General features: G+C 46.2%; 1 protein-coding gene across 2 annotated transcripts; it reads left to right on the forward strand.

Annotated features, from left to right (window-relative positions):
• Positions 1-29,531: 29,531 nt before the first annotated feature.
• On the forward strand, positions 29,532-120,310 carry CCNT2 (cyclin T2). 2 transcript variants are annotated; one of them, XM_069225056.1, is made up of 10 exons: positions 29,532-29,805; positions 30,635-30,716; positions 37,345-37,473; positions 37,981-38,041; positions 62,553-62,615; positions 77,405-77,450; positions 78,771-78,934; positions 116,757-116,827; positions 117,300-118,443; positions 118,542-120,310. In XM_069225056.1, the coding sequence occupies exons 1-10, from the start codon at positions 29,636-29,638 to the stop codon at positions 118,607-118,609; spliced, it is 1,998 nt and encodes a 665-aa protein (XP_069081157.1). In that variant the 5' UTR covers positions 29,532-29,635; the 3' UTR covers positions 118,610-120,310. The 2 variants fall into 2 exon arrangements, with proteins under 2 accessions (XP_069081157.1, XP_069081155.1); XM_069225054.1 differs by having other exon boundaries at positions 29,533-29,805; positions 117,300-120,310.
• The last annotated feature ends 13,495 nt before the right edge of the window (positions 120,311-133,805 follow it).

A 133,805-nucleotide genomic window follows, 5' to 3' on the forward strand; every position in this document is an offset into this window, starting at 1 on the left:
TATAGGACACAAACACAGGCACTCAGACACCCAACAGCCATCCACCTAACATTAGCACACTGCCCATGCACCTGCACCAAAGTCCAGCAGATGTACTCCTCCAACAACCACTCCCTCAACCTCGACTCACATCCCTCCTCCCTCATCCTGCCCCACCATCCCTAAGAAGCTTTTCTTTGCCCAACTTGACCTCTTCCCTCCCCCACCCCCGCCCTGCCCGTAAGAGCAGGGTCCCAATGACCCAGCCCAACACCTCAGCCAAATAGTCCACAGGAATAGTGGAGGCACCTCCTAGTCGTGGAGGCAAGTCATTGAAGGATCCTACACCACCAGCCAGGAAGGATAAGAATCCTACTCCAACAGCCAGGAAGGGTAAGAATTCCACTCCAACAGCCAGGAAGGGGAAGGATCCCACACCAACAACGAGGAAGGAGAAGGATCCCACACCAACAGCCAGGAAGGGGAAGGATCCCACACCAACAGCCAGGAAGTGGAAGGATCCCACTCCAACAGCCAGGACAGTGAAGAAGACCTAATCTCCTGTCATGAAAGTGAAGAACCCCTCACCTCCAGCTGCCACACAGCAGCCCTCGCCTCCAATGGAGGCTGCTCAGGAGGCACCTTCCACAGCTGAGACACAGCAGCCCTCACCTCCAGCAGAGGCTGCCCAGGAGGCACTGTCCACAGCTGATACAAAACAGCCCTCACCTCCTGCAGAGGCTGCCCAGGAGGCACCTTCCACAGCTGAGACACAGCAGCCCTCACCTCCGGCAGAGGCTGCCCAGGAGGCATCTTCCACAGCTGAGACACAGCAGCCCTCATCTCCAGCAGAGGCTGGCAGGGTATCACCTCCACCACCACCAGTGGTCATGGAGCCCTCACCTCCAGCTGAGACTGTGCAGCCCTCTCCTCTAGCAGCTGACATGTAGGCCACTCCAGTGACTGCTGTGCAAGGAGCCCCCTCCAGAAGCAGTGGGTGTGTTCCCCACCTTAGAGACTGTGACCTTGCACTCCCCAGCAAAGGAAAAGTTCCCGACTTAGGCTGAGGTGCCACCCACCCCCCTTTCCTCTGAGGTGCCTGCCCACTTCAATTATGATGCCCCTGCACAGTTATGTGAGGATGTTGTCAGGAAACGAGTTGGGCCTTGGACTGTGCCCTGTGGCCATATGAGCCCTGAGTACTTTAGACTGGGCATTGGCCCTTTGTGGACAATTGTACATATCTGATTCATGTGGTGGCTTTTCCCTTGCTAATACATTTTCAGTACTTTCGAAATCTAGTCCTTTATTTTACTATGCCATGTGTTGTGTGCCATTGGTTTAAGTCTGCAGCTTGTTGTGTGTATGGTGTGTGTGTCTTGTGTGCGTTGTGCAGATGTGTGTCACTCTCCTTTTCCTCCCTCCCTCCCCTGTGTGCTAGGCGGCTGTACTCACCGTCTCCGTCTGCGCTAGTGTTCCAGGTGAAGCATGGCTTAGAAAAGCATTGGGAAGACTTGCAGTTCCGGTTCCATGGATGCGTTGTTCTTCTCTGTGTCTCTGAAGATGAGTCTTTGCTCTTCCGTGCAGTGTTTTCACCAGGCTTTTGATGGCGTTGGTTCCGCCCCTAAAATCGTGGCAGATTGCAAGGTTATGATATGGTGGGCGGTACCTTGTCTTCCGCCTAGCTGTTGTTGGCTACCGCCATGGTGAGTGGTCTTAACGTCCTGGCAGATGGTGTGGTACATTGGCTGTCTATGGGAGTTCTCACCGCCATGGTCATAATTTGGCAGTAATTTTGGCTATATTTCTGCCACTTTATCACTCACTGCCAATGTCATAATGACCACCTTAGTGCCTGCCGTCTGTCTCTGGTCACATGGCTGGGTGTGACTGACAGTTGAGCTTTGTGTATTTTTGAAAGACAGCCACACAGAATAGGCAGCTAAGGTTCGCCTTGATGGGCCATCACTGGTGGGATGGGAGAGAGGAGCTGGGCACAGCCACACTTACACCTGAATAGGCTGTGTCCTTCCTCCACACAAAGGGATGCATATCCCCTATAGTCAGTCTGTGGCCAGGACAGGGAAGACACAATGCCTGGGGACTTCAAAGAAAAGCCTCTAGAAGCTTCTCCCCCATTTCAAAGGCACAACTGGGTATAAATACTGGACCTCAGACACCAACTCTTCAGTACACTTTTGGACCTGGGGATACTCTGCCAGAAAAAGGACTGCTGTGCTGCTACAAGGACTGCCACTCTGCTCGACTGCAGTACTAAACGAACTGCTGGCCTGCTATGCTTACCTGCTGTCCACTGTCGTCTTGCCTGGGGAATAAGAACTGGCCCTACAACTTCATCTTGAACCCTGGATTCAAGAGTGACTCCAAGGGCTAGTCTTCTGGAATCCTAGTCTGAGCCTCAGGGACATAAAAGGCTTCTTATTCAGCTCCTGGACACAGCTACAGCAGGTTCTGACCCCCCTCAAGTGGTGCCTCCCAGGTCCTGGACTCTTGGTGTCGCTCACTGCCTCTTATTTCAAGCTTTTGGGCTCTTTGCGGCTGCGAACAGGCCCTTTCACACCAACACCACTTCACTCGCAATTCCAGTGTGAGCCGCCACCAGCCCATCTCTTCGCACAGCAGCATCTACAGCCTGCAACGGACCACCAATGCAGACCCCCAGCCTGCTCACCTACGACCCCCGGCCTGCACTTCACGCCACACTTACCACCAACAGCAGTGCTCTCCATGCTCTCCGCGACCCTCTCCAATGTGAACAGGACTCTTAGCACAAAACTTGAAAAGGTTAACCTCCAGCTGGTCAAATCTGGGACTGTATCCAACCTACACTCTATTGCGGTCAGCGTAAACTTTCGAATCTGACCCAATTAAGTGTGACCAGATAGCCGTGATTGGTGCTTTACGCTTTAAGGGCCAGATGTAGCAAAGGGTTTTCCCATTCTGTGTCTATGGAAAAATTTGTTGGTACACATGGCCCTAAGGGCCAGATGTAGAAAGCTTTTTGCATGGTGAAAATCGCAGTTTGCGCCATGCAAAAAGCCTTTTGCGAGTCGCATTCACAAATTGCGAGTCGGTACCGACTCGCAATTTGTGAATGCGAATCGCAAATAGGAAGGGGTGTTCCCTTCCTATTTGCGACTCGCATCACAATTCAGAGTTGCTTTGTGACCGCGAATGCGGTCGCAAACCAACTCGCAGTTCCACCAGTGTCACACTGGTGGTAACACATTCGCAATGTCGATAAAAATATTTTTTCAGAGCAGGCAGTGGTCCTATGGACCACTGCCTGCTCTGAAAAAAACGAAACCAAATGGTTTCGGTTTATTTTTCATTTTGCAACTCGTTTTCCTTTAAGGAAATTGGGCTGCAAAATGGAAAAAAAAACTGCTTTATTTATAAAGCAGTGACAGACATGGAGGTCTGCTGACTACAGCAGGCCACCATCCATGTGAGTGCAGGGACTCGCTATGGGGTCGCAAAATGCGACCCACCTCATGAATATTGATGAGGTGGGTCTTTGCGACCCCATAGCGAGTCGCAGAAGGTGTCTGAGACACCATTCTGTATCCGTTTTTGCGACTTGCAAATTGCGAGTCACTCAGACTCGCAATTTGCAAGTCGCAAAAACTGATTTTTCTACATCTGGCCCTAAGTGTTTTGGAGCCAATTTTCACTTTACTTTTTAAACTGTGGGAAAAATGAGCTGCCAGCAACAAACAGAAGAAAAATGGAAAAGAACAAATTGTTTAATCGAGGAGTTGCACAGTGAACTTTATAACACAATAAAGGAACTGGAAAGATCCAAGCAAAAGAATCCCTGAATTATGACAACTGTCCTGTGATGACTGACTCAATGAATGTGATGATTTAGAACACATCGGGGTTGTGGGGTATGTTTCTAAATAGTATAAACAGTATTTCATAATTATTAGACCTGACAGCGGCAGGGTGGTCATCCCCCAACTTTTTCCCTGCCTCCCTCCATTTTTCTAACACTGTTTTTTCTAATTTTAGGACTCTGCACACTTTACCACTGCTGTCCAGTGCTAAAGTGCATATGCTCTCTCCCCTAAACATGGTAACATTGGTTCCTACCCCAATTGGCATATCTAATTTACCTTTAAGTCCCTAGTAAAGTGCACTACGTGTGGTCAGGGCCTGTAACTTAAATGCTACTAGTGGGCCTGCAGCACTGATTGTGCCACCCACATACGTAGCCCTTTAATCATGTCTCAGGCCTGCCATTGCAAGGCCTGTGTGTGCAGTTTCACTGCCACTTCAACTTGACATTTAACACTACATGCCAAGCCTTAAACTGCCCTTTTTCTACATAGAGCTCACCCCTAACTTAGGCGTTATGTAACCCATAGGGCAGGGTGCTATGTGGGTAAAAGTTTGACTGCCCGCGTACACGCCTTTCGGAACTCTGACCGATTTGAGACTTTAATGAGATATTGATGATGGTGCGAGATGCAACAATGAAACACGTTTGAGGAGTGCTTAGAATTACTAAGGACGCCACTTTATAATGGTTGATTATGAGGAAGTGATGTAAATTATGGCTACAATGAATCTTAGAAACTTTTAAATGGCCTTGAAAAAGTCAAAGCGAGTATTGTTCGCATGGCGAAACACGTGTTGGCTGGATGGGCTGGACTGTTTGGAATTGAAGAATACATCTAATAAAAACAAGTGGACCTACTGAATATAGAGATACGGACAATGGTCATATTCACTTAACACGAGTGCCATGGACTGTGCATCACTGTTTTCTGTTTGAAATTTTGTGGGGGAGTAGGGTGGGGCCTCCTTCCAGGAGCACCGTGTGGATACTTTCATAATTTAAAATATTGGGGTGGAAGAGTTGTGAGCGCCATTCCTATCAACACACCCTGTCGGATTTCTATTCTATGTAGGTAAAAAGCAGCACATGTCCTTATGTGTTTTACGTGTCCTGGAAGTGAAAAACTCATAAATTTGCTTTCCACTACTGTGAGGCCTGCTCCTCTCATAGACTAGCATTAGAACTGCCCTCATATACTCTAAAGTGGTAGATTCTGATCTGGAAGGAGGAGTCATGTCTTGTTTGGTATTGCCAGAATGGTAATAGAAATTCCTGGTTACTGGTGATGTTGGATTTTATATTACTATTTTAGAAATGCCACTTTTAGAAAGTGGGCATTTCTCTGCACTTACTGCCATCTGTGCCTTACAGCCTGTCTCCAATCCACGTCTGGTCTGTGCTGATTGAAAGCTCCCATTGTGCATTCCACCCAGACAACCATAAAACCAGGACACTCACTCACATCTGCATTCATCTGCATACTGAATGGGTCTTCCTGGGCAGGAAGGGTGGGGGGCTCACACTAACATTTCAAAGGCCAGTGGCCTTCCCTCACACAAAGGATTGATAGCCTCCCAAATGGATCCTGGCAGATAGGACTGGGCTGAACGGGGAACTTGTGCACTTTAAAACTACTCTTTGAAGTTTCCCCCACTTCAAAGGCATTTTTGTGTCAATAAAATGGGTCTCTGACCCCACAAAATCAGACGCTTCTGGACCTACACCTGCGCTCTGTCAGAGGAACTGCCTGGCTGCCCTAAGGACTCATCTGGACTGATTTGCAGAGAAGAAAGGCTGCCCTGCTTGTTGCCCGGCTGCCCTGCTTGCTTCTGGCTCTGCTGGAAGAACTCTGCCTTTCTCCTAAAGTGCTCTCCAAGAGCTTGGATTGAGCTTGTCTCCTGTTTGTGAAGTCTAAGGGGCAACAAAGACTTCACCTCTTTGAAAATCGATGCGACACCTGCAGAAATCGCCGCAAAGACAGCATCATGGCTAGGAAATCGCCACACCGCCGACCAGAACATCTCAGCACTGACTTCCTGATGTAGAATTCAATGCAGTGCCTGCCTTGTGATGGAAAATTTGATGCAGCGCCTGCTCCATCTACCAGCGTATCAAGGATTTTCAATGAATCATCCCTGGGCATCAAAATATCCCCGCACCGCAGTGAGGAACCAAGACTGCGCACCTGAAAAATGATGTAACCCCTTGCAGCGTGGAAAGAATCGATGCATTGTCTGTGCTGCGCTGGAAAATCTGACTCAACACCTTATTTTTCCATGCACCTCCTCCTCCTCGGTCCCCGTGAGTCAGTATTTTCGACGCATCTCAGGTACTGTGTTTTACAAAGAAACAACTATTGATTTCTGAGGATTGAGACTCTTAAACCTTTTAAACATGGTATTTCAACTTGTGCTTCTTGGATCTTTAATGTTTTGACTTTATTTTATTCAGATAAATATTATCTATTTTTCTAAACCTGTGTGGTGTATTTTTGTGGTGTTTTCACTGTTTTGCTGTATGATTTATTGCACAAATACTTTACACATTGCCTTCTAAGTTAAGTCTGACTGTTCCGTATCACGTTAACATAGGGTGGGCACAGGATACTTACCATGACTAGGATTGTGGTCGATACTTAGACAAGGGGTGCATACCTCTGCCAACTAGAAACCCAATATCTAACAATAACGCATAAGAAATTGAATTTTCACTAATTTAGAACAACTTTGTTCTATCAACCATCTTGGATGTCATACTGTAATATACCCTATGACCAATTCTGCTATTTGTTTTTGCTGTAAAAAAGGGTTTTAGGCTTTGCTATGAGGGAGTGAGACTTTCCCAACTCCCGCCAAGTTGTAACCGCCGCGGTGGCCATTTCAACATTCCCGCTGGGCCGGCGGGGATGTCGGCCGCAACACAGGAGCCGGCTCCAAACGGCGGTGCAATGGGGGCAGTTGCACCCGTCGGCCTTTTCACTGTCTGCTATGCAGACAGTGAAAAGCTCCATGGGGCCGTGGCAGGGGGGCCCTGCGACTCCCCTTTCCGCTAGCCTTTTCATGGCAGTTCCTACCGCCACAAAAAGGCTGGCGGGAAGGGGACTCGTAATCCCCTGGGCAGCGCTGCGGATTACAACCGCCGGGACCAACGCAGCGCTTCTGCCGCGGTCGTAATCCCAAGGATTGCACCGCCAGCCTGTTGCCGATGCAACCTTCGAAACAGCCCTGGAGGTCTTTGACCGCCAGGGTTGTAATGAGGGCCAAAATGTACTTTTCTGTCTCAGATGGGATAACATACTATGTTACGAATCATGTTACGTCTGTTGACTCTAGGAACACTCTTGTTCAATGTAGTTGAATGGGGAGAAAATCCCCCACATTACGAACCTGGTGGCCAGCGGTAAGCTGGCAGTAACACCGCCAACAGGCTGGCAGTGTACTGCCAGCGTATTATGACCATGGCGCATTAGCCACGGCCATACCGCTGGCCTCTCCAACATACCGCCAGGCATCCACCTGGCAGTCATAATCCCCAACCGCCAGCCTGTCCATGGCAGTAAACACCACTATGGAAAGGCTGGCGGTAAGTGGGTCTTGGGGTAGCATTGGCAGTGCCGGGGCCCCCTGGCACGGCCCCATCGCGCATTTCTCTGCCTGAATTTCGGGCAGTGAAATGCGCGACGGGTGATGCTGTACCCGCTGCACATCAACATTGCCGCCGGCTCTATTATGAGCTGGCTACAATGTTGATGTGACTTTTCCGCTGGACCAGCGGAAAAGTCAAAATAGGGAGCCACATATACCGCCAGCACTAGCGGTATAGTGGCACCCACAGCTTCGGCAGTCTTTCAGAAAGACCGCCGAAGTCATTATGAAGCCCTTTAAGTTCTTGGGCTTATGCTTACTATGGATTTATAAGCTTATTGAACTAACTAATTGATGTTCCAGCGTATGCATTTCTGTATCTGATATTCTTTAAAACATTCTTAAACTTTAGACTGTGTCTATCGTTCTTTACACAGAAATGGTTCTAGTATAATCCTGTGCAAAATGGAACTAATAGAAAGGCAGATTCAAGAGGGAGCACCAAAGCCCGATAGAGACTGCACCACTTCCGGTCCGGCCGGTGTCGCACAGAGAAGTAAATTCTATGTCAGGACCAGAGGCTCAGATTATACTTCTCTTTCTATGCTTTATTTTTTCAGCAGACAATTAAAAGAGATCTTTTTTAACAACTACACTTCCCATAACTACCATAACCATGTGACCAATCATAGAGGTAGCCCACATATATAAATTCCTGACATCATCAGACTTCCTCTTTTTTTGCTGCTCCGCAGCCAGTTAAGTACACTCTTGTCATTATTTATGTACTGTAGTAATTGCATTTACGATTGTTTTAGTGCATCGCTTTGCGAGCACTACGATTTCAGTGGATTGCTGTTTTGTTATTTGAGAGCTCTTCGGCCTCTTGGGATGCAAAGCTTTTTCACGCTCTTCTTTGGTGAAGTGGGAGAGAGAGTAGAGACATGACCGCCATCTATGGTCGGTCACGTCTCCTCGGTCTAGCCCTCCGGGGCTCTTGTAACCTGCTGGCACACGTGTGCATGCGCACATTGGTCCGCTAGTCCGATTGGGGTTTTTCTGAAGTTTCTGGGGCAGCGTTACCGGTGCGTTTCACCGGCCTCAACCAGATTTACCCAGAAATCATTTTTTTATTGTTCTTTGTGCCTTGGATTGCTCCCAACACCCTGTGGTATCCAAGTATACCTATGGTTGTAAAACTGTGCATAGGCTTTGCCTAGAGTGTTCAGGCACCTCCCTCCACATTTTAATTTAATTTAATAATAGTTGCGCCTGTTGGGGTTTACACTCCCCTGTTTAGTACTGAGGTACATATATATATGTACATGTTCTACCGCAAACATCCTCAGCGGATGACCCCTCAAAAGATTTGGACTCTTCTGGGTCAGATTCATCTAAAGGATATTCCGACAGCAATCAGGACGCCGCTCCTGGTCCTAGCAAGAAAAGAAATCTTGCGCAGGGGGCGGCCACAGGATCTAACCCTCCTAAGGTACTTACCTTTGATACTTTATAGATTATCTATTGCTGTTGCACCAATTGGTCCCCTCTTCCAGAGGTTGCCAACTATGTGCAATTGCATTTGAGACAAAGTTTTGACAAAGAGGTCACGGTAAGGCTCAAATCAGAATGTCCCAGGCCAGATCTGGAAGGCAAGGTAGCGGACACTCCTGAGAGTGACCCGACCATGGTCACTTTTATGAAAAAGTGGGCAATGGACCCCAAAAAAGGACTGGATAGAGCCTGCCGATCTTCTCAGGATAAGTTGTTGGATATTTCAGGTCACATTACTAAAATTTTGGAATTGGGCTTCATAGCCAAAGAATCCGGTGTCCCTGTGGAGCCAGATGTTTTAATTGGCTGGGCTCAGTGAGCAGTCTGTCAGTTAGGTAATACCAACGTTGCCATGTCCACCGAACAATGAAGTTCAATTCTTATGCGTTTAGATCCTAAATTGAATGATCTTGCTCCCTCCGAATCTGGACCTGTTGCAGAAGGATTGTTCTTTGGGGATCCTTTGTAAAGGACCTGGCAAAGTTTGCAGCGACCTAAAACACCCTAGATAAGGCACACCTGTCTTTGAAAAAGGTTTTCCGCCGTACCCTTTTTGGAAGGGCCGGACGTTATAGAGCCCAATCGTCAGCCCGCGGATTTTACCAGAGCTCACAGCGCGAGGCGTTCAACAGATATCGCAATTCCTGGCAGGACCAAGCCTCAGACCAAACCTTCTACCCTTCCAGACCTCAATAAGGTCACCAGTGATACCGTCGAGGCAGAGGCTATCAAAAAGGCAACCAAGACACAGGATATTCAGGTGAGGATGATACCCTCTTCAGAGGTGATTTTGGGGGGGAAGGATTCAGTTGTTCCTACACAATTGGTCAAACACTACTCAGGACTCCTGGGTTCTAGAACCAGTTCAGGGTTTCAAACTGGAATTTTGCACTTCCCTGATACAGGATTCACAAGCAGGGGAAATACATTTTTCCCTACGAGATCAAGAGCTCGTATCAGAGGAAATTCTGTCCCGGTTGCAAAAAGGCACCATTTATCATTCTTTTCCTCATCCCAGGGGTTTCATCAGCAATGTCTTTCTAGTCAGAAAAAAAGACGGGGATCATGTTTAGTTCTCAACTTGAAAAGCTTCAATTCATGGCTAGTGTACCAGTATTTCAAGGTGGAAAGTATCCATCTTCTAAGAGATTTGCTCAAGGTTGGTGGCTGGATGGTGAGGCTAGATTTGAAAGACGCTTACCTCTCAGTTCCCATTTTCTCTCCCCAAAGGCGTTTTCTTGGGTTCTTTTGGCAAGGGCAATGTTACGAATACAAGGTTCTTCCATTCGGTCTTTCATCAGCCCCATGGTGTTTCACCAAACTGATGAGACCAGTGGCGGAAGCCCTCCGCACCAGGAGTGTCAGGTTAATCATTTATCTCGACTATTTAATCCTGATGGCCCAGACTGTGCTCCTTCACTTATCATGGACAGTCCAGTTGTTGCAAGAACTGGGATTTGTCATCAACCAGCCGCAGTCATCCCTGATCCCTTTTCAACAGATGGAATTTGGGGGATTTCAGATCGATTCTGTGTCATCCCATTTAGTACTTCCTCCTCAAAAGATTTGGAATATCAAGAAGGAGTTGAGATCTGCACTGCAAGCCCAGACAATATCGTTGAGATCCATAGCTTGGATCGTGGGTCTCCTAGCCTTGTCTATTCAGGCGATTTTCCCAGGACCCATTAATTACAGGGCTCTCCAATGCCTCAAGACTCAACACCTGCAGAAAGGTCTATTGTATTCTGATCAGATTTGTCTCTCTGCAGAGGCCAGGCTGGAAATGAATTTGTGGCTGAACCACCTGGAAGCCTGGAATGGCAGAGCAATTTTCGGCAGGACTCCAGATGTCATTCTGGAATCGGATGCCAGCAGATGGGGTTGGGGCCCAGGTGTGGACCCGGGGAGGTCATTGGATGAAGAACGAGCTTCAACTTCACATCATTTGTCTGGAGTTGTTTGCAGCTCCTTTGCGATCAGGAGCATTTCCCCAATCAAGTCGGATTGTTGAATTCTGTTGAGAATGGACAACGTCTCAGCAGTACGTTATGTCAACAGACTGGGGGGCAAGAGGTCTCGCATGTTAGTGAAGATTGACAAGGACTCTTGGCACTTTTGTCTGCAACATAAGATCTCGGTCATTGCAGAATATCTTCCGGGCATGAAGAACTCGGTGGAGGACTGGTATCCCCGACATCTCTTGGAGGTTACATCCAAAGATTTTCAAATAGATCAATAGCATGTGGGGTCCTTTTTCAGTGGACCTGTTTGCCTCCAGAACCAACCATCAGATTCCAGCCTTCTTCAGTTGGCATCCGGACCCAGAAGCTCTGACGATGAATGCGTTTTTGCAGGACTGGTCTCTCCACAGAGGGTACGCATTACCACCCTTCAGTATTATACCCAGGGTTCTGTCACTGGTGAATCGTCAGAAGATCAACCTGATAACTTTTTTATGGAGGGTTCAGCCATGGTTTTCTTTGACTTTAGAAATGTTGTGCGACTTTCCTCTTCGGATCCTTCATCTGCCGAATCTGTTGCTGGATCCAGAAGGATTTCCACATCCTCTGATCTCCTCCAATCAGCTGCAACTGGTGGCTTAGAGGGTTTTGGGGGTAGATGGAATTTGCCAGGTATTTCGGCAAAAGCTACAGCCTTTATCAACCAGGCTGGTCCAGAAATAGCCATCAGCGTTATGCTTCAGCATAGAAAAGATGGGTTTGCTGGTGTGGCGAGAGGAGTTGGATCCCTCTCAAGCGGATGTCTGTTCAGTAATTAATTTTTTGTCGTCTTTAGCTGAATCTGGTCTGTCTTATAGATCGGTTAACAATTACAGATACAGATCAGCTATTTCTGCAGGCCGTGTGCTGATTCACTATTAAGGACACGGAGGCAAGGATTATCCCACCCTGATGAGTTATGAAGACTTTCGTGAGGTATAAGTGTATTGGTTATGAATATTCATAATGCAAAGAATTTGTTTTACCCACCAATTCATTTTTTTGTATAAAAAGTTGAGGGAATGGTGGTTATGGCTTCCCTTTGTTTTTCTCAGGCTCTGATCAGAAGCAGGCTAGATAAGGGCGGATATCTCCGGATTTACCTCATTGAAGTGTCAGTTATCTTCAGCAACTTATGAGTGGGATCGCCTCTGGGATCCCAAGGTTCAGAGCCAGTCCGTGCAGTTGTGGATTGGTCCACATGCAAGAGGAAGTTTTGTGTTTTGGTTCCAGTTTGAGTAGTTGAGGAACATTTGATGTTTTGTAAGACTGTTCCATTATATTGACTTACTCAGGTCTATTGTTGTTTATTTGCAAAGAAAGAGGAAGTCTGATTATGTCAGGAGTTTATATATGTGGGCTATCTCTATGGCTGATCACATGGTTATGGTAGTTATGGGAAATGTAGGTATTAAAAAAAATCTCTTTTAGTTGGCTGCTGAAAAAAATAAAGCATAGAAAAAGAAGCATAATCCTTGCCTCCGTGTCCTTAATAGAATTGAAAATTCTTGACGCAAAGGATAGAAATTGTTTTACTCTGGTGTAGGTTTGCGCACAGACACAGCCTCCATTCATATGCCCATAGTGTGTCAGACAGCTGCTACATCTTATACAGTGTGAGACTATTTTGTACCCCAGGAGAAGATGACTGCGTATTACTCAAGATGGAGAAGTGTGGTACAACAGAGGCTTAGATGATCAGAACTTCAGGAAGGTTCAATTATAGAGCACTGATCCGGAGGTGCTAAAGTTAACCAAGGAGAGAAATGTGCTCCAAAGTAATGAGCAATGTAGGATGGAACAAGGTGGCATCAATCAATGTGTAAAACGTAATGAGCAATGTAAGATGGAACAAGGTGGCATCAATCAAGCAAATAAAATAAAAAGTACATCACCAAGGTGCACGAAGACGTGCTTTGTTCAGGATGTCGAAGAGCTGTCAGGCAGGAGGACATGATGGGAAAGCTGTCTTCTGCACAGCTAGGATCCTCGTTGCCAATGAAGTAAATATGACAAAGACGCAGGTAAGACAGTATAAGCAGGGCCACTGGAGTTACGGCATTTTTCACATAATTAGGGATCTGCCCAGTTACCACATAATGCATCATCTACTGCATAATCTGCAGATTTCAACAAAAACACAATTGTTCCTAGCTCACACGGTTCAAAATGTAACTAAAAGTGCAGTGACGTGTTGACGGAAAGTGGAAGGCCCTTTGCAAAGGTTGATTCTATGTCAGGACCGGAGGCGAGGATTATGCAGTCCTTTCTTCACTTTATTACAAACAGCAAGTTCAAAGTTCAAACATGTCCAAGAACAAATAAAACTTCAAATCCCATGATGCCCACATAACCATTGCAACCCATAACCAATCCACTGTCCATAATAAGGAGTATATAAGTAGCTGACAGGCACAGTCCTTCCTCTTTCTTCACTGCTGCCCGTCAGTTAAGTCCTCGCTCCTTCTCGCTTTTGTACGGGGGTTCGGGGATTGCCTTTGTGGCGCGAGCGCTCGCCTTTGTTGCCGGTGTTTTATTGTAATTGTGTTTGCACTGTTGGTACGCGAGTGGCATTCCTTGCATACCTGACATTCCTTCTGTTGTGCAGTAGGCTGTGGCCCGAGCGCGTGGTGCGATGACACCTTATCACTGCTCGGGGTGCGCGTACGCGGCCCTCTGCGATCATTCGACTCAGTGCTTCGCGCGCTGTATTTTTTGATCGCGTCAGGGCCTTTCAGGATCCGGCCCTCAGGGATTCCTGATTTCTGTGGCCCCCAACCCTCGCTGACACCGTGCTGCAGTACTTGCAGGCTCTGCCTGCTTAACATTCTCCCTTAGGGGAACCTTTAGGGTTGTGCCCTTGGCCATATTTCTCCACAATTCAGAGCACGGCGAGGGGGCTGCCCTATTATTATTTTAGGTTGGGCGTTTATTGTGCTCTCACACCATTTTATTGACACCCCTCCTGGGGGTACGCTGCATATTTTTCTGGTCTGGCCTGGGTCCTACTCCACCCTAAATTATACTGTTGGGATTTTTCCCTGTGTATATTTCTATATATATACATTTAGTCTGGTGATGTCCTCGTCCACTCCTTCTATGGATTCTTTTGTGGACCACGCCTAAGCTACCTCTTTGGGGACGGCGGAAGTCTGGCCTCCCAACGCCACCTTCCTGAGGGCATGAACAGACTCCTTTCACAGGCGGTGGCGAAAGCCTCACACCCCTGCAAGATAGGGTGGATAGGTTAATGGACAAGGTGTCCAATTCGTCTGGTGTATTTGGAGATCCAGATCCACGGGCTGGTACCTCTAAGATATCTTCTTCCTCTCGGAAGCGTGACGCAGGGCACCTGGAAGGTTTCACCAGACTGAGGGGAGCCTTTCGCAAAAGTGCGTGGACGCTTGATCCTGTACCCTGCCAGGAGAATGTTGTACCCGGAGTGCATGGCAGCACTGCTGCCCTTGCGCTGGATTCCTTTGTGGGATTGCCCCGTTCGGAAGGTTGAGGTGACTCCGATGATGAGGGCTCATCGGCGAGGGTCGCGTTACGGGTAGACCTCGGCGCCCATCAGCTAATACCTCGAGCGTAGAGGAAGAAGGTTGGGAGGACTCAGATATGTTTAATCCGGAGGGCATTTACCATCCTCGATCCTCTGAATGGGTCCCCACTCCCAAGGTTGCGACTTACGTCGCCAAGGCCATCCGCCATACTTTGGAAAAGGAGGTTTGGGCCCGCCTTCGGGCAGAATGTCCCAGGCCAGTGCTTGAGGACAAGGTGGCAGCTATGCCTTCTTTGGACTTCAAATGATGTCCTTTTTTCTCAAAGTACATGCGTATTCCCAAAAAGGGGATCGATCGTTCCTGGCGGGCTTGTCAGGATAATCTCTTGAGTGTTCTGGGGCCCTTGACCAAGATTATTGAGTTGGCTGAGTCGGCCAAGATCTCAGGGGAACTGTTGCAGATGGATTTGGTGGCTGGATGGGTACAAAGGACAGTTTGTCTCTTGGGCAATGCCAATTGTGCCACATCTACGGAGAGGCGTTGTTCTCTCCTGATCAAGACTGACCCCAAATTAGGGGAATTGGCGACATCTGAGGCAGGGGCAGTAGCCCAGGGCAATCTCTTTGGAGACCCCTTTGTGAAGGAGTTGGGGAGACTTGTTTCCACCTTCTCTGCTTAGGACAAGGCACAGTCCTCGATGCACAAAATTTTTCCGGGGATGGTTTGCTCAGGGGCCGGATGAGGAAGGGGTCGCTCCTCCGGCCGCTTCCTGCAGGCAGGCCCCACCAGATCTCAAGGACACCGCAACAACGGTTGGAATGACGGAAGACAGGGGATGTTCTTCCCAACAAAGGTTCCGGTAGGGGACGTTCCTCACGTTTCAACAGATGAGGTTCCAGTGCTCCGGGAAGAAGCGGTGGTGAGCATTCCCCTTTTTTTCCCCTCAAGAGCTAGGAGGCAGAATCGCTCTCTTTTTAGAGAATTGGGCCCGGCTCACCTCCGACCCTTGGGTCTTGGAAACAGTGTTGGTTTTCCACATAGAGTTCTATGGGACCCCAGTTCAGCCAATTCGACCTCCTCCCATTCGGTTCAATGTTCAAGATTCTCAATTGACGCAGAGGTACAACTTTTTCTTTGCAAAGGGGCCATTGTTCCAGCGCCTCTTCATCCAAAGGGGTTCTTAAGCAAAATTTTCTTGGTTGAAAAGAAGGACAAGGGTTTCCGTCCGGTGATAAACCTCAAGGCTTTCAACGAATGGGTGGTTTATCGCCCTTTCAAGATGGAGGGTATCCATCTTCTCAGGGATCAGCTGTGCCAAGGGGACTGGATGGTCTGCTTGGACCTCAAGGACGGTTACCTTATGGTCCCGATTTACCCTCCTCTGCCATTTTCTGCAGTTTCAGTGGCGGAACCAGATCTAGGAATTCAGGTGTCTTCCTTTCGGCCTTTCATCAGCACCATTGTGCTTCACGAAGTTGCTGAAACCGGTGGTGGAGTTTCTGAGGACTCAGGGTGTCAGGCTAATTATTTATCTAGACGACATCCTTTTGATGGATCAGTCCCAGTCACAACTGTTGCCTTACGTGAACATGACTATTGCTCTGTTGCAGGACCTGGGTTTTGTGATCAACGCAGAGAAGTCCTCTTCTCCCATCGCAGTCCACTACCTTCCTGGGGTTTGTAGTGGACACTACGTCAGTGACTCTGAAGCTCTCAGAGCACAAGATCTCCAAGATCAAGAAGGAGATTTCCAAGGTGCTCCGCAGGGACAGGACCTCCCTCCGGTAGATTGCCAGGATTGTGGATCTTCTGTCGTCCTCTATCCAGGCGATCTTTCCGGGTCCCTTGCATTACAAGGTCCTGCAACGTCTGAAGGCCTCACATCTCCAGAAGGGACATACCTATTCGGCTCTGGTGGAGCTCTCTTCGGAGGCACGTTCGGAGATGCAATGGTGGTTGAGCCATATGGATGCATGGAATGGGAAGGCCATTTTTGGCTCTCTCCCTGACCTGGTGATAGAGTTGGATGCCAGCAGACTGGGTTGGGGGGCCAGGTGTGGTCAGATCTCCATGGGCGGCCAGTGGACTTCGGAGGAATTGAACCTTCACATCAATTGTCTCGAGCTTCTAGCGGGCTCGCTTGCGATTCGGTCCCTGACCCGTGACAAGATATCTTGTTGTGTCCTTCTTCAGATGGACAACATCTCGGCTGTCCAGTACATAAACAGACTGGGGGGCACTCGGTCCAGAGTCCTGGCAGACCTGGCAAAGGATTTTTGGCATTACTGCCTCCAGAGACAGATTTCTGTTACAGCAAAATATCTCCCGGGAATTCAGAACCAGGTGGTGGATTGGAATTCCCGTTACCTCAGGGATACCAGCGATTGGTGACTGGGTCCAGAGATCTTTCGGTCTCTGATGGATCATTGGGGGTCCTTGTTCAGTGGACCTATTTGCCTCTCATTGGCATGCTCATCTTCTGACTTACTTCAGTTGGAAGCCCGATCCGGGGGCGAGAGCAGTGGATGCTTTCTTGCAGGATTGGTTGAGAGACCAAAGTTATTCTTTCCCTCCGTTTCTTCTGATTCCCAGAGTGGTGGCACAGGTCTGACGTCAGCAGGCATCCTTGATCCTGATATCTCCGATTTGGAAAGCTCAAGCGTGGTTCCCCACTCTTCTGGAGTTGTTGTGGATGGCTCCTCTCAGACTACCGTGTGCCTTGGGAATCCGCCGGGACCCGCTGGGTCGCCCTCATCCTTTTGTGCTTCAGGGCCACCTCAATCTCCTTTCTTGGAGGATTTCAGGGGACGCTACAGCCCTTATCAGACAGTTGTGGGCTCCAGGTACCATCAAACAGTATAGATCGGCCTGGAACAGATGGGATCCTTGGTGTCTGGAGAGGGAAGTAGATCCCGTGGGGGCCCCCGTTGAGTTCATAGTCAATTTTTTGGCTGAACATTTTACCTCAGGGTTGGCATACTGTACCATTAACTCTTTTCATTCTGCGATTTCAGCAGGGCACAATATGATCAATTATGTCCCAGTTGGTGAGCACCCCTGGGTACGTAAACTGTTAAAAGGGGTTTGTTTATCTCGACCTCCTGAGCCTAGGCTGGCTTATAGGATGTTAACAAGGTTCTTATTTTCCTTTCCTCTTGGCCAGAGAATTGTTATCTATCCAGGAAACAGATTTCCGTTAAATTGGCGATGCTTTTGTGCCTTGTTTCTTGTAAGTGTATTTCAGACGTGCGTTCTTTGGATGTGTCAGCCTGGGTTTTCACCCCGGAAGGGGTTACTTTTACTATTTCCAGGCGGACCAAAACAAGTACCAGGTTTGTTTCTTATCCCAGTTTTAATTCTCACCCTAAGTTATGCGTGGTTAGATGTTTACAGACCTATGAAGCTGTCACGGAGGAGGATAGACCTCCAGGAGAAAGGCAACTCTTGATTACTATCAAGAAACCGTTTAAGGCTGTGACTTCCCCTACAATTGATAAGTGGGTTCGCTGGGTCATGTCAGAATCTGGGATTGACATTAGGCGTTCTGGAGCTCATTCCACTAGAGGGACGATGACTCCCAAGACCATTCTGGTCGGTGGTAGATTGGAGGACATCATGAATTCAGCGGATTGGTCCTTGGAGTCGGGTTTTAAGAAATTCAATTTTAAACCGCTCCATGAAGCTGCATCTTTAGTGGTGAGTAAGCTTTGAACTTGCATAATCCCCACCTCCGGTCCTGATATAGAATGAAAAATTTCCTAGCTAACATGAAGGAAACTTTCAATTCTATTAAGGACACGGAGGCAAGGATTATCCCTCCCTCATACTGTGGCAGTATTACCCACCCGAGTTTAAGTTATCTGCCATTTGTGTGAGATCCTTCTTTACAGGTCAGTGGTATTTATCTTATCTGCGAAGGTTATTGGTTTTATGCATACTGTTAACTTCTCAATTTGTGATGACCGTGTTATTTATTATGCTTCTAATGTACTTACTTTGTTCATTAACATGTTTGGATATTCTAGCAGGAGCATTGCTTACGAGGTATGTCTATTTCTGTGTCTTGTCTTTTCCTTATTTTGTAGGAGGTGATTCCAAAGGTGAGTGAAGTCGCGAGTTCCTTAACTTTCTTCAGTAAAGAAGAGGAAGGACTGTGCCCGTCAGTTATATATATACTCCTCGTTATGGACATTGGATTGCTTATGGGTTGCCATGGTTACTTGTGGGCATCATGGGGCTTGAAGTTTATTTTGTTTTCGAACTTGTTTGAACTTTGAACTTGCTGTTGTGAATAAAGTGGAGAAGGGACTGCATAATCCTCGCCTCCGTGTCCTTAATAGAATTGAAAGTTTCCTTCACGTTAGCTAGGAAATTTTTTCAGTTCCTTAACTTCCTTCAGTGAAGAAGAGGGAAGACTGTGCCTGTCAGCTCCTTATATACTCCTTATTATGGACAGTGGATTGGTTATGGGTTGCCATGGTTATGTGGGCATCATGGGATTTGAAGTTTTATTTGTTCTTGGACATGTTTGAACTTTGAACTTGATGTTTGTAATAAAGTGAAGAAAGTACTGCATAATCCTCACCTCCCTGTCCTTAATGGAATTGAAAGTTTCCTTCGCGAAAGCTAGGAAATTTTTCATTGGCCATCTTTCTGTTGCCTATTGCTCTGTTTGGGTGTTAAACTGGTCCTAATGAGATTCAACCTACGCCCAGACATTAACAAGTACAAAAATGGCGAGTCACATAACCCATTCTGTGCCCAGGACGTAATGGTTACGTCCTGAGGCACAGTGCTCGTGTGCCCAGGACGTAACCATTATGTCCTGGGCACAGAGCCCAGAGGGAGCGCTAGCGCTCCCTCTGTGGGGTTCCCCCCACCCCCCCAAGGCAGGGGTGGAAGGGGAAGCCCTTCCCCTTCCACCCCCCCACCCTCTGTGACATCAGCGCGCGATCACACGCTGATTATCACAGAGGCCTCCTCCCATCGCGCTGGAAGCATGCTGAGCATTTCTCTTCCGATTACGTGGAGGAGGCCTGAGAGGCTTCAAAGGGAAGGAAAGGAATTTCCTTCCCTTTGAAATCTCTCAGAGTATTTCAAAAGCTGGATTGTAAAGCAATCCAGCTTTTGAAATGCCCACTAAACACCAGGGGTTTATTGATTACAGGAAATTGGCATAAGGGGAGCGACCCCCTGGGCAAGGGTCTCTCCCCAGGGGGGCTTTTTTTTTTAAGGCCTTTTCTGCCCCCCCTTGGGGCAGAAACCTCTAGGCACCGGGGATCTTTTTATTTTATTTTTATTTTTTTATTTAAAGGTGGGGAGCGACCCCTTAGGCAAGGGTCGCTCCCCTAGGGGGAAAATTATATTTAGGCCATTTCTGCCCACCTTGGGGGCAGATTGGCCTATTTTTATGAGGCCAATCTGCCCCCCAGGGGGGCAGAAACCACTAGACACCAGGGAGTTTTGCTTTTTTTTCATGAATTTCACGCAAGGGGAGCGACCCCTTAGGCAAGGGTCGTTCCCCTGGGGGGCAAATTTATTTTAGGCCATTTCTGCCCCCCTGGGGGGCAGATCAGCCTATATTAATTAGGCCAATCTGCCCCCAAGGGGGGCAGAAATCACTAGGCACCGGGGATTTTTGTTGTTGTTGTTGTTTTACAGATGAGGAGCGACCCTGGAGGAGCCAATTGTATTTAGGCCATTTCTGCCCCATTTGGGGGCAGATCGGCCAATTTTAGGTCTAGCTGCCCCCAAGGGGGGCAGAAACCACTAGGCACCGGGGATCTTTTTCTTTTGCGCCAATGTCACACAAAGGGGAGCGACCCCATAGGCAAGGGTCGCTCCCCGGGGCGGGTGGGGAGGCAGGTGGGCAAATTTATTTTAGGCCATTTCTGCCTCCCTGGGGGCAGATCGGCCTATGGTTATTAGGCTGATCTGCCCCCAGGGGGGGCAGAAACCTCTAGGCGCCAGGCCAATTTTTTTTTTGTGTTTTCGTTTTGTTTGTTTGTGTTTTTTTAGAGATGGGGAGTGACCCATTAGGGAAGGGTCGCTCCCCTGGGGGGCAAATTGTATTTAGACCATTTCTGCCCCCCTTGGGGGCATATCGGCCAATTTTAGGTCAATCTGCCCCCAAAGGGGGCAGAAACCACTAGGCACCGGGGATCTTTTTTTTCCGCCAATGTCACTCAAGGGGAGCGACCCTGTAGGCAAGGGTCACTCCCCAGGGGGGTGGGGGGTCAGGGGGGCAAATTTATTTAAGGCCATTTCGGCCCCCCCTGGGGGCAGATCGGCCTATTGGTATTAGGCCGATCAGCCCCCGGGGGGGCAGAAGCCTCTAGGCGCCAGGGATAAAAGAAAAATTTGATTTTTTTTTTTAGAGGTTCGGAGCGACCCCTTAGGCAAGGGTCGCTCCCCGGGGGGGGGAATTTATTTTAGGCCTTTTCTGCCCCCCCCCGGGGGCAGATCGGCCTGTTGTTATTAGGCCGATCTGCCACAGGTGTGGCAGAAACTTCTAGGCGCCAGGGATAAAAAAAATTGTTTTTTTTTGTTTTGTTTTTTAGAGGTGGGGAGCGACCCCTTAGTCAAGGGTCGCTCCCCTGGGGGGAAAATTGTATTTAGACCATTGCAGATCGGTCGATTTTTGTTAGGCCAATCTGCCCCCATGGGGGCATAAACCACTTAGGCACCAGGGATTTGTGTGTGTGTATGCGTGTGTTTTCTTTAGGGGGGCAGCCCCTTGGGTAAGGGTTGCTCCCCATGGGGGCACATTACTGTTGGGCATATCTGCCCCCATTGGGGGCAGATGGGCCTATTTTTGGAAGGTCCAGAAAGCCCTCCAGAGGCCACGGAAGTTTTTTTTTCAAAAATAAGAGGGTGGGGTTATGGCCATACCCCCACCCCAATTAAATGGGGCCAAAGTTGTTCTGCCCACCAGTGGGCAGATGGGGCAATTACCCCTGATCCACACCCCGGGGGGGCAGAAAGTCTACTAGATGCCAGGGAATTTAAAAAACACAAAAAAATATTGGGGTGGTGGCTACCAACCAGTATGGGCCTGGTTACGCCCCCACCTCACCTGAAGGGGGTAACAGTCTTTCAGCTCTCCCCCGCACTCTAAAACATCTTATACCACAGCAAGCAAGAATACATTTGATTATTTTGGGTTTTAGTTTTACATTTGGGACATGAGAGCTTGGCTTACTCTCAAAATCGTCCCACTTGAAATGGTGAGGGCTGCACTTTATGGACTTTGAGACACTGCCATGTAGAAAAATCTATAAGACCTAGACACATCTGAAAACTAAACATCTTGGTGATTCCAGGGTGGTGTGTTTCACATGTACCTGCACCTTTTTTGTACCCACAATCCCCTGCAAACCTCCAACTTTGCTGGAAATCACACATCTTTCCCACTTTTTTGTGATGGAACCTTCCGGAATCTGCAGGAATCCACAAACTTCCTACCACCCAGCATTGTCTCATCTATACTGATAAAAATTCTGCTGCACTTGTCAGCCTAAAAATGTTTTTTTGCAAACTGCCCTTTTGGACCCCCTTTGTTCCCCCTCAATATTGACATGTTTTTGGCTCTTCCCTTTCACAAGCACTTGACCCACCTACACAAATGAAGTATCATTTTTACAAGGAGACTGAGGGGAACATTGGGTGGTATGAAATGTGTCCCAGTGTGATGATCCCATATATGGGAAAAGTGTGATTTGTTTAGCTAAATTTGAGGTTTGCTGAGGATTCTGGGTAAGAAAACATTGGGTGATCCACGCAAGTCACACCTCACTGGACTCCCTCGGGAGTCTAGTTTTCAGAAATGTCTGGGTTTGGTAGGTTTCCCTAGAAGGCTGCTGAGCCCAGGACCAAAAACGCAGGTGCCCCCTGCAAAAACAGGTAGTTTTGTATTTGATCATTTTGATGTATTCAGATAGTGTTTTGGGGCATTTCCTTTTGCGGGCAGTAAGCCAACCCACAAAAGTGAGGTACCATTTTTATCGGGAAACTTGTGGGAATGCTGGGTGGAAAGAAATGTGTGGCTCCTCTCTGATTCCAGAACTTTCTGTCACCAAAATGAGAGGAAAAAGTGTTTTTTTGGCCAGATTTTGAGGTTTGCAAAGGATTCTGGGTAACAGAATCTGGTCAGAGCCCCACAAGTCACCCCATTTTGGATTCCCCTAGGTGTCTAGTTTTCAAAAATGCGCTGATTTGCTAGGTTTCCCCAGGTGCCGGCTGAGCTAGAGGCCATAATCCACAGGTAGGCACTTTGAAAAAAACACCTGTTTTCTGTGAAAAAATGTGATGTGTCCACGTTGTGTTTTGGGCCATTTCCTTTCGTGGGCGCTAGGCCTACCCACACAAGTGAGGTACCATTTTTATCAGGAGACTTGGGGGAATGCTGAGTGGAAGGACATTTGTGGCTCCTCTCAGATTCCAGAACTTTCTGTAACCGAAATGAGAGGGAAAGGTGTTTTTGTTGGCCAAACTTTGAGGTTTGCAAAGGATTCTGGGTAACAGAACCTAGTCAGAGCCCCACAAGTCACCCCATTTTGGATTCCCCTAGGTGTCTAGTTTTCAAAAATGCGCTGATTTGCTAGGTTTCCCAGGTGCCGGCTGAGCTAGAGGCATAATCCACAGGTAGGCACTTTGTAAAAAACACCTGTTTTCTGTGAAAAAATGTGATGTGTCCACGTTGTGTTTTGGGCCATTTCCTTTCGTGGGCGCTAGGCCTACCCACACAAGTGAGGTACCATTTTTATCAGGAGACTTGGGGGAATGCTGAGTGGAAGGACATTTGTGGCTCCTCTCAGATTCCAGAACTTTCTGTCACCGAAATGAGAGGGAAAGGTGTTTTTTTGGCCAAATGTTGAGGTTTGCAAAGGATTCTGGGTAACAGAACCTAGTCAGAGCCCCACAAGTCACCCCATCTTGGATTCCCCTAGGTGTCTAGTTTTAAAAAATGCGCTGGTTTTCTAGGTTTCCCCAGGTGCCGGCTGAGCTAGAGGCCAAAATCCACAGGTAGGCACTCTGTAAAAAACACCTGTGTTTTCTGTGGAAAAATTTGATGTGTCCACGTTGTGTTTTGGGGCATTTCCTTTCGCGGGCGCTAGGCCTACCCCCACAAGTGAGGTACCATTTTTATCGGGAGACTTGGGGGAACGCTGGGTGGAAGGAAATTTGTGGCTCCTCTCAGATTCCAGAACTTCCTGTCACCGGAATGAGAGGAAAAAGTGTGTTTTTTGGCCAAATTTTGAGGTTTGCAAAGGATTCTAGGTAACAGAACCTGGTCAGAGCCCTACAAGTCACCCCATCTTGGATTCCCCTAGGTGTCTAGTGTAGGAAAGTACCATCTTGCCTGGCATGTTACACACATATTTCACTGTATATATGTTGTTTTAGTCTATGTGTCACTGGGACCCTGCCAGGTAGGGCCCCAGTGCTCATATGTGCCCTGTATGTGTTCCCTGTGTGATGCCTAACTGTCTCACTGAGGCTCTGCTAACCAGAACCTCAGTGGTTATGCTCTCTCTGCTTTCCAGATTTGTCACTAACAGGCTAGTGACTAAATTTACCAATTCCCATTGGCATACTGGTACACCCATATAATTCCCTAGTATATGGTACTGAGGTACCCAGGGTATTGGGGTTCCAGGAGATCCCTATGGGCTGCAGCATTTTTTTTGCCACCCATAGGGAGCTCTTACAATTCTTACACAGGCCTGCCACTGCAGCCTGCGTGAAATAACGTCCACGTTATTTCACAGCCATTTACCACTGCACTTAAGTAACTTATAAGTCACCTATATGTCTAACCTTCACCTGGTGAAGGCTGGGTGCAAAGTTACTTAGGGGCATATTTATACTCCGTTTGCGCCGGAATTGCGTCGTTTTTTTTTACGCAATTTCGACGCAAAACTAACTCCATATTTATACTTTGGCGTTAGACGCGTCTAGCGCCAAAGTCCATGGAGTTAGCGTCATTTTTTAGCGTGGACACCTACTTTGCGTTAATAATATGCAAGGTAGGCGTTCCCGTCTAAAAAATCGACTCCGAGGCATGTGCGTCGGATTTATACTCCCGGGCAAAAATCACGCCCGGGAGTGGGCGGGTCAAAAAAAATGACGTACGCCCGCTTTTGCGCCGTTTTTTAGCGCCTGCAAAAGGCAGGCGTTAAGGGACCTGTGGGCTCTGAAGGAGCCCAGAGGTGCTCTCCCATGCCCCCAGGGACACCCCCTGTCACCCTTGCCCACCCCAGGAGGACACCCAAGGCTGGAGGGACCCATCCCAGGGACATTAAGGTAAGTTCAGGTAAGTATTTTTTTTTAAAAAAATTGTGGCATAGGGGGGCCTGATTTGTGCCCCCCTACATACCACTATGCCCAATGACCATGCCCAGGGGACAGAAGTCCCCTGGGCATGGCCATTGGGCAAGGGGGCATGACTCCTGTCTTTGCTAAGACAGGAGTCATTTCTATGGGGGTTGGGAGTCGTAAAAAATGGCGCAAATCGGGTTGAGGCAAAAAAATTGCCTCAACCTGACTTGCCCCATTTCTTGACGCCCAAGCCCCATATACCCCTACGCCGGCGCTGCCTGGTGTACGTCGTTTTTTTTAACGCACACCAGACGGCGCCGGCGGCTAACGCCGGCTAACGTCATTCAATAAATACGGCGCCCGCATGGCGCTTCAGAATGGCGTTAGCCGGCGCTAATTTTTTTGACGCAAAACTGCGTTGGCGCAGTTTTGCGTCAAAAAGTATAAATATGGACCTTAGTGTGTGGGCACCCTGGCACTAGCCAAGGTGCCCCCACATCGTTCAGGGCAAATTCAGCGGACTTTGTGAGTGCGGGGACACCATTATACGCGTGCACTGTACATAGGTCACTACCTATGTACAGCATCACAATGGTAACTCCGAACATGCCCATGTAACATGTCTAAGATCATGGAACTGACACCCCAATGCCATTCTGGCATTGGGGGGACAATTCCATGATCCCCCGGGTCTCTAGCATAGTACCCGGGTACTGCCAAACTGCCTTTCCGGGGTCTCCACTGCAGCTGCTGCTGCTGCCAAACCCTCAGACAGTTTTCTGCCCTCCTGGGGTCCAGGCAGCCCTGGCCCAGGAAGGCAGAACAAAGGATTTCCTCTGAGAGAGGGTGTAGCATCCTCTCCCTTTGGAAATAGGTGTCAGGGCTGAAAGGAGTAGCCTCCCCCAGCCTCTGGAAATGCTTTGATGGGCACAGATGGTGCCCATCTCTGCATAAGCCAGTCTACACCGGTTTAGGGATCCCCCAGCCCTGCTCTGGCACGAAACTGGACAAAGGAAAAGGGAGTGACCACTCCCCGAACCTGCACCTCCCAAGGGAGGTGCCCAGAGCTCCTCCAGTGTGTCCCAGACCTCTGCCATCTTGGAAACAGAGGTGTTTGTGGCACACTGGACTGCTCTGAGTGGCCAGTGTCAGCAGGTGACGTCAGAGGCTCCTTCTGATAGGCTCTTACCTCTCTTGGTAGCCAATCCTCCTTCCTTGGTAGCCAAACGCCCTTTTCTGGCTATTTAGGGTCTCTGCTTTGGGGAATATTGGGGAATTATTTAGATAACGAATGCAAGAGCTCACCAGAGTTCCTCTGCATCTCCCTCTTCACCTTCTACCAAAGGATCGACCGCTGACTGCTCAGGACGCCTGCAAAACTGCAACAAAGTAGCAAGACGACTACTAGCAACCTTGTATCGCCTCCTGCTGGCTTCCTCGACTGTTTCCAGGTGGTGCATGCTCTGGGGGTAGCCTGCCTCCTCTCTGCACCAGGAGCTCTGAAGAAATCTCCTGTGGGTCGACAGAATCATCCCCCTGCAACTGCAGGCACCAAAAGACTGCATCACTGGTCCTCTGGGTCCCCTCTCAGCACGACGAATGTGGTCCCTGGAACTCAGCAACTCTGTCCAAGTGAATCCCACAGTCCAGTGACTATTCAGTCCAAGTTTGGTACAGGTAAGTCCTTGCCTCCCCACGCTAGACTGCATTTCTGGGTACTGCGTGATTTGCAGCTGCTCCGGCTCCTGTGCACTCTTCCAGGAATTCCTTTGTGCACAGCCAAGCCTGGGTCCCCGACACTCCTTCCTGCAGTGCACAACCTTCTGAGTTATCCTCCGGCGTCGTGGGACTCCCTTCTGTGACTTCGGGTGGACTCCGGATCACTTTTCTTCCAAGTGCCTGTTCAGGTACTTCTGCGGGTGCTGCCTGCTTCTGTGAGGGTTCCCTGAGTTGCTAGGTGCCCCCTCTGTCTTCTCCTCCAAGTGGCGACATCCTGGTCCCTCTTGGGCCGCAGAGCACCCAAAAACCTCTACAGCGACCCTTGCAGCTAGCAAGGCTTGTTTGTGGTCTTTCTGCGTGGGAACACCTCTGCAAGCTTCATCGCGACATGGGACATCCCTCTTCCAAAAGAGAAGTCCCTAGCTCTCTTCTTTCTTGCAGAACTCCAAGCTTCTTCCAACCGGTGGCAGCTTCCTTGCACCCTCAGCTGGCATTTCCCGGGCTCCTGCCTACTCTCGACACCGTCGCGACTATTGGACTTGGTCCCCTTGTCTTACAGGTACTCATGTCCGGAAATCCACTGTTGTTGCATTACTGGTGTTTGTTCTTCCTGCAGAATCCCCCTATCACGACTTCTGTGCTCTCTGGGGGTAGTAGGTGCACTTTACACCTACCTTTCAGGGTCTTGGGGTGGGCTATTTTTCTAACCCTGTTTTCTTACAGTCCCAGCGACCCTCTACAAGCTCACATAGGTTTAGGGTCCATTTGTGGTTCGCATTCCACTTTTGGAGTATATGGTTTGTGTTGCCCCTATACCTATGTGCTCCTATTGCAACCTATTGTAATTCTACACTGTTTGCATTACTTTTCTTGCTATTACTTACCTAATTTTGGTTTGTGTACATATATCTTGTGTATATAACTTATCCTCATACTGAGGGTACTCACTGATATACTTTTGGCATATTATCATAAAAATAAAGTACCTTTATTTTTAATAATTCTGTGTATTGTGTTTTCTTATGATATTGTGCATACAACACCAGTGGTATAGAAGGAGCTTTACATGTCTCCTAGTTCAGCCTAAGCTGCTTTGCCATAGCTACCTTCTATCAGTCTAATCTGCTAGAAACACCTCTTCTACACTAATAAGGGATAACTGGACCTGGCACAAGGTGTAAGTACCTCTGGTACCCACTACAAGCCAGGCCAGCCTCCTACATCTAGTTTTCAAAATTGCGCAGGATTGCTAGGTTTCCCTAGGTGCCGGCTGAACTAGAGGCCAAAATCCACAGCTAGACACTGCAAAAAACAGCTCTGTTTTCTTTGTGAAAATGTGATGTGTCCACGCTGTGTTTTGGGGCATTTCCTGTTGTGGGTGCTAGGCCTATCCACGCACGTGAGGTACCATTTTTATCGGGAGACGTGGGGGAACACAGAATAGCAAAACAAGTGTTATTGCCCCTTGTCTTTCTCTACATTTTTTCCTTCCAAATGTAAGACAGTGTGTAAAAAAGACGTCTATTTGAGAAATGCCCTGTAATTCACATGCTAGTATGGGCACCCTGGAAATTCAGAGATGTGCAAATAACCACTGCTTCTCAACACCTTATCTTGTGGCCATTTTGGAAATACAAAGGTTTTCTTGATACCTATTTTTCACTTTTTATATTTCAGCAAATGAATTGCTGCATACCCGGTATAGAATAAAAACCCATTGGAAGGTGCAGCTCATTTATTGGCTCTGGGTACCTAGGGTTCTTGATGAACCTACAAGCCCTATATATCCCCTCAACCAGAAGCGTCCAGCGGACGTAACGGTATATTGCTTTAAAAAATCTGACATCGCAGGAAAAAGTTACAGAGTAAAACGTTGAGAAAAATGGCTGTTTTTTTACCTCAATTTCAATATTTTTTTATTTCAGCTGTTATTTTCTGTAGGAAACACTTGTAGGATCTACCCAAATGACCCCTTGCTGAATTCAGATTTCTGTCTACTTTTCAGAAATGTTTAGCTTTCTGGGATCCAGCATTGGTTTCTCACCCATTACGGACACTAACTGGAAGGAGGCTGAATACACAAAAAATAGTAAAAATGGGGTATGTCCCAGTAAAATGTCAAAATTGTATTGAAAAATTGGGTTTTCTAATTCAAGTCTGCCTGTTCCTGAAAGCTGGGAAGATGGTGATCTTGCCACCGCAAACCCTTTGTTGATGCCATTTTCAGGGAAAAAAAACACGAGCCGCCTTCTGAAGCCCTTTTTTCCCATTTGTTTGAAAAAAACAAAATTTTCACTGTATTTTGGCTAATTTCTTGGTCTCCTTCAGGGGAACCCATAAAGTCTGGGCACCTCTAGAATCCCAAGGATGTTGGAAAAAAAGGACGCAAATTTGGCGTGGGTAGCTTATGTGAACAAAAAGCTATGAGGGCCTAAGCGCGAACTGCCCCAAATAGCCAAAAAAAGGCTCGGCAGAGGAGGGGGAAAGGCCTGGCAGCGAAGGGGTTAATCAAGCTTGTTATTATGAGAGAGAGAGAGAGAGAGAGAGAGAGAGCGCGCGCGCGCTCCTTCACCCAACATGGCGGATTATTACCACCATAGTTGTATTCTCACTTCATTGTTACCGTTGGAGCATTCAGTCCTCCACATTGCCACGCCTCTCAATTTGACAAAGTTTTAAGAGCCTCCTTGCCTTTATGCTTTAGTGCGCACGCGCAAGCGCCTTAATTTACGTAAAAATAGGCTGCCCTTTAGAAAGATCTGTACGTGCACGCACTTATTAATATAACGCATGCGTATAACGCGGCAGGTGCGCATAAAGTAGCGCGCCGCTTCAGAATTACAGTGAATATTTTTCTCTTACGTTCGCAATGGATCATGATGAAACTTATGCTAGTGTTTCTACAGACGTTTAAAAAAGTAAAACTAAGGCAATTCTGTATTTCTGCTTCCTAATAAATGCTTTTTTGACAGGGAACTACAAGCCCCATAATGCCAGTAAATCTGCTTCCGGTCCTAGTGGCTGCGCTTCCGGCGATTGTGACGCTGGGGTGCGTCCGACGTTTCGGCGCAGTTGGTGTCTGCCGCTCTGCGCGCGTCTTGGGATCGTGTGATGGCTGAGTGCCGGGAAGCCACCGCCGCCTCTGCCTCTAGATGGTTCTTCACCCGGGAACAATTGGACAGCACGCCTTCCAGGCGCTGTGGCTTGGAGGCAGACAAGGAATTGTCCTACCGACAGCAGGCGGCGAACCTCATCCAAGACATGGGGCAGCGGCTCAACGTGTATCCTTGTGCCTGCGGCCTGTAGTTATTGGGCAGGGATGGGGAGCCTTTCGTGAACTGTGGTTATATGGAAGTATAGAGCTTTTATTTCCTATATCGTGCTTTTGATTGTGGCTGAACCGTCAGGGCCTCCAGGGTACCTTGGAGCCTGCTCACGTTCTTTCTCCAGGGAGTAGGCGGCAGGGGATCCACACTAAGGTGTAGACTTAAAAGACCGCACTAAAGACCTCCGAGTGGGTGGGCGACTGCGCTGCTGCGGGATGGCTATGTATGTTCTGGGATATTGTACTAAAATGACGGGCAGTACTAGATTGCGGCCTACCCACGATAAAAGCCGGCGTTGCGTAGTCTGCACTGGGCGGGAGGATGGCGTAGCTATGTTCGCTGCCTCAGCGGGTGACCGATACTGGAAATAGGGAGGTGGCTTGGCGGTGCTGTGTTAGTATGTTTGCAGTGTTGTTTTGCTGCTCTATCACCGCTATCTGCGGGTGTCCATGGGAGGCGTCGCTGCCATTATGCGGCGACGTGCCCTTTTGTTTGGTAGTTATTGTCGACTACTTGCGTGTTATGGGGGTAGCACCCTAATTTATCTAGGATTTCGTTTTTTTCTCCGTCCCTTTATTCCCTCCGTGGGAGCGCTAGTTGTCGCATAGCAAATAATGGCGCACATTTTGGGCAAAATTTCAATTATTGGTGTGGCCAGTAGAAACCAAAATGCTTTGGTTCTCAAGATGCACCACTTTATATTAATTTTGGCTGTTTGCCACTCAGAAAAAAGCTGTTATTTAGTAGATCTTTGTTTTGTGTTTTCCCTTAACGTATACTTAAGATCGCAATTGACGATAAACACCGCAATTGTTTACATGCACAGGTTTTATATGCATCATTCTTTTACGAAGTTTCACAGAAACGTAAGTATGCATATTTATATCCCCTTGTTTCTTTGTATGTTCGCAGAATTTCTACTTATGCGACATTTTCCCATTGAGGTCAAGAGGTACGTTCTGAACCTGGCTCGATGCCTGTTATGTCTTCTGGTCAGGAATGAGACTCCACAATATTCTACTGAAATGTTCCCTCTTTTGTAGTGGTTGCCTATACTACGGAGTCTGGGAAGATTTAAATCTTGAGCTCTTTGGATTGCACGAGTTACGCAATATTCTGTTGGCAGGAGATTTAAGATTTGAAATATTTCAATGCAGCCACATACCATTTTGGAGGAATTTTGGCAGTTATTGATTGGGGCCACCACTAGTTGAGTGAATGAGGGTTGTAGACCATTAAAATCCTTTGGGTACAATGATTTCTAACGCGTGGCACGTAAACTGTGTTAAGAGTCAACGTGACAGAGGCTTCTTATACATGGTCTCTAAGGGGTTAAAAATACTGTATCCCCTGGGTCCCTTTGGTATTACAGAATAAGCTCTAAGCAGTTGCACAGCCCCTTCTGTTGGTCATGCCATCGTGGTTAGGTCACGTTGGGGTTCGCACGCTAGACATCAGCTAAGAGTTGGCCTCTTTGTCTTTCCTTCCTGGCTATGTGGCAAGATACTTTTACAAGGCTTGGTACAAACTTTTAACAATCTTATTTCACCTCCTTCCCATTTTCTCCACAATCTACCCATTTCCCTCCTATCACATCTGTATCCTATCCAGAGCATAATACAGCCAGAAACAAAAAAGTGCCTAAAATTATGATTGATTGCTCAGTAGGTCAGCAGTGCCAATACCATGGCTAAATTGCAAATGGTGCATGCTACTTAGACACTTGTTTAATCGTCCAAGCTCCACTTCTTAAACAAAAATAAGACAGCTAGCATTGAAACTTGACTCCATATCTGATTTCCTTCTGTGTGATATGCTAAAGATAACATTTCAGAGACCACATTTGGCGTGCTCTCGTAGCTTGTAATCAGTGCTACGATTCCTGGACATTTTACCTAATTACCTCCATTCTTACCATGAATAGCTATGGGACAGCGAAATAACAAATGGTTAGGAAACATGCAAGTCTCCTCAATCATTAAGACTACAGAAACATTTCAAGCAGGAAATATGGAGAACTTCAGTGATGAGAAATTAACCCTCCACCCCCAACCAAATCATTGATACTATGGTTTCTTCATATTCATTTTTAGGGAGGTAAGCCAAGCATGGCAATCTGACAGTCTCAGAAATATCAGTGTCCTCTGTGCAACTACAGACTGGAATCACATATCGTTTATAATTGTGCTGCACTCCTACCCAAGCGTTGAAGATGTCTACGGCCGATCTTGGTTTTTGCATTTGCTTGAGTTAGAGCTTTTGATGTTGTAAATTCATAACTGGACTTTTCTTGTCACATAAATTGGCCAACCCTCCCTCATAATTTAGTTTTTCTGCTACATTATTCCAGTGGCCCTGCATAAGGTCTTCGATTTACCTTCTTCCTCTATCTGCAGCAAAAAATGAACGTGTCACCATTAAGCAACCTAATTTAAATCTGCCATGCTAATTCCAATTGAATACCACTTTCACCGCCCCACCGTCAAGACTTTTTGGCTGGCTAACACGATTCCCCAAAAGACACAAGACAACCACAGAGGAGTAACATGCGAATTAAACTAGGAGGGTCACCCAAACATATCAAGTGTTCAAACAGTCATAGTGTGATAAGGATGTTATGGTGGCCTGAATCATGGTCATAATTGCACTAAGGAGAGATTAATAAAACATATACAATTATCATTTAAACCTTATAAAAACCTTTGTCAGAAATACACTTCTGGCATTATACTGTAATGCTCAGAATAACCCTTAGAGCACACCACAATGAAAATAGCATTTGTAAGGAATAAGGTCATTTTATTACTATATAGTTAGTCCCTACAGGACATAACTACATGAAAAGAAAATGACAACATTTTGCAATGTAACCATATATTTAACCCCTGTAGGATGTAGAGCATTACACATTTTCAGGACTAGCAGACCTACTGCAATGACAAACTACTCATGAAAGAGTTTAAAAGACACTGAATGGAAGGATGGGTTACTATTCTGTGGTCCCCACTAACCTAGTGTGGGGCCGAGGTGGTCCCATTGTCCTAGGACCACCACAGGCTAAGATTTATGTGTAAAAATGTTTTGAAAAAGAATGCTTGCATAGCATTGTGGGGTGACTTTTTCTGAGTGCAGTAAATATTGTAGCATCAGTTGTGCTGTTAGAGCCAAGTTTGGTATTTTACTTTAATGGCTCAGCGATGCAGTCTTATCTTGTGTTCCCTCACTATTCTTTTGACTCCAGCATTAATTCACATAGTGAGCAACATTGTGTATGAAAACATAATGCTTGAAAATCACATGCAATGTTTTTACCTGGAGAGCTGTCCTACTGACTTTCCACAAGATTTGGGTGTTCAGATCTCAGGATCCAAAGAGTGCTTGTGGATGATAAATGGTTTTACTTCAACTTAAACATTGTTAGGGAGTAAATAAATCTTCGAGGTTGTGTTAGACATTTGGTATGCTCCAGATACAAGATATGTTGCATGCATTTTCAGTGGCTGACCCCCCGTCTTCTGTAAACTCAGCTTGTAAGTTGTAAAAAAAAAAAAATCAGGCTCCAGGTAGTGCCTGGAGCTAAATATTAGCTTGTTTATTTTCTTTAATGCCATGTTGGTTAAAATATAACACTGCAACATAGTCACATTTAGTCTGATTATCACCATCAACAAATCATTTTGGCATATCCACCATAAAAGTACTTAAACATATAAAATACGATAAACACACAAAAAAATATAACTCATTCTATTGCAGCACAGTAAGCAAGCTTTAAACATGTACCATAATCAAAGGGGGACATTAGCAGCATCTGGAACTCACATGTTCAGCAAATATCAAGAAAAGTTAAATACAATGGGTTGGCTGGTATTGCTTTTCAAAATCCTAATCTCTGATCTATAACCCTTAATTGTGGCATAGTCCACTTTCTCCGGAACCCATGGTAATGTGGACAAAAAATAACATGGTCAATGAATTCTAACACTTGGGGACAGAAGGAACAATACACCTCCAACTCTTTAGGGGTGCGTTGCCACTTCGCTGTAACTGAACAAAGTGCAAGGGTCCCAAACCTGAGTTTCGTGTACAAGCTTCGGCAAAAGGGGGTTGGGTCTCGTCCAGGTAAACTTCCGAGGTGAAATGATCCTTGAACCCATAAAGGCACCCCCTTCCAGTCCCAGAGTCCTAGACCATTGAGTAGATTTCGAAATCCCACTGACTGTCTTGGTTAGACCAAGGATTCCCACAACCCAACCCATTTAGCTGGCGTTTAATAAACCTGAACCACAGGAATCTAGAAGCCCCAGGTATCTTCTAAGCCCAGCTGGTATGGCATAAATTCCGGAGTAACCTAGACTCTCCACCAATACAATAATGGTCTACCGGTCACCTTGTTTTTAAGAGATCTATGGCCCAGATCTAACCGGGGTGGAATGTGCCATGTGCTCACCTGAAGATTAGTAAGGAGGCGCAAAAGCAGTTTTCAACTGGCTCCAAAGCATTTACGTTCTCATGGTTCCAAAGTTCCCCACATTATAAGGAGGCCCGAGTGTTTTGCAGATTGTAGATTTGGAGAGCTGGTAATACTGGGCGGAATGTGGAGCCTCATAAAGACCTCACAACACCCCCAGCAAATTGCTTCAACTTGATCCCTACACTTATATGTATGGGGGAGCCAATTAAACCGCTCTGTGAGCGTGACTCCCAAGTAGTCCAATGTGTGGAGGTTTTCGTGAGGGGGGGGGGGGGTCGGGGAGGAGGCGTTTGAGGTCTGGTGTGAGTGAGTGTGTCGATGGGTAGGGATTCACACCTTGCGCTTGGTTTTAGTGAGCGTAATCGGCATGCCTCTGTTTACAAAAGAGAATTCAGATTGGTTCAAGAGGTTTTTAATCCATTTTGAGACTTTGGGATCAAAAGAGTATTATTAGCAAACAGGGGTGCTCCGGTTGGAAAGACTTGAAACATCGTTATAACAAGCTGGGTGACTAAATCATTAGCACAAAAGAAAGAGCCTTGGCTAACGCACACCCCTGTCGTAAACCCAGCGTAACAGGAATGGGGAGAGTCACTTCACCCAGAGGGCCACATCTGACCTAGGCGATATTATTGGAGTGGAGCCTGATGATCACATCAGCGAGTTACCTCGAGTTCTTTAACATCTGGCCCAGACGAGAAATCTCCCAAGTTTGTACCAGCTATAGTAATTTCCTCGCAGTCAGGGTTGGCCGCATCCTCAGCATAAGAAGCATCAGCTATTCAACTATCCCTACTATCAGCTGGTATCCTACTAGGGACACACACTATGAACCACACCCACTTAACATGAATATAATTTAGAAAGGTTATTTTGTCATTTACAAAAAAAATTACACCTGTCTCATACTTACAAACTACTCTCTGAATTGCCTCCCGTGTGTTTGGGTTGGCAGAGAGTGCCTTGTGCAATCACTGCAACCGGTCAGACAGTTAGGCAAATTGTATGCAGGCAGGCAGGGTGACTGGCACATCAACTGCTGGCCGAAAAGCTGGTGAGAATATTTAACCGTGGCCACTGTTTATTCGCTATGTCCTGTTGTACCTGAGTTTTTAACCACATTTCACCTCTTAGGGTCTGGGTATGCATAAACATTTCTTCATAAGTCAAACGTAATGACCTGGAAATTTTCATGGGCTGCATTGATTTGGCAAAATAATCCAGATGCCTGGGCGTCTGAAAGAACTAGTAATGGGGATTTAGGGATAGCGGTTTTTGAAGTTGTAAAGCTTTTCCTCTGCGACATAACGTGTTCAACGCTTCGAAAGCTCTCTACACTTTACGAAAGTTGCTAAGTCTGTATTGACATTATCCTACACTCCCTAATTTGAGGTCCATCACTGTACCCGGATTATTTTTAAGTAGAAGTCCTTAGCCGGAAATGTTTAAACCAGTCATCTTGAAAGAAAACTACAAAATGGAGATTGGTGTACCATGCATAGGTAACTTTTTTTTTAAGTGATGCATTTTGAAGGCGAAATAAGCCACAATAGTCCAAAGTAGATATGCTTCAAAAACTGTCATTGGAAGTATGTGATCTGCTCACTGTCACCTTTTCAGTGATGCATTCTTGACTAGAAATTGCTCATCCCATTGATCTATAGTGGATAGGGTTAAAAGAAAACTATAAAGGGGAGTCCCACAGCTCCACTCAGCCTTTTGTTTGAACACATGTTGCTGTCGATAGGCCTGCTCTATATGCTTCTGCCATGCATTGCTGGGTTCGGGCGTGTGAAGTTACCTTTCTGCTAACAAAGGCTTTCCAGTCACAGGATGGCCCCAAGCCCCTTTGTTGGCACTGATTTCAGTTAGAGATTGTTTTTTTTTTTTTTTTTTTTTTCCTCTGCCATCTGGTGCGGGCCTGTACCGGGGAAGCTCGGACACAACGTTTTCCATGACTCCTTCTGGCCCACATTATCAAAATTCATCCCCTACAATCGCGGAAAAGCCATTGCCTAAGCCCTTCTCCGCGAAGCCTTTCAGAGACTGACACCCATCGATCAGCTCACAATCGGCAAGGCTCTGAGCCCAATTCAGGGCAGTGTGCCCTTGTCTACTATTTCTTGTCAGATAATGCACATAGTTTGATGGAACGGGTGCCCTTCAAGTACTGTCTCCATTGCCACACAAAGGGCCCTTGGTCCGCCGTACACAAGGTCTGTAACTTCTGTCTCCGCTGACTGATATACCGCCATAAGGCTTCCGCACCTTCCAGACAGATAAGACAATTCAATACCGAAGGGGAATAGCAGAAGATGAAGTATCAATCATCTGACTACACACGAGACATCTTTGTAAGCCAGACCCCTCCTCAGTGTCAAAGAAAGTGAGCTCACTGTTCTTTCAAGTATTGCGTCCCACCAACTGTTGCAGAGTCCATAAGTGGAATTTTTCCAGCCGCTCGGACCTCAAGGAAGAAGAGGAAGCTCCCTCGTCACCCCCATCCACGTCATTGACTGTCAGCTCCTGTGATTCCGCTAGAGTGCACGGACATATTGCTTAAGACCCACAGGCCTACCACACAAGCCTGCTGTGCAGCCAAATGGGAAATTGTCAACCATTGCATCTGTAAACAATCCATTTTAATACATGAAGTCGCCTTACTTTTCACCTGCACTAAACCCCATAATCACTATATACAGGCACCTCTCAGTAATAAGCTGTGCCACTGCACCCAGGGCCGGCGTCTTTCTGAGTCCTAAAGGCAAGATAATCGACAGCCAAACCAAATTGCTACTTTGCTTGGAGTATTTGTAATTTCCCATGTATATTTTTCTAAATCATGTCCAAAAGGATCGTATTGCTTGGTGGTAATATATTGTTCTTATTTTTAGTATCAGTGCTTGTGCACCCTTAACAAAAAGCTTGGATTGCTAAACGTACTAAATAAGTTGAATATGATTACCCAATAACCAACAGTATTGTCACATACTCAAGGAATGCTTTTGTTTTTCTTGTAGATCATTTCTCCCACTGCTTTATTCTTAGCTGCTAAGGTGGAAGAGCAGCCACGAAAACTTGAACATGTAATTAAAGTGACACACGCCTGTCTAAATCCCCAAGAGCCCCAGCTGGATACAAAGAGTGAGGTGGGTAGTAGTGAAGTCTAGTTCTGGTTCGTTATTATTAACGGGTCCTAAATGTTGTATTTTTACTATAACCTGATGTTCTCCAATGCATGCACACTTAAAACATTTTTTTTTTTTTTTTTATTAAATCCAGGGTTTTGGGTGCACTTTGTCAACTGCAGACATAATGCCCTGCATGTCTTCTTTTACGTTTAGTGGAGGACTTCAGTTTCGTTCAAAATCTACCCAATTTTCCTCTGAATTCTGTGTTGGTGTGAAACCATGTTTAGGGAGCATTTTTGAGGATTTGGTCTTGCCTGACCGCCGAGTGTTTGTGTTCTACAGCAATATGAAATCGAGCATTAAAGTATGCTTGGTCAGTTGAGCATTACTAGGAGTAATTCTTGACATGCAAAGGCTTGTCATAATTAAGAGGTCAGCTTTGTAAAGCGTTATATGTATTTTCTAGTAAATCTTATACTTTGATAATTGGCCATGTAATTGAACCATACGTATATCTGCCTTTAGGGATACCTACAGCAGGCGCAGGAACTGGTCATACTTGAAACAATAATGCTCCAATCTTTAGGTAAGTTTATTTTTTTGCTAAAAATGTAATGTTTTTGTTAAAAAATGTCATGCTTGGCATATGGACCGACCTGAGCGAAAATTGAACCTGTGAAATAGGGGTCTCCCACTCGGGATCATCTTACTTCATACATGGGGGCTTTTTGCAAGTAATTCTATAGTTTAGCTTCTGGTAAAGTTCTGCACAGCCGGAATTGAAGTACATTTGTTGAAATTGATAAAACATTGCAAGGATATTTGGCACAAGGCACTAACACCCCGTCCCTTTTATAAAGCTACATTAAACTAGAACCTGCAAAACAACATAAAACCTCCCAGAATGTGAAAAGAAGAAATGCAGAGAACATGCTAGTCTGTTAAGAGGAGTGAAGATTTAGAAATACTTTGCCATACTAATTGCTGAATACTGGCTTACATTATGCCAGAGCTGCTTTATAAAAATTCAAACTAATTGATTATAACTTAACTCAGTGGGCTTGACTGAATTTGGGGAGATATCAGGCTTGGTGGTAAATTGGGAAAAATCATGTGTGTTCCCACTAACTATATGGTCCCCGTGTTTTGATACGTTCAAATACCTGGGGGTCCACATATATCATAGAATGAGGATCTTAGGAATGGGAACCTGGGGAGAGCACTTGCTTCTATGAAGGGGTCGCTGCGTTTCTGGTGTAAATTGCCATTGCCGCCCCTGGGCAGAGTGGCGCTGGCAAATATGCTGTTATTGCCCCGGCTGTTATACTATTTTGCGGCATTGCCACTTAGGATTCCCAAGAGCTTCTTTCGAGACTTGAACGTTACCCTGCTGCAGCTTATATGGGGAGAGGGCAGATCGTGCGTCGCACTCACCACACTGCAGCGCCCAATTAATGCGGGTGGTCTGGGCGCTCCCAATTTCGAACTCTACTATGCTGCTGCACAGTTACAGTGGATACTGAATTGGATACACAGACCCACATGGGTGCTGGCACGACTACATGGAGTACCCCTGTTCACTTGGCTAACAAATAAACTACAGAAGGGAGCATCTGACAATCCGTTAATGGTAGTGGCACATTCATGTTGGGAGAGATATATACAAAAAAGTCACAAAGTGCTCCCCTACTCGCCGCTCATACCAATGGGACTGATTCCGGGATGGGCTAGCACGCACTCGCTCACGACCTGGACGGAGGCGGTGTAGGAAGTTGGCTCTGTATGTGCTATTTCAAAGTAAGGAATAGCATGCACAGAGTCCAAGGGTTCCCCTTAGAGGTAAGATAGTGGCAAAAAGAGATAATACTAATGCTCTATTTTGTGGTAGTGTGGTCGAGCAGTAGGCTTATCCAAGGAGTAGTGTTAAGCATTTGTTGTACATACACATAGACAATAAATGAGGTACACACACTCAGAGACAAATCCAGCCAATAGGTTTTTATATAGAAAAATATCTTTTCTTAGTTTATTTTAAGAACCACAGGTTCAAATTCTACATGTAATATCTCATTCGAAAGGTATTGCAGGTAAGTACTTTAGGAACTTCAAATCATCAAAATTGCATGTATACTTTTCAAGTTATTCACAAATAGCTGTTTTAAAAGTGGACACTTAGTGCAATTTTCACAGTTCCTAGGGGAGGTAAGTTTTTGTTAGGTTACCCCAGGTAAGTAAGACACTTACAGGGCTTAGTTCTTGGTCCAAGGTAGCCCACCGTTGGGGGTTCAGAGCAACCCCAAAGTCACCACACCAGCAGCTCAGGGCCGGTCAGGTGCAGAGTTCAAAGTGGTGCCCAAAACGCATAGGCTAGAATGGAGAGAAGGGGGTGCCCCGGTTCCGGTCTGCTTGCAGGTAAGTACCCGCGTCTTCGGAGGGCAGACCAGGGGGGGTTTTGTAGGGCACCGGGGGGGACACAAGCCCACACAGAAATTTCACCCTCAGCAGCGCGGGGGCGGCCGGGTGCAGTGTAGAGACAAGCGTCGGGTTTGTAATGGAAGTCAATGGGAGATCTAGGGATCTCTTCAGCGCTGCAGGCAGGCAAGGGGGGGGTTCCTCGGGGAAACCTCCACTTGGGCAAGGGAGAGGGACTCCTGGGGGTCACTTCTCCAGTGAAAGTCCGGTCCTTCAGGTCCTGGGGGCTGCGGGTGCAGGGTTTCTCCCAGGCGTCGGGACTTTGGATTCAAAGAGTCGCGGTCAGGGGAAGCCTCTGGATTCCCTCTGCAGGCGGCGCTGTGGGGGCTCAGGGGGGACAGGTTTTTGTACTCACAGTCTTAGAGTAGTCCTGGGGTCCCTCCTGAGGTGTTGGATCGCACCAGCCGAGTCGGGGTCGCCGGGTGCAGTGTTGCAAGTCTCACGCTTCTTGCGGGGAGCTTGCAGGGTTCTTTAAAGTTGCTGGAAACAAAGTTGCAGCTTTTCTTGGAGCAGGTCCGCTGTCCTCGTGAGTTTCTTGTCTTTTCGAAGCAGGGGCTGTCCTCAGAGGATGTCGAGGTCGCTGGTCCCTTTGGAAGGCGTCGCTGGAGCAGGATCTTTGGAAGGCAGGAGACAGGCCGGTGAGTTTCTGGAGCCAAGGCAGTTGTCGTCTTCTGGTCTTCCTCTGCAGGGGTTTTCAGCTAGGCAGTCTTTCTTCTTGTAGTTGCAGGAATCTGATTTTCTAGGGTTCAGGGTAGCCCTTAAATACTAAATTTAAGGGCGTGTTTAGGTCTGGGGGGTTAGTAGCCAATGGCTACTAGCCCTGAGGGTGGGTACACCCTCTTTGTGCCTCCTCCCAAGGGGAGGGGGTCACAATCCTAACCCTATTGGGGGGAATCCTCCATCTGCAAGATGGAGGATTTCTAAAAGTTAGTCACCTCAGCTCAGGACACCTTAGGGGCTGTCCTGACTGGCCAGTGACTCCTCCTTGTTTTTCTCATTATTTTCTCCGGCCTTGCCGCCAAAAGTGGGGCCTGGCCGGAGGGGGCGGGCAACTCCACTAGCTGGAGTGTCCTGCTGGGTTGGCACAAAGGAGGTGAGCCTTTGAGGCTCACCGCCAGGTGTGACAATTCCTGCCTGGGGGAGGTGTTAGCATCTCCACCCAGTGCAGGCTTTGTTACTGGCCTCAGAGTGACAAAGGCACTCTCCCCATGGGGCCAGCAACATGTCTCGGTTTGTGGCAGGCTGCTAAAACTAGTCAGCCTACACGGATAGTCGGTTAAGTTTCAGGGGGCACCTCTAAGGTGCCCTCTGTGGTGTATTTTACAATAAAATGTACACTGGCATCAGTGTGCATTTATTGTGCTGAGAAGTTTGATACCAAACTTCCCAGTTTTCAGTGTAGCCATTATGGTGCTGTGGAGTTCGTGTTTGACAAACTCCCAGACCATATACTCTTATGGCTACCCTGCACTTACAATGTCTAAGGTTTTGTTTAGACACTGTAGGGGTACCATGCTCATGCACTGGTACCCTCACCTATGGTATAGTGCACCCTGCCTTAGGGCTGTAAGGCCTGCTAGAGGGGTGTCTTACCTATACTGCATAGGCAGTGAGAGGCTGGCATGGCACCCTGAGGGGAGTGCCATGTCGACTTACTCGTTTTGTCCTCACTAGCACACACAAGCTGGCAAGCAGTGTGTCTGTGCTGAGTGAGAGGTCTCCAGGGTGGCATAAGACATGCTGCAGCCCTTAGAGACCTTCCTTGGCATCAGGGCCCTTGGTACTAGAAGTACCAGTTACAAGGGACTTATCTGGATGCCAGGGTCTGCCAATTGTGGATACAAAAGTACAGGTTAGGGAAAGAACACTGGTGCTGGGGCCTGGTTAGCAGGCCTCAGCACACTTTCAATTGTAAACATAGCATCAGCAAAGGCAAAAAGTCAGGGGGCAACCATGCCAAGGAGGCATTTCCTTACACAACCCCCCCCCAAACGAAAGAGGATGAGACTAACCTTTCCCAAGAGAGTCTTCATTTTCTAAGTGGAAGAACCTGGAAAGGCCATCTGCATTGGCATGGGCAGTCCCAGGTCTGTGTTCCACTATAAAGTCCATTCCCTGTAGGGAGATGGACCACCTCAACAGTTTAGGATTTTCACCTTTCATTTGCATCAGCCATTTGAGAGGTCTGTGGTCAGTTTGAACTAGGAAGTGAGTCCCAAAGAGGTATGGTCTCAGCTTCTTCAGGGACCAAACCACAGCAAAGGCCTCCCTCTCAATGGCACTCCAACGCTGCTCCCTGGGGAGTAACCTCCTGCTAATGAAAGCAACAGGCTGGTCAAGGCCATCATCATTTGTTTGGGACAAAACTGCCCCTATCCCATGTTCAGAGGCATCAGTCTGCACAATGAACTGCTTAGAATAATCTGGAGCTTTTAGAACTGGTGCTGAGCACATTGCTTGTTTCAGGGTGTCAAAGGCCTGTTGGCATTCCACAGTCCAGTTCACTTTCTTGGGCATTTTCTTGGAGGTGAGTTCAGTGAGGGCTGTCACAATGGATCCATATCCCTTCACAAACCTCCTGTAATACCCAGTCAAGCCAAGGAATGCCCTGACTTGAGTCTGGGTTTTTGGAGCTACCCAGTCCAGAATAGTCTGGATCTTGGGTTGGAGTGGCTGAACTTGGCCTCCACCTACAAGGTGTCCCAAGTAAACCACAGTTCCCTCCCTATCTGGCATTTGGATGCCTTGATAGAGAGGCCTGCAGATTGCAGAGCCTTCAAAACCTTCCTCAGGTGGACCAGGTGATCCTGCCAGGTGGAGCTAAAGACAGCAATATCATCAAGATAAGCTGTGCTAAAGGACTCCAAGCCAGCAAGGACTTAATTCACCAACCTTTGGAAGGTGGCAGGGGCATTCTTTAACCCAAAGGGCATAACAGTAAACTGATAATGCCCATCAGGTGTGGAGAATGCTGTCTTTTCTTTTGCTCCAGGTGCCATTTTTATTTGCCAGTACCCTGCTGTCAAGTCAAAGGTACTTAGAAATTTGGCAGCACCTAATTTATCAATGAGCTCATCAGCTCTTGGAATTGGATGGGCATCTGTCTTGGTGACAGAATTGAGCCCTCTGTAGTCCACACAAAACCTCATCTCTTTCTTTCCATCTTTGGTGTGAGGTTTGGGGACTAGGACCACTGGGCTAGCCCAGGGGCTGTCAAAGCGCTCAATTACTCCCAATTCCAGCATCTTGTGGACTTCCACCTTGATGCTTTCTTTAACATGGTCAGATTGTCTAAAGATTTTGTTCTTGACAGGCATGCTGTCTCCTGTGTCCACATCATGGGTACACAGGTGTGTCTGACCAGGGGTTAAGGAGAAGAGTTCAGGAAACTGTTGTAGGACTCTCCTACAATCAGCTTGCTGTTGGCCAGAGAGGGTGTCTGAGTAGATCACTCCATCTACTGTGCCATCTTTTGGGTCTGATGACAGAAGATCAGGGAGAGGTTCACTCTCTGCCTCCTGATCCTCATCTGTTACCATCAACAGATTCACATCAGCCCTGTCATGGAAGAGCTTAAGGCGGTTCACATGGATCACCCTCTTGGGGCTCCTGCTTGTGCCCAGGTCCACCAGGTAGGTGACCTGACTCTTCCTTTCTAGCACTGGGTAAGGGCCACTCCATTTGTCCTGGAGTGCCCTGGGAGCCACAGGCTCCAGAACCCAGACTTTCTGCCCTGGTTGGAACTCAACCAGTGCAGCCTTTTGGTCATACCAAAACTTCTGGAGCTGTTGGCTGGCCTCAAGGTTTTTGGTTGCCTTTTCCATGTACTCTGCCATTCTAGAGCGAAGGCCAAGTACATAGTCCACTATGTCCTGTTTAGGCTCATGGAGAGGTCTCTCCCAGCCTTCTTTAACAAGGGCAAGTGGTCCCCTTACAGGATGACCAAACAGAAGTTCAAAGGGTGAGAATCCTACTCCCTTCTGTGGCACCTCTCTGTAAGCGAAAAGCAGACATGGCAAGAGGACATCCCACCTCCTTTTGAGTTTTTCTGGGAGCCCCATGATCATGCCTTTTAATGTCTTGTTGAATCTCTCAACCAAGCCATTAGTTTGTGGATGGTATGTGTAAGGAAATGCCTCCTTGGCATGGTTGCCCCCTGACTTTTTGCCTTTGCTGATGCTATGTTTACAATTGAAAGTGTGCTGAGGCCTGCTAACCAGGCCCCAGCACCAGTGTTCTTTCCCTAACCTGTACTTTTGTATCCACAATTGGCAGACCCTGGCATCCAGATAAGTCCCTTGTAACTGGTACTTCTAGTACCAAGGGCCCTGATGCCAAGGAAGGTCTCTAAGGGCTGCAGCATGTCTTATGCCAAACTGGAGACCTCTCACTCAGCACAGACACACTGCTTGCCAGCTTGTGTGTGCTAGTGAGGACAAAACGAGTAAGTCGACATGGCACTCCCCTCAGGGTGCCATGCCAGCCTCTCACTGCCTATGCAGTATAGGTAAGACACCCCTCTAGCAGGCCTTACAGCCCTAAGGCAGGGTGCACTATACCATAGGTGAGGGTACCAGTGCATGAGCATGGTACCCCTACAGTGTCTAAACAAAACCTTAGACATTGTAAGTGCAGGGTAGCCATAAGAGTATATGGTCTGGGAGTCTGTCAAACACGAACTCCACAGCACCATAATGGCTACACTGAAAACTGGGAAGTTTGGTATCAAACTTCTCAGCACAATAAATGCACACTGATGCCAGTGTACACTTTATTGTAAAATACACCACAGAGGGCACCTTAGAGGTGCCCCCTGAAACTTAACCGACTATCTGTGTAGGCTGACTAGTTTTAGCAGCCTGCCACAAACCGAGACATGTTGCTGGCCCCATGGGGAGAGTGCCTTTGTCACTCTGAGGCCAGTAACAAAGCCTGCACTGGGTGGAGATGCTAACACCTCTCCCAGGCAGGAATTGTCACACCTGGCGGTGAGCCTCAAAGGCTCACCTCCTTTGTGCCAACCCAGCAGGACACTCCAGCTAGTGGAGTTGCCCGCCCCCTCCGGCCAGGCCCCACTTTTGGCGGCAAGGCCGGAGAAAATAATGAGAATAACAAGGAGGAGTCACTGGCCAGTCAGGACAGCCCCTAAGGTGTCCTGAGCTGAGGTGACTCTAACTTTTAGAAATCCTCCATCTTGCAGATGGAGGATTCCCCCAATAGGGTTAGGATTGTGACCCCCTCCCCTTGGGAGGAGGCACAAAGAGGGTGTACCCACCCTCAGGGCTAGTAGCCATTGGCTACTAACCCCCCAGACCTAAACACGCCCTTAAATTTAGTATTTAAGGGCTACCCTGAACCCTAGAAAATTAGATTCCTGCAACTACAAGAAGAAGGACTGCCCAGCTGAAAACCCCTGCAGCGGAAGACCAGAAGACGACAACTGCCTTGGCTCCAGAAACTCACCGGCCTGTCTCCTGCCTTCCAAAGATCCTGCTCCAGCGACGCCTTCCAAAGGGACCAGCGACCTCGACATCCTCTGAGGACTGCCCCTGCTTCGAAAAGACAAGAAACTCCCGAGGACAGCGGACCTGCTCCAAGAAAAGCTGCAACTTTGTTTCCAGCAACTTTAAAGAACCCTGCAAGCTCCCGGCAAGAAGCGTGAGACTTGCAACACTGCACCCGGCGACCCCGACTCGGCTGGTGGCGATCCAACCCCTCAGGAGGGACCCCAGGACTACTCTGATACTGTGAGTACCAAAACCTGTCCCCCCTGAGCCCCCACAGCGCCGCCTGCAGAGGGAATCCCGAGGCTTCCTCTGACCGCGACTCTTTGAACCTAAAGTCCCGACGCCTGGGAGAGACCCTGCACCCGCAGCCCCCAGGACCTGAAGGACCGAACTTTCACTGGAGAAGTGACCCCCAGGAGTCCCTCTCCCTTGCCCAAGTGGAGGTTTCCCCGAGGAACCCCCCCCTTGCCTGCCTGCAGCGCTGAAGAGATCCCGAGATCTCTCATAGACTAACATTGCGAACCCGACGCTTGTTTCTACACTGCACCCGGCCGCCCCCGCGCCGCTGAGGGTGAAATTTCTGTGTGGACCTGTGTCCCCCCGGTGCCCTACAAAACCCCCCTGGTCTGCCCTCCGAAGACGCGGGTACTTACCTGCAAGCGAACCGGAACCGGGGCACCCCCTTCTCTCCATTCTAGCCTATGTGTTTTGGGCACCACTTCGAACTCTGCACCTGACCGGCCCTGAGCTGCTGGTGTGGTGACTTTGGGGTTGCTCTGAACCCCCAACGGTGGGCTACCTTGGACCAAGAACTGAACCCTGTAAGTGTCCTACTTACCTGGTAAAACTAACAAAAACTTACCTCCCCCAGGAACTGTGAAAATTGCACTAAGTGTCCACTTTTAAAACAGCTATTTGTCAATAACTTGAAAAGTATACATGCAATTTTGATGATTTGAAGTTCCTAAAGTACTTACCTGCAATACCTTTCGAATGAGATATTCCATGTAGAATTTGAACCTGTGGTTCTTAAAATAAACTAAGAAAATATATTTTTCTATATAAAAACCTATTGGCTGGATTTGTCTCTGAGTGTGTGTACCTCATTTATTGTCTTGTGTATGTGCAACAAATGCTTAACACTACTCCTTGGATAAGTCTACTGCTCGACCACACTACCACAAAATAGAGCATTAGTATTATCTATTTTTACCACTATTTTACCTCTAAGGGGAACCCTTGGACTCTGTGCATGCTATTCCTTACTTTGAAATAGCACATACAGAGCCAACTTCCTACATTGGTGGATCAGCGGTGGGGTACAAGACTTTGCATTTGCTGGACTACTCAGCCAATACCTGATCACACGACAAATTCCAAAATTGTCATTAGAAATTGATTTTTGCAATTTGAAAAGTTTTCTAAATTCTTAAAAGACCTGCTAGGGCCTTGTGTTAGATCCTGTTTAGCATTTCTTTTAGAGTTTAAAAGTTTGTAAAAGTTTGAATTAGATTCTAGAACCAGTTTTAGATTCCTAAAAAGTATTCCAACTTTTAGAAGCAAAATGTCTAGCACAGATGTGACTGTGGTGGAACTCGACACCACACCTTACCTCCATCTGAAGATGAGGGAGCTAAGGTCACTCTGTAAAATAAAGAAAATAACAATGGGCCCCAAACCTACCAAAATACAGCTCCAGGAGCTTTTGGCAGAGTTTGAAAAGGCCAACCCCTCTGAGGGTGGCAACTCAGAGGAAGAGGATAGTGACTTGGAGGAAAATTCCCCCCTACCAGTCCTATCTAGGGAGAACAGGGTCCCTCAAACCCTGACTCCAAAAATAATAGTCAGAGATGCTGGTTCCCTCACAGGAGAGACCAACACCTCTGAAATCACTGAGGATAACCCCAGTGAAGAGGACATCCAGTTAGCCAGGATGGCCAAAAGATTGGCTTTGGAAAGACAGATCCTAGCCATAGAGAGGGAAAGACAAGAGATGGGCCTAGGACCCATCAATGGTGGCAGCAACATAAATAGGGTCAGAGATTCTCCTGACATGTTGAAAATCCCCAAAGGGATTGTAACTAAATATGAAGATGGTGATGACATCACCAAATGGTTCACAGCTTTTGAGAGGGCTTGTGTAACCAGAAAAGTGAACAGATCTCACTGGGGTGCTCTCCTTTGGGAAATGTTCACAGGAAAGTGTAGGGATAGACTCCTCACACTCTCTGGACAAGATGCAGAATCTTATGACCTCATGAAGGGTACCCTGATTGAGGGCTTTGGATTCTCCACTGAGGAGTACAGGATTAGGTTCAGGGGGGCTCAAAAATCCTCGAGCCAGACCTGGGTTGACTTTGTTGACTACTCAGTGAAAACACTAGATGGTTGGATTCAAGGCAGTGGTGTAAGTAATTATGATGGGCTGTACAATTTATTTGTGAAAGAACACCTGTTAAGTAATTGTTTCAATGATAAACTGCATCAGCATCTGGTAGACCTAGGACCAATTTCTCCCCAAGAATTGGGAAAGAAGGCGGACCATTGGGTCAAGACAAGGGTGTCCAAGACTTCAACAGGGGGTGACCAAAAGAAAGGGGTCACAAAGACTCCCCAGCAGAAGGGTGATGAGACAACCAAAACTAAAAATAGTAAAGAGTCTTCTACAGGCCCCCAAAAACCTGCACAGGAGGGTGGGCCCAGAGCCTCTTCACAAAACAATGGGTACAAGGGTAAAAACTTTGATCCCAAAAAGGCCTGGTGTCATAGCTGTAAACAGCATGGACACCAAACTGGAGACAAGGCCTGTCCCAAGAAGGGTTCCACTCCAAACTCCCATCCAGGTAACACTGGTATGGCTAGTCTCCAAGTGGGATCAACAGTGTGCCCAGAGCAAATCAGGGTTCACACTGAAGCTACTCTAGTTTCTGAGGGTGGGGTGGATTTAGCCACACTAGCTGTCTGGCCGCCTAACATGCAAAAATACAGACAGCAACTCTTAATTAATGGGACTAGAATAGAGGGCCTGAGGGATACAGGTGCCAGTGTCACCATGGTGACAGAGAAACTGGTTTCCCCTGGCCAATACCTGACTGGAAAAACTTACACAGTCACCAACGCTGACAATCAGAGAAAAGTACATCCCATGGCAATGGTTACTTTAGAATGGGGAGGGGTCAATGGCCTGAAACAGGTGGTGGTCTCCTCAAATATCCCAGTGGACTGTCTGCTTGGAAATGACCTGGAGTCCTCAGCATGGGCTGAGGTAGAGCTAAAAACCCATGCAGCAATGCTGGGTATCCCTGAACTGGTGTGTGTGAAAACAAGAGCACAGTGCAAGGCACAGGGTGAAAAAGTAGAGCTGGAGTCTGGAAAAATGGCCCAGCCTACCAAGAGAACAGGAAAGTCAGTTGGGAAACCAACTGCAACACAGCAAAAGAAAGGGAACCTCTCTTCTCAGGAAGAAGTTCTGCCCTCTGAGGGAACTGAGCCTTTGGAGCTTGAACCTTACCAGGTTGAGCTCTTAGGCCCAGGGGGACCCTCCAGGGAGGAGCTGTGTAAGGGACAAGAAACCTGTCCCTCTCTTGAAGGCCTTAGGCAGCAAGCTGCTGAAGAGTCCAAAGGCAAGAAAAATGGAACGCATAGGGTCTATTGGGAAGATGGACTCCTGTACACTGAGGCCAGAGACCCCAAACCTGGTGCCACTAGGAGAGTGGTAGTGCCTCAGCTGTTCAGAGAGTTCATCCTAACATTGGCCCATGACATTCCCCTTGCTGGACATTTGGGACAAACCAAGACGTGGGAGAGGTTAGTCAACCACTTCTACTGGCCCAATATGTCCAACATGGTTAAGGAGTTTTGCCTCTCCTGCCCCACCTGTCAAGCCAGTGGTAAGACAGGTGGGCATCCAAAGGCCCCCCTCATTCCACTTCCAGTGGTGGGGGTTCCCTTTGAAAGAGTGGGTGTGGACATAGTTGGTCCACTGGAACCTCCCACAGCCTCAGGAAATATGTATATCCTGGTAGTAGTGGATCATGCTACCAGGTATCCTGAAGCTATTCCCCTTAGGTCGACTACTGCCCCTGCAGTAGCCAAGGCCCTCATTGGTATCTTTACCAGAGTGGGTTTCCCTAAGGAGGTGGTGTCTGACAGAGGTACCAACTTCATGTCAGCATACCTAAAGCACATGTGGAATGAGTGTGGAGTGACTTATAAATTCACTACACCATACCACCCACAAACTAATGGCTTGGTTGAGAGATTCAACAAGACATTAAAAGGCATGATCATGGGGCTCCCAGAAAAGCTCAAAAGGAGATGGGATGTCCTCTTGCCATGTCTGCTTTTCGCTTACAGAGAGGTGCCACAGAAGGGAGTAGGATTCTCACCCTTTGAACTTCTGTTTGGTCATCCTGTAAGGGGACCACTTGCCCTTGTTAAAGAAGGCTGGGAGAGACCTCTCCATGAGCCTAAACAGGACATAGTGGACTATGTACTTGGCCTTCGCTCTAGAATGGCAGAGTACATGGAAAAGGCAACCAAAAACCTTGAGGCCAGCCAACAGCTCCAGAAGTTTTGGTATGACCAAAAGGCTGCACTGGTTGAGTTCCAACCAGGGCAGAAAGTCTGGGTTCTGGAGCCTGTGGCTCCCAGGGCACTCCAGGACAAATGGAGTGGCCCTTACCCAGTACTAGAGAGGAAGAGTCAGGTCACCTACTTGGTGGACCTGGGCACAAGCAGGAGCCCCAAGAGGGTGATCCATGTAAACCGCCTTAAGCTCTTCCACGACAGGGCTGATGTCAATCTGTTGATGGTAACAGATGAGGATCAGGAGGCAGAGAGTGAACCTCTCCCTGATCTTCTGTCATCAGACCCAAAAGATGGTACAGTAGATGGAGTGATCTACTCAGACACCCTCTCTGGCCAACAGCAAGCTGATTGTAGGAGAGTCCTACAACAGTTTCCTGAACTCTTCTCCTTAACCCCTGGTCAGACACACCTGTGTACCCATGATGTGGACACAGGAGACAGCATGCCTGTCAAGAACAAAATCTTTAGACAGTCTGACCATGTTAAGGAAAGCATCAAGGTGGAAGTCCACAAGATGCTGGAATTGGGAGTGATTGAGCGCTCTGACAGCCCCTGGGCTAGCCCAGTGGTCTTAGTCCCCAAACCTCACACCAAAGATGGAAAGAAAGAGATGAGGTTTTGTGTGGACTACAGAGGGCTCAATTCTGTCACCAAGACAGATGCTCATCCAATTCCAAGAGCTGATGAGCTCATAGACAAATTAGGTGCTGCCAAATTTCTAAGTACCTTTGACTTGACAGCAGGGTACTGGCAAATAAAAATGGCACCTGGAGCAAAAGAAAAGACAGCATTCTCCACACCGGATGGGCATTATCAGTTTACTGTTATGCCCTTTGGTTTAAAGAATGCCCCTGCCACCTTCCAAAGGTTGGTGAATCAAGTCCTTGCTGGCTTGGAGTCCTTTAGCACAGCTTATCTTGATGATATTGCTGTCTTTAGCTCCACCTGGCAGGATCACCTGGTCCACCTGGGGAAGGTTTTGAAGGCTCTGCAATCTGCAGGCCTCTCTATCAAGGCATCCAAGTGCCAGATAGGGCAGGGAACTGTGGTTTACTTGGGACACCTTGTAGGTGGAGGCCAAGTTCAGCCACTCCAACCCAAGATCCAGACTATTCTGGACTGGGTAGCTCCAAAAACCCAGACTCAAGTCAGGGCATTCCTTGGCTTGACTGGGTATTACAGGAGGTTTGTGAAGGGATATGGATCCATTGTGACAGCCCTCACTGAACTCACCTCCAAGAAAATGCCCAAGAAAGTGAACTGGACTGTGGAATGCCAACAGGCCTTTGACACCCTGAAACAAGCAATGTGCTCAGCCCCAGTTCTAAAAGCTCCAGATTATTCTAAGCAGTTCATTGTGCAGACTGATGCCTCTGAACATGGGATAGGGGCAGTTTTGTCCCAAACAAATGATGATGGCCTTGACCAGCCTGTTGCTTTCATTAGCAGGAGGTTACTCCCCAGGGAGCAGCGTTGGAGTGCCATTGAGAGGGAGGCCTTTGCTGTGGTTTGGTCCCTGAAGAAGCTGAGACCATACCTCTTTGGGACTCACTTCCTAGTTCAAACTGACCACAGACCTCTCAAATGGCTGATGCAAATGAAAGGTGAAAATCCTAAACTGTTGAGGTGGTCCATCTCCCTACAGGGAATGGACTTTATAGTGGAACACAGACCTGGGACTGCCCATGCCAATGCAGATGGCCTTTCCAGGTTCTTCCACTTAGAAAATGAAGACTCTCTTGGGAAAGGTTAGTCTCATCCTCTTTCGTTTGGGGGGGGGTTGTGTAAGGAAATGCCTCCTTGGCATGGTTGCCCCCTGACTTTTTGCCTTTGCTGATGCTATGTTTACAATTGAAAGTGTGCTGAGGCCTGCTAACCAGGCCCCAGCACCAGTGTTCTTTCCCTAACCTGTACTTTTGTATCCACAATTGGCAGACCCTGGCATCCAGATAAGTCCCTTGTAACTGGTACTTCTAGTACCAAGGGCCCTGATGCCAAGGAAGGTCTCTAAGGGCTGCAGCATGTCTTATGCCACCCTGGAGACCTCTCACTCAGCACAGACACACTGCTTGCCAGCTTGTGTGTGCTAGTGAGGACAAAACGAGTAAGTCGACATGGCACTCCCCTCAGGGTGCCATGCCAGCCTCTCACTGCCTATGCAGTATAGGTAAGACACCCCTCTAGCAGGCCTTACAGCCCTAAGGCAGGGTGCACTATACCATAGGTGAGGGTACCAGTGCATGAGCATGGTACCCCTACAGTGTCTAAACAAAACCTTAGACATTGTAAGTGCAGGGTAGCCATAAGAGTATATGGTCTGGGAGTCTGTCAAACACGAACTCCACAGCACCATAATGGCTACACTGAAAACTGGGAAGTTTGGTATCAAACTTCTCAGCACAATAAATGCACACTGATGCCAGTGTACACTTTATTGTAAAATACACCACAGAGGGCACCTTAGAGGTGCCCCCTGAAACTTAACCGACTATCTGTGTAGGCTGACTAGTTTTAGCAGCCTGCCACAAACCGAGACATGTTGCTGGCCCCATGGGGAGAGTGCCTTTGTCACTCTGAGGCCAGTAACAAAGCCTGCACTGGGTGGAGATGCTAACACCTCTCCCAGGCAGGAATTGTCACACCTGGCGGTGAGCCTCAAAGGCTCACCTCCTTTGTGCCAACCCAGCAGGACACTCCAGCTAGTGGAGTTGCCCGCCCCCTCCGGCCAGGCCCCACTTTTGGCGGCAAGGCCGGAGAAAATAATGAGAATAACAAGGAGGAGTCACTGGCCAGTCAGGACAGCCCCTAAGGTGTCCTGAGCTGAGGTGACTCTAACTTTTAGAAATCCTCCATCTTGCAGATGGAGGATTCCCCCAATAGGGTTAGGATTGTGACCCCCTCCCCTTGGGAGGAGGCACAAAGAGGGTGTACCCACCCTCAGGGCTAGTAGCCATTGGCTACTAACCCCCCAGACCTAAACACGCCCTTAAATTTAGTATTTAAGGGCTACCCTGAACCCTAGAAAATTAGATTCCTGCAACTACAAGAAGAAGGACTGCCCAGCTGAAAACCCCTGCAGCGGAAGACCAGAAGACGACAACTGCCTTGGCTCCAGAAACTCACCGGCCTGTCTCCTGCCTTCCAAAGATCCTGCTCCAGCGACGCCTTCCAAAGGGACCAGCGACCTCGACATCCTCTGAGGACTGCCCCTGCTTCGAAAAGACAAGAAACTCCCGAGGACAGCTGACCTGCTCCAAGAAAAGCTGCAACTTTGTTTCCAGCAACTTTAAAGAACCCTGCAAGCTCCCCGCAAGAAGCGTGAGACTTGCAACACTGCACCCGGCGACCCCGACTCGGCTGGTGGCGATCCAACCCCTCAGGAGGAACCCCAGGACTACTCTGATACTGTGAGTACCAAAACCTGTCCCCCCTGAGCCCCCACAGCGCCGCCTGCAGAGGGAATCCCGAGGCTTCCCCTGACCGCGACTCTTTGAACCTAAAGTCCCGACGCCTGGGAGAGACCCTGCACCCGCAGCCCCCAGGACCTGAAGGACCGAACTTTCACTGGAGAAGTGACCCCCAGGAGTCCCTCTCCCTTGCCCAAGTGGAGGTTTCCCCGAGGAACCCCCCCCTTGCCTGCCTGCAGCGCTGAAGAGATCCCGAGATCTCTCATAGACTAACATTGCGAACCCGACGCTTGTTTCTACACTGCACCCGGCCGCCCCCGCGCCGCTGAGGGTGAAATTTCTGTGTGGACCTGTGTCCCCCCCGGTGCCCTACAAAACCCCCCTGGTCTGCCCTCCGAAGACGCGGGTACTTACCTGCAAGCAAACCGGAACCGGGGCACCCCCTTCTCTCCATTCTAGCCTATGTGTTTTGGGCACCACTTCGAACTCTGCACCTGACCGGCCCTGAGCTGCTGGTGTGGTGACTTTGGGGTTGCTCTGAACCCCCAACGGTGGGCTACCTTGGACCAAGAACTGAACCCTGTAAGTGTCCTACTTACCTGGTAAAACTAACAAAAACTTACCTCCCCCAGGAACTGTGAAAATTGCACTAAGTGTCCACTTTTAAAACAGCTATTTGTCAATAACTTGAAAAGTATACATGCAATTTTGATGATTTGAAGTTCCTAAAGTACTTACCTGCAATACCTTTCGAATGAGATATTCCATGTAGAATTTGAACCTGTGGTTCTTAAAATAAACTAAGAAAAGATATTTTTCTATATAAAAACCTATTGGCTGGATTTGTCTCTGAGTGTGTGTACCTCATTTATTGTCTTGTGTATGTGCAACAAATGCTTAACACTACTCCTTGGATAAGTCTACTGCTCGACCACACTACCACAAAATAGAGCATTAGTATTATCTATTTTTACCACTATTTTACCTCTAAGGGGAACCCTTGGACTCTGTGCATGCTATTCCTTACTTTGAAATAGCACATACAGAGCCAACTTCCTACAGTATGGTGTAGTGAATTTATAAGTCACTCCACACTCATTCCACATGTGATTTAGGTAGGCTGACATGAAGTTGGTACCTCTGTCAGACACCACCTCCTTAGGGAAACCCACTCTGGTAAAGATACCAATGAGGGCCTTGGCTACTGCAGGGGCAGTAGTCGACCTAAGGGGAATAGCTTCAGGATACCTGGTAGCATGATCCACTACTACCAGGATATACATATTTCCTGAGGCTGTGGGAGGTTCTAGTGGACCAACTATGTCCACACCCACTCTTTCAAAGGGAACCCCCACCACTGGAAGTGGAATGAGGGGGGCCTTTGGATGCCCACCTGTCTTACCACTGGCTTGACAGGTGGGGCAGGAGAGGCAAAACTCCTTAACCATGTTGGACATATTGGGCCAGTAGAAGTGGTTGACTAACCTCTCCCACGTCTTGGTTTGTCCCAAATGTCCAGCAAGGGGAATGTCATGGGCCAATGTTAGGATGAACTTCCTGAACAGCTGAGGCACTACCACTCTCCTAGTGGCACCAGGTTTGGGGTCTCTGGCCTCAGTGTACAGGAGTCCATCTTCCCAATAGACCCTATGCGTTCCATTTTTCTTGCCTTTGGACTCTTCAGCAGCTTGCTGCCTAAGGCCTTCAAGAGAGGGACAGGTTTCTTGTCCCTTACACAGCTCCTCCCTTGAGGGTCCCCCTGGGCCTAAGAGCTCAACCTGATAAGGTTCAAGCTCCAAAGGCTCAGTTCCCTCAGAGGGCAGAACTTCTTCCTGAGAAGAGAGGTTCCCTTTCTTTTGCTGTGTTGCAGTTGGTTTCCCAACTGACTTTCCTGTTCTCTTGGTAGGCTGGGCCATTTTTCCAGACTCCAGCTCTACTTTTTCACCCTGTGCCTTGCATTGTGCTCTTGTTTTCACACACACCAGTTCAGGGATACCCAGCATTGCTGCATGGGTTTTTAGTTCTACCTCAGCCCATGCTGAGGACTCCAGGTCATTTCCAAGCAGACAGTCCACTGGGATATTTGAGGAGACCACCACCTGTTTCAGGCCATTGACCCCTCCCCATTCTAAAGTAACCATTGCCATGGGATGTACTTTTCTCTGATTGTCAGCGTTGGTGACTGTGTAAGTTTTTCCAGTCAGGTATTGGCCAGGGGAAACCAGTTTCTCTGTCACCATGGTGACACTGGCACCTGTATCCCTCAGGCCCTCTATTCTAGTCCCATTAATTGAGAGTTGCTGTCTGTATTTTTGCATGTTAGGCGGCCAGACAGCTAGTGTGGCTAAATCCACCCCACCCTCAGAAACTAGAGTAGCTTCAGTGTGGACCCTGATTTGCTCTGGGCACACTGTTGATCCCACTTGGAGACTAGCCATACCAGTGTTACCTGGATGGGAGTTTGGAGTGGAACCTTTCTTGGGACAGGCCTTGTCTCCAGTTTGGTGTCCATGCTGTTTACAGCTATGACACCAGGCCTTTTTGGGATCAAAGTTTTTACCCTTGTACCCATTGTTTTGTGAAGAGGCTCTGGGCCCACCCTCCTGTGCAGGTTTTTGGGGGCCTGTAGAAGACTCTTTACTATTTTTAGTTTTGGTTGTCTCATCACCCTTCCCCTAGGGAGTCTTTGTGACCCCTTTCTTTTGGTCACCCCCTGTTGAAGTCTTGGACACCCTTGTCTTGACCCAATGGTCCGCCTTCTTTCCCAATTCTTGGGGAGAAATTGGTCCTAGGTCTACCAGATGCTGATGCAGTTTATCATTGAAACAATTACTCAATAGGTGTTCTTTCACAAATAAATTGTACAGCCCATCATAATTACTTACACCACTGCCTTGAATCCAACCATCTAGTGTTTTCACTGAGTAGTCAACAAAGTCAACCCAGGTCTGGCTCGAGGATTTTTGAGCCCCCCTGAACCTAATCCTGTACTCCTCAGTGGAGAATCCAAAACCCTCAATCAGGGTACCCTTCATGAGGTCATAAGATTCTGCATCTTTTCCAGAGAGTGTGAGGAGTCTATCCCTACACTTTCCAGTGAACATTTCCCAAAGGAGAGCACCCCAGTGAGATCTGTTCACTTTTCTGGTTACACAAGCCCTCTCAAAAGCTGTGAACCATTTGGTGATGTCATCACCATCTTCATATTTTGTCACAATCCCTTTGGGGATTTTTAACATGTCAGGAGAATCTCTGACCCTATTTATATTGCTGCCACCATTGATGGGTCCTAGGCCCATCTCTTGTCTTTCCCTTTCTATGGCTAGGAGCTGTCTCTCTAAAGCCAATCTTTTGGCCATCCTGGCTAACAGGAGGTCATCTTCACTGAGAGCATCCTCAGTGATTTCAGAAATGTGGGACCCTCCTGTGAGGGACTCACTATTTCTGACTAACACAGTTGGAGACAGGACTTGAGGGGTCCTGTTCTCCCTATTTAGGACTGGAGGAGGGACATTGGCCTCCAAGTCACTAATTTCTTCCTCTGTGATGTCATCATCAGAGGGGTTGGCTTTTTCAAACTCTGCCAACAGCTCCTGGAGCTGAATTTTGGTAGGTCTGGAGCCAATGGTTATTTTTTTGATATTACAGAGAGACCTTAGCTCCCTCATCTTAAGATGGAGGTAAGGTGTGGTGTCGAGTTCCACCACATTCATCTCTGTATCAGACATTATTTTGCTAAAAGTTGGAAGACTTTTTAAAGAATCTAAAACTGTTTCTAGAATCTAATTTCAAACCTTTAACAAACTTTTAAACTCTAAAAGACAATGCTAAACAGGGACTTAACACACAAGGCCCTAGCAGGACTTTTAAGAATTTGGAAAAATTTCAAATTGCAAAAATGAATTTCTAATGACAATTTTGGAATTTGTCGTGTGATCAGGTATTGGCTGAGTAGTCCAGCAAATGCAAAGTCTTGTACCCCACCGCTGATCCACCAATGTAGGAAGTTGGCTCTGTATGTGCTATTTCAAAGTAAGGAATAGCATGCACAGAGTCCAAGGGTTCCCCTTAGAGGTAAGATAGTGGCAAAAAGAGATAATACTAATGCTCTATTTTGTGGTAGTGTGGTCGAGCAGTAGGCTTATCCAAGGAGTAGTGTTCAGCATTTGTTGTACATACACATAGACAATAAATGAGGTACACACACTCAGAGACAAATCCAGCCAATAGGTTTTTATATAGAAAAATATATTTTCTTAGTTTATTTTAAGAACCACAGGTTCAAATTCTACATGTAATATCTCATTCGAAAGGTATTGCAGGTAAGTACTTTAGGAACTTCAAATCATCAAAATTGCATGTATACTTTTCAAGTTATTCACAAATAGCTGTTTTAAAAGTGGACACTTAGTGCAATTTTCACAGTTCCTAGGGGAGGTAAGTTTTTGTTAGGTTAACCAGGTAAGTAAGACACTTACAGGGCTTAGTTCTTGGTCCAAAGTAGCCCACCGTTGGGGGTTCAGAGCAACCCCAAAGTCACCACACCAGCAGCTCAGGGCCGGTCAGGTGCAGAGTTCAAAGTGGTGCCCAAAACGCATAGGCTAGAATGGAGAGAAGGGGGTGCCCCGGTTCCGGTCTGCTTGCAGGTAAGTACCCGCGTCTTCGGAGGGCAGACCAGGGGGGTTTTGTAGGGCACCGGGGGGGACACAAGCCCACACAGAAATTTCACCCTCAGCGGCGCGGGGGCGGCCGGGTGCAGTGTAGAGACAAGCGTCGGGTTTGTAATGGAAGTCAATGGGAGATCTAGGGATCTCTTCAGCGCTGCAGGCAGGCAAGGGGGGGGTTCCTCGGGGAAACCTCCACTTGGGCAAGGGAGAGGGACTCCTGGGGGTCACTTCTCCAGTGAAAGTCCGGTCCTGGGGGCTGCGGGTGCAGGGTTTCTCCCAGGCGTCGGGACTTTGGATTCAAAGAGTCGCGGTCAGGGGAAGCCTTGGGATTCCCTCTGCAGGCGGCGCTGTGGGGGCTCAGGGGGGACAGGTTTTTGTACTCACAGTCTTAGAGTAGTCCTGGGGTCCCTCCTGAGGTGTTGGATCGCCACCAGCCGAGTCGGGGTCGCCGGGTGCAGTGTTGCAAGTCTCACGCTTCTTGCGGGGAGCTTGCAGGGTTCTTTAAAGTTGCTGGAAACAAAGTTGCAGCTTTTCTTGGAGCAGGTCCGCTCTCCTCGGGAGTTTCTTGTCTTTTCGAAGCAGGGGCAGTCCTCAGAGGATGTCGAGGTCGCTGGTCCCTTTGGAAGGCGTCGCTGGAGCAGGATCTTTGGAAGGCAGGAGACAGGCCGGTGAGTTTCTGGAGCCAAGGCAGTTGTCGTCTTCTGGTCTTCCTCTGCAGGGGTTTTCAGCTAGGCAGTCTTTCTTCTTGTAGTTGCAGGAATCTGAATTTCTAGGGTTCAGGGTAGCCCTTAAATACTAAATTTAAGGGCGTGTTTAGGTCTGGGGGGTTAGTAGCCAATGGCTACTAGCCCTGAGGGTGGGTACACCCTCTTTGTGCCTCCTCCCAAGGGGAGGGGGTCACAATCCTAACCCTATTGGGGGGGAATCCTCCATCTGCAAGATGGAGGATTTCTAAAAGTTAGTCACCTCAGCTCAGGACACCTTAGGGGCTGTCCTGACTGGCCAGTGACTCCTCCTTGTTTTTCTCATTATTTTCTCCGGCCTTGCCGCCAAAAGTGGGGCCTGGCCGGAGGGGGCGGGCAACTCCACTAGCTGGAGTGTCCTGCTGGGTTGGCACAAAGGAGGTGAGCCTTTGAGGCTCACCGCCAGGTGTGACAATTCCTGCCTGGGGGAGGTGTTAGCATCTCCACCCAGTGCAGGCTTTGTTACTGGCCTCAGAGTGACAAAGGCACTCTCCCCATGGGGCCAGCAACATGTCTCGGTTTGTGGCAGGCTGCTAAAACTAGTCAGCCTACACGGATAGTCGGTTAAGTTTCAGGGGGCACCTCTAAGGTGCCCTCTGTGGTGTATTTTACAATAAAATGTACACTGGCATCAGTGTGCATTTATTGTGCTGAGAAGTTTGATACCAAACTTCCCAGTTTTCAGTGTAGCCATTATGGTGCTGTGGAGTTCGTGTTTGACAAACTCCCAGACCATATACTCTTATGGCTACCCTGCACTTACAATGTCTAAGGTTTTGTTTAGACACTGTAGGGGTACCATGCTCATGCACTGGTACCCTCACCTATGGTATAGTGCACCCTGCCTTAGGGCTGTAAGGCCTGCTAGAGGGGTGTCTTACCTATACTGCATAGGCAGTGAGAGGCTGGCATGGCACCCTGAGGGGAGTGCCATGTCGACTTACTCGTTTTGTCCTCACTAGCACACACAAGCTGGCAAGCAGTGTGTCTGTGCTGAGTGAGAGGTCTCCAGGGTGGCATAAGACATGCTGCAGCCCTTAGAGACCTTCCTTGGCATCAGGGCCCTTGGTACTAGAAGTACCAGTTACAAGGGACTTATCTGGATGCCAGGGTCTGCCAATTGTGGATACAAAAGTACAGGTTTGGGAAAGAACACTGGTGCTGGGGCCTGGTTAGCAGGCCTCAGCACACTTTCAATTGTAAACAGCATCAGCAAAGGCAAAAAGTCAGGGGGCAACCATGCCAAGGAGGCATTTCCTTACAGGCGGGCATATTGACGGTTGGAGACTGCTTTGAAGAGGGGAAACTGAAGACATTTGAATCTATACAAGCCCTCACGGCAGTGAACCCAGGGCAATTCATAGCGTAATATGCTATGTCACTTAATTAAGAAGGCGTGGGCGGCTGGAGACCGAGAACCAGCGATCTCCCCCCCCACACTGCATCACATGCTGCAATATGATAAGCAAATAAAAGTAGTGTTGAACTTATATAAAATTCTGAATAAATTCCCTGAACCCAGTCTGGAGAATATAAGGGATAGATGGAATACAGTTCTGCCAAGCCAGATACCACTCAGATTTCGATATACACAATTCAACTACACACACCAAACGTATGTATCACCAGCTAGATTAACGCATGTTCCCTGGACTGGATTCAACTTGCCCTAGATGTAATGCCCCACTGGCACATTTTTACCATATGGTCTGGGAATGTGCCCAGGTGAATAGGGAGTGGAGTGGTAGAAGAGGTCTCAGAATTGACAGGACTTGTTCTTGCAGTTGACCCCAGGTCCTGTTTATTAGGACTGAGACCGAGAGAAAAGGAACACAGGCATCTACTTAAGTTTGCGGACCTAGCATACTTGATGTACAAAAGATTGATAGCTATGAATTGGAAAGAGTCCATAGCACCAGATTTGAAAACCTGGCACACCCTGACATTGCGCTGGGCCGCACAGAATATCAGGTATTGCGAAAACCAGCAAGGCAGGGCCAACAACACACAGGATGCGAAGCCTGGGAAATTTTAGTGAATAGATTAGAGGCTAAGAATGAGAGACCGCCATGAACCTGACAGAGGCAGCACTGGAGAGAGGTTGGATAGCACCCGACCACCTCTAACATAACAAAGCAAACCGGGCGAGACGTCATATTGGACGAGAGAGCACCCACTCCCACACCCCTAAGTTGCTAATATCCACAGCGACCAACAAGTGATGAGTAAATAATTAGAATATGTGCAATAAGCACCACTACAGCACATGCCACAAATGGACACCAGACCGGCACCCCCCCACCACCACATACAAAAAAAAAGCATGTACCAGCAGGGTAGAGTGTAACCAGGCAGCTAATTGTGTGGCAATTAATACCACACTGAAAAATCCATCATCCAGACACAGCAGCCAAATATTTTTGAGTATAATAATAAGACCTAAGTTACGTTTGTTTCTTTTTCTTTTCTTCTGTTTATTTGACTGTATATCTTATATCAGATCAACCAAACCCTGTTATAATAAACGCAAAATTATGGAAATTAGATCTGTAGTGAAAACTTAATAAAAATATTAAAAAAAAAAAAAAAACTTAACTCAGTGGGGCCATTTACAAAAGTGTAGTCTTTGCAAGTTAGTTTGGAGGTAGGAAGTAACATGGAAGACGATTCCATGATTGTAGTCTAAACTCCGACCACACCTTATAAAAACCACCTTCCCCATGTAGTCCATTTAAGTTTTCAAGAGGCTATGGGTAAATAAAGTGGGCTGATATCAAATGTCAAGAGATCGCACAGCTGCCGTTCCGACAGATTTTAAGTCCTGCTGAGGTTCTGCCCTTCTCTATATAACCCAGAGGTTAAAGGCGTGCGCTAAATCATGTCACCTTGGTGATGGTTGATTCTTGTTACTGCTTTTCTACGTTGTTCTTGGTGCATTTACATTACTTTGTAACTTAAGTTTCAAATGAGGCATCTTTCTGTGGTCCAATCTTTTCAGCAATGTTGAGCTGCAGGCTATTTTGAGAATGCAGGTAGCCAAGCTGACATTTTAGCTCTCCCCTGGTACATCACCTGAACACTAGACACGTCTTTGAATAAGTGGACAGTAGCACTATTGCCAATTGTTTTTTTTGGGGGGGGGAGCTATTCGAACTTTGTTACATGAACTGTCTTTAATGAATGGAACGTTTTCAAATGTCTAGCTTGCGGTTCTTAGAAGATGTAGTGTGCTGCATGATGGACCTATACTCACAACACTTCCATCTGCTTATGAGACGTCAGCTTAATATTTGAGTGCTGAAGTGACCATATACTAGCCTGGGACCAACAGCGTATGCAACAATACCAGAGTCCCTTGGAAGCTTGCTCTACAAATGCACCTCTGTATGTCCAGACACTGTAATTGCAGATTTTTATCCATGCAGTCTGTGACACATGTCTAAATATTAAATGTTAGCTTGTTTCACTGAATGTAAATTAATGCATCAATTTTTCCATACTTAACTGTATTTAACTGGGGACTAGTAAAGAGAATACACTGCTTCTAGAGACCAGCTATTTAATTGGGGAGGCAGCAATCGCATCTTACAGGAGATACTCCATAAGAATCATTGCATTGCTATTCCTTTTTATCTGCATTGGTCTATGTTTAGCTAGCACAAATACATATATCCGCCATGTTCAATACTTTTCTGGTAACTTCTTTTTCAGGTTTTGAGATTACCATTGAGCATCCTCATACTGATGTGGTGAAATGTACCCAGTTAGTGCGAGGTCAGTGATTCGTTAGTCTTGTACAAATGTATATAGTATTCTTTTGCTGAGATTTCAACCTAAAATGCATTTAACTGTTTACAATTGTGCATTCATACCTAAAGCTTGCATATATGATTGTACATCAAGAAGCAGCAGGGTAGGGGGAGGAGGAACAGGGGGGATAGGTCTAACAAGGTGTTGCTTGTCTGTTCGTGTTTCAAACAAAAAAACAATAAAAACATTCGGGGGAAAACAGCAGGGCACTAAACTTATGTCTAGTATATAAGTGTAAAGAAAAATATGAAGAAACTACAGCACATCCAGAATGCCTCTGCCGGACTCGTCCTGAGCATCCCCCACCACCAACACAACACCAAACAGCTGAAAGGCCTCAACTGGCTCCCCATCGAGAGAAGTGTCCATTTCAGACTCCTCATCCACGCATACCAGGCTCTCCATGACTCGGGACCTGTCCACCTCAATCACCGCGCCGCCTACTCCCCAGCCAGACCACTCCGCTCAATGGGCACTGGCCACCGCCTCCTGCATATGGAAGTCCTCGGCTGGAGGAAGATCCTTCACCTACCTCGCGGCGAAGAGCTGGAACACCTCACCCCTGGCACTCTGTCGTGAAGGAAGGACCTTAAAACCCGGCTCTTTGACTGAATCACAGAGGACCTAATTCCCACAGTGCCTTAAGACCCTTATGGTTGAGTAGTCGTGCTTACTAAAATCTCATTGATTGATAAGGTCAGATTTTCAGGAATGGTCAGTCTGTGTAGCTGATGCTCTGGTAGACTGGGGTGACTACCACCGGAACATAGTTTAAAGAGAACATGGTGAAAGATTCCCTGGACCTGGTCATACAGTTTGGGTGAAATGTCATTGGATCAGTGAATTGCGTTAAGAGTTCTTATTGAAAAGTTTTCAGGATGAAGTCCCCATTTGAGGCAGAACTCTGGCAGGAAAGATTCTTGGGAGGTTGGAGATTATTTGCATCATAATGCAAGGATTAGAATTGATCTTTGTAGTTGTCCAAACAGCTTTGGCATGGAGTCCGGGATTGATAGAAACATGGCTCGCATGGATATTATCAGATTAAAGCATTTTAAGTAATGATCAGTGATAATGAAAGCAATGTCCTAGAATGAACAATGTTTTAAGGGTGATTGAAATGTGAGATAGAGGTGATGACTGGTTTAAGAAAAATATAGCATACCAGAAGTGTTTGGGTAATGAGAAAGTGGAAGAAACGAAACAAAAGTGATTCTCAAGTTATTAATGAGGTGCATCCTATTGGAAGTTGAGGTATGAAGGCTATCCAAGGTACAGAAAGTCTAAGTGGGTAGATTTTAAAAATAAGACTGATTTGAAATGCTCAGTGGGCAGAACAGAGAAGGAATGACCGGTGCACAGTTACACTAGCATTTATTATTGATCTCTGTACATATATGATCTGCCCTATTGTTAAAAAAAAAAAAAAAAAAAAAAAAGAAAGCCTAGTAAAATATTCTAATGGTTTTGCTCAGTTATCTACCTGTGTCCTTGTATACATGACTAAAATCCAAACTGCAATATACTCTAGGATTGACACTTCAACCAATTCAAAGATGTAGAAAGACGTAGTGATGTCACTATCACATTTATCTTTTAAAACAAGATGTTGCATCACAGTACGTAAAAGAAAAGACAACACTGTCGATCTCCACAGTGAACTAGTGGTAACCAGAACAAATATGGTAACTGTAAGGGGGAGAGGGTGTGTGTTATTTGCACATGTATGCAGTGTCATGTTCAATATTTGTTTACTGAAATAATAATTGGTCCGGTTTTAAAACCACCATAACTTTTTTTTTTACCCATTTGAATAGGTTCCATCCGATTTCGTTTTTTCTTTAACTGTCATTGTTTTAGAAAATGTAAGCATTTTCTTCCAAGAATAGTTAGCTTTCTTCTGCCGTTGAGCTGAATTTGTTTATATATGTTTATTCCTCATATTCCAAATGGAGTACAAAGAATACCTACAGTAGAAACCTTGAAAGGTGAACTGTGTGTATATCTATACAACTATACACACTCTTCACAACCAGTCCATTACAAATTACTGAAGCCACTGTGCCTTTGTGAGCCATCACATTGAAATTTCACATGCCTATATACACACATCTGCTCCAAGTTTCCTGCGCAAAGGATGCAGATCAGGGAAGAACAATCCGCTACCATCCAGCAAAATTTGCCACGTACAACACATTACAGTCTGCCAAAGGACCACCAGCACTGTTCTGCTGCTATTTGTTAGTGTCTTCTTGTTGATTTTTTTTTTTTTTTTCCAGGGGAAGGTAGAGTACTTTTTGTTTTTACTTTTTCTTTTTGTTAGGGTGACTCTTCATGCAGCCCACACAGTTTTGCAATTTTTTCCCCCTCAGATTATCAACAAAGAACTAGACAGTCATAGATTGGCCAACCAATGCCGAGGTTCACTCCCTCATTACGTTGTCTAGGAGAGCTATGTGAGAGTCTAGCTTCAAAATATTGTCAATCGCACATCTCAAAGCTGGGTAGGTCACCCAAAAAGGAGACTTTCACAGATTTAAGTCTCTACCACAATGACTCCAATTGTTGCCTCTATATCACATATACTGCTGTTTTTTTGTGTGTGTATATATATCTCCCTGGCGTGTGCCCAGGCAAAACTCATTTTATAGTTCTCCATATGGAGTACTTTGCAAAGATGACCTATATGGAATCTTATCTCAGTCTCTTCTGTGTCCTGAGGATTATGTAAGTAGGGTTTTAAGTCTGAAGACCAGTTCACTGGGAACCTTCCATTGTTCATGAATATCTGAATCTTTCACGAGGAACACTCATTATTTGCAGTCTTACTGTTAGATGGTATGTGTCTGTAGATACAGATGCATACTACTGCTATCTAGTGTTGAGTCAGAAATTGTGCAAGTTTTTCGTCGAAGAAGTCCTTCGAGTGACTCATCTTCTTGTTAAAATTGCACATGGGTATTGACTCCAGTGTTAGTTTGTTTCCTCTCTGCTGTTGGGTTTGGACGTGTGCCTCTGCTCTGTGTTTTTGACTCCGTTCGGTACGATTCTTTGGTTTCTTTACTCTTCTTGATGATATTTTCATCCGTGCTTTTCCACCTCTGCTCTTGAATTTTGTTAGTTCAGGCTTGACTAACCACCCTTCAAGGCACCACCTGTTTCAGGCTTACCTTATACATGGCTTCCTCCATAGAAGATGTTTCTGGTGGACTGTACACCCTTCAGATTTTGCCTGCGTTGCCACAAAGAATACCTGCACACTGACCAATACCTTGTGTCCAACCTTTGCCTCTCATCTAACCTTAAGGAGGCCATCTGCTACGCCTGCAAGTCTTTCTACTCTGAAAGACTGATTGCCTTGACGACTTTGAACTTCTCAGAAATCTTCCTCCGACTTCTCTCCATATCTCCTTTGCAAAGAACGTGCACAGGAAGAGCTGACTGCCGAAGAAGGGGCTGCTTTCTCCATTGAAGACTGGCCCGGCTCTGACGTTGAGCCAGAGTCTCGAAATGCAGAACATACCATCTGCCCAGTGCATGCGTACTGTGGCCCCTGCTCCAACACCCAAATTCTCCCAAAAATTCCCACTTCTATCATCAGAGGTAGCAGTCGCTGATCATCACTGTCATCTGACCATGGTTTCATCCCATAAGACTATCTTGGGCCCCAATTTCTGCTGCCAAAACCCACGACCCCACCCCCCCCCCCTCAAAAGCACCCTCCTACCTGCCCTTGTGTTGACCGTATCAGGCTGAGGGCATGTTTTTCACTGACCTCGGTGCAGGCAAAGCCTGACTCGGTCCTGAAGGTTTGGGCTTGGCCGGAAGACTCTGAACCGTCTACTTCCCCCTGTTGAGCCGATCCTCTCAAAACTGGACTTATGGCAGAGGAAGGTTCAGATATAAGTTGATCTTCAAGGAGGCACTAAACCTCCCCCTTCCTGCTAGGAAGAAAACTAAAGATAAGTCACCAGCCTTGCCTACTATCCTCCTCCTAGGCCACCGTCTGCACCTCCATCCCCTTCGCATTCCACCACCACCACTGTCTCCTACACATGACCCACTTGATGCTTCACCTCAGGGGTCACTACAGTCCAATACTGGGGGGGGGTCTGGATGGGCAGTTAGTTGATCCCGACCCTTGAGACATTAAACAACACTGATCCCACCACTCCCAAACGATCCGGACCTTGTCCCTCCCCTCCTGAGAATGCTACTTCCTTTCAACAGGTTATCTCTAGTGCAGCAGTTTTTCAGAAGATTGATTTCCACAAAGGACCCCTGTAAAGAAATGGCTCCCTGTTGCAGTTACCCCCCCACTTTTTGCCTGATACTGATGCTGACTTGACTGAGAAGTGTGCTGGGACCCTGCTAACCAGGCCCCAGCACCAGTGTTCCTTCACCTAAAATGTACCATTGTATCCACAATTGGCACACCCTGGCATTCAGATAAGTCCCTTGTAACTGGTACTTCTAGTACCAAGGGCCCTGATGCCAAGGAAGGTCTCTAAGGGCTGCAGCATGTCTTATGCCACCCTAGAGACCCCTCACTCAGCACAGACACACTGCTTACAAGCCTGTGTGTGCTAGTGAGAACAAAATGAGTAAGTCGACATGGCACTCCCCTCAGGGTGCCATGCCAGCCTCTCACTGCCTATGCAGTATAGGTAAGACACCCCTCTAGCAGGCCTTACAGCCCTAAGGCAGGGTGCACTATACCATAGGTGAGGGTACCAGTGCATGAGCATGGTACCCCTACAGTGTCTAAACAAAACCTTAGACATTGTAAGTGCAGGGTAGCCATAAGAGTATATGGTCTGGGAGTCTGTCAAACACGAACTCCACAGCACCATAATGGCTACACTGAAAACTGGGAAGTTTGGTATCAAACTTCTCAGCACAATAAATGCACACTGATGCCAGTGTACATTTTATTGCAAAACACACCCCAGAGGGCACCTTAGAGGTGCCCCCTGAAACTTAACCGACTGTCTGTGTAGGCTGACTAGTTCCAGCAGCCTGCCACACCAGAGACATGTTGCTGGCCCCATGGGGAGAGTGCCTTTGTCACTCTGAGGCCAGTAACAAAGCCTGCACTGGGTGGAGATGCTAACACCTCCCCCAGGCAGGAGCTGTGACACCTGGCGGTGAGCCTCAAAGGCACACCCCTTTGTCACAGCCCAGCAGGGCACTCCAGCTTAGTGGAGTTGCCCGCCCCCTCCGGCCACGGCCCCCACTTTTGGCGGCAAGGCTGGAGGGAACAAAGAAAGCTACAAGGAGGAGTCACTGGCCAGTCAGGACAGCCCCTAAGGTGTCCTGAGCTGAGGTGACTCTGACTTTTAGAAATCCTCCATCTTGCAGATGGAGGATTCCCCCAATAGGGTAAGGATTGTGACCCCCTCCCCTTGGGAGGAGGCACAAAGAGGGTGTACCCACCCTCAGGGCTAGTAGCCATTGGCTACTAACCCCCCAGACCTAAACACGCCCTTAAATTTAGTATTTAAGGGCTACCCTGAACCTTAGAAGATCAGATTCCTGCAACTACAAGAAGGACTGCCTAGCTGAAAACCCCTGCAGAGGAAGACCAGAAGACGACAACTGCCTTGGCTCCAGAAACTCACCGGCCTGTCTCCTGCCTTCCAAAGATCCTGCTCCAGCGACGCCTTCCAAAGGGACCAGCGACCTCGACATCCTCTGAGGACTGCCCCTGCTTCGAAAAGACAAGAAACTCCCGAGGACAGCGGACCTGCTCCAAGAAAAGCTGCAACTTTGTTTCCAGCAGCTTTAAAGAACCCTGCAAGCTCCCCGCAAGAAGCGTGAGACTTGCAACACTGCACCCGGCGACCCCGACTCGGCTGGTGGCGATCCAACACCTCAGGAGGGACCCCAGGACTACTCTGATACTGTGAGTACCAAAACCTGTCCCCCCTGAGCCCCCACAGCGCCGCCTGCAGAGGGAATCCCGAGGCTTCCCCTGACCGCGACTCTTTGAACCTAAAGTCCCGACGCCTGGGAGAGACCCTGCACCCGCAGCCCCCAGGACCTGAAGGACCGGACTTTCACTGGAGAAGTGACCCCCAGGAGTCCCTCTCCCTTGTCCAAGTGGAGGTTTCCCCGAGGAATCCCCCCCCCCTTGCCTGCCTGCAGCGCTGAAGAGATCCCGAGATCTCTCATAGACTAACATTGCGAACCCGACGCTTGTTTCTACACTGCACCCGGCCGCCCCCGCGCCGCTGAGGGTGAAATTTCTGTGTGGGCTTGTGTCCCCCCCGGTGCCCTACAAAACCCCTCTGGTCTGCCCTCCGAAGACGCGGGTACTTACCTGCAAGCAGACCGGAACCGGGGCACCCCCTTCTCTCCATTCTAGCCTGTGTTTTGGGCACCACTTTGAACTCTGCACCTGACCGGCCCTGAGCTGCTGGTGTGGTGACTTTGGGGTTGCTCTGAACCCCCAACGGTGGGCTACCTTGGACCAAGAACTGAACCCTGTAAGTGTCTTACTTACCTGGTAAAACTAACAAAAACTTACCTCCCCCAGGAACTGTGAAAATTGCACTAAGTGTCCACTTTTAAAACAGCTATTTGTGAATAACTTGAAAAGTATACATGCAATTTTGATGATTTGAAGTTCCTAAAGTACTTACCTGCAATACCTTTCGAATGAGATATTACATGTAGAATTTGAACCTGTGGTTCTCAAAATAAACTAAGAAAAGATATTTTTCTATACAAAACCTATTGGCTGGATTTGTCTCTGAGTGTGTGTACCTCATTTATTGTCTGTGTATGTACAACAAATGCTTAACACTACTCCTTGGATAAGCCTACTGCTCGACCACACTACCACAAAATAGAGCATTAGTATTATCTATTTTTGCCACTATCTTACCTCTAAGGGGAACCCTTGGACTCTGTGCATACTATTCCTTACTTTGAAATAGTGCATACAGAGCCAACTTCCTACAACCCCTAGAACAGAACTTTGTTTGACACCCTCTCTTCCACACACAGGGACACCCAATTTTTGCCCATGCTTCCTGACATGATGAGACATGCCAAGGACTGTTTTAAGGAGCCAGTCCGTGCAGGGTAATCACCCCTCAGGTAGACATGAAATATAAATCGGCAACTTCAGACCCACTTTTCATCTAAAGTCAAGTACCATCTGACTGTTGTTGCAACCACTGCATGCAAGAGAGCAAACGGTCGGGCTACTGGGTATACCTCTCTGCCTGAAAAGGAGAGTAAGGTCATAGATGCTGCTGAGAAGAGGGTTGTAGCACAGACCACCAACCTTTGGCGCATCACAGTTCTCAGGCCCTATTTGCCCGCTATGAAAGAGCCCATTGGGATGAGTTGGAGGAACTATTGCAATACCTCCCAACAAAAAATTGCTAAAAAGGTGAGCAAATTGTCACTGAAGGGCAGGCCATTACAAACCACTCCATCCGCTATGCTCTTGACGCAGCAGATACAGTTCCCAGGGGTATTAATGCCAAGGTCACTCTTAGGAGGCTCGCATGGCCAAGGTGTTCTGGGTGCAAGCCAGAGTTCCAGCAGGTAGTCTTGAATATGCCTTTTGATAGGTAGCACCTTTTTGGACCGCAGGTAGGTTCTACCCTTAAGCAAATGAAAAATACCCAATACAGTTAAGACGATGGAAGCGCTACAAACGCACACTCCCATGGGCTTCTTTTGTTGCCCAGTCTAAAGGAGGGAGGGGATGTATATCCACCTCCACAGATGCCTACCTACAACAATGGTTATTGTTGAGGTTCCTTCAGAGATATTAACAACGAGGGGAGAGGCAAGAGTTCCTCTGCACGCGAAGCAACACCCACTGCAAAGAAGTGACTACCCAAACCTAGATGCACAATTCGGGTTAGCCTGCCCCAGTCCTGCTTGAATTCAGAACTTTTAAGCAACTCTGCCCCGTTTCCAATCAAACTAAACTCTCCGTCAGGACAGATATGAGACTGCTAGGAATGATTGTGCCTTACATTGCCGTACTTCCTCACGCAAGACTACATATGCATCTTATGCAAAAATGTCTAGCTTGCCAGTGGTCTGTCAGTCGCCTGGAAGATCTTGTGTTGATAGACCACCACACTCCCTGTTCTCTGCAGTGGTGGAACACCATCAATTTGTTAAAGGGGCAGCCTTTTTGGGCCCTGTTCCTCACATCACTCACCACAGATGCATCACAGACCTGTCTCACAAGGTTGTCCTAGTCTGGATGCAAAAAAACAAAAAAGGGGGCACTCGCTCGCTTCACAACTATCTCACGTGTGACCATATGGAAGTGGGATCTTCACCACATTTACCTGTTGGCTGAATACCTTCTGGGGAAAGACAACGATTTTGCAGACCTGCTCAGGAGGAAGCCTCAACAAGCCCACAAATGGTAACTCCAAACTTAAGTCCTCCTGTCATAGTTCCAAAACTGGGGGATTCCCTCAGATAGACCTTTTCGCCACAGCAGAAAATGCAAAGTGCCCAAACTTCACCTCCAAGTACACACACCCACTATTCAAGGGCAACACACTATAGAGGAGTTGTTCAGGGATATTTGCCCATGCTTTCCCACCTCGGTCTCATTCCATTTTTGTTTCAAAAGCTCAGGCAAACATCTCGCCACGATCCTTGCAGCTCCCACCTGGGTGCATCAGTGCTGGTTCACAACACTGCTGAATCTCGCTGTAGTACCTCCCAAGAAGATCCCCAACAGGCGGACCTTCTCACTCAATCAACCAGATCCCAAGAATCTTAACCTAGCAGTTTGACTCCTAAGGTCATAGTTTGTCTACTTTTACCATCCGACTGTATGGACATTCTCGAGGAAGCACGCAGACCTAACACTAGAGACTGTTACACAGCAAAATAGAAATGTTGATCCAGGACCTTGTCTGCTACCTGCTTCATTCGCAGAATGCACATTCAGCTTACATTTCCATACTGTTAAACCTTGGTGCAATGGCTGCCTATCTTCAAAATACATAGAATCGCTCACTGTTCAAAATTCCAGTCATTAAAGCTTTCATGGAAGGATTCAAACAAGTTATTCCACCTTTTGGTTTCTTCTAGCATCCTCCTGGAACCTTAACATTGACCTAACAGTCATTGGTCCCTTGTGTGAGCATCTTCACTAATGCCCACTTCAATTTGTCGTGGCAGTCTTAGTTGCGATTATCTCACTTAAGCATGTTAGTGTGCTGCAGGTTTAACCGTAGGAGAATCTTTCTTCCAAATACAGAGATAAAGTGGTTCTTTGTACTAATCCTAAATTCCTGCCCAAGGTAGTCTCACATTTTCACCTCAATCAGTCCATGGTGCTCCAAGTATTTTTCCAGCAACAAGATTCTATTGCAAAAAGAGCTGCTCATACCTAAAATGTCAAGTGTTCATGTTCTACATACATAGAATTGAAACATTTTGGAAAACTAAACAGCTCTTTGTAGCCTTTTGTGTACGTCGCAAATGCAACCCTATATCCAAATCCGGCATAGCCAGTTTCTCCCAGAGCGCACTCCACTTGCCAAAGGGAGCCAATATGATCTTTCTTTGGAAACATTCCCATAGCTGACAATTGTATGGCAGCTACATGGCCTACACCACACACCTCTACTAAGCACTATTGTGGATATTTTAGCACACCAGCAAGCCAGTATAGGCCGGGCAGTGCTCTGCATCCTTTTTTAGACTACTGCACCTCCCACAGACTATCCACCCCTTCTAATGGACTGCCTTAGTCTTTGCAGTGCATGTATCTACCGCCACACGTGCCACATAAGCATCTGTTTGTGTAATGTAGTGCTGTAGACTCACATGCGCCACTTGTCACCAAGTTTTTTTAAAAATTTTAATGGCCTATTGTTGGTTTCAGGCATGGAATAGTGATGGAGTTCCAATTCCGGGCGGAATGTGGAACGTGGGGGTATGTGGGGGAACAGAATGGCGGTTGGGGACAGTTACTGGAAGACAAAGGAAATAAATAGGTGCCCTCCTACCCAGCATCTTCCTTTCAGTTGCGACTGGATTAGGAAAACTCAGGGGCTTCCAGCATGGCATAATATGAAACCGGATGCAAAGGCTGTGGCTCCCAAGGTGCGCATGGTACCATTAGCTCTACGGGCTGAGCTGAAGCGCGAATTGGAGAAGTTATGTTAATTGGGCATAATAAAACCTATTGAAGGGTCCGAGTGGTTGGCACCTATAGTTTTGGTGCGTAAGGCAGACAAATCATTGAGACTGAGTGGATTTAAGAGACTTGAATGCAAACATTTTGTAGATCAACCACCACTTCCTAACATCAATGAAATGTTGGCAAACTCAAATGGTGCAAAGTATTTCACCTCACTTGACATCTCTTCTGTGTACCAGCAGGTGGAATTGAGCAGAGATTTTAGACATTACATGTCATTTGTAACTCCAGAAGGTGCATGTAGATGCTGTTTGGTTTGGCATCTGCGTCTGCTGTAAGAGGGTTTTGTGTCCTTCCAAGATGATATACTAATATATGGGGACACCATTGCTGCATACGATGAAAGACTAAAGGGTGTGTTGGGAGTTAAGTCGGGTGGGATAACTAAGTTAGGACAAGTGCAAGTTTATGCAGGAAGGTGTAGATTTTTTTGGACACCATGTCTTAAAAGGGTATAGAACCAAAATGTTTGGGTGCAATTCGACATGCTCCCATACCTGCAGATAAGGATCAATTACGGTCTTTTCTAGGTTTGGTGGAGTACTATGCGAAATTTGTGCCCACTTTTTCAGACATGATGGCGTGTTCCGCAATCTTTTGAGAAAAAAAAATTACGTTCCAATGGGACAGTGACTGTGACGAAAGATTTGAGTCCATCAAGAGCATAGCTGATGTGCATGCCCTCAAGGCTTTTGACATTAATGACACATGTATTGTTGCAACTCATGCATGCAATGTACGACTTGGTGCTGTACTTATGCAAGTGAGGAGTAATGCTAAGGAGGAAACCATTGCATTTGCATCCAGAAGTCTGAGAGGGGCGGAGTACACATTCTACGATTTGAGAAAGAAGCTTTAGCCATGTGGTGGGGTGTTGAGTATTTAAAGTGTTTTTTGTGGGGGTAAAGAGTTTGTTTTGATAACTGATCATAAACCATTGGTGGATTTCTTTGGCACCAAGGGTGGAGGTAGGGCCACACCCTGTATTGCGAAGTGGCAATATAGACTTCAGGAATTCAACTATAAACTGGAATACATGCCGGGTGTGAGGAATCGAGCGGCTGATTACTTGTCCAGATTACCTTTGTCAGAAAGTGATGTTAAATCAGAATCAGTGGATGAATTGGAAATAGTGTGTGCAGTGAATGATGTTGGTGAACTTTCCAAGGGGGCGTTGACTGAACAAGAGTGGATAAGTGCATGTTTGGATGATGTTTTGCAAGAAGTTAGGAGTTTCATCAGTGGTGGATGGCAGAGTGTAAGGAACACACCAGAAAATGTAATTCAGTACAAAAGAGTTGAAGAGTTATCCATTGTTGGAGATATTGTGCATTGAGGTAATCAGTTAATAGTCCCTGTCAGCTTGCGAATGAGTATGTTAGAGTTGGCACACAAAGGGCATCTTGGAATTTGTGCTATGAAGCATAGTGAGAGGATTTTTGGTGGACTGGGGTGGAGAAAGCAATTGAGCTTTATGTGCACGGCTGTTGCATGTGTGTGTTGAGTGATAAGTCTCCGGTAACGTATCCGTCCCCGGTAAGCCCTATTGAGGTTAAAAATGTACTGTGGTCCAAGTTGGCGTTTGATATCTCAGGACCGTTAAGAGTAATTGGTGGTGCTTCGAAGTATGCTCTGGTGATGGTGGACTACAGGAGTAAATGGCCAGAAGTGAAGTGAAGTTTGTGGATCATGTGAATACTGACATAGTAAGAAAAAAAATTCAAAGAAGTGTTCTTGAGAGAAGGTTTCTTGGAAAAGATATTCACAGATAATGGGACACAGCTGGTTTCTAAGGAAATGGCAAGTTTTCTAGCTAGTGTGGGTATAAAGTGCACTCTAACATCCCTGTATCATCCTCGTAGCAACAGATTGGTAGATCGGTTTAACCGTGTTATAAAGGAACATTTGCAGCTGGCATTGGTCAATGGGCTGCTATGGAAGGAAACTGTCGCAGACTTACTGGTGGATTTCAGGACAACACCCCATATCACTACAGGGATGTCCCCATTCCTATTGAGAGGTAGAATAGCTGGCTCAAAGTTGAATAAGGAGTGGATGGTGAGGAAGAATGTTGATGTGGACAAGTTAGGAAGAGTGGTGGATATGAGATCTGCTGTGCAGGCAAGTTATAGAACGAGGAGCAATCATTGTGAAGGTCTTGTTTAAGAAGGAGATTGGGTGAGAGTTAGGAAACTGAGATTTGTGCGGAAGGGCTTGTCTAGGTTTTCTGCTCCTGCCAGGGTAAGGAAAGTCCTCGGTCATGTTGTGTTGGAGAATAGGAAGAGGTGGAATAATCTTACATTTTAGTTGTGCAAGAATCTAAGTGCAATTATGCCAACAGAAGACTGGGCATGGAAGCAAGTGAGAATTGCATGGAGGAGAGTGTGGATAGGGGAGTACCATGGAGGATGAAGTCATGTCCTATGAAATTCAAGTATTACATTGTGCATCAGATCATTTAGTCAATCACATGCGTAGTTATATATATATCTCATGTGCAGTCATGTATGTTAGTCTTAGCTAATTTGTTTTATTTTATTTTTGTTTTCTTTGTCATTTCGAAGGAAGGGGTGTGTGTTGGGTTCTGGCATGGAATAGTGATGAAGATCTAATTCCCTGGCGGAACGTGGGGGTATGTGTGGAATGGGGGTGAGGGTGGTTGGGGACAGTTACTGGAAGACAGGAGAGAAAAGGAAATACATTGGTACCCTCCTACCCTGTGTTGTCTTTCTTTCACCTACCCCTCTACTCTAAGTTAACGTGAACCATGGTAATCTGGTAATGGTAAAATCATAATGCCTTCCTCGAATTCCAGAAAGAACTGAGTGTTCAACATCTCTGCTATAGCTGGATTGGTTTTTGGGCCTAAGGCAACGTGCTTTTTTCTGCTGAAATCTGTGTGGCCTGCCTTTCCTTAAATTACTTACCCTATGATTTTCCTAATTAGGGTGATTGTATAGGGTGGGCTAGTAAGTCTTTTTAAGCTCAGTGAAAACTGACTTTGTAAGGCAAGCTAGGCTTTCCCCTTATTTTCCTACCAGTATCATGGTGTCCTTAACAATGTTACTCAAGTGACTGTTAAATTAGGAGTACCTGTGCTCAGATGAATAGTTACGATTAACTGCTTACTGGAGCAGCTCAGGGTAATTTGTGATTAAAGATTAGATTATTCAAAACAATCAGATTTTTTTATTTTTTATTATTGTGTATGCTTCATAGGGTATATCTGTGCTGCCACATTCTTGATGTTCGACTACATCATGGACCTGCCATCTGATGATTTCTGTAGATGAACTTGTACTCTACATGAAGTCAGTGATGGTCTGAATTAAGACCGAAGCACAAAATCTTTTCTCCCTGTCATGCAATTATGGCTTACCCACGCTTGCTGATGTTTGAGTTGCATTTTCTTGCAAAGCCAGGTATATATCTAAGAGTAATCTATCTAAATCTATCTCAACCTCGGACAGGCCCCATTTCCCCCTTCGCACTAAATTGGTGTTTTTTATGATTTTCTATTGTATATTGTTTAACAGGTCATCTATATTAAACTATTCTGTGTTTCTCTTGCTTGCACCATCAGTTTATTTGATATGACTTACTCTGGAAATTCAGTCCCTTTTTACTGTGAGTGGATGATCATAAATGTTTGCTGTGTTAAGTGTAAGGGACCTAGAGTAACAGTATTTTATAACAGGAATACATACCTTCGTGGGCCATGATGCAGTGTTCCTCCTCTTAAATCGGCTGCAGTATCTTTTCAATCTGATTACATACTGTCAGTGGCCACCATCTGATGCAGTTGAAAGGTTATACACATCTTTAATTTGTCATGATTCATTAGGCCTAGTTTCTATTTAAGTCTGTAAGGGACTAATACTGGAGAGCTGTTGTGAAAGGTGAGTAATAGTGCTGTTTTTTCTAATGTGTTTTAAATATACTGTCAATCTGCAAGTACAGCGTATGAGTAAATATTTCAAATGCAAAACCTTGCCTTGCCTTAGTGGAGTTTAAAAGAAAACATTAGTGGTCCTACAGGGGTAATCTGTAACCCTAAAAATGTGTTGGGGGGGGGGGGGGGGCTGGCTGTGCTCGTACACAATCTTTTAAGTACATTTTAAATCTCAGTGAAGCTTGGTCATGTTTCGTAATAGTTTGTACTGCAACTCTGATTTAATGCTTGTTGTATTATGTTAAATGTCACATTTTAGACCTTTTGTGATTTGTGTAAATGCAGTGTTTCTCTTATTAGTACTTGTTAGTTGTTAAAATAAAGTATGCATGTGTGAAATAGTTTGGTATTTTAACTTCTTGCGGTGATACCTAATGCAACTTCACCAAACATACAAATGTTTCAGTAGTGATCAGTGAGATTTTGAAAAAATGTTTTTTTTATATAAAGCTCTTAAGCATTTTTCAATGAAGTGTGTCAGTGCTACTTCTGCGTTATCAATTTCAATGCCCTAAAGAAATGTTATTATATGGAAAGTATAATTTTTAACATTAAATGGTGTTCGTGCTGATATGTAACTGAATTTCATCTTTCTTGCAGCAAGCAAGGATTTGGCACAGACATCCTATTTCATGGCTACCAACAGGTGGTTATCCTGACACTTTGTTGCACTGTTATAGCACACTAGCTTCCTGTACTGCAGGGCCCCCTTCATGTGTCTTATTACCCTTGTTGCACCAGGAGATTGGGCCATCTGCTGTGGTGGCACCTTCTTGTGTGCAGTGCGGTGTATAGTACAAGGGCCATGTGGGCACGAAGGGGTTAAATGCACAATGAGAAGTGTAGTGGTGCTTTCTGATCTCATTTTCTCGATTCTGAGTGCATAAATCTAAAATTGGTAGCCTGAATAGCATCTAAAGAGATAAAACTTAACCTAGAATTTCAAGCGCATCGGTAAGTACCATGATATTTCTAGTTAACACTTGTAGTTAAATGGCTAATTGTAATTTTATAAAATTCTAACCTTTACAATTTACTGAAAACAAATCTTTTTCGAAAGCATCTCAGGTGCTTCCAGATAAAATATAATGTTGTAAACAAGTCTTAATACATTAAACAACGGTAATGCTTTTAAATCACTTACATAACTTTAATTGCTTAAAGTGCATTTGGTATGTAAACAGCCAAATTATTCTAGTTATCCTGGAATTGAATGAAAAATCTAAATCTTTAGCAAAGTTGTCTTTAAACTACTTCTCTCATTTAATATAATTTCAGAGTTTAATTCCCTAGATATTGCTAATTCTTACTATATTTAGAGTGGCCTATAAAGGTCAGTGTTCTCATTTGTATAAATGCTGTCTAATTTGTTTTATTTAGTGATTGTTCTCTGCCTTACCCTGTTTCGTTTGAGCTATGCGCTTGATGGAGAGCCAGAAAGATCCGATGCAATCCACTGCACCAGACTTTTAGTGTAGTTGGTAAAATGGCCCAATACTGCTAAATGTCAGTAACATTAATGATAAACCTTTGTATCTCTGCCATTGCCTAGAACAGTTTAGTTCCTAAATGGTAACCGTGATTTGAAGAAAATGCCAGGGACCTATAGCTTGTGACCGTATGTCTTATACCTAGGTGTACGCCACCCGTGTTTGTCTTTAATATTGTTTATTCTAGAAAGGTTTTCACCACTGAAAGGCTATCTCCATCTGGAATTTAATAAATGCATATATATCAGCAATTAAAGATTCAAACCATTGTTTTGCTCTTGCAGTGTTAAATGGGAAGTCAGGATGGTGGTTAAAGTACTATAGAAATTAATTAACGGTAGCCCATTAAGAATGTTACTTAAGAATTATAAGATATGCCTGTTATTACTTTGCCCCTATCGACTTTGTATTTTAATAGGCAGTTTGCCTTTTTCTTTTTTTCATTTCATGTTTGGACTCGGCAACTCATGAAAAAGTCTGCACCTTACAACATTTTGTCTTCAGTACAAGCCAACAGTCATAGCATGTGTGTGCATTCATTTGGCTTGCAAATGGTCTAATTGGGAAATTCCAGTGTCAACTGATGGAAAACATTGGTGGGAATACGTGGATCCTTCTGTTACTCTGGAGCTGCTTGATGGTAAGGAGTAGGATATTTGTTTTAACTTTGTTGTTCTTAGTATTCATTATTATGGTTACTGATGCATGGTATATAATAGGTAATAGCTAAACACACCTTGTCCTGCTGGTAGTCATGGCCCAAACCAGCTAGTCTTAAGGTTGGCTGCACTCTGGTGTTTCATCACCTCCGAGTCTTGTTTACCAACTTGAAATCCTTTCCTCCAACACTCCCATCCCTCCCATCTAAGTTCTCTGATGCAGGCTCCATCTGAGGTATGCCTTCTTCCTATATCTTCTTCTGAGCAGGGAGTGGACAGCACCAGTGGCCGAGGTAGTGTGGTTGTAGGAAAGTACTCTCTTTTTTGGCATGGTTACTCCGATTTTTCTGCCTGTTGTCAGTGTGTTAGACTGTTCACTGGCATCCTGCTAACCAGGACCCCAGTGATTATGCGCTCTCCCTTCTAATCCTTCTAACTTTGTAACTTGTACCATTTTCACCCCACATTTGGCACACTGGTGCTTCCATGGAATTCCTTAGTATATGGTACCCAGGTACTAGGGGGATCCCCATGGGCTGAAGCATGTTATGCCACCCATGCAAAATGTTCTTGCAATCTGCATGACAGGGTGCATGCACCCTTTTCACTACTGGTCACTGTATGTCGCCCCTATGGCAGGCCTTCCTAGCCCTGAGGGCAGGTGCAAGTACCTGTGTGTGAGGGCACACCGGCACTAGCAGAGGTGCCCCATGAACTCCAGGGCCATTTTCATGGACTTAGTGAGTGCAGGAGACACCATTTTATGCGTATACTGGACATAGGTCACTACCTATGTCCAGCTACATAATGGTAACTCCGAACCTAGACATGTTTAGTATTAAACATGTCGGAATCATAGTCCAATACTGTTGCCAGTATTGGAAGTATGATGCTGTGCACTCTGGGGGCTCCTTAGAGGACCCCCAGCATTGCTCCTACCAGCCTTCTAGGGTTTTCCGGGCAGCCCAAGCTGCTGCCACCCCTCAGACAGGTTTCTGCACTCCTGCTACTTGAACAGGTCAAGCCCAGAACAAATGATTTCCTTTGGGAGAGGGTGGCAACACTCTCCCTTTGGAAATAGGTGTTACATTGCTTTGGATCGGTAGCCTCTCCAAGCCACTGGTATGCTTTGAAGGGCACATTTGGTGCCCTCTGTGCATAAACCAGTCAACACCTGTTCAGGGACCTCCAGTCCCCTGCTCTGGTGTGGAACTTGACAATGGAAAGGGGAGTGACCACTCCCCTGTCCATCACCACCCCAGGGGTGGTGCCCAGAGCTCCTTCAGAGGGTCCTTGGGTTCTGCCATCTTTAATCCAAGGTTGGCAGGGACCTCTGGGCGCATCCAAGTTGGCCAGGTCAGGCAGGTGACGTCAGAGCCCCCTCCTGATAGGTGGACACCTGGCTCGGTGACCATTCCCCCTTTCAGGGCTATTTAGGGTCGGTCTCTCTCTCTTTGGAGGGTCCTCAGATTTGGCTTGCAAGATTCTAGCAGTACTCCTCTGCAACCTCTACTGCGACTGGGCCCTCCAGGAACCGACAGTCTGCACCCATGATGAAGACTCCGCTGGCAACATTTTTTCCACAGCTCCTTCCAGCTTCTGGAACATTTCCCCAGCTGTGCATCCTCTAAGGTTGGCAAGTCTTCAGTCTGCACAAGAAGGAAGAAGGAATCTCCCTTGGAGTGAAGGAGTCACCCCCTGCATCCGAAGACTACTGCAACGATTACCGGCCGTGTGGATCGCCTCTCATCCTGAGCTGCGTAGATCCTGCATCAAGGGCAGTGGTCTAGAGTAGTCCTCTAGGTCCTCCGTGCCAGTGTCGAACTTTGGTGGCGGTAAGCCGCTGCCTTCCCACGCAGGACATACCCCCATACTCTGCGTCTCTTACAGCTCCCAAGGCTTGTTTGCATCTCCTCCAAGGAATTTTCAGGCTCTCCTTGCGACGCACAGCCCTCTGCGTGTCTCCTCCAGTGGTGACCAGCAGCTCCACGTCTGCCTCACTGTGACTTCTGCCTTTGCCAAGGCTTGTCGTTGGCTCTTCCAAGCCACTGATCAAATCTTCCATCCGGCGCCAGCAACATCATCCAAAACGCCTCCGCCGACTCATTCTTGATGTCCCACGCCGCAACCACATCTCTACCCACCTCAGAGAGCTACACTGGCTACCCATATCGAAGAGGATTACCTTCAGACTACTCACCCATGCACACAAAGCCCTCCACAACACAGGTCCGACCTACCTCAACGACACTCACCTTCCACACCCCCGCCCGCCAGCTCTGCTCCGCCAGCCTCGGCCTCGCCTCTGTCCCCTGCATTCACCGCACCACCACCGGAGGAAGATCCTTCTCTTACCTCGCCGCCAAGACCTGGAACTCCCTACCGTTCCAACTACGCCAGACCCAAGACCTCCTGGCCTTCAGAAAACACCTCAAGACATGGCTATTCGACACATAGCTCACCCCACCCCCCACCCATCCCCCCACCCAAGCGCCTTGAGACCCTGGAGGGTGAGTAGCGTGCTTTATAAATTGATTGATTGACATTGACTGCTTTCCTGGATGTCTTCGTCCTACCGTCGTCAAACTCCTGCATCTTCAGCTGGGTGGGTAGTAGCTCCTACTTCTCCTTGACTCGTCTGTGACTTCTGGACTTGGTCCCTTCCACAGGTCTTCCTTTTCAGGAATCCACTGCTGGAAAATCCACTAACTTGCTCCTTTCTTCCTGTTCGCTAGGGAGCACTGTGGTACTTACATTTTTTGGTTATCTGGTACCCCCAGCTCCCCTCTACACATGCCACTTACCTAGGTGCGGGCCCTGTGTTCTCATTCCATTTTTAGGGGTGAGCCTGTCTCGCATGCGTATCGTTTGCGAGACGCTTTAGTAGTTAGAAAAGGGCTCGGATCCCCGTCCATGTCACGTCAGTCTTTCATTGGTTCGTGGTCTTGCCTTTTAAAATCGGCTTGCTTTCATTAGTGAAAGGCATGCATTCGTCATGTCTTTTCAGGTGGTTAGCCCTCCTCGCGCAGTGACGAAGTACTGAAAACCTATGAGGCTCACTGTTTTCCGTCCGGTTTGTGGACTACTTTTTTTTTTTTTTTTCTGCAACGCTATCTCGCTTGGCAGAAGTTGAGCGCTTTGCATGGCATCGACCCTGTTACATAGTTCTTTGCACTTTTGCCGGTTACGTGGATAATTGCACTTTTGCCGATAGGTTTCACTACGAGTGAACTGTAGTAGCGCGATCCTGTGTTTTTTTTTTTTCATTTTTTTTTCATTTAATGTGGCAACTAACATCCGGTTTGGAGTTTCCAACTGCTAATAGCTCTATCTCGGAGAAATGCGAGACCCGTTGCATTGCAAATGCTTGTTTTAGTCTGATTTAGGCTTCCCCTGGGGGTCACTATTGTCTAATTGCATTTGCACTGTTTTCTGACACTTTCTTTGTCTATTGCTGATAACTAGTGTATTTTTGGTGTTACCTCTACTGGAGGTTTGCCGCTCTAGTACTTTTTGGTATTGTCACTGAAATAACATACCTTTTTATTTTGGTTCGTATGTGTAAGTGCTGTGACTTCAGTGGTTTTGCATGAGCTTTGCGTGTCTCCTCGATAAGCCTTGACTGCTCATCCACAGCTACCTCCTAAAGAGCCTTCTAGACACTGCCCACCTTACACTAATAGGGGATACCTGGACCTCAGGTACCTGCCACACACCAGGCTAGCTTCCTGTAGTGGGGCCACTTTTTTTTCTTTTCTTAAACAAATACGTTCAAATTAACAAAGTAAATATTACCCCACGGAAAATAGACACCCATTTGCTTTCGTTCTCCCCAATCCCCCCCCCTTTGGTAATCACATTCTAGACACCGGGGTCACCTCTCGACTAATCATTTCTGCCTCTGCTTGAGGTAGTGTTAGAATTTAAAGAGCGCTCATGCTTCGGTTAGGCCGTTTAGGTTCACTTAATTTAAATGATTGACTAAGACAGACTCTTCATCACCGAGGAGCCAGTCAGTCATCTACCAGATAATTCCCAGCAAAGAGCCATGGGGCTTTGTTTCCTTTTGATCATTAGTACTGACCCCTGTAGTTTTGAGATTAGGAGCATGTTGACTCGAAGGTCCACTAGTGGTCCCCTTGAAGGCCCTGAGCTTTATTCCCTGACTTGCCATATTGCCCTCTTTCTGGATATTTGTGCGCAGTGTGATCTGTATTCACCATCTTATATGATGACCTGGTATTTGCTGTGGTGTTGGGTCTCTAGGCCTTTTGTGAATTTTTTTTTCTGCAGTTCCCAAGAGCGAGATGATGCCTGTTTGAACTTTGGAACACTTGGGTGTATCCTTTTGTCAGGTGTTGGGTATCTCCTACAGCATGCTAATGTGGGGTACAGTGATGTGAAAAAGTGCATTCTCCAGATTCTATGGTGTTGCATATTGAGATCTATGACCATTCATCAAGTCCTACTGGCAGATACATGAATCTTCGTGCGACAACATACAAGTTCCAGTTTGTCATTGTCAGCATTGTTGTGTGGAAAAGTGTACCTTACTGCTGCTCAACTAAGAAGGTAAATAGAAGCAGGTGCAGCATATCGCGTGCAAATCAATTCCTCAGTTCTCAGAAGGTGCTATTTTATTTATTATCTGTTTATAAAATCTAAACCTTTGTCAGTGTGTCCTGGATAATGTAATCTACACGTCTCAAAAAAAAAAAAAACTGTCTCAAAAGAATTGTTGGTCCCATCAATCTAGTAAAGAATATGAAGCTGTTTTTAGCAATATGAAGTCGATCTTTCCATGGTGAGCGATTTATGAATTGAGCTATGAGACTTGCAATGTCTACTCAAGAGTGTTCGTCACAGTAAATTCATGTGAAGATTAGTCCAAAATGTGCTTAGTCAAATTGCAATAGGACAACAAAGCTACAGTCTGGGATCTGCAGGCCTCTGCGTGCAAAACAGCCCCTGAATGAACCACAGTCCCCGTGATAGAGGAGACCAAAGTAGAGCTCATAAGTTGTAACGCACCACATGTTTAATGCAAGCTGTAGGAAGTTGGCTCTGTATGTGCTATTTCAAAGTAAGGAATAGCATGCACAGAGTCCAAGGGTTCCCCTTAGAGGTAAAATAGTGGTAAAAATAGATAATACTAATGCTCTATTTTGTGGTAGTGTGGTCGAGCAGTAGGCTTATCCAAGGAGTAGTGTTAAGCATTTGTTGTACATACACATAGACAATAAATGAGGTACACACACTCAGAGACAAATCCAGCCAATAGGTTTTTATATAGAAAAATATCTTTTCTTAGTTTATTTTAAGAACCACAGGTTCAAATTCTACATGTAATAGCTCATTCGAAAGGTATTGCAGGTAAGTACTTTAGGAACTTCAAATCATCAAAATTGCATGTATACTTTTCAAGTTATTGACAAATAGCTGTTTTAAAAGTGGACACTTAGTGCAATTTTCACAGTTCCTGGGGGAGGTAAGTTTTTGTTAGTTTTACCAGGTAAGTAGGACACTTACAGGGTTCAGTTCTTGGTCCAAGGTAGCCCACCGTTGGGGGTTCAGAGCAACCCCAAAGTCACCACACCAGCAGCTCAGGGCCGGTCAGGTGCAGAGTTCCAAGTGGTGCCCAAAACACATAGGCTAGAATGGAGAGAAGGGGGTGCCCCGGTTCCGGTCTGCTTGCAGGTAAGTACCCGCGTCTTCGGAGGGCAGACCAGGGGGGTTTTGTAGGGCACCGGGGGGGACACAGGTCCACACAGAAATTTCACCCTCAGCGGCGCGGGGGCGGCCGGGTGCAGTGTAGAAACAAGCGTCGGGTTCGCAATGTTAGTCTATGAGAGATCTCGGGATCGCTTCAGCGCTGCAGGCAGGCAAGGGGGGGATTCCTCGGGGAAACCTCCACTTGGGCAAGGGAGAGGGACTCCTGGGGGTCACTTCTCCAGTGAAAGTCCGGTCCTTCAGGTCCTGGGGGCTGCGGGTGCAGGGTCTCTCCCAGGCGTCGGGACTTTAGGTTCAAAGAGTCGCGGTCAGGGGAAGCCTCGGGATTCCCTCTGCAGGCGGCGCTGTGGGGGCTCAGGGGGGACAGGTTTTGGTACTCACAGTATCAGAGTAGTCCTGGGGTCCCTCCTGAGGTGTTGGATCGCCACCAGCCGAGTCGGGGTTGCCGGGTGCAGTGTTGCAAGTCTCACGCTTCTTGCGGGGAGCTTGCAGGGTTCTTTAAAGCTGCTGGAAACAAAGTTGCAGCTTTTCTTGGAGCAGGTCCGCTGTCCTCGGGAGTTTCTTGTCTTTTCGAAGCAGGGGCAGTCCTCAGAGGATGTCGAGGTCGCTGGTCCCTTTGGAAGGCGTCGCTGGAGCAGGATCTTTGGAAGGCAGGAGACAGGCCGGTGAGTTTCTGGAGCCAAGGCAGTTGTCGTCTTCTGGTCTTCCTCTGCAGGGGTTTTCAGCTAGGCAGTCCTTCTTCTTGTAGTTGCAGGAATCTAATCTTCTAGGGTTCAGGGTAGCCCTTAAATACTAAATTTAAGGGCGTGTTTAGGTCTGGGGGGTTAGTAGCCAATGGCCACTAGCCCTGAGGGTGGGTACACCCTCTTTGTGCCTCCTCCCAAGGGGAGGGGGTCACATCCCTAATCCTATTGGGGGAATCCTCCATCTGCAAGATGGAGGATTTCTAAAAGTTAGAGTCACCTCAGCTCAGGACACCTTAGGGGCTGTCCTGACTGGCCAGTGACTCCTCCTTGTTATTCTCATTATTTTCTCCGGCCTTGCCGCCAAAAGTGGGGCCTGGCCGGAGGGGGCGGGCAACTCCACTAGCTGGAGTGTCCTGCTGGGTTGGCACAAAGGAGGTGAGCCTTTGAGGCTCACCGCCAGGTGTGACAATTCCTGCCTGGGAGAGGTGTTAGCATCTCCACCCAGTGCAGGCTTTGTTACTGGCCTCAGAGTGACAAAGGCACTCTCCCCATGGGGCCAGCAACATGTCTCGGTTTGTGGCAGGCTGCTAAAACTAGTCAGCCTACACAGATAGTCGGTTAAGTTTCAGGGGGCACCTCTAAGGTGCCCTCTGTGGTGTATTTTACAATAAAATGTACACTGGCATCAGTGTGCATTTATTGTGCTGAGAAGTTTGATACCAAACTTCCCAGTTTTCAGTGTAGCCATTATGGTGCTGTGGAGTTCGTGTTTGACAGACTCCCAGACCATATACTCTTATGGCTACCCTGCACTTACAATGTCTAAGGTTTTGTTTAGACACTGTAGGGGTACCATGCTCATGCACTGGTACCCTCACCTATGGTATAGTGCACCCTGCCTTAGGGCTGTAAGGCCTGCTAGAGGGGTGTCTTACCTATACTGCATAGGCAGTGAGAGGCTGGCATGGCACCCTGAGGGGAGTGCCATGTCGACTTACTCGTTTTGTCCTCACTAGCACACACAAGCTGGCAAGCAGTGTGTCTGTGCTGAGTGAGGGGTCTCCAGGGTGGCATAAGACATGCTGCAGCCCTTAGAGACCTTCCTTGGCATCAGGGCCCTTGGTACTAGAAGTACCAGTTACAAGGGACTTATCTGGATGCCAGGGTCTGCCAATTGTGGATACAAAAGTACAGGTTAGGGAAAGAACACTGGTGCTGGGGCCTGGTTAGCAGGCCTCAGCACACTTTCAATTGTAAACATAGCATCAGCAAAGGCAAAAAGTCAGGGGGCAACCATGCCAAGGAGGCATTTCCTTACACAACCCCCCCCCAAACGAAAGAGGATGAGACTAACCTTTCCCAAGAGAGTCTTCATTTTCTAAGTGGAAGAACCTGGAAAGGCCATCTGCATTGGCATGGGCAGTCCCAGGTCTGTGTTCCACTATAAAGTCCATTCCCTGTAGGGAGATGGACCACCTCAACAGTTTAGGATTTTCACCTTTCATTTGCATCAGCCATTTGAGAGGTCTGTGGTCAGTTTGAACTAGGAAGTGAGTCCCAAAGAGGTATTGTAAGGAAATGCCTCCTTGGCATGGTTGCCCCCTGACTTTTTGCCTTTGCTGATGCTATGTTTACAATTGAAAGTGTGCTGAGGCCTGCTAACCAGGCCCCAGCACCAGTGTTCTTTCCCTAACCTGTACTTTTGTATCCACAATTGGCAGACCCTGGCATCCAGATAAGTCCCTTGTAACTGGTACTTCTAGTACCAAGGGCCCTGATGCCAAGGAAGGTCTCTAAGGGCTGCAGCATGTCTTATGCCACCCTGGAGACCTCTCACTCAGCACAGACACACTGCTTACCAGCTTGTGTGTGCTAGTGAGGACAAAACGAGTAAGTCGACATGGCACTCCCCTCAGGGTGCCATGCCAGCCTCTCACTGCCTATGCAGTATAGGTAAGACACCCCTCTAGCAGGCCTTACAGCCCTAAGGCAGGGTGCACTATACCATAGGTGAGGGTACCAGTGCATGAGCATGGTACCCCTACAGTGTCTAAACAAAACCTTAGACATTGTAAGTGCAGGGTAGCCATAAGAGTATATGGTCTGGGAGTCTGTCAAACACGAACTCCACAGCACCATAATGGCTACACTGAAAACTGGGAAGTTTGGTATCAAACTTCTCAGCACAATAAATGCACACTGATGCCAGTGTACATTTTATTGTAAAATACACCACAGAGGGCACCTTAGAGGTGCCCCCTGAAACTTAACCGACTATCTGTGTAGGCTGACTAGTTTTAGCAGCCTGCCACAAACCGAGACATGTTGCTGGCCCCATGGGGAGAGTGCCTTTGTCACTCTGAGGCCAGTAACAAAGCCTGCACTGGGTGGAGATGCTAACACCTCTCCCAGGCAGGAATTGTCACACCTGGCGGTGAGCCTCAAAGGCTCACCTCCTTTGTGACAACCCAGCAGGACACTCCAGCTAGTGGAGTTGCCCGCCCCCTCCGGCCAGGCCCCACCTTTTGGCGGCAAGGCCGGAGAAAATAATGAGAATAACAAGGAGGAGTCACTGGCCAGTCAGGACAGCCCCTAAGGTGTCCTGAGCTGAGGTGACTCTAACTTTTAGAAATCCTCCATCTTGCAGATGGAGGATTCCCCCAATAGGGTTAGGATTGTGACCCCCTCCCCTTGGGAGGAGGCACAAAGAGGGTGTACCCACCCTCAGGGCTAGTAGCCATTGGCTACTAACCCCCCAGACCTAAACACGCCCTTAAATTTAGTATTTAAGGGCTACCCTGAACCCTAGAAAATTAGATTCCTGCAACAAGAAGAAGGACTGCCCAGCTGAAAACCCCTGCAGCGGAAGACCAGAAGACGACAACTGCCTTGGCTCCAGAAACTCACCGGCCTGTCTCCTGCCTTCCAAAGACCCTGCTCCAGCGACGCCTTCCGAAGGGACCAGCGACCTCGACATCCTCTGAGGACTGCCCCTGCTTCGAAAAGACAAGAAACTCCCGAGGACAGCGGACCTGCTCCAAGAAAAGCTGCAACTTTGTTTCCAGCAGCTTTAAAGAACCCTGCAAGCTCCCCGCAAGAAGCGTGAGACTTGCAACACTGCACCCGGCGACCCCGACTCGGCTGGTGGCGAGCCAACACCTCAGGAGGGACCCCAGGACTACTCTGATACTGTGAGTACCAAAACCTGTCCCCCCTGAGCCCCCACAGCGCCGCCTGCAGAGGGAATCCCGAGGCTTCCCCTGACCGCGACTCTTGGAATCCCAAGTCCCGACGCCTGGGAGAGACCCTGCACCCGCAGCCCCCAGGACCTGAAGGACCGGACTTTCACTGGAGAAGTGACCCCCAGGAGTCCCTCTCCCTTGCCCAAGTGGAGGTTTCCCCGAGGAATCCCCCCCTTGCCTGCCTGCAGCGCTGAAGAGATCCCGAGATCTCTCATAGACTAACATTGAAAACCCGACGCTTGTTTCTACACTGCACCCGGCCGCCCCCGCGCCGCTGAGGGTGAAATTTCTGTGTGGACTTGTGTCCCCCCCGGTGCCCTACAAAACCCCCCTGGTCTGCCCTCCGAAGACGCGGGTACTTACCTGCAAGCAGACCGGAACCGGGGCACCCCCTTCTCTCCATTCTAGCCTATGTGTTTTGGGCACCACTTTGAACTCTGCACCTGACCGGCCCTGAACTGCTGGTGTGGTGACTTTGGGGTTGCTCTGAACCCCCAACGGTGGGCTACCTTGGACCAAGAACTAAGCCCTGTAAGTGTCTTACTTACCTGGTTAACCTAACAAATACTTACCTCCCCTAGGAACTGTGAAAATTGCACTAAGTGTCCACTTTTAAAACAGCTATTTGTGAATAACTTGAAAAGTATACATGCAATTTTGATGATTTGAAGTTCCTAAAGTACTTACCTGCAATACCTTTCGAATGAGATATTACATGTAGAATTTGAACCTGTGGTTCTTAAAATAAACTAAGAAAAGATATTTTTCTATATAAAAACCTATTGGCTGGATTTGTCTCTGAGTGTGTGTACCTCATTTATTGTCTATGTGTATGTACAACAAATGCTTAACACTACTCCTTGGATAAGCCTACTGCTCGACCACACTACCACAAAATAGAGCATTAGTATTATCTCTTTTTACCACTATTTTACCTCTAAGGGGAACCCTTGGACTCTGTGCATGCTATTCCTTACTTTGAAATAGCACATACAGAGCCAACTTCCTACATTGGTGGATCAGCGGTGGGGTACAAGACTTTGCATTTGCTGGACTACTCAGCCAATACCTGATCACACGACAAATTCCAAAATTGTCATTAGAAATTGATTTTTGCAATTTGAAAAGTTTTCTAAATTCTTAAAAGACCTGCTAGGGCCTTGTGTTAGATCCTGTTTAGCATTTCTTTTAGAGTTTAAAAGTTTGTTAAAAGTTTGAATTAGATTCTAGAACCAGTTTTAGTTTCTTAAAAAGTATTCCAACTTTTAGAAGCATAATGTCTAGCACAGATGTGAATGTGGTGGAACTCGACACCACACCTTACCTCCATCTACAGATGAGAGAGCTAAGGTCACTCTGTAAACTAAAGAAAATAGCAATGGGCCCCAAACCTACCAAAGTACAGCTCCAGGAGCTTTTGGCAGAGTTTGAAAAGGCCAACCCCTCTGAGGATGGCAACTCAGAGGATGAAGATAGTGACTTGGAGGGAAATTCCCCCCCTCCAGTCCTACTTAGGGAGAGCAGGGCTTCTCAAGCCCTGACTCCACAAATAATAGTCAGAGATGCTGGTTCCCTCACAGGAGGGACCAACAACTCTGAAATCACTGAGGATAACTCCAGTGAAGAGGACATCCAGTTAGCCAGGATGGCCAAAAGATTGGCTTTGGAAAGACAGATCCTAGCCATAGAGAGGGAAAGACAAGAGATGGGCCTAGGACCCATCAATGGTGGCAGCAACATAAATAGGGTCAGAGATTCTCCTGACATGTTGAAAATCCCCAAAGGGATTGTAACTAAATATGAAGATGGTGATGACATCACCAAATGGTTCACAGCTTTTGAGAGGGCTTGTGTAACCAGAAAAGTGAACAGATCTCACTGGGGTGCTCTCCTTTGGGAAATGTTCACAGGAAAGTGTAGGGATAGACTCCTCACACTCTCTGGACAAGATGCAGAATCTTATGACCTCATGAAGGGTACCCTGATTGAGGGCTTTGGATTCTCCACTGAGGAGTACAGGATTAGGTTCAGGGGGGCTCAAAAATCCTCGAGCCAGACCTGGGTTGACTTTGTAGACTACTCAGTGAAAACACTAGATGGTTGGATTCAAGGCAGTGGTGTAAGTAATTATGATGGGCTGTACAATTTATTTGTGAAAGAACACCTGTTAAGTAATTGTTTCAATGATAAACTGCATCAGCATCTGGTAGACCTAGGACCAATTTCTCCCCAAGAATTGGGAAAGAAGGCGGACCATTGGGTCAAGACAAGGGTGTCCAAGACTTCAACAGGGGGTGACCAAAAGAAAGGGGTCACAAAGACTCCCCAGCAGAAGGGTGATGAGACAACCAAAACTAAAAATAGTAAAGAGTCTTCTACAGGCCCCCAAAAACCTGCACAGGAGGGTGGGCCCAGAGCCTCTTCACAAAACAATGGGTACAAGGGTAAAAACTTTGATCCCAAAAAGGCCTGGTGTCATAGCTGTAAACAGCATGGACACCAAACTGGAGACAAGGCCTGTCCCAAGAAAGGTTCCACTCCAAACTCCCATCCAGGTAACACTGGTATGGCTAGTCTCCAAGTGGGATCAACAGTGTGCCCAGAGCAAATCAGGGTTCACACTGAAGCTACTCTAGTTTCTGAGGGTGGGGTGGATTTAGCCACACTAGCTGTCTGGCCGCCTAACATGCAAAAATACAGACAGCAACTCTTAATTAATGGGACTAGAATAGAGGGCCTGAGGGATACAGGTGCCAGTGTCACCATGGTGACAGAGAAACTGGTTTCCCCTGGCCAATACCTGACTGGAAAAACTTACACAGTCACCAACGCTGACAATCAGAGAAAAGTACATCCCATGGCAATGGTTACTTTAGAATGGGGAGGGGTCAATGGCCTGAAACAGGTGGTGGTCTCCTCAAATATCCCAGTGGACTGTCTGCTTGGAAATGACCTGGAGTCCTCAGCATGGGCTGAGGTAGAGCTAAAAACCCATGCAGCAATGCTGGGTATCCCTGAACTGGTGTGTGTGAAAACAAGAGCACAGTGCAAGGCACAGGGTGAAAAAGTAGAGCTGGAGTCTGGAAAAATGGCCCAGCCTACCAAGAGAACAGGAAAGTCAGTTGGGAAACCAACTGCAACACAGCAAAAGAAAGGGAACCTCTCTTCTCAGGAAGAAGTTCTGCCCTCTGAGGGAACTGAGCCTTTGGGGCTTGAACCTTATCAGGTTGAGCTCTTAGGCCCAGGGGGACCCTCAAGGGAGGAGCTGTGTAAGGGACAAGAAACCTGTCCCTCTCTTGAAGGCCTTAGGCAGCAAGCTGCTGAAGAGTCCAAGGGCAAGAAAAATGGAACACATAGGGTCTATTGGGAAGATGGACTCCTGTACACTGAGGCCAGAGACCCCAAACCTGGTGCCACTAGGAGAGTGGTAGTGCCTCAGCTGTTCAGAGAATTCATCCTAACATTGGCCCATGACATTCCCCTTGCTGGACATTTGGGACAAACCAAGACGTGGGAGAGGTTAGTCAACCACTTCTACTGGCCCAATATGTCCAACATGGTTAAGGAGTTTTGCCTCTCCTGCCCCACCTGTCAAGCCAGTGGTAAGACAGGTGGGCATCCAAAGGCCCCCCTCATTCCACTTCCAGTGGTGGGGGTTCCCTTTGAAAGAGTGGGTGTGGACATAGTTGGTCCACTGGAACCTCCCACAGCCTCAGGAAATATGTATATCCTGGTAGTAGTGGATCATGCTACCAGGTATCCTGAAGCTATTCCCCTTAGGTCGACTACTGCCCCTGCAGTAGCCAAGGCCCTCATTGGTATCTTTACCAGAGTGGGTTTCCCTAAGGAGGTGGTGTCTGACAGAGGTACCAACTTCATGTCAGCATACCTAAAGCACATGTGGAATGAGTGTGGAGTGACTTATAAATTCACTACACCTTACCATCCACAAACTAATGGCTTAGTTGAGAGATTCAACAAGACATTAAAAGGCATGATCATGGGGCTCCCAGAAAAACTCAAAAGGAGATGGGATGTCCTCCTGCCATGTCTGCTTTTCGCTTACAGGGAGGTACCACAGAAGGGAGTAGGGTTCTCACCCTTTGAACTTCTGTTTGGTCATCCTGTAAGGGGACCACTTGCCCTTGTTAAAGAAGGCTGGGAGAGACCTCTCCATGAGCCTAAACAGGACATAGTGGACTATGTACTTGGCCTTCGCTCTAGAATGGCAGAGTACATGGAAAAGGCAACCAAAAACCTTGAGGCCAGCCAACAGCTCCAGAAGTTTTGGTATGACCAAAAGGCTGCACTGGTTGAGTTCCAACCAGGGCAGAAAGTCTGGGTTCTGGAGCCTGTGGCTCCCAGGGCACTCCAGGACAAATGGAGTGGCCCTTACCCAGTACTAGAGAGGAAGAGTCAGGTCACCTACTTGGTGGACCTGGGCACAAGCAGGAGCCCCAAAAGGGTGATCCATGTAAACCGCCTTAAGCTCTTCCACGACAGGGCTGATGTCAATCTGTTGATGGTAACAGATGAGGATCAGGAGGCAGAGAGTGAACCTCTCCCTGATCTTCTGTCATCAGACCCAAAAGATGGTACAGTAGATGGAGTGATCTACTCAGACACCCTCTCTGGCCAACAGCAAGCTGATTGTAGGAGAGTCCTACAACAGTTTCCTGAACTCTTCTCCTTAACCCCTGGTCAGACACACCTGTGTACCCATGATGTGGACACAGGAGACAGCATGCCTGTCAAGAACAAAATCTTTAGACAGTCTGACCATGTTAAGGAAAGCATCAAGGTGGAAGTCCACAAGATGCTGGAATTGGGAGTCATTGAGCGCTCTGACAGCCCCTGGGCTAGCCCAGTGGTCTTAGTCCCCAAACCTCACACCACAGATGGAAAGAAAGAGATGAGGTTTTGTGTGGACTACAGAGGGCTCAATTCTGTCACCAAGACAGATGCTCATCCAATTCCAAGAGCTGATGAGCTCATTGATAAATTAGGTGCTGCCAAATTTCTAAGTACCTTTGACTTGACAGCAGGGTACTGGCAAATAAAAATGGCACCTGGAGCAAAAGAAAAGACAGCATTCTCCACACCTGATGGGCATTATCAGTTTACTGTTATGCCCTTTGGTTTAAAGAATGCCCCTGCCACCTTCCAAAGGTTGGTGAATCAAGTCCTTGCTGGCTTGGAGTCCTTTAGCACAGCTTATCTTGATGATATTGCTGTCTTTAGCTCCACCTGGCAGGATCACCTGGTCCACCTGAGGAAGGTTTTGAAGGCTCTGCAATCTGCAGGCCTCTCTATCAAGGCATCCAAATGCCAGATAGGGCAGGGAACTGTGGTTTACTTGGGACACCTTGTAGGTGGAGGCCAAGTTCAGCCACTCCAACCCAAGATCCAGACTATTCTGGACTGGGTAGCTCCAAAAACCCAGACTCAAGTCAGGGCATTCCTTGGCTTGACTGGGTATTACAGGAGGTTTGTGAAGGGATATGGATCCATTGTGACAGCCCTCACTGAACTCACCTCCAAGAAAATGCCCAAGAAAGTAAACTGGACTGTGGACTGCCAACAGGCCTTTGACACCCTGAAACAGGCAATGTGCTCAGCACCAGTTCTCAAAGCTCCAGATTATTCTAAGCAGTTCATTGTGCAGACTGATGCCTCTGAACATGGGATAGGGGCAGTTTTGTCCCAAACAAATGATGATGGCCTTGACCAGCCTGTTGCTTTCATTAGCAGGAGGTTACTCCCCAGGGAGCAGCGTTGGAGTGCCATTGAGAGGGAGGCCTTTGCTGTGGTCTGGTCCCTGAAGAAGCTGAGACCATACCTCTTTGGGACTCACTTCCTAGTTCAAACTGACCACAGACCTCTCAAATGGCTGATGCAAATGAAAGGTGAAAATCCTAAACTGTTGAGGTGGTCCATCTCCCTACAGGGAATGGACTTTATAGTGGAACACAGACCTGGGACTGCCCATGCCAATGCAGATGGCCTTTCCAGGTTCTTCCACTTAGAAAATGAAGACTCTCTTGGGAAAGGTTAGTCTCATCCTCTTTCGTTTGGGGGGGGGTTGTGTAAGGAAATGCCTCCTTGGCATGGTTGCCCCCTGACTTTTTGCCTTTGCTGATGCTATGTTTACAATTGAAAGTGTGCTGAGGCCTGCTAACCAGGCCCCAGCACCAGTGTTCTTTCCCTAACCTGTACTTTTGTATCCACAATTGGCAGACCCTGGCATCCAGATAAGTCCCTTGTAACTGGTACTTCTAGTACCAAGGGCCCTGATGCCAAGGAAGGTCTCTAAGGGCTGCAGCATGTCTTATGCCACCCTGGAGACCTCTCACTCAGCACAGACACACTGCTTACCAGCTTGTGTGTGCTAGTGAGGACAAAACGAGTAAGTCGACATGGCACTCCCCTCAGGGTGCCATGCCAGCCTCTCACTGCCTATGCAGTATAGGTAAGACACCCCTCTAGCAGGCCTTACAGCCCTAAGGCAGGGTGCACTATACCATAGGTGAGGGTACCAGTGCATGAGCATGGTACCCCTACAGTGTCTAAACAAAACCTTAGACATTGTAAGTGCAGGGTAGCCATAAGAGTATATGGTCTGGGAGTCTGTCAAACACGAACTCCACAGCACCATAATGGCTACACTGAAAACTGGGAAGTTTGGTATCAAACTTCTCAGCACAATAAATGCACACTGATGCCAGTGTACATTTTATTGTAAAATACACCACAGAGGGCACCTTAGAGGTGCCCCCTGAAACTTAACCGACTATCTGTGTAGGCTGACTAGTTTTAGCAGCCTGCCACAAACCGAGACATGTTGCTGGCCCCATGGGGAGAGTGCCTTTGTCACTCTGAGGCCAGTAACAAAGCCTGCACTGGGTGGAGATGCTAACACCTCTCCCAGGCAGGAATTGTCACACCTGGCGGTGAGCCTCAAAGGCTCACCTCCTTTGTGACAACCCAGCAGGACACTCCAGCTAGTGGAGTTGCCCGCCCCCTCCGGCCAGGCCCCACCTTTTGGCGGCAAGGCCGGAGAAAATAATGAGAATAACAAGGAGGAGTCACTGGCCAGTCAGGACAGCCCCTAAGGTGTCCTGAGCTGAGGTGACTCTAACTTTTAGAAATCCTCCATCTTGCAGATGGAGGATTCCCCCAATAGGGTTAGGATTGTGACCCCCTCCCCTTGGGAGGAGGCACAAAGAGGGTGTACCCACCCTCAGGGCTAGTAGCCATTGGCTACTAACCCCCCAGACCTAAACACGCCCTTAAATTTAGTATTTAAGGGCTACCCTGAACCCTAGAAAATTAGATTCCTGCAACAAGAAGAAGGACTGCCCAGCTGAAAACCCCTGCAGCGGAAGACCAGAAGACGACAACTGCCTTGGCTCCAGAAACTCACCGGCCTGTCTCCTGCCTTCCAAAGACCCTGCTCCAGCGACGCCTTCCGAAGGGACCAGCGACCTCGACATCCTCTGAGGACTGCCCCTGCTTCGAAAAGACAAGAAACTCCCGAGGACAGCGGACCTGCTCCAAGAAAAGCTGCAACTTTGTTTCCAGCAGCTTTAAAGAACCCTGCAAGCTCCCCGCAAGAAGCGTGAGACTTGCAACACTGCACCCGGCGACCCCGACTCGGCTGGTGGCGAGCCAACACCTCAGGAGGGACCCCAGGACTACTCTGATACTGTGAGTACCAAAACCTGTCCCCCCTGAGCCCCCACAGCGCCGCCTGCAGAGGGAATCCCGAGGCTTCCCCTGACCGCGACTCTTGGAATCCCAAGTCCCGACGCCTGGGAGAGACCCTGCACCCGCAGCCCCCAGGACCTGAAGGACCGGACTTTCACTGGAGAAGTGACCCCCAGGAGTCCCTCTCCCTTGCCCAAGTGGAGGTTTCCCCGAGGAATCCCCCCCTTGCCTGCCTGCAGCGCTGAAGAGATCCCGAGATCTCTCATAGACTAACATTGAAAACCCGACGCTTGTTTCTACACTGCACCCGGCCGCCCCCGCGCCGCTGAGGGTGAAATTTCTGTGTGGACTTGTGTCCCCCCCGGTGCCCTACAAAACCCCCCTGGTCTGCCCTCCGAAGACGCGGGTACTTACCTGCAAGCAGACCGGAACCGGGGCACCCCCTTCTCTCCATTCTAGCCTATGTGTTTTGGGCACCACTTTGAACTCTGCACCTGACCGGCCCTGAACTGCTGGTGTGGTGACTTTGGGGTTGCTCTGAACCCCCAACGGTGGGCTACCTTGGACCAAGAACTAAGCCCTGTAAGTGTCTTACTTACCTGGTTAACCTAACAAATACTTACCTCCCCTAGGAACTGTGAAAATTGCACTAAGTGTCCACTTTTAAAACAGCTATTTGTGAATAACTTGAAAAGTATACATGCAATTTTGATGATTTGAAGTTCCTAAAGTACTTACCTGCAATACCTTTCGAATGAGATATTACATGTAGAATTTGAACCTGTGGTTCTTAAAATAAACTAAGAAAAGATATTTTTCTATATAAAAACCTATTGGCTGGATTTGTCTCTGAGTGTGTGTACCTCATTTATTGTCTATGTGTATGTACAACAAATGCTTAACACTACTCCTTGGATAAGCCTACTGCTCGACCACACTACCACAAAATAGAGCATTAGTATTATCTCTTTTTACCACTATTTTACCTCTAAGGGGAACCCTTGGACTCTGTGCATGCTATTCCTTACTTTGAAATAGCACATACAGAGCCAACTTCCTACAGGTATGGTCTCAGCTTCTTCAGGGACCAAACCACAGCAAAGGCCTCCCTCTCAATGGCACTCCAACGCTGCTCCCTGGGGAGTAACCTCCTGCTAATGAAAGCAACAGGTTGGTCAAGGCCATCATCATTTGTTTGGGACAAAACTGCCCCTATCCCATGTTCAGAGGCATCAGTCTGCACAATGAACTGCTTAGAATAATCTGGAGCTTTGAGAACTGGTGCTGAGCACATTGCTTGTTTCAGGGTGTCAAAGGCCTGTTGGCAGTCCACAGTCCAGTTCACTTTCTTGGGCATTTTCTTGGAGGTGAGCTCAGTGAGGGCTGTCACAATGGATCCATATCCCTTCACAAACCTCCTGTAGTACCCAGTCAAGCCAAGGAATGCCCTGACTTGAGTCTGGGTTTTTGGAGCTACCCAGTCCAGAATGGTCTGGATCTTGGGTTGGAGTGGCTGAACTTGGCCTCCACCTACAAGGTGGCCCAAGTAAACCACAGTTCCCTGCCCTATCTGGCATTTGGATGCCTTGATAGAGAGGCCTGCAGATTCCAGAGCCTTCAAAACCTTCCTCAGGTGGACCAGGTGATCCTGCCAGGTGGAGCTAAAGACAGCAATATCATCAAGATAAGCTGTGCTAAAGGACTCCAAGCCAGCAAGGACTTGATTCACCAACCTTTGGAAGGTGGCAGGGGCATTCTTTAAACCAAAGGGCATAACAGTAAACTGATAATGCCCATCAGGTGTGGAGAATGCTGTCTTTTCTTTTGCTCCAGGTGCCATTTTTATTTGCCAGTACCCTGCTGTCAAGTCAAAGGTACTTAGAAATTTGGCAGCACCTAATTTATCAATGAGCTCATCAGCTCTTGGAATTGGATGGGCATCTGTCTTGGTGACAGAATTGAGCCCTCTGTAGTCCACACAAAACCTCATCTTTCTTTCCATCTTTGGTGTGAGGTTTGGGGACTAAGACCACTGGGCTGGCCCAGGGGCTGTCAGAGCGCTCAATTACTCCCAATTCCAGCATCTTGTGGACTTCCACCTTGATGCTTTCCTTAACATGGTCAGACTGTCTGAAGATTTTGTTTTTGACAGGCATGCTGTCTCCTGTGTCCACATCATGGGTACACAGGGGTGTCTGACCAGGGGTTAGGGAGAAAAGCTCAGGAAACTGTTGTAGGACTCTCCTACAATCAGCTTGCTGTTGGCCAGAGAGGGTGTCTGAGTAGATCACTCCATCTACTGTACCATCTTTTGGGTCTGATGACAGAAGATCAGGGAGAGGTTCACTCTCTGCCTCTTGATCCTCATCTGTTACCATCAACAGATTCACATCAGCCCTGTCATGGAAGAGCTTAAGGCGGTTCACATGGATCACCCTCTTGGGGCTCCTGCTTGTGCCCAGGTCCACCAAGTAGGTGACCTGACTCTTCCTTTCTAGTACTGGGTAAGGGCCACTCCATTTGTCCTGGAGTGCCCTGGGAGCCACAGGCTCCAGAACCCAGACTTTCTGCCCTGGTTGGAACTCAACCAGTGCAGCCTTTTGGTCATACCAAAACTTCTGGAGCTGTTGGCTGGCCTCAAGGTTTTTGGTTGCCTTTTCCATGTACTCTGCCATTCTAGAGCGAAGGCCAAGTACATAGTCCACTATGTCCTGTTTAGGCTCGTGGAGAGGTCTCTCCCAGCCTTCTTTAACCAGGGCAAGTGGTCCCCTTACAGGATGACCAAACAGAAGTTCAAAGGGTGAGAATCCTACTCCCTTCTGTGGCACCTCTCTGTAAGCGAAAAGCAGACATGGCAAGAGGACATCCCATCTCCTTTTGAGCTTTTCTGGGAGCCCCATGATCATGCCTTTTAATGTCTTGTTGAATCTCTCAACCAAGCCATTAGTTTGTGGATGGTATGGTGTAGTGAATTTATAAGTCACTCCACACTCATTCCACATGTGCTTTAGGTATGCTGACATGAAGTTGGTACCTCTGTCAGACACCACCTCCTTAGGGAAACCCACTCTGGTAAAGATACCAATGAGGGCCTTGGCTACTGCAGGGGCAGTAGTCGACCTAAGGGGAATAGCTTCAGGATACCTGGTAGCATGATCCACTACTACCAGGATATACATATTTCCTGAGGCTGTGGGAGGTTCCAGTGGACCAACTATGTCCACACCCACTCTTTCAAAGGGCACCCCCACCACTGGAAGTGGAATGAGGGGGGCCTTTGGATGCCCACCTGTCTTACCACTGGCTTGACAGGTGGGGCAGGAGAGGCAAAACTCCTTAACCATGTTGGACATATTGGGCCAGTAGAAGTGGTTGACTAACCTCTCCCACGTCTTGGTTTGTCCCAAATGTCCAGCAAGGGGAATGTCATGGGCCAATGTTAGGATGAACTCTCTGAACAGTTGAGGCACTACCACTCTCCTAGTGGCACCAGGTTTGGGGTCTCTGGCCTCAGTGTACAGGAGCCCATCTTCCCAATAGACCCTATGTGTTCCATTTTTCTTGCCTTTGGACTCTTCAGCAGCTTGCTGCCTAAGGCCTTCAAGAGAGGGACAGGTTTCTTGTCCCTTACACAGCTCTTCCCTTGAGGGTCCCCCTGGGCCTAAGAGCTCAACCTGATAAGGTTCAAGCTCCAAAGGCTCAGTTCCCTCAGAGGGCAGAACTTCTTCCTGAGAAGAGAGGTTCCCTTTCTTTTGCTGTGTTGCAGTTGGTTTCCCAACTGACTTTCCTGTTCTCTTGGTAGGCTGGGCCATTTTTCCAGACTCCAGCTCTACTTTTTCACCCTGTGCCTTGCATTGTGCTCTTGTTTTCACACACACCAGTTCAGGGATACCCAGCATTGCTGCATGGGTTTTTAGCTCTACCTCAGCCCATGCTGAGGACTCCAGGTCATTTCCAAGCAGACAGTCCACTGGGATATTTGAGGAGACCACCACCTGTTTCAGGCCATTGACCCCTCCCCATTCTAAAGTAACCATTGCCATGGGATGTACTTTTCTCTGATTGTCAGCGTTGGTGACTGTGTAAGTTTTTCCAGTCAGGTATTGGCCAGGGGAAACCAGTTTCTCTGTCACCATGGTGACACTGGCACCTGTATCCCTCAGGCCCTCTATTCTAGTCCCATTAATTAAGAGTTGTTGTCTGTATTTTTGCATGTTAGGCGGCCAGACAGCTAGTGTGGCTAAATCCACCCCACCCTCAGAAACTAGAGTAGCTTCAGTGTGAACCCTGATTCGCTCTGGGCACACTGTTGATCCCACTTGGAGACTAGCCATACCAGTGTTACCTGGATGGGAGTTTGGAGTGGAACCTTTCTTGGGACAGGCCTTGTCTCCAGTTTGGTGTCCATGCTGTTTACAGCTATGACACCAGGCCTTTTTGGGATCAAAGTTTTTACCCTTGTACCCATTGTTTTGTGAAGAGGCTCTGGGCCCACCCTCCTGTGCAGGTTTTTGGGGGCCTGTAGAAGACTCTTTACTATTTTTAGTTTTGGTTGTCTCATCACCCTTCTGCTGGGGAGTCTTTGTGACCCCTTTCTTTTGGTCACCCCCTGTTGAAGTCTTGGACACCCTTGTCTTGACCCAATGGTCCGCCTTCTTTCCCAATTCTTGGGGAGAAATTGGTCCTAGGTCTACCAGATGCTGATGCAGTTTATCATTGAAACAATTACTTAACAGGTGTTCTTTCACAAATAAATTGTACAGCCCATCATAATTACTTACACCACTGCCTTGAATCCAACCATCTAGTGTTTTCACTGAGTAGTCAACAAAGTCAACCCAGGTCTGGCTCGAGGATTTTTGAGCCCCCCTGAACCTAATCCTGTACTCCTCAGTGGAGAATCCAAAGCCCTCAATCAGGGTACCCTTCATGAGGTCATAAGATTCTGCATCTTGTCCAGAGAGTGTGAGGAGTCTATCCCTACACTTTCCTGTGAACATTTCCCAAAGGAGAGCACCCCAGTGAGATCTGTTCACTTTTCTGGTTACACAAGCCCTCTCAAAAGCTGTGAACCATTTGGTGATGTCATCACCATCTTCATATTTAGTTACAATCCCTTTGGGGATTTTCAACATGTCAGGAGAATCTCTGACCCTATTTATGTTGCTGCCACCATTGATGGGTCCTAGGCCCATCTCTTGTCTTTCCCTCTCTATGGCTAGGATCTGTCTTTCCAAAGCCAATCTTTTGGCCATCCTGGCTAACTGGATGTCCTCTTCACTGGGGCTATCCTCAGTGATTTCAGAGGTGTTGGTCTCTCCTGTGAGGGAACCAGCATCTCTGACTATTATTTTAGGAGTCAGGGTTTGAGGGACCCTGTTCTCCCTAGATAGGACTGGTAGGGGGGAATTGTCCTCCAAGTCACTATCCTCTTCCTCTGAGTTGCCACCCTCAGAGGGGTTGGCCTTTTCAAACTCTGCCAAAAGCTCCTGGAGCTGTATTTTGGTAGGTTTGGGGCCCATTGTTATTTTCTTTAGTTTACAGAGTGACCTTAGCTCTCTCATCTGTAGATGGAGGTAAGGTGTGGTGTCGAGTTCCACCACATTCACATCTGTGCTAGACATTATGCTTCTAAAAGTTGGAATACTTTTTAAGAAACTAAAACTGATTCTAGAATCTAATTCAAACTTTTAACAAACTTTTAAACTCTAAAAGAAATGCTAAACAGGATCTAACACAAGGCCCTAGCAGGTCTTTTAAGAATTTAGAAAACTTTTCAAATTGCAAAAATCAATTTCTAATGACAATTTTGGAATTTGTCGTGTGATCAGGTATTGGCTGAGTAGTCCAGCAAATGCAAAGTCTTGTACCCCACCGCTGATCCACCAATGTAGGAAGTTGGCTCTGTATGTGCTATTTCAAAGTAAGGAATAGCATGCACAGAGTCCAAGGGTTCCCCTTAGAGGTAAAATAGTGGTAAAAATAGATAATACTAATGCTCTATTTTGTGGTAGTGTGGTCGAGCAGTAGGCTTATCCAAGGAGTAGTGTTAAGCATTTGTTGTACATACACATAGACAATAAATGAGGTACACACACTCAGAGACAAATCCAGCCAATAGGTTTTTATATAGAAAAATATCTTTTCTTAGTTTATTTTAAGAACCACAGGTTCAAATTCTACATGTAATAGCTCATTCGAAAGGTATTGCAGGTAAGTACTTTAGGAACTTCAAATCATCAAAATTGCATGTATACTTTTCAAGTTATTGACAAACAGCTGTTTTAAAAGTGGACACTTAGTGCAATTTTCACAGTTCCTGGGGGAGGTAAGTTTTTGTTAGTTTTACCAGGTAAGTAGGACACTTACAGGGTTCAGTTCTTGGTCCAAGGTAGCCCACCGTTGGGGGTTCAGAGCAACCCCAAAGTCACCACACCAGCAGCTCAGGGCCGGTCAGGTGCAGAGTTCCAAGTGGTGCCCAAAACACATAGGCTAGAATGGAGAGAAGGGGGTGCCCCGGTTCCGGTCTGCTTGCAGGTAAGTACCCGCGTCTTCGGAGGGCAGACCAGGGGGGTTTTGTAGGGCACCGGGGGGGACACAGGTCCACACAGAAATTTCACCCTCAGCGGCGCGGGGGCGGCCGGGTGCAGTGTAGAAACAAGCGTCGGGTTCGCAATGTTAGTCTATGAGAGATCTCGGGATCGCTTCAGCGCTGCAGGCAGGCAAGGGGGGGATTCCTCGGGGAAACCTCCACTTGGGCAAGGGAGAGGGACTCCTGGGGGTCACTTCTCCAGTGAAAGTCCGGTCCTTCAGGTCCTGGGGGCTGCGGGTGCAGGGTCTCTCCCAGGCGTCGGGACTTTAGGTTCAAAGAGTCGCGGTCAGGGGAAGCCTCGGGATTCCCTCTGCAGGCGGCGCTGTGGGGGCTCAGGGGGGACAGGTTTTGGTACTCACAGTATCAGAGTAGTCCTGGGGTCCCTCCTGAGGTGTTGGATCGCCACCAGCCGAGTCGGGGTTGCCGGGTGCAGTGTTGCAAGTCTCACGCTTCTTGCGGGGAGCTTGCAGGGTTCTTTAAAGCTGCTGGAAACAAAGTTGCAGCTTTTCTTGGAGCAGGTCCGCTGTCCTCGGGAGTTTCTTGTCTTTTCGAAGCAGGGGCAGTCCTCAGAGGATGTCGAGGTCGCTGGTCCCTTTGGAAGGCGTCGCTGGAGCAGGATCTTTGGAAGGCAGGAGACAGGCCGGTGAGTTTCTGGAGCCAAGGCAGTTGTCGTCTTCTGGTCTTCCTCTGCAGGGGTTTTCAGCTAGGCAGTCCTTCTTCTTGTAGTTGCAGGAATCTAATCTTCTAGGGTTCAGGGTAGCCCTTAAATACTAAATTTAAGGGCGTGTTTAGGTCTGGGGGGTTAGTAGCCAATGGCCACTAGCCCTGAGGGTGGGTACACCCTCTTTGTGCCTCCTCCCAAGGGGAGGGGGTCACATCCCTAATCCTATTGGGGGAATCCTCCATCTGCAAGATGGAGGATTTCTAAAAGTTAGAGTCACCTCAGCTCAGGACACCTTAGGGGCTGTCCTGACTGGCCAGTGACTCCTCCTTGTTATTCTCATTATTTTCTCCGGCCTTGCCGCCAAAAGTGGGGCCTGGCCGGAGGGGGCGGGCAACTCCACTAGCTGGAGTGTCCTGCTGGGTTGGCACAAAGGAGGTGAGCCTTTGAGGCTCACCGCCAGGTGTGACAATTCCTGCCTGGGAGAGGTGTTAGCATCTCCACCCAGTGCAGGTTTTGTTACTGGCCTCAGAGTGACAAAGGCACTCTCCCCATGGGGCCAGCAACATGTCTCGGTTTGTGGCAGGCTGCTAAAACTAGTCAGCCTACACAGATAGTCGGTTAAGTTTCAGGGGGCACCTCTAAGGTGCCCTCTGTGGTGTATTTTACAATAAAATGTACACTGGCATCAGTGTGCATTTATTGTGCTGAGAAGTTTGATACCAAACTTCCCAGTTTTCAGTGTAGCCATTATGGTGCTGTGGAGTTCGTGTTTGACAGACTCCCAGACCATATACTCTTATGGCTACCCTGCACTTACAATGTCTAAGGTTTTGTTTAGACACTGTAGGGGTACCATGCTCATGCACTGGTACCCTCACCTATGGTATAGTGCACCCTGCCTTAGGGCTGTAAGGCCTGCTAGAGGGGTGTCTTACCTATACTGCATAGGCAGTGAGAGGCTGGCATGGCACCCTGAGGGGAGTGCCATGTCGACTTACTCGTTTTGTCCTCACTAGCACACACAAGCTGGCAAGCAGTGTGTCTGTGCTGAGTGAGGGGTCTCCAGGGTGGCATAAGACATGCTGCAGCCCTTAGAGACCTTCCTTGGCATCAGGGCCCTTGGTACTAGAAGTACCAGTTACAAGGGACTTATCTGGATGCCAGGGTCTGCCAATTGTGGATACAAAAGTACAGGTTAGGGAAAGAACACTGGTGCTGGGGCCTGGTTAGCAGGCCTCAGCACACTTTCAATTGTAAACATAGCATCAGCAAAGGCAAAAAGTCAGGGGGCAACCATGCCAAGGAGGCATTTCCTTACACAAGCCAAACGCTGTTTCAGCACAAGAACAAAGCTCTAGTGCCACAAGGCAATTCCACATGCCACTAAGCTAGTGGATACACTTTATCTACACAAGGCTGTTGGCTGTTAAATGGACCAAGGATCACTGATATTATGGAGTGCTGCAACGTATTTCGCGTAATGTTGATGTCTCACATAAAGTGATCACCTTCCAGTTGCTTTTTGCTGTGTTTGGCTGTTGAAATGATACTGATGGATTGACATCTTTGCCCAGATAGTGTTACATCAAGTGTTGCTCACAGAATAAAAGGAATACCTTCAGGGTATACAGTTGATATATTTATAAATAGTTCTGGATTCCTGCTGTCATCCAGTAACAACTTATGAAGAATCCCTATTAGTGGGTGAGTCTGCCAGGTTGTATTCCTCTACCTTTGAAATAGCATACCACGACAAGTTGGAGGGTGAGGTGACCTCTCCAGATATCTCTGGATACGTGAACGCTCCAACAACTTACAAATGGTTTTCCTCTTAATACCTAGGCATTTATTGTGTAAACTAATAATTGGTCGGGCTATGGTGCTTAAATTGATCTCTGAGATTTTATTTTAAATCCATTATATAGAACATGTCTTATGGAGGCTTGCTTAAGTGCTTCTTTATTTGAACAAAGATGAAAAGACTCTTCCTTTTGAGCGCTTGCACTCATCTTTGCTAAAGATGTAGAAAGTAGGGTGACTCGCATCAATGCATAAAAACATTAGGAACTAGCAGCTTCCATATCTCATCATGCCTTGTATCAGCAGTCCCTTAGGCCTTTCGGATAGGTCCTCTTTTGAAGCATATTACCCACAGTAAGGAAAGTCCTGGGCGGGGGTGATCAGTAGGATACTTAAAATGCCAAACTAGGGCTATGTACATTTTCCTTATGCATCATGAACTTTGAAATAGAATAGCAAGCTCAGCTCATCAACTTTTCCCAACAAGATTACAGGGAGGCATGTCCGCACCAGGAAGCTGAGTTCCTTCAATGCAGCTTCACCAACTGCATTGTTTGCTTTATCGGAATCTCTGCTATAGTCCTTTCTTGTGAATTTGTTTGACTGCCAAATAGCAGGAGCTCCTTTCCCTCTGGTCAAACGGGCTTTCCTTGTCTGGTAATGTTCTATTAGGCAAATGGTACCAGAACTATATGTGGCACGATGGTACTAGATAGTGACTGCTTGGATATAGAAAAACCTGTATGAATGGAACTGTATTTGACTCTGTGCTGATTAGTCTCAAGTCTTTATTTTTTATTTGAGATTATAAGGAACAGCTTTTCGTGCACACTGCCTTTCACATTCAAACCTAATGTGTAACAGTTCATTGTGAACATATTTTGTGTGCTAGTGTAAATTTATTCTTATGTGCCAACTCACTGTAGTTGTGAAGCACTAGCATTTCAAACTTTGTGTGTTGATAGTAAGCCATCTAAGTATTTAAGAATTGTCTGTGGTCCCAGCAGTTTTAACGGCAGAGGAGTTGTCTCTACTAATTTGATAAAAGAAGCCTGGATTTATGCTTCCAACACATGGGCAAAGAACTTCAAAGCCAAATGGGGTTCCATTCAAATAAAAAAAACAAATTGAAGTCTAGCCAACAGATGACCTTCATGTGGTCAATCCTATATCCCCAATGTGTTAGTAGCCTCTCTTTATAGCTGTAGTGCACCTACCCTTTAGGAAAAATGTCCCACTTTAGAAGATGCCAGTCTGAGAGGTGATTACATCTGACACAATGGCTTATTGCATATGTATAGTCCCACTTGCATGTCTGCAGAAGGAAGTTCTTCAGGAATTGCTTCTAAAGCATTGGTCGCCCCAATGCCCAGGGTTTGGCAGGATCTGGTGGTGGTGGTAGTAGTAGAGTTGGGGGTTCTTAAAAAGAAAAGGAAATACTAGGATTATCCTTGACTTAAAGCAGTATTACTCAGTTGTGCACGCCAGTGTTAGAACAAATCATGTTGCACTTTATTGAAAAAGTTTACATTTTGTCCATGTAGCTGCATTTACAGCGTATGGTTGTGGTGGTCCTTGACACAAATCCTGATTAGGAATCCTGTAATAAAAATGTTTATGCAAAGCCTGAAACGCATGCCCGAGACCACCTAGGCACAATGCATGGGCGTGAGACTGTCAGTGTAGCATCCCGTACATTATTTCAGTTGCTGAAATTTGAAGTGGCTATCTGAAAATCAGTCTTCACCTCTGCATAGTTTTTTTTCCTTACTTTCCTTCTAGTTTATTTACTTACTACTCTCACCGATTACCTTCCTAATCTTTCTTAATGTGTATATAATATTTATCAAGAAAAGGGCAGTTTGCTTAATTCCTAGTTTTAAGTAATGGGTGCTTTCTTTGAACTCGAGAATCATCCTCTTTTCTTGCTGGGTAATCTTTACTTGGCTTAGCAGTCTGAATAAAACTGATGGCTGTACATTCTGAGACAGTGTTGTGGCTGAATTTCTTAAATAAGTCTTATGAAGTTCCCATGCTTTTAAGGTACACCCCTTAGGCTTTTGTCCCCTGCTTTATATGTATTTTCGGAGGACTGTTAGCATGGGTTTTAGCCAGCATTTGCTTACCAAAGTAGGTTGGGGGGATAGAGAAAAACATGCTGCTGAAGAAAGCATCTTTTTATTTTCCTTTCTTTCTGCAAATGCCATCAACGAAAGGTTTGCAGAGCTAAAATCTCCGGCTTTCAGGAACAGGCAGACTAGAATCAGAAAATCACTTTTTTCAACACGGTTTTGGCATTTTACTGGAACATACCCCATTTTTTCCTATTTGTTTGTGCTTTTAGCCTCCTTCCAGTTAGTGACTGAAATAGGTGTGAAAACAGTGGAGGGTCTCTGGAAGTTCCACATTTCTGAAAAGACAAAATTCTGAAATCAGCAAGGGGTAATTTGTGTAGGTCCTTCAGGGTTTTCCTATAGAAAATAGCACTTGAAATAAAAAAAAAATATTGCAATTGAGCTAAAACAAAAACAGCGATTTGTTTGTGTTCGGTGGCATGTGTAGCTGCAGATACACATGCTGTGCATAGTCCGCCGTCTGGTGTTGGGTCGGAGTGTTACAAGTTGTTTTTCTTAGAAGTCTTTTCGAGTCACGAGACCGAGGGACTCCTCCCACTTTGGTTCCATTGCGCATGGGCGTCGACTCCATCTTAGATTGTTTTTTTTCCGCCATCGGGTTCGGACGTGTTCCTTTTCGCTCTGTGTTTCGGGTCGGAAAGTTAGTCAGAATCAACGGAAAATTTGTCGGTATTGTTTCGTTCGGTATCTGGATAGTTAGGGCAAATCGACACCGAGCCTTAAAGAGCTCCGGTAACCCTTCGGGGTATTTTCGATCCCCCGTCGGGGCCTGGTCGGCCCGACCGCGTGCAACATCGAGACTGATGGAACGGACCCCGTTCCGATTCTGTCCTAAATGCCACAGTAAATATCCTTATACAGACCAACATTTGGTCTGTAACTTGTGCCTGTCCCCCGAGCACAAGGAAGAGTCGTGTGAGGCCTGTCGCGCGTTTCGGTCGAGAAAAACGCTCAGGGACCGAAGAGCCAGGAGGTTGCAGATGGCTTCCACACTGACAGGACAACAAGGGTTCGAGGAGGAGGAGGAAGAAGAAACTTTCTCCATCCGGGATTCGGATTCCGAAGAATTCGACGTCGACGAGCAACCAACCGTGAGTAAGACGTCGAAAGAAAGATCACACGAGAAAACAGACAAAGCCCAGGGAACGCTACTGCCAACAGGCCATGGCATAACCCATAAAGTAGGTGACCGTCCATCGGCACCGAAAAAGGGCTAGCTGGTGCCGAAGCCGTCCGACTCGGGTCGAGACACAGGCACGCAACACTCTCGGGACCGAGAGAGTGGTGCAGAAAAGGCTCGACACCGAGATAGCGGCACCGAAGCTACTCGACACAGACAGCTGGACCGAAGCTGCTCGGCACAGAGATAGCGGCACCGAGGACGGTCGGCACCGAGAGGCCAAGGCACCGAAAAAGAGAAAGATCTCGTTGGAGCCAAAAACAACTAAAGACACGTTTCGGTGCCAAAACACCCGGCAACCGAACCAAAAACCAGTTCCTACTCAGAGGAACAATCACTGTCCTCCTAACTAAAAAGACACAGATTTGAGGAGGAATTACAAACTACAGAGGTAGATCACACGCAAAAGCAGATCTTTATCCAAAGGGGTACAGGGAAAATCAGCACTCTTCCCCCAATCAGAAGGAAAAGGAAACTTGACTTCCAGCAACAAGACAAGCCACCACAAGCAAAGGTGGTAAAGAGGGTCACTCCACCACCCTCTCCACCACAGTCAACTCGTGTATCACCGGCACAGACTCCACCACAATCACCAGCTCATACCACCATGAGCCAAGATGATCAGGCAGCATGGGACCTCTATGATGCTCCAGTATCGGACAATAGTCCTGAGTCGTACCCAACTAAACCCTCACCACCTGAGGAAAGTACAGCATATGCACAGGTGGTAGCTAGGGCAGCCGAATTTCATAATGTATCTCTACATTCGGAGCCTATTGAGGATGACTTCCTCTTTAACACCCTGTCCTCCACCCACAGCCATTATCAAAGCCTTCCCATGCTCCCAGGAATGCTAAGGCACGCTAAACTGATTTTCAAGGAGCCTGTTAAAAGCAGAGCAATAACTCCAAGGGTGGAGAAAAAATACAAGGCACCGCCCACAGACCCTGCTTTTATTACATCACAACTGACACCAGATTCAGTAGTCGTAGGAGCAGCTCGTAAAAGAGCCAACTCGCAGACATCAGTCGACGCACCACCTCCGGACAAGGAGAGCCGCAAGTTTGATGCAGCTGGGGAAAGGGTTGCAGCACAAGCTGCAAATCAGTGGCACATCGCCAACTCGCAAGCACTCCTAGCGCGATACGACAGGGCCCATTGGGACGAGATGCAGCATCTCATCGAGCACCTCCCCAAAGAATTCCAGAAACGAGCGAAACAAGTGGTTGAAGAGGGGCAAAATATCCCCAACAACCAAATACCTTCTTCTATGGATGCAGCAGATACAGCTGCAAGAACGATAAATACTGCTGTGACAATAAGGAGGCACGCATGGCTGCGCACATCTGGCTTCAAACCTGAGATACAACAGGCAGTGCTCAATATGCCGTTCAATGAACAACAATTGTTTGGCCCAGAAGTGGACACTGCAATTGAAAAATTAAAGAAGGACACTGACACAGCCAAAGCCATGGGCGCACTCTATTCCCCGCTGGGCAGAGGCACATTTGGCACATTTCGCAAAACAACTTTCAGAGGAGTGTTTCGAGGTCAAGCCACAGAAGCCAGCACCTCTCAAACAAGACCACCTACCTACCAGGGACAATATCAAAGGGGTGGCTTTCGAGGCCAATACAGAGGGGGCCAATTCCCAAGAAACCGGGGAAAGTTTCAGGGTCCCAAAACCCCTCAAAATAAACAGTGACTCACAGGTCACACAACCCCTTCACACAACACCAGTGGGGGGAAGACTGAGCCAGTTCCACAAATCATGGGAGGAAATAACAACAGACACTTGGGTCTTAGCAATTATCCAACATGGTTATTGCATAGAATTTCTCCAACTCCCTCCAAATGTCCCACCGAAAACACACAATATGTCAAAACAGCATATAGACCTTCTAGGACTAAAAGTCCAAGCATTACTGCAAAAAGACGCAATAGAATTAGTACCAAAAACACGAAAGAACACAGGAGTTTACTCACTGTACTTTCTAATACCGAAAAAGGACAAAAGTCTGAGACCAATATTAGATCTCAGAACACTAAACACCTACATCAAATCAGACCACTTTCACATGGTCACGTTACAAGACGTAATACCACTACTGAAACAGCAAGACTACATGACAACGTTAGATCTAAAAGACGCGTATTTCCATATACCGATACATCCCTCGCACAGGAAATACCTAAGGTTCGTATTCAAAGGAATACATTACCAATTCAAAGTGCTGCCATTCGGAATAATAACAGCACCAAGAGTCTTTACAAAATGTCTAGCAGTAGTAGCTGCACAGATCAGGAGGCAGAAAATACACGTGTTCCCGTACCTAGACGATTGGTTAATCAAAACCAACTCGCTAACAAAGTGTTCACACCACACAGATTATGTTATACAAACCCTTTACAAACTGGGTTTCTCCATCAAATATGCAAAGTCACACCTTTTGCCGTGTCAAACACAGCAATACTTAGGAGCGACAATCAACACAACAAAAGGGATAGCCACTCCAAGTCCACAAAGGGTTCAAAATTTTCACAAGGTGATACAAGCTATGTATCCAACACAAAAGATGCACGCAAAGATGGTATTAAAACTCCTAGGCATGATGTCCTCATGCATAGCCATTGTCCCAAACGCAAGATTGCACATGCGGCCCTTACAACAGTGCCTAGCATCACAATGGTCACATGCACAGGGTCAACTTCTAGATCTGGTGTTGATAGACCGCCAAACATACATCTCGCTTCTATGGTGGAACAGTACAAATTTAAACAAAGGGCGGCCTTTCCAAGACCCAGTGCCACAATACGTGATAAAAACAGATGCTTCCATGACCGGGTGGGGAGCACACCTCAATCAACACAGCATCCAAGGACAATGGGACGTACATCAAAGAAAGTTTCATATAAATCACCTAGAATTGTTAGCAGTATTTCTAGCGTTGAAAGCATTCCAACCAATGATAACCCACAAATACATTCTTGTCAAAACAGACAACATGACGACAATGTATTATTTAAACAAACAGGGGGCACACACTCGACACAGTTGTGTCTCCTAACACAAAAAATATGGCATTGGGCAATTCACAACCACATTCGCCTAATAGCACAGTTTATTCCAGGGATCCAGAACCAGCTAGCAGACAATCTCTCTCGGGATCACCAACAGGTCTACGAATGGGAAATTCACCCCCAAATCCTGAACACTTACTTCCAAATTTGGGGAACACCTCAAATAGATCTATTTGCAACAATAGAAAACGCAAAATGCCAAAACTTCGCATCCAGGTACCCACACCGGCAATCTCAAGGCAATGCTCTATGGATGAATTGGTCAGGGATATTTGCATACGCTTTTCCCCCTCTCCTTCCATATCTAGTAAACAGATTGAGTCAAAACAAACTCAAACTAATAGCACCAACATGGGCAAGACAACCTTGGTATACCACACTACTAGACCTGTCAGTAGTACCTCATGTCAAACTACCCAACAGGCCAGATCTGTTAACACAACACAAACAACAGATCAGGCATCCAAACCCAGCATCGCTGAATCTAGCAATTTGGCTCCTGAAATCCTAGAATTTGGACACTTGAACCTCACCCAAGAGTGTATGGAGGTCATAAAACAAGCTAGAAGACCATCCACTAGACACTGCTATGCAAGTAAATGGAAAAGATTTGTTTGTTACTGCCATAATAATCAAGTCCAACCATTGCATGCATCTCCAAAAGATGTAGTAGGATATTTACTACATTTACAAAAATCAAATCTAGCTTTCTCTTCCATAAAAATACATCTCGCAGCAATATCTGCTTACCTCCAGATTACTCAATTCAACTTCCCTATTTAGAATACCTGTCATTAAAGCGTTTATGGAAGGCCTAAAGAGAATTATACCACCAAGAACACCACCTGTTCCTTCATGGAACCTCAACATTGTCTTGACAAGGCTCATGGGTCCACCTTTCGAACCCATGCATTCTTGTGAAATGCAATACTTAACGTGGAAAGTTGCATTTCTCATTGCCATCACATCTCTAAGAAGAGTAAGTGAAATACAGGCGTTTACCATACAAGAACCATTTATTCAAATACACAAAAATAAGATCGTTCTAAGAACAAATCCAAAATTCTTACCAAAGGTTATCTCACCGTTCCACTTAAACCAAACAGTGGAATTACCAGTGTTCTTCCCACAGCCAGATTCAATAGCTGAAAGAGCACTACATACATTAGACATCAAGAGAGCGCTAATGTACTACATTGACAGGACAAAAGAAATTAGGAAGACAAAATAACTATTTATTGCCTTCCAAAAACCTCATACAGGAAATCCAATTTCAAAACAAGGTATCGCCAGATGGATAGTGAAGTGCATCCAAACCTGCTATCTTAAAGCAAAGAGAGAACTGCCTATTACACCAAAGGCACACTCAACCAGAAAGAAAGGTGCTACTATGGCCTTTCTAGGAAATATTCCAATGACCGAAATATGTAAGGCAGCAACATGGTCTACGCCTCATACATTTACTAAACACTACTGTGTAGATGTGTTATCTGCACAACAAGCCACAGTAGGTCAAGCCGTACTAAGAACTTTATTTCAAACTACTTCCACTCCTACAGGCTGAACCACCGCTTTTGGGGAGATAACTGCTTACTACTCTATGCACAGCATGTGTATCTGCAGCTACACATGCCACCGAACGGAAAATGTCACTTACCCAGTGTACATCTGTTCGTGGCATTAGTCGCTGCAGATTCACATGCGCCCACCCTCCTCCCCGGGAGCCTGTAGCCGTTTAGAAGTGGATCTGGAACATTTGTACATTTGTAAATATATTACATTAAACCTTCATTTTGTACATACGTATTTATTCCATTGCATGGGCACTATTATTAGCATACACAACTCCTACCTCACCCTCTGCGGGCAAAACAATCTAAGATGGAGTCGGCGCCCATGCGCAATGGAACCAAAGTGGGAGGAGTCCCTCGGTCTCGTGACTCGAAAAGACTTCTTCGAAGAAAAACAACTTGTAACACTCCGACCCAACACCAGACGGCGGACTATGCACAGCATGTGAATCTGCAGCGACTAATGCCACGAGCAGATGTACACTGGGTAAGTGACATTTTCCTTTCATCTGTAACTTTATATATATATATATATATATATATATATATATATATATATATATATATATATATATATATATATATATATATATTTTTTTTTTAAGTATGTCAGATTTTCAAAAGCAGTACATTTATGTCCGCTGTACCCTTCTGGTTGCAGGGATATGTGGCTTATAGGTTCTCCAAGAACACAGGCTACCTGGAGCCTATAACTGAGCTGCACCTTGCAATGGTTTTTCATTGTGTACCTAGTATACAGCAGTTCATTTGGTAAAATAATAGAAGTGGAAAAATGTGTATCCAGGAAACCTATGCATTTCCGAAATGGGCACAAGATATGGAGTTCAGAAGCAGTGGTTATTTGCACATCTCGGACTCTGAATTTGTGGGTACCCATAGTAGCGTCTGAATTAGAGGGCATTTCTCAAAATGTCTTCTTTCATACACGCTGTCTCCCATAAACTAGACACTTGAGGGAGTCCAGGGAGGATGTGGCTTGTGTGGATCCCTCTGCATTTTCTTACGTGGAATTTGAGGGTGCAAACCTCAAATTTGGACTTTAAAAAAAATCACATTCCTGCGCGGGATCACCACACCGGCACAAATTTCCTACCACCCATCTTCCACTTGGTCTCCCGATAAAAATTATACCTCATTTGCTTAGGTGGGCCAAGTGCCTGCAACAGGCAAGGGCCAAAATTGTGTAGGAATTGAGGGGGAACCAAAGCAGGTCCAAAAGGGCAGTCTTTTTCATACAGTTTTAGGCTGACTCTGCTTTGGACCCCCACACAGGTGGGGCAGAATTTCCATCAGTACAGATGGAGCAGTGCTGGGTGGTAGGAATTTTGTGGATTTGTGCTGATCCCAGAGGTTTCCATCACATAAATGTAGGGGAATTATGTAAAATCAAGAAAAGAGGTGGTTTGTAGGCATTATGGGTAAGAAAATGGTGTGGGGTGCGTGTGAATCCCACCACTCTGGACCTTCTCAGATGTTTAGTTTTCAGATGTCTGGTCTGATTTTTGCAGGTGGCAATGTACCCAAGTCCAAAAAGTGCAGCCACTCACTATTGCAAGTGGGACGATATTTGGAGTTAGCCACGCCCTGTTGGCCCTCATGTAAAGTCAAAACCAAAGAGTCAAATGTCCTTTTGCCTGCCATTGGGATGAGATGCTTTAGGCCTCGCCTGAAAGACTGTTATCCCTTTTAGTTTGGGAGTGGGGGCATAATCAGGCAGTTGGTGGTGGGCAGTCGCCACACTTTTTTTTATTTTTTTATTACATGGCATCTAGTGAGCTGTAGCAGTTGTAGTTCTAGGCCCTGTGTAACTTTTTCAGGCCATTTATTGTAATCATTTTCTGGTGAGAAGGAAGGCTTTAGAGTTTGTTGCATAGTATACAGATGGTATAAACAAGGCTGCTGGAATTATGCAGCAAGATGATCAAATTATGCAGCCGGTTGTACTAAATTATGCAGCACATGTTAAGACTGTTTGGACAAAGGTTTCACCATATTAGTACAAAATTAGCAGCCAAATGCAGCAATATTCGACTGAAAGGTGAAGAGTTGACCTTTTATGTAGTGTCTTCTGCAGCACAGCAGTGTGCATTGCCTCATGTGATCCGTTTGAGCTAGAATTAAAAAACAAATGCTAGAAATAATATAGCAGATAATGGATTATGTGGCAGATGCTTCAAATGCATAATTACGCGAAAATATTACACAGCCGATCACATAATTAAAGTGGCTTTGGGTATACACGGTCTGTTTACTTTGCTTTTCCAGTAGGGCATCATTTGATTGTAAATCCACAGATAAGTACACATTGCGGCTTGCAGTTTTCTTAGTACAGAGTGTAATAATCAAGACATGATCACAATTGCTATTCCCATCTCCATCCCCAGGGACCTCAGCACAGCCCCCAGTCTTTGAAGGGCAACTTCAGTTACACTTTGTCCGCCCCCAGAAGATGCTTCTTGTGGCTGCTGAGGGTGCTGGGTACATAGCCTTCCTCTGTGTTCATTCCATTTTTCCCATACCTTCCCCCATTTGGCTGGGCATCCCAGACTCCTGTAAATAGCCTTCTGCAATCAGACACCAACCCACATCTCTCTTCCAATCTTGCAGCCTTGGAATTTCTAACAATCCCCCACAATCTGCCAATATTTCTCTTTGCGACCACCATGCGCAACTTTACCAGTCGTCTCTCTGACTGTCTCGGGTCTGTGGGTCCCCATATATTCAGCTAGCATCTCTTCATTGACAGTCGGTTTCTCAGGAGATCGCTAAGGCATGCCAGTATCCCGGACCAGTATTGACTAATTTCAGGACACTACCAAAGAACACTCCCTCCATCCCACACCCCCTAAGGCATAGGTCGTCCAGTGCTCTTCCTAATCTGAGTGTACCTGGCAAGTATGTTCTGTGAAGTATTTTCAATTGAGTTGGACAAAACCTGAAGTGAATTCTCACCTCCATCAGGGATGCCAGTGCCGCCTCCCACTCCTCTTCCAGCTCTCCCAACTTTTGTTACCACTATTTAAGGAGCTGGAGCGTGTCTTGCGGGTTGACTGTGGTTTTGTAAGTGAGGGAGATGGCTTTTTTATGTAATAGTTTCTCTAGCAACTTGCGCTCCAGGGGAGAAGCCTTAGGAAGTCCCCTCCCCTTAGTGAGTGCTATTCCAAAGGAGCCAGTTCATACTCCTCTTGTAGTTCGCTGAAGGTCTTACTGGCATTACGTGTCCAAAGGTCACCTATCTTTGATATGCAGCTATATATTTTAGATTCAGTTTACTAGTTTAGCAGCACATACATCATAATGTGAGGAATCACAAGTTGCAGTTTAGAAATGATTGAAATGTTAATGTGATCCTTTTCTCCATTATTTATTCATCTGTTCTTCCTTGTTCTTGCAGAGCTAACACATGAATTTTTACAAATATTGGAGAAAACCCCAAGCCGGTTGAAGAGAATTAGGAACTGGAGGGTAAGAAACAGTTAAAGTTCACACATTCTCTAATGAAACCAAAGACACGACAAATGTAGACTTTGTTTCAAAGCTTCACCGTCTCTAGTTTGCCTTAGTAAGCTTTTACCGTCAAAAATCACAAATATGAGAAAATGGCAGTAATGTCATTTGTAATATTCTGTAGTTATTAGGTGGATTGGTTGCATATAATTTGTCAGTGCAGGGTGCTTTTTAGCTATGCATTTCATTTTTTTGTTTGCAACAGTATTACCCATTTCATTATGTAGTTTGAGCTAATCTTCTGTAATTGAAATAGTTTATAATCTTTCTGGAGTGCATCTGCCCTTTTCTTTGAGAATTTCCCAATAGATGTCATGTTTAGGAAAGGGTGTAACTTGTTGCAATTTCCTATTTGACTTGAACGTATGTCTAGAATGTTTTGCGTATTAAGCAGTATGTTTTATTAATGTCTTTAATCTTTCATTTCTAGGCGAATCAGGCTGCAAAGAAACCTAAAGGAGATGGACAAGTTGAGAGTTCTCTTTTGGGTTCCTCTTTGTCCCAGAACTCCATTTTGGTAGACCCTGTCGGTGGTGTATCCACAAACGTGAATTTCCAGAAAGCGTCCACTTCATTCCCTGTACCCGTGTCACTGAACTCTGGAAGCATTCCTATACAAAGTAGTCATACACCAGAACAATTGGCATTAATAACTACAGGGATGCCAAATACCTCGTACAATGTATCATCCCACCAAGAGTGGCCCCAACATCAAGAACAGGCAAGGACAGATCAGATATTTTCTGTGAAACATGAGAACACTTTACCTGGTACTCAATATATTAGTTTTACTCAAGGACCTTCTGTGCAGTTACATCCAGGAGTGCAGCTTCGACCCGACAAAGGATCGGAGCACACTGTGAAACAAGAATTTTCTCACAAGACGGGAAATGGCAAACACCATGTACATGTGACTGCTCCTACAACCATTCCCCATAAAATGTCCTTGGACAAATACAGAGAAAAACGCAAGCAAGAAACTGTTGATGTAGATGTTAGGGACCACTATGTTACTAGCCACGTGGAACAGCAGCACAGGAAACACAGCATATCCCAATTAGTGAATAGTGGTTCTTCTGCTTCTCCAATTAAAATGAAAATTCCTCTTCCAAGTACTGAAAAAACTGACAGACACATATCTGATAAAAAAGAAAAATCTGAATCTTTGAAATTGCGTATACCAATTGTACCTACAGAAAAGAACTTGAGTAAGGAAGAATTTAAAATGAAAATAAAAGTGTCTTCCTCTGAAAGACATAGCTCCTCTGATGAGGGCAGTGGAAAGAGCAAACATTCTAGTCCACATGTTGGCAAAGAACTGAAAGACCGACACAGGGAACACTCTTCAAACCGCCACCACAGTAGCAGCCATAAGCACTCGCATTCGCATACTAGTGGCAGCAGCAGTGGCAGCAAATTCGGTACAGATGGAATGTCTTCAACAGTTTTAAGGAGTCCTGTTGGCCTGATTAATGATGGTATTTCCTCAAGTTCCAGTTCAAGGAAGAGGTTGCATGCCAATGACGCATCTCACAACCACCACTCCAAAATGAGCAAAAGTTCCAAAAGTACAGGTAGTTCATCTAGTTCTTCCTCTGTTAAGCAGTATATATCATCTCACAACTCTGTTCTTAACCTTCCCTTACCCCCTCCTCCCCCTGTCACATACCAGGTGGGCTACGGACATCTCAGCACCCTCGTGAAACTGGACAAGAAGCCAGTGGAGACCAACGGCCCTGATGGCAATCATGAGTACAGTACAAACAACCAACATATGGACTACAAAGACACATTCGACATGCTGGATTCGCTGTTAAATGCCCAAGGAATGAACATGTGATCGGTTATTTGGGTTATTTTTTCTTTTTTTATTTAAGAATTGTAAGTATGGGATACTTTTTCCTGCAGTGGCGTTAGCAACCGCTTGCCATTGTTTGTATGTAAGTGCTGCTTTATCCTTCAGCCTCAAAAGAAGAGGTTATAGTAGATAAGTCTTAAACTCCACGTCATAGTATTAAAATACTGTATAAGCATGAATGGTGCAAAATAACTCAGTGTTTCTACAACTGTAGCGGAGGGCACAACGCTGCATTTAGGTGTATAGAATGCTCACGCATTGTTTATTTATAATTTGGACTGGTGCAGGCACAAGTTTTGTTGCTAAGCCTATGAATGACTGTTTTTTGTGTATTTATACTGTATGTATGATTTGCATGTGTCAGCGATAAAGGGATAAAATAGAGTATACTGACAACTGTTTACAAGAAAGTGGAGAAAAATGTACATACGTTTTTGTATGTTTAAAATATACCATAAAATACTCAGGTTTGGAGCTGCTCGTAAGTAACAAACTATACATATAAAGAAACTTTATTTTATATTTGAGTAAATCGCTTACCTTAGAAGTGGTGGTTTTGTCATGCTTATCTCTAACTGTAGGCCTTATTGAAAACCATTGACAGGGACGCCACTACAGAGTGTATCAGGGGCCATTTCAAGTTACTTGCAGCACATCAAATTTAGTTGATAGCATTTCTTGCTTGGATTTCTTGTAGTGGCAACTATCATGTCCCCGTTCTGAAAATTAAAAGGAATAAAAAAAATAAAGTTTACATAATCTGTTGCTGTGAAGTGCATTTAAATGTGTATTGGCTTAATACAGTAACATAGAAGCTATTAATAATGGTTATGAAGATCAATACATGCTCTAAAACATTTACATTTGTAAAAAACAAAAAAAATAGTCAAATTAGAAAGTTTTTTTTTTTAAGTTGACACCAAAAGATATTTTTAATAGTACTAAATGAATCACTGTTTTCATTAGCATTTCAGAATGTTCAAGTTCTGAATGTTAAAGTATAAAATAAAAAATTGCAAAAAACAAGTGTACTTTGTAATGCCATAAATTATTTTCTAGGTGAATGCAGTCTTCAGAATAAAACCCATTTAATTCATCCCAACAATAAACTAGTTACCATTGATATGTACATTGTACTTATGATTGTAGTTCATAAAATCAAAGTTTACAGTTGTTTCACAAGTTCTCACAAATCAACAGAAACAAAATTAAACCACTAGAGTAATTTGTATGTTTGCCTTGGTGTCCTGGTGTTTTTGATTGTGTACAGTTCTCAAACACAAGTGACTTATTTTGTTTAAAGCTTTACATACCTGGCTACAACAGATTTCTAATTAATTGTAATCTCAATTATTCTCTTAGTACGATTGTATCCCGATTTTGCCACAGACCATTAACTTAAGTTGATTTTTTATATGTGAATTCTGTACAATATGCATTCAGTCGGTGTTACTGAATTATTCCTCTTGTAGTAATAGGCAATAATATTCCATGACTTTGAAATATATTTAATGTAAAAAAGATGTTTTAAAAGTTCATTTGCAACATTTTAAAATTTCAATAAATTGTTGCTTGCTTTCATAGTATATTTCTACGAGGCCTTCATTCCCTTGCTTTAAATTGTAGAGTGCTCTGGTATGGATTTGAAAAGAAAAAAAAAAGGGGGGTGGTTGTGCTGAATACCAAGAACACTTATAATTTCTAAAGCCATGGGTAAAAGGTCAAATACAACCATGGTTTTGGCCTTGCAGGTTTGGCAAAGAAGTGCAGGTTGGCCCCACATTGTATCAAATCTGTTGAGTTCATGTAATTTGCTATGTATTTTGAAATGTACATCTTGCTTTGTGTAAAGAATGACAGGTAAAATTGACACCAGATGCCCAGTAACTTGTTACCATAGCTGCATACCAAATGTCTTATCAGTTTAGTCGTAAGTGACTAAATATTTATTCAAATCGTGACCCTTTTAAGTGAGAAGTGTGGATCGTTACATTTCACCGGTTTTACTCCACATTCATACGTTTAATAATTTAGACGCCTAAAGATTAAGTTCTAGATAGTAAACTAAGCAGTAAATGTTGAAACATACTTCAAGGAGAAATTTATAGCGGTCTCTGTGTGCTTGGCACTCAGTTGGCAATCATGAGACTTTTTATCTGAAATTTACTCTTAATCTCTTCCAGGCAGTACTTTATATACAGGGAGTGCAGAATTATTAGGCAAGTTGTATTTTTGAGGATTAATTTTATTATTGAACAATAACCATGTTCTCAATGAACCCAAAAAACTCATTAATATCAAAGCTGAATATTTTTGGAAGTAGTTTTTAGTTTGTTTTTAGTTTTAGCTATGTTAGGGGGATATCTGTGTGTGCAGGTGACTATTACTGTGCATAATTATTAGGCAACTTAACAAAAAAATATATATACCCATTTCAATTATTTATTATTACCAGTGAAACCAATATAACATCTCAACATTCACAAATATACATTTCTGACATTCAAAAACAAAACAAAAACGAATCAGTGACCAATATAGCCACCTTTCTTTGCAAGGACACTCAAAAGCCTGCCATCCATGGATTCTGTCAGTGTTTTGATCTGTTCACCATCAACATTGCGTGCAGCAGCAACCACAGCCTCCCAGACACTGTTCAGAGAGGTGTACTGTTTTCCCTCCTTGTAAATCTCACATTTGATGATGGACCACAGGTTCTCAATGGGGTTCAGATCAGGTGAACAAGGAGGCCATGTCATTAGATTTCCTTCTTTTATACCCTTTCTTGCCAGCCACGCTGTGGAGTACTTGGACGCGTGTGATGGAGCATTGTCCTGCATGAAAATCATGTTTTTCTTGAAGGATGCAGACTTCTTCCTGTACCACTGCTTGAAGAAGGTGTCTTCCAGGAACTGGCAGTAGGACTGGGAGTTGAGCTTGACTCCATCCTCAACCCGAAAAGGCCCCACAAGCTCATCTTTGATGATACCAGCCCAAACCAGTACTCCACCTCCACCTTGCTGGCGTCTGAGTCGGACTGGAGCTCTCTGCCCTTTACCAATCCAGCCACGGGCCCATCCATCTGGCCCATCAAGACTCGCTCTCATTTCATCAGTCCATAAAACCTTAGAAAAATCAGTCTTGAGATATTTCTTGGCCCAGTCTTGACGTTTCAGCTTGTGTGTCTTGTTCAGTGGTGGTCGTCTTTCAGCCTTTCTTACCTTGGCCATGTCTCTGAGTATTGCACACCTTGTGCTTTTGGGCACTCCAGTGATGTTGCAGCTCTGAAATATGGCCAAACTGGTGGCAAGTGGCATCGTGGCAGCTGCACGCTTGACTTTTCTCAGTTCATGGGCAGTTATTTTGCGCCTTGGTTTTTCCACACGCTTCTTGCGACCCTGTTGACTATTTTGAATGAAACGCTTGATTGTTCGATGATCACGCTTCAGAAGCTTTGCAATTTTAAGAGTGCTGCATCCCTCTGCAAGATATCTCACTATTTTTGACTTTTCTGAGCCTGTCAAGTCCTTCTTTTGACCCATTTTGCCAAAGGAAAGGAAGTTGCCTAATAATTATGCACACCTGATATAGGGTGTTGATGTCATTAGACCACACCCCTTCTCATTACAGAGATGCACATCACCTAATATGCTTAATTGGTAGTAGGCTTTCGAGCCTATACAGCTTGGAGTAAGACAACATGCATAAAGAGGATGATGTGGTCAAAATACTCATTTGCCTAATAATTCTGCACTCCCTGTATGGTCTATAGCAGTACCAGCACTTTACTTTGAAATGTACAGCACTTGCACTTGGCACTGATGCATTACATTTAGTGTGAGACGAGTAATTCTAAGTAGCTATACCTGTGTTTCAAATTCAAGCACAGATTACAAATCAAGAATGGATTACACAGATTTTCAGATCATAGTGTGCGATGTGTTTGTGTTCTGTAAATATTTGAAGAACACTATATACTGATTGAGATATTTGGAGTATCTTAGTAAAGGTGTTATGTGGTTTTTGTTGAACTGCTGATCTTGTTTATGGAGTCGTTTTTTTTTGTTTTTTTATGGATTCCAGACTTTGTTGTATGGAGACTAGAGATATAGTGTGTTATTTAAGGAATGTAAACACACAATTGAAAATCTATTTAAATATAATTGCATGAGTAAAAGAAATGCACTGTTCAAGTTTACAAGTGGGCCAAAACTATGGTGTGGTGAACCACAGGTTTTAGAAATGGCATTGAATAAGTTGGAGCCTTACATAGACTATCAAGCAAATGAGGCAATGGGTAAAATACTTATACTGCCTTTCTTGTCGAACAGTTATAGCAAACATATTTCGTTTTTGCATGATGCTCATAAGAGCAAAGTTGTTTTGTGCAAGTTTTCGAGGACAGGTTTTTTCAAGAACTTGGACACCTAATGGACAGAATTGGACCTTTGTTATGAGGTGTTAAGCTTGATATAGATGTTTCAATGAAGCACTGTACTGTATATTTTGGTGTTAATTGCTTGACTTGTGTAACTTGAACTTACATTGAAAAGGCTCCTCCACATTTCCTGCATTTGTGGTCTTCATTTTAGGATTGTTTAACTGAAGAAACATGTAGGAAGTTGGCTCTGTATGCACTATTTCAAAGTAAGGAATAGTATGCACAGAGTCCAAGGGTTCCCCTTATGGGTAAGATAGTGGCATAAAGAGAATACTAATGCTCTATTTTGTGGTAGTGTGGTCGAGCAGTAGGCTTATCAAAGGAGTAGTGTTAAGCATTTGTTGTACACACACAGGCAATAAATGAGGAACACACACTCAGACTTACTCCAGGCCAATAGGTTTTTGTATAGAAAAATATATTTTCTTAGTTTATTTTAAGAACCACAGGTTCAAGATTTACATGTAATACTTCAAATGAAAGGTATTTCAGGTAGGTACTTAAGGAACTTTGAATTAGCAAAATAGCATATACAGTTTTCACATAAATCACATATAGCTATTTTAAAACTAGACAGTGCAATTTTCAACAGTTCCTGGGGGGGTGTGTTAGTTTTTGCAGGTAAGTAAACCACCTACGGGGTTCAAGTTTGGGTCCAAGGTAGCCCACCGTTGGGGGTTCAGAGCAACCCCAAAGTTACCATACCAGCAGCTCAGGGCCGGTCAGGTGCAGAGGTCAAAGTGGTGCCCAAAGCGCATAGGCTTCAATGGAGAAGGGGGTGCCCCGGTTCCAGTCTGCCAGCAGGTAAGTATCCGCGTCTTCGGGGGGCAGACCAGGGGGTTTTGTAGGGCACCGGGGGGGACACAAGTCCACACAGAAAGTACACCCTCAGCGGCCGGGTGCAGTGTGCAAACAAGCGTCAGGTTTGTAATAGAAAGCAATGGGAGACCAAGGGGTCTCTTCAGCGATGCAGGCAAGGGGGGGGCTCCTCGGGGTAGCCACCACCTGGGCAAGGGAGAGGGCCACCTGGGGGTCGTTCCTGCACTGGAGGTCGGATCCTTCAGGTCCTGGGGGCTGCAGGTGCAGTGCCCCTACCAGGCGTCGGGTTCTTAGAAGCAGGCAGTCGCGGTCAGGGGGAGCCTCGGGATTCCCTCTGCAGGTGTCGCTGTGGGGGGGTCAGGGGGGGGGGGCAACTCTGGCTACTCACGGTCTCAAAGTCGCCGGGGAGTCCTCCCTGAAGTGATTGTTCTCCACAAGTCGAGCCGGGGGCGTCGGGTGCAGTGTGCCAAGTCTCCCGCTTCCGATGGGAAACACGAGTTGTTTCAAAGTTGCTTCTTTGTTGCAAAGTTGCAGTCTTTGGTGAACAGAGCCGCTGTCCTCGGGAGTTCTTGGTCCTTCTAGATGCAGGGCAGTCCTCTGAGGCTTCAGAGGTCGCTGGTCCCTTTGGAAAGCGTCGCTGGAGCAGTGTCTTTAGAAGTGGGGAGACAGGCCGGTAGAGCTGGGGCCAAAGCAGTTGGTGTCTCCGTCTTCTCTGCAGGGTTTTTCAGCTTAGCAGTCCTCTTCTTCTTAGGTTGCAGGAATCTAGTTTCCTAGGTTCTGGGGAGCCCCTAAACACTGAATGTAGGGGTGTGTTTAGGTCTGGGAGGGCAGTAGCCAATGGCTACTAGTCCTGAGGGTGGCTACACCCTCTTTGTGCGGGGGGGCACATCCCTATTCCTATTGGGGGAAAGTCAGTCACCTCAGCTCAGGACACCTTAGGGGCTGTCCTGACTGGCCAGTGACTCCTCCTTGTTTTTCTCATTATCTCTCCTGGACTTGCCGCCAAAAGTGGGGGCTGTGTTCTGGGGGCGGGCATCTCCACTAGCTAGAGTGCCCTGGGGCATTGTAACACGAAGCCTGAGCCTTTAAAGCTCAATGCTAGGTGTTACAGTTCCTGCAGGGGGGAGGTGTGAAGCATCTACACCCAGAGCAGGCTTTTGTTTCTGTCCCCAGAGAGCACAAAGGCCCTCACCACATGGGGTCAGTAACTCGTCTCTCAGCAGCAGGCTGGCACAGACCAGTCAGTCCTGCACTGAACAATTGGGTAAAATACAGGGGGTATCTAAGATTTTTATTAAATTTTAATAAATCCAACACTGGCATCAGTGTGGGTTTATTATTCTGAGAAGTTTGATACCAAACTTCCCAGTATTCAGTGTAGCCATTATGGAGCTGTGGAGTTCGTTTTTGACAGCCTCCCAGACCATATACTCTTATGGCTACACTGCACTTACAATGTCTAAGGTTTTGCTTAGACACTGTAGGGGCATAGTGCTCATGCACCTATGCCCTCACCTGTGGTATAGTGCACCCTGCCTTAGGGCTTTAAGGCCTGCTAGAGGGGTGACTTACCTATGCCACAGGCAGTGTGAGATTGGCATGGCACCCTGAGGGGAGTGCCATGTCGACTTAGTCATTTTCTCCCAACCAGCACACACAAGTTGGCAAGCAGTGTGTCTGTGCTGAGTGAGGGGTCCCTAGGGTGGCATAAGACATGCTGCAGCCCTAAGAGACCTTCCCTGGCATCAGGGCCCTTGGTACCAGGGGTACCAGTTACAAGGGAGTTACCTGGGTGCCAGGGTTGTGCCAATTGTGGAGACAATGGTACATTTTAGGTGAAAGAACACTGGTGCTGGGGCCTGGTTAGCAGGGTCCCAGCACACTTCAGTCCAGTCAGCATCAGGCAAAAAGTGGGGGGTAACTGCAACAGGGATCCATTTCTTTACAACACATCTTTTACTTTTAGGGCAGTGGAAGAAAACTGGAGAATATCATAGGCCATTTTTGAGGTGGGTGGAAAATGAGATTAAAAAAGCTAGTTATGGTAGAACAGGGAGTGGGTGAGATGGGGTTTCGGGGCTGTCATCAGACATGGTGAGATGGTCTTTTGTATGGACGGGAAGATGTCCTTTTTGTATTAAATTGGTGTGGTAGCCCAGCAGTTGTACAGCTGGCAATGAAGAGCAAATAAGTAAATCTTAACCAAATCAAATTAATTGAAATATTTTGCCTTGTTTTGCAGACAAATATGGACTATACAAGGAAGTTTTTGATTAACTTTATCTTTAAAGTTGAGCAAGGAATACGCTCGAACCTCCATAGATATGGCAAGTAGAGCTGAGTAAAGAGTAAATCTATTGGTTGCACATACTCCGCAATTAGTAGAAAATTAGATAATTCAGAGAAGCTGTCTGCTGTTGCTTGTATAAGGAAGGTGCTTTTCCTTATGCATAATGCAACCTTCTATAATTGGTAAAGGTGTATGGCGATGCCAGTCTTTGTCCTGCTCCTCAGTCTCATTGTATTGATATTTGCATAGTGCTTTTCTGAAAGACCCAAGTTGCTTTTGGAATGATCCGGTACCTACTCCTGTTTTTAATGCAGAGTTTGTTTTTAGAGTGACCCATGGGCGTGATGAACTTGCAAGAAGTGTGGTTTAAAGCAGAGGGATATTTCCATGTGCCTAGAACGATTATCAATTTAACTATCTTCCGACATCGAAGTAAAGTATGATATTAAGGATTGGTATGTGTGCAATCAAAGGATGTCCTCAGACACCATTGATGAGGTTCAACTCAAAGCAGAGGTGGTGTAACTCAAGAAAACCAGATGCCACAGTAGTGGGTTTAGAGATTCACCCAGAAGCAGCGATGATTCACCTTAACAGGAATTCACCGAGGAGCAGACATTGAAAATCAGAAGGAGAGCAATAGTCTAGGGATAAAGAGACTGTTTATTTGGGTCCTACTCAGAAGTATGTGGCATAGCTCCCAGCAGTGGATAAAATTAAGGGAATTGACAAAGGCTATAAAGTGTTTAAGGAAATGTTGATACAGACGGTGAGGGAAGTGTGATGATTGATGGGGTAGATGTTGAAGGTCTGCTTCTCGTATCCTTGTTTGCACTGTGTTGATTAAGAAGACTTCTGCAGGTATTTTTTGCTGTCCACAGCACATGCATTAAATTGAAAACTTGCTATGCCGATAACCGCTCAAAACCACAAAGGGTAATTACTAACTTGTTTCAAACTAGATCTGAGGTAGTTTTTTTTTTGGGGAGTTCATACATGCACTGAAGGATCTGGGAGTGGCAGGGAGAAAAACTAACAGACACCTACTACACTGGTACACAAAATTGGATCGCAATATGGTTAATCTGCTCCTAGTGCTTTTTGAGACTGGTGAGGATGGTACATGAAATAGAGGTGAGAAAGCAAAAATCAGGAGGTATGTGGAAGGTATATTTAGGAAGGTGAGGAGGTGAGAAAAGGAGGATAATATGGCTAGGTTTCTGTCCAGGCTGCTACCCACAGCTATCACAAGATGTGCTGAGGAAGAGAACCAAGAAAAGCAGAGGACAGGCCTTTGTCACAAGGAAAGGGGGTGGTTGTATCAAACCTAATTTGCCAGCAGGATTACATAATATAATAGAGATGGTATCAAAATATGAAATACACATTGCGCTGAAAGCAGATCAAGTAACCCATGGTTGTGCCTTTTTTGGGGTTACCGCTAGGAGTGAAGGAACAGGGCTCTCAGCAATGTCTCTCACAGTGACCATCACAAAATGCGCAGAGTGGAGAAGCAAGGAGAATAGACCTAACTATTAATACATGGTGTTGAATTGGGCCTGCACCGGAAATATATAACACAAGTATGCCGGAATTAATGCATGCAAAACACATCGGGCAAAACAAACAAAAAAATCCTTGGCAAAACCAATAGTTCTTGAGTTCACTGCCAGCCTAATGACTATCAATGCTTGTGTTTTTTTTTGTGTGTGTGCAAAATCATCTCCCTCACCAGTTCAGTGGTAAAAATGTTTTGGTCTCTGACGCTCACATTGCCATAAGCAGTCCCTGGCGCGGAAGGAACTACTTGGTGTGTAAATGGGTTCTTAGCTGATGGCTGAAATTGGCTGTCTAATTGCTCGATGCTAGATGCTGTAGTAGGCAGAAGGAAAATGTGAATTAAACAGACCAGTGGGTGAAGAGGGATGGCTGAAAGCCCTCTAAGCAAGTGTATCCTATATATTTAAAAAGTCTTGTGTAACACCAGACCTAAAAACTAATTAAATATTTTCCCCAGTGTACCTGCTAGTGACCCTGCCCAGGGCCAGTTATAGAGCCACTACTAGTACCAAGAGAGACCTATACCTCCCACAAAATGAAATGGTCTTACAGTTCTCATGAGGCTAGCGTTAATGTCCAAATGTCTGCAGGTGTTGATAATTCTGGCGTTAAGTTTATTCTAGCCCACTGCAGAGTTATAGCAAGTGTCTTGTAAACAAGTCATCCTTCCTCCCATCAGTATCAGTCCAGCAGTCCCAGCACACTCGCCTGTCCCATAGGACTGGCCTGCTAGGTGGTTGGTAGTTTGTGCCAGCAGTAGAGCAGCAATTACACCTGCAGTGCTGGAGTAATCTTTTGCTTTAATGATGGCCTTTGAACTCCTATCACTCTGGTCACCTATCTCATCGAATTTGTTACCAAGCCTTGCCGACACATGAGATCTTTTGCTAAATTCACCTGCTTTAAAGAATGACTTCCTGTAAGCCAGATGAAGACTAGACTGCCACCTGGAAATCCGATGGTTAATATTAACAAGGACCAATTGCAACTTCTAGATATGAAATTCACCTAAATCAATTAAAAGAAGCCACATTAAACGTTTTTTGTCTCCTGTAGACACGCCTTACAGTTTACAGCTTCAGCCTCTACACATCCTAGCAATGTAAGCAGGTCCTAAGATATTTAGTGTCAGTGTTTTTTTTTTTTTAAACAACTTTACTATTTATAAAACAGCATCCACTACATCCTTTCCAACCGTCGCAGAGCAGTAACAAAACTGAACGTTCAGTGTATATACAATGATAGCTGCAAGTCTAGAGTTAAAACACCTTTGGAAGCCCTTTCACATTTACAGTAAGGAGCCCAGCCCAAAGTGATCCCACCATTTACCCCGTATCTGGGTATGCTTGCCTGGGCGTCCCTTAGCGTCAAAGACCAGCTTTTCCTGCTAGGGCACCAATCCTCTCTCTGGTATCACTGAGGCAAGGTAGGTGGGTCAGTAGTTCCATTGAGATGCTGTGTCTCTTTGCCACCATGATGGCCACTCCAGCAACGTCCGGTCGACCTTCACACTACTGTGAGTGTTACAATATTCAGATGGCTTGAATCTGTTTTGGTGTGGTCCAGGCACAATATAAATATTCAGGGCTCCTCCTTCCCCATCTTATATGAAAGGAGATTGACATCCATTGTTTGACTTTTGAAACGCTCGCTAAGTGATGTGGGGGCAAATCTGATTTCATCATACTGATAGCTTGGCCTCCACCTGAATTGTGGTTTCTTGGTATTGTGCCCCACCCAAAATCCTAACTAGTAAATGTGCAGCAAATAATTGAATGGTCTGTGGGCTTGTAATTGCACAACAGATTGCCGAATGATAGATGTTTTTGAAAATGAACGTGTTGCTAGAAAAGTGAACTACCAATGAATCTGCAGCCATTTTCTGTGATAGCTAGTTTAAAAAAAAATCTTAAATGATGTAATTTTAATGCACCTTGAAGAAGGGTTTTAAATTCTGCATAGGGGCATTTCAAATGTGGGAAATCAGGTTGTGCATAATTGTTGCTATGTTTAAAATGTTCCTGTGCTTAGATTCAGTTGCAGTTGTGCACAGGACCTTGTCTATGACTAACAACTACAAAAGTGCAAAGTTGTCCAAAATGAAACACTAGGGTTTCAGATAGTCCGAAATATGGAAGGGGGATATGTTGAGCTATATTTGAACTTAAAGCATATTGTCAAACCAGATTTAATGCTTTGGCTCGTAGAATGGAGGTGAACAGAAGTGCACCTAGTCTGTTCTTAAAATCTTAACAGTTGTGAAAAACATGCTTTACGCTTTATTTGGGACATCGTTTTTGCTAACCAAATAGATCTAATCAGATCAGTTAGAATTATGTTGCCCAATTTTAAATTAGGATCTTTTCATGGTGAGAAAGATCTTAATCAGTAGAATACAATTCTATTTGAAAGGTTTTTTTTTTGTTTTGCAAGATGGTTCATTTTCTTGCCAGTGTCTTGGTTAGAGCACTGATGCTAGGCTGAATTGCATATTGTCTGTTCATGCATTGCAAATGCCATCTTCCAAAATGTCACACTTCAATCAAAATATTTTCAGAGCAGAAGGGAGTACCTTAAAAATGGCATTGAAAAATGGTTTTATAAGTAGGGCTTAAAAGATGGGAGGCAATGGTGTTCAGTAGACCATTTTATTTATCATTGAATAACAAGGACGCAAGGTGTAAAAGAAAATGTATGGCTTTGAAACAGGCCCTTTTGGCCTCCAGCCACATGTCTACTTGACATTGGCTGTCTTAGTCACAAGAATTGAATGGTGGAAGCAGAAGTATCTTACCCATGTTGTAGATAAGATTGGTGCATCAAAATTATATTGAGTAAGGCTGACATCACTATTGAGCAGTTAACAGGTGCATGGTAATTTTGTAATAACTTGTGTAGGTAGGCAATAGCTAGTGAACTATATGAAACAAGAGATTGTTAATGTGCTTAGGTTAAAGAACCTAATACAAATTTAAGATACACAATATTTGAGCACAAATTAAATGTAGACTTCAGCAGTGCAACAGGGGGTCAGCACTAAAATATCAAACCTGATTATTTTGGGACCCTTTTCTTTCAGTACACACTATTGTTTTTGCCCCCCTTATCTGTGGAGCGGGGGAGGAGGGGGCAGTATGCCTGGTACTCTACAGCAGTATTTTACCTCAGCGTTTAATTTTGTGTCATATATGGAGGTGGTGCTAATCAAGCTTGTCCGAGGTTCAATTATTTTGCAGTAAATTTTTATATCCTCTATGTAGGCTGAGTTTGAGGACTCTGCATCAGTACGTATATGCAATAAAGTCTTACAAATATCACTTGAATTTACTAAATGAAAAATGTTTGGGTTCAGAACAAGAATTTCTATGTGCTCAATGAAGAAGCATATTTTGATTACAGCTTGGAATATTATCTTTACTTAATCTGGTGTAATGGATTTTGGTTCAGTTGGAGAGGCAAGATTTGCAAGCAGACTGATTTTGGTACTAGTTCTTTTCAAAGGTATGTATTCATTTATGTATCTCTACATGGACCTTTACATTAAAATGTTCTTATGTGATTACAGAATCCCACAATTAAGGATGTTCATGTACTAACAAATTTGCTCTATACGTTTTAAATTTTGCAAAAGATAGAGCTCTTAACCTCCGAGCTCTGTTACTTTTATCCTGCATGCTGCATAAAAACGTTGTTTTGCATAAGATAAAGACGTTTAATATTTTGTGCGTATTTTTATCCAGACTAAGTACGCTGATCATGGCAACATCAAGGAGTAGTTCACTGTTAAATATAATTGTGCTTCTTTGTATTTCCTAAAGCCTTGTGAAAAGTAATTGGTACATTTTATTTATTTTGTGAAGACCTTAGCATCTTAGAGTGAATTCTCTATCAAACTTTAATTTGTGTGGATTTAAGGTGAGACACAAAAGACTAAGGCGCAAAACAACGTAGTGCTCCAAAGAGGCAGCAGATTTTCTGATCAGTTAAAGAGCTTTGGTAAGCTCTAAATCCTTAGCCACTCTGACCACAAGAAATTTAGGAAGGTATTTTCTTGTAGATAAGCTCTCAGAACCATTTTTGTGGATAAGAATTGCAGGAAAAATGTTAAATTTAACATAACACCTTCTCTTGACATGTCTTGACCAGATGAATGTGTATGGATTGTTCTTTGGGTGAAAAGTCAGGCTGCCGGAGTCAATCCTTCAGTGCCAAGAAAAAAAGTTGAATCCTTAAGTTAATCCCAGCTAATGGTAATTTCTTGGCCACAAGACTCAGTAACCAGTCATGGTTAGGTATGGGTTGCTTTGAAATTATATAATTCCCTTTGCTTCCTTGAATGGGAGTGCGAGGCATGTCTGCATATTCTTTAAATTGTGTATAAATCACCTGAATGCAATGCTGCAGAACTTGTTTAATGCTTTACTGGGTGGGGGTGTGAGAGTCTTAGCCCTTGCTACTTTTATTCTATGTCAGCACTACTCCTGTACTGCAAATGGCCTGTGACTGATTGTAACCCTCTGTAGTGCAAGTGGACTATATGGATCGATTTTATCAGTATTAGTGTTAAGTCAGTTTCATATTTGGAGTACGATTTGATACCCTTCTAAACCAGTTTCCCTTTGCTGCTCCACAGGAGATGAAATCCATCCCAGGCTGTTAATGCTAATTTTTCATTTGTGAATTATGAAACAGAAGGTATACTGTGCATAAACCCAAAAGCACACCCACTACAATATTTTGCTAAGGTGTTTGTGGTTATTCCAGTTTTAGGGCTTGCCTGGCAAGTCACAAATTTCTCCATTCATGAGGTCATTTCTTCCCCTATATATGGAATACAGTTTGACAACTGTTTTAGTGTACTGTTTGGCTAGCCACCATGCAGGTCTTATGCAGACAATCATTGAAGGTGTCATGTTACAAACAAGATCATGCTATGTGTTCTTTGGCATGCTTACTTGGGTGTGTGTGTTTTGTTTTGTTTTTTGGGCTTGTTTTTGTTTTGAGGTGGGGTGTCCATGTGTCTCTCCTTGGTCCTTAGCAACGGTAAAGGGAGCAGCACTCTCTACAACCTGCGGTGCCTAAATTAAATTAGATCATAAATTATGGTTAAAATTAATGAGTTCTGAAACTATAGTTCAGATGAGTAAATATCAAGGACATTTAACCTGTTTCAGGATGGGACTAATAAGCTTGTTCAAATTCTCACTAAGCTGAATTCTTATCGAAGGCATGACCCCAAGCAATTTTCAGTTAGCTCAGTTGGGTATAAATGTTAGTCTTTTTTGGTTATTTTTTAGGATATCTATCAAGCCAATTTTGAGGCACATTGATTTGAGAGCATATGGATCCCAAAATGATCAGTATGGACCTGCTTTTCTGTGTTACAACCTACATGTGTGCTTTTAATGGGGACATTTTTCTTTGGCAGTTGGAAAAAAGAAATAGAATTTAAAGATACCATGCTAGTCTTTGCTTTGCTGTGCAGATTTTGGCCAGGTGTTTACTCAAATACCATATTCATGATTTTGTGATGAGTTGTTGATTGCATGGTGACTGAATACATATTTTTCCTAACTTCTACCAAGATGCTAAAGCTTGACATGTATTGTATGCAGTGACAAAGAGAAGAAGTTCTTCCCTTTTTTTGACGCTGGTCTCAATCATTTGAATGCTAATTTATTGCCTTGAGTTCCAACGTGTGATAACCTAAAGGTTGAGGTTGATGTTCAGTCCCCATCCCAGTAGGATGTATTTTTCGTTGTCAATCATGATTGAGAATTTACTTTTAATGACACCCCTTTCATGTGATCCCCCTCTGTTAACCACTGCAAATCTGCCACTGATTTCATCAATGTGTCTACTGTTTTCATTGGCACTATGAAATTAAGATGCACCTAATCTTAGGAGGAGATTATTCAAATTGAATGATTGTGTTGTCTTAATGCAGAAATTGCAATTATTTCAGTAT

This window comes from Pleurodeles waltl, chromosome 3_1, assembly GCF_031143425.1.
Source record: "Pleurodeles waltl isolate 20211129_DDA chromosome 3_1, aPleWal1.hap1.20221129, whole genome shotgun sequence".
Classification (NCBI taxonomy): Eukaryota; Metazoa; Chordata; class Amphibia; order Caudata; family Salamandridae; genus Pleurodeles; species Pleurodeles waltl.

Excerpts from the sequence above, each read along its gene's own strand:
- CCNT2 (XM_069225054.1), top strand. The coding sequence starts at position 29,636 with ATGGCTGAGTGCCGGGAAGCCACCGCCGCCTCTGCCTCTAGATGGTTC. Across the intron at positions 37,474-37,980 it reads AGCTGGATACAAAGAGTGAG|GGATACCTACAGCAGGCGCA; the intron begins GTGGGTAGTAGT and ends ATCTGCCTTTAG. Across the intron at positions 116,828-117,299 it reads AGAGAATTAGGAACTGGAGG|GCGAATCAGGCTGCAAAGAA; the intron begins GTAAGAAACAGT and ends TTTCATTTCTAG.